Source organism: Macrotis lagotis, chromosome 5 (assembly GCF_037893015.1).
Source record: "Macrotis lagotis isolate mMagLag1 chromosome 5, bilby.v1.9.chrom.fasta, whole genome shotgun sequence".
NCBI lineage: Eukaryota > Metazoa > Chordata > Mammalia > Peramelemorphia > Peramelidae > Macrotis > Macrotis lagotis.
Window position 1 is genome coordinate 494887 of NC_133662.1, and position 144179 is coordinate 639065.

General features: G+C 40.0%; 3 protein-coding genes and 1 long non-coding RNA gene across 6 annotated transcripts; 2 read left to right on the forward strand and 2 right to left on the reverse strand.

The window, feature by feature from the left end:
• Positions 1-27348: 27348 nt before the first annotated feature.
• FGD2 (FYVE, RhoGEF and PH domain containing 2) lies at positions 27349-80185 on the reverse strand. Of its 3 annotated transcripts, XM_074236388.1 has the most exons (16): positions 79957-80185; positions 62919-63270; positions 61497-61583; positions 59796-59944; positions 57637-57793; positions 56923-57061; positions 56049-56107; positions 55104-55250; positions 52926-53018; positions 41248-41327; positions 41082-41112; positions 39936-40028; positions 38356-38487; positions 37134-37280; positions 31976-32122; positions 27352-31478 (listed from the first exon to the last, which is right to left on the reverse strand). In XM_074236388.1, the coding sequence occupies exons 1-16, from the start codon at positions 80031-80033 to the stop codon at positions 31266-31268; spliced, it is 2103 nt and encodes a 700-aa protein (XP_074092489.1). In that variant the 5' UTR covers positions 80034-80185; the 3' UTR covers positions 27352-31265. The 3 variants fall into 3 exon arrangements, with proteins under 3 accessions (XP_074092491.1, XP_074092490.1, XP_074092489.1); XM_074236390.1 differs by lacking the exon at positions 79957-80185 and having other exon boundaries at positions 27349-31478; positions 59796-60002; positions 62919-63009; XM_074236389.1 differs by lacking the exon at positions 79957-80185 and having other exon boundaries at positions 27349-31478; positions 59796-60002; positions 62888-63005.
• On the forward strand, positions 33095-80727 carry LOC141523312 (uncharacterized). The gene is made up of 3 exons (XR_012478453.1): positions 33095-37610; positions 79439-79512; positions 80029-80727. It is a non-coding gene; the product is annotated as an uncharacterized LOC141523312 (long non-coding RNA).
• A 16050-nt stretch (positions 80728-96777) lies between these two features.
• On the forward strand, positions 96778-120866 carry MTCH1 (mitochondrial carrier 1). The gene is made up of 12 exons (XM_074236392.1): positions 96778-97174; positions 101240-101324; positions 106282-106388; positions 107128-107205; positions 109089-109146; positions 111072-111123; positions 113290-113349; positions 114758-114851; positions 116922-116969; positions 117134-117201; positions 117610-117685; positions 119956-120866. The coding sequence occupies exons 1-12, from the start codon at positions 96974-96976 to the stop codon at positions 120025-120027; spliced, it is 999 nt and encodes a 332-aa protein (XP_074092493.1). The 5' UTR covers positions 96778-96973; the 3' UTR covers positions 120028-120866.
• On the reverse strand, positions 119846-143202 carry PI16 (peptidase inhibitor 16). Its single transcript, XM_074236391.1, has 6 exons — positions 143015-143202; positions 134071-134292; positions 128453-128562; positions 128198-128286; positions 126769-127212; positions 119846-126447 (listed from the first exon to the last, which is right to left on the reverse strand). The coding sequence occupies exons 1-6, from the start codon at positions 143168-143170 to the stop codon at positions 126356-126358; spliced, it is 1113 nt and encodes a 370-aa protein (XP_074092492.1). The 5' UTR covers positions 143171-143202; the 3' UTR covers positions 119846-126355.
• Between the last annotated feature and the right edge of the window lie 977 nt (positions 143203-144179).

The window sequence follows — 144179 nt, forward strand, 5'->3', positions numbered from 1 at the left end:
ATACAGAAAATTTAACAGTTGCTTTACTGAACTGCTCAGGTTAGCAGGCTCCCTTGATACTGGGTAGACTAGTCAGTCACTGCTGGAACATGACTCCTGTTCAAACTATTTCTCTCTAACAACAAAAGTCAATGCAAACTCCAGTGGTTTGCTAGTACATGTACCCTTCAAAAATGCAGGATGAGTTGGTAGCCCTTTGGATACATAAACCACAAACCTCCCACTTCTGAAACATATCTGTGATCATCTGGGATCACCAAAATCAATTTTTCTCTAGTTCAGTGACTTTTTTTTTTAAAGTTTTTGCAAGGCAAATGGGGTTAAGTGCCTTGCCCAAGGCCACAAAGCTAAGTAATTATTAAGTGTCTGAGACCAGATTTGAACCCAGGTACTCCTGACTCCAGGGCTGGTGCTTTATCCACTGCACCACTTAGCCGCCCCTCCACTGTGCCACCTAGCCGCCCCTACAATGACTCTTTCTTGACCCAAAAGTTCAAACTCATCATGTAACACTTTTATGGGCATAACATGAAATGCATTGGGGCAGCATTACCTGCTTGCTAGTACCGTGTATGGGATCCATTATCATTCAATATAGGATGTTACTCCATAGCTCCAGCTTTCCCCATTGGAACAATAAAGTCAGCTCCAAGGAATGAAACTCCTGAAACTCAGACTCTCTTTATTGCTTGTATTACTTCTCCTATTTCTTCATTATGCATTTATTCTCGCTACCAGTTAAAGACAGTTGAGGCATAGGGGATTGGTTTGGTTCAAGAGAATTAACATTCACCTTAGGTTGGTTAGCCTTTGGATGAAAGTCTCAGGTTCTCAATTGAATTACCATTGGATTGCAAATTAGCTCTCTGGGTACCTCAGACAAGCTTCTCACTTTTTTTTTTGAATGGTTTTTTGAACCTTCTCCATAACCTGTTCAAAAGTGACAAACACTTTTTTTTTTTTGCAAGGCAATGAGGTTAAGTAACTTGCCCAAGGTCACAGAGCTAGATAATTTAAGTGTCTGAGATCGTATTTGAACTCAGGTCCTCTTGACTCCAGGGCCAGGGCTCTATCTACCGCACCACCTAGTTACCCCATGACAAGCACTCTTGAGATGACTTGCAGGCTATATTCAGTTTGGCACAATCCAACAGGATAAAGGGAAACTGCCTTCTCTTTTTTCATCTCCTGATATCAGAATCCAGTAGTATCATAGTGAAAGCATTTGCTAAGAATATTTTCATTAATCAAGAATGAAAGTCAGAGGCTCATAAAATGATTAGATACCATCATAGTCCCAGCAATCTGGTGGCAAAAACCAGTCTTTGGGTTCTAGGGGTAATATAGTTGCAAAGCTGAGTAACATAGATCATCAAGTGACAGGTTAGCTTTGTTCTGTGAAAAGTTTGTCACCAAATATTACCATACTGATGATTATTAGTCCATCATGAGAAAGGTTAGCTTTACCATACTGTCTAAAGATTATTGCCATGAAAATTACCATACTGACAAGTTATTATGTTTAGCTTTACTGTGTTGTCACAAGTTTGTCACCAAAAACATACAGTACAGATGCTCTGTCCGGTTTTATTGTGATGCCTTGGTGCCTCAATAACAGTGGAAAGACCTACACATCAAGGGCCAAAATCTCCCAGTTGTATCCAGATCAACACCAGAAGTCCAGTTTCCTATAATATCACTGAAGAGGCGGTGAGAAGGATGTCTTTGCACAACAGTCCTCTCCTTTTAATCAACATAATGTGTATGTCATTCACATGATGTCATGGTCTTCTTTGATTATGAAGGACAACAATCATCAATCAGTATCCATTGCACAAATTTAGGACTGAGGATCATCCACCCCCTCATCTAGGGCATCTTGGATACCTTATCATCCATTCCACCTCCAACCCCACCCTGCTGAAGTTGCTGTATTTCATTTCTAATCTTCATTCTCACTTCAGTGAGGGGTTCTATGAGTCTAGGTGGAAGGGGTCCCTACATCACTGGTGTTGAAGTCAACTTCACATCTTTGCTAAGGAGACAGCTTGGTGGAGCAATAGGTAGAACACTAGCCTTGAGTCAAATCCTACCTCATAATACTCTCTGGCTGCATGATCCTGGGCAAGTCACTTAAAATCTCTCAGCCTCAGTTTCCTCATTTGTAAAATAAAGATAATAATACCATCTGCTCAGGGCCCTTGTAAAGGTTAAATGAGATGTTAGATATAAAGGACTTTTTGCAAACCTTAAAGTGTTAACATAACTATTTTTTTTTAGGTTTTTGCAAGGCAAATGGGGTTAAGTGGCTTGCCCAAGGCCACACAGCTAGGTAATTATTAAGTGTCTGAGACCAGATTTGAACCTAGGTACTTCTGACTCCAAGGCCTGTGCTTTATCCACTATGCCACCTAGCTGCCCTAACATAACTATTATTACATTTCCAAAAAAGAAATTATTATTCACATCAACATTTTCCTCATATGCCCGCATACTCACTTTCCTCTAAATACTAGCACATTCCTCCTTGAGGGCAGGGGATTATTTTCTATTTTTACTTTGTATCCTCAATGCTGAACATGGTGTCTGTATAATGTTGCTATTCAATTGCTTTTTCATTCATGTATGACTCTTTGTTAGTTTGGGGTTTTCTAGTCAAAGATATTGGAATAGTTTGCCATTTGCATTTCCAGCTCATTTTGGGGGGAAACTGAAACAAACATGTATAAGTGACTTGCCCAGGATCACCTTGCGAATAAGTGTCTGAGATCAGATTTGAATTCATGAAGATGAGTCTTCCTGATTACAAGCCTAATACTCTTTCCACTGCACCACCTCTTGATCTAAGGTAGATACTTACTAAATATATGTTGAGACATACTGTTAATTGTTAATAGAGGTCTGGAACTGAAGTCAGGAAGACCTGAGTTTGAACCTGGTCTCAGATACTTCCTGGGTGTGTGATTCTGAACAAATCACTTAATTTCTGTTTGACTCAGTTTCCTCATTTACAGACTGGAGCAAATAATAACTCCTATCTCCCAAGGTAGTTGTAAACAACAAATGAGATGATATTTGTAAAGTGATTTCGCAAACCTTAAAGTATTATATAAATGTTAATGATGATGATGATTTTGGGGGCTCTGAGAACATCTAGTCCTATCTCAGTTTCCTGATACTATTTCTTAGAAAGTCAGCCTCTCACGTACCAACTCTTCATTCCCTTTTTGGATGTCTACATCAATTGTTTGCCCATCTAGATCATAGGTGAATCAGGAGGTGTCTCTGTTCCCTCTCCTGCTATGTGTTGATAATGTCTTCGCATCAAATGATTAGGACCTTCAGTTCCTTAACCAGTGGAGTGTTGCTGTTCTGTCTCCCAGCAAGTTTTCACAGGCTCCTGTCCTTGAATTTGGGTGATTAGAGATAGTCTCTTGCCTGGTTTCTATGGCTCACACATGAGAATTTGTCATAGAGCTAGGCTAAGCTGAGTTTTCCCAAGTTAGATCATTATTAGCAGCTTGTAAATCATCCATAAATTGGTTTACTCTGTCCAGCAACTGATCAAAACTTGGCAGCTTTTGTGCTTCCCAAAACTAATAAGGCTAATAAACTAATACCTTCAGTTCTTAGGATTTTACCACATTCCTGTCTACTTGCTTCAGTCAAACTACATTCATTTCTCCAGATTTTATTCCTCCTCTTTTAATTAGTCCCTGAACTGATTATCCTGGGACCTTTACCCTTTACGGACTGGTAGACTCTAGTGACAGCTAGGTGGTTCAGTGGCATAGAGCACTAGGCTAGGAATCAGGAATCATCTTTCATGAGTTCAAATCTGGCCTCAGATACATACTAGCTGTATGACCCTGGGCAAGTCATTTTGCCCTACCTCAATTTCTTCATCTGTAAAATGAGTTGGAGAAGGAAATGGCAAACCACACCAGTATCTTTGCTAAGAAAAATCAGCTATGACTGAACAATAAAACTGAATGAAATTGAAACATATTCTTGTCATGGTGTCTCTCTAACACCAAATTGCTTTTATAGTATCTGTAAACATTCTTACCATATAACTTCTAGCCTATGGTTTCATGGTGACACATTGTCTCTCAATGAGGTTTCTAATAGTTTCTCCTGCCTCTTTGTATGACTTTTCCTTTCAGGTCATTCCTGAAATTTTATCTCCAATTCCCCCCCCTTGATTAATAGCATTTTAATCCAATGAAGCATTCTCTCATCCTCTGTGAGAAGTCTAGTAATCAGTTTCTAAGTGCTTTCTGAATCTCCCATCATGCTAGGAATTTCAGAGGAATACACATTCTCAGGACACTTACAAAGAAAGAGACATTTAGTTATTTTCCTCTTATGGTTAGTGATTCCCCCCCAACTCCCTAAAGTGTCAACAGCTTCTCAAAAATGCTTTCATTATGTTCCTCCTATGGCAGTCTTTTAACATGGAGGACTCTGTGTGGTCCCAGCTCTTTGCTAGGCACACTAGTTCAGTTGTGTCCAAATCTTCATGACCGTGTGAAACTTGGTGTCCTTGGGGTTTTCTTGGCAAAGACATTGGGGTGGTTTGCCAATTTCTTCTTCTTTTTTTTTTCTTGCAAGGCATTGGGGTTAAGTGGCTTGCCCAAGGCCACACAGCTAGGTAATTATTAAGTGTCTGAGGCCGGATTTGAACTCAGGTACTCCTGACTCCAAGGTCCATGCTCTATCACTGTGCCACCTAGCTGCCCCCTGTCAATTTCTTCTTCAGTGGATTAAGACAAACAGGGGTAATGTGACTTGCCCAGGGTCATTCAGCTAGCTGGTGTCTAAGGCTGCATTTGAACTCAGACCTTCCTGACTCCAAGCTTAGCTCTCTATCCATTGAGTTACCTAGCTGCCAACTGTTAGGACATTATCATTCATATCAGCCTACTTATAATGGATGCAGTAATTCCATATATATATCAGTACTTAAACATTCAAATGTACAAAAATTATTTCAAAAGAACTGGGCTGACTTGCAACTGTTTACAGTTTGGAACAAAAGAAAAAAATGCAAATTTTTTTCCTAGTGGATCTCAGCAAAACTAGGGCATCCAAGAAAGAATCCAGGAGGTGAATCTAGTTTTTCTGAAGTCTAAATGGGACACACCCTTAGAAGTTTATGAATAGCATTGAGATGACAATATCTTGTATTTGAGAGTTAATTCTCATAAGGCACACCTATAAGGAGACTTGGTTTGCTTTCAAGTTGATTGACAGTGAGTATCTGTCATCTGAAATTACTCACTTGAGGAATATGTTGGATGCTCTTTGGATGCCCTGTTTAATCTTAACAAAAATATTGTTTTCATCACAATTTCTTATATTTAACTTAGAAACAAAAACATTTCCCCCTCTTTTTTTTAAATGGGACAGAATTCTCTACACACACATAGAGTCAGTTTCTTTTCTATAAATTGAGGATAATAATTTCTTAATTCACAGAGTAAGTTTAATGATCAATGATGAGAAAATAATAACAATACTAGTCATCATTTATATATTGTTTTAAGGGTTATGAATTCAGTATATCTTCTGATCTTTATTGTTACCCTGAGAGGCATATGTTATTGTTATTTACAGATGAGAAAACTGAGGCATATAGAAATTAAATGACTTGTCCATCACATAGCTATTAAGTATCTGAGATGAGATTTGACTTTGGGTCTTCCTGATTCCAAGTCTGGAATTCTATCCACTTGATAGATACTTACGTTATTGTTGTTGTTGTTCAGTTGTTTTGGTCGTGTCTGACTCACAATCCTTTATGGGGTTTTCTTTGCAAAGATACTGGAATGCTTTGTCATTTCCTTCTTTAGCTTATTTTACAGATGAGGAAACTGAGGCAGGCGGGGGTTAAGTGACTTGCCCAAGGTCACAAAGCTAGTAGGTGTCTAAGGCTGGATTTGAACTCAGGAAGATGAGTCTTTCTAATTCCAGATCTAGCACTCAATTCACTGTATGACCTAGCTGCAGTAGTCGTAATAATAATAATAGATGACAAATGAATTAGTAATAATAACCGGAATTTACATAACTCTTAGAGGGAATTAGTTGGAACAGTGGATAGATTGCTGGATCTGGAGTTAGGAAGATCTGGGTTCAAATCTTATCTTAGATAATTTCAAGCATTGGCTAAGTCATTTAACTTCTGTTTGCCTCAATTTCTTCGATAGAGATAAAAGAATGCCTCCCTAGGGTTGTGGTAAAGATCACATGTGATAAGATTTGTAAAGTACTTTGCCAACTTCCAACAAAATAGAAAAATATACAATAAAATTATGATATGTAAATATTATTACTATTTTTAATGATTCATAGGAGGAAGTATGATAGAGTATTTGATTGGACGTCAAGAGGCCTGGTTCCTTCTGTAACTAACTCAATGAGTGACTTTGGGCAATTGAGTTACTTATTCCTCTAGACTACAGTTGCTTCATCTATAAATTGGGTAACTGCACAAATTATCATCCAGAGTTATTGTGAGGGTCACATGAAGGATGGTTGTGAAAGTACTTAGAAAATAATCAAGGACTATGGCGGATGGTTCAAAGATGTTTGAGTAGGAGGCTGTCTGTTGCCTCCAGGAGTACTGGATATGTTTTCTGTTGAATTCAACAACCATTTATTAAGCACTGACTGTATGCAGAGAACTCCGAGAAAGATACAAAGTTAAGTTCTCACCTTCTTGGAACTTCAAAGAGGGCGGATAGGATTCATACACAAATGACTAGTTATAACATTATTACAGGTTATGTATGATTCAGAGGAAAGAGTCTTGGAGTCTGAGGAACAGGATTTGATTGTCATTTATTACCTTTGATCACAGACAATTCATTTAACCTTTCTTAGACTCAGTTTCCTCATTTATAAAATAAGGGGATTGGACTAGAGCAGAAGTGTCAAATTCAAATAAAAATGGATTTCTGCAGACAGAATATTGACTTAGAAAATTACGAATTAACATCTATTTCGTATTGTATTTTTACTTACTTTGTTAATTATTTTCCAATTACATTTTCATTTGGTTCTGCTGCACTTTTTTTCTTGACTTTTTTTTTAAGGCAATGGGTTAAGTGACTTGTCCAAAGTCACACAGTTAGGTAAGTATTAAGTATCTGAGGTTGGATTTGAACTCAAGTCCCCTGATTCCAGGGTTGGTGTTCTATCTACTGAGCCACCTAGCTAACCCTTGACCTGCTGCACTTTGACTCTGCACTTGATAGCTTTTAGCTTCTCTTTAGGCCCTAAATCTATGACCTTCTCAGTCAAATGTATTCAAGTGAAGGGGAAGTGCTCCAGGGTGGTGTGAGTTGCATTATATTCATGAATGGGTTTTGAATTCTGCATGTGGCCCTTGACAGTGTTTTTGTTGGGAGCTGGGGCCTAGAAGAGTTCAACTCTGTTCTAAGTGCTTTAGGGTTGCATGCAATAATAGATAAAGAAGACTCAGCCTTAGAAAAACCTAGGTTCAAGTTCAACCACAGACATATATACAGTGTGTGTAACTGTAGGTAATGGGACCACTTGGTGGTCCTTTGGATAGACCCCAGTCCTGGAGTCAGGAAGACCTGAGTTTAAATCCAACCCCAGATGTTTCCTAGCTATGTGATCCTGGGCAAGTCACTTCATCCCATTTGCCTCTGTTTCCTCAACTGTAAAATAGCTGGAGAAGGAAATGGCAAACTACTACAGTATCTTTGCCAAGAAAACTCCAAAGAGGGTTACAAAAAGTTGGACATAACTGAATAACAACAACAAACTGCAGGCAAATCACTTAATCTCTTAGTGATCCAACAACTTTCTAAGACCATAAATTACAAAACATGCCAAAGATTGAAATATACATATTTTTTCCCCTTTCAAAAGAAAAATGCCAACTCACATGGGTAAAGGGGGTTTTCTCACTGGGAATTTTCTGTACAGATGAAATCATGGGGGGGGGGGGTTACATTGGAAAGATATAGAACAAAGTACCTCCTGAAATCCTCTGTGGAAAGGACATTGGGAAGGACTTCCTAAAGGAGTCCTAAAGGAGTTTTAAGTTGGGTTTTGAAGGATGAACAGTTCCATTGAAAAGGTAACTAGATTTGGAATCAGCAGTATTGGGTTCAAATTCTGGTTGAATCTTCTCAAATCAGTCTCTGAGCCTCATGTATAAAATGAAATGCTTGAACTAGATGACCTTGGAAGTCTCTTCCTGTTCTAACTATTTCTTTGATCTCATCAAGAATTAAGCAGGCAGGGAGGGAAAAGGAGAACACAACAGAGTCTTGGAGGAAGGCCGGAAAGCCTAGTAGGAATCTACTAGAATGTGTTCTGTTGACTGGGAGTATTCCATTTGGGCTGGAACTGGTGCATATAGGGTAGTAATTTGAATTAAGGCTGTTAAGGTTGTGCCAGCTTTGGTGAGAGCCTCACCAGGCATGGCGAGGACTCAGAACTTGATTCTGTAGGCAGCCTTGATTCATCAAAAGGTTCTGAGCAGAAGATGTACATTCAGTCTCTCCTTCATGGTTTTCCCCACCACTATCAAAAAAAAAAATTAAAAAAGGGACTTTCCCCTAGTCTGGACCTACCTTTTGCTCTAGCCAGGGCCCTCCTGTTCTCCTTTTGAAATTTTTAGAACCCGTTTAACAGAGTTTTCTCTCTTTTTTATTTCCTATTTATCCTGTCTATAGTTTGTTTGCACATTTTTTTTGTTTTTTGTTTCCCCACAATAGATTGTGAACTGCTTGAGGGCAGGGACTGTCTTTTGCCTCTTTTTGTATCTTCAGAATACAAATTTACAATATCATGAGGCAAAGGTACTTAATAAATGTTGACTGATTGATTGATGTTGTTTCCCCAACCCCAATAGAAAATGAGTTCCTAGGGTACAGGGGCTGCTTTGTTTACGTCTTTTTAAAATTTTTTATGAGTTTGAAAGTTGATTGTATCAAGAAGATGAAACCACCTACTTCCTATTGGAGAGGGATTGGGCTTCAAATGAAGAATGAAACATCAAGTTTTGAACATGACCAACAGGGATGGGAAGACATTTGTTTTGCTGAACTTTGCATATTTGTTATCAGAATTTCCAGAAGGGAGATAATAAATGCTTGTAAAAAATCAAATTAATAATTTTTACAGTTCAGACCAACTAATTTGTTTTAGATGAGGAAACTGAGGCTGGAGAAGGAATAAGCAGATAACTAGGATTCCCGACTCATAAGATCATAAATTAGGGATGGAAAGGACTTCAGAAGTCATCTAGTCCAAAACCATGAATCCAGGTCCTCTTGCTTCTTTCCTTTGACTTTAAATTCCTCTCTCTTCCCTACAGCATCATTTGAAGACTGCCACTTAATGTTTGCCCAACACTATGTAGACATGGAACCTGAAGCCCCAAAAAGGGGAAATACTTCATAGCCGTAATTAATGTGTCATTAATCCTTGTGATCTACTACCAGCACTCCTACCCCTATTTCCCAGTATCCCCCTTGCCCAATTCATAACACACACTATTGAGCATTCAGATCCTGCCTGTAATATTTATTACCCATGTGACTATAGACAAATCACTTAACCTTCCTAGTGTGTTTCCTTATTTGTAAAAATAAGAGGTTTTGGCCTAGATATCTTCTGAAATCCTTTCCATTTGTAATCTATGATCCTATGAGTTGGAAATCCTAGCTATCGGTTTGATTCAATAATCATTTATTTATCATGTATTGGGGCTGGGGATGTCAACAGATAAAAAAGATCTTTGCCCTTTGTTGTTGGGGTTTTCTTGGTAGATACTGGAGTGTTTTGCCATTTCCTTCTTTTGCTCATTTTGCAAAAGAGGAAACAAGTAAACAGGGTAAAGTGACTTGCACAAGGATACACAACTAGTAAGTGTCTAAGGCCAGATTTGAACTCCAGTCTTCCTGACTCTGGGCCTGGTACTCTAAGCACTGTGCCAGGTATGTACATAGAAAATTAATTACAAAATTGGCACAAAGTAATTCTGGGGAGAGTATTGGCAACAGAAGGCATCAGAATAGGCATTCTATTAGAAAACAGCTTTAGAGTTGGTCTTTGAAGGAAGCTAGGGATTCAATAAGGCATAAAGATTTAGCTGTCTGTCCTTGAGAATGTCTTTTAACCTTGTTTGCCTCAGTTTCCTCATCTATAAAATGATCTGGAGAAGAAAATGGCAAACCACTCCAATATCTCTGCCAAGAAAATCCTAAATGGGGTCATGAAGAGTAGGACACAACTGAAACAGCTCAGCAACAACAAAGGAGAGAATACTTAGCATGTATGTGTTTTTTTCCTCTATGATGTTGTTGACATGGTATAAACTATTCTCTTAGTTTTTTTCACTTGGTTTGGCAATAGTTTGTAGAAGCCTTCTCAATTTTCTCTGAATCTGTCCATTTTATCACTTCTTATAGCATAAGAATATTCCATGACATTCATCTACTACAATTTCTCTAGCTGTTTTTCTCACAGGTAGGCACCCCTGTAGTTTCATGAGTTGACTATTATGTTACTATAAATGTTTTTATGCATTTGAGTCCTTTTCCTCTTTCTTTGATCTATTTGGGGCACAGACTTAGTAGTAGAGTAACTAGAACAAAGGTTTATGTACATGACAGTAACTTCAGGGGCATCATTCCAAATTACTTTCCAGAAGGGTTAGACTAATTAAATTCACAGTTCTATAAACAACCCACTAATGTATCTATTTTTCTGCAGCCCTCCAATATTTGTCATTTTTCCCTTTTTTTCATCTTTGCCAATCTAATGGGTAGGAGGAAGTAGAACCTCAGAGTTGCTTTAATTTGCATTTCTCTCAATTATTAGTACTTTGGAGCATTTTTTTAAAAGTGGTTGTTGATAGTTGGGATTTTTTTGAAAATTACTAGTAGCCTGAGTTCTAAACTGCCAGTTATAAATGAATGTACACAAATAGTGCAATAAAGAGTTGTTGGGTGGATGGTTGGCTAGATGGATGGTTGACTGGACGACTGGACGACTAGACAACTGGATGGATGGATGGATGAGCCATGCAATGCAAAGAGGATTCTGTATTTAGATTATGAAGATCTGGGGTGGACTGTCAGTTCTGCTGCTGTGCAATATGGAGGGCGTTGGCCTCCATCTCTGAGGTCTTTTCCCGCTCTGTCTCCCAATGAACCTATGAATGTATGAATGAAAATCAGAGAGGAGGACGTGCAGTGCCACCTGCTGGAAAGAGAAGTGGGCCAACTGGTGCATGTGGCCCTTGTGTATAGCAGAGACCACACAGCTGGCCTCCTGCCTTCAGGCACATGACCACCAGCATTTCAGCAGTGGGAGAGAATTTTGTCAGCAATCCTTATATTCCAAGACTGATCCCCTGTATCGGACTGTACTAGGCAATCTCTCAAACTTGATTCTCCCTATCCCCTTAGGACCTGGCTCTTGGATGGTGATTATGGGTAACAATGAGTTAATGTGTTACCCACCCAGGTAATAGAAAGCTGTCAATCAACTGATCACCAAAATATAAAAGAAAGAGCTGGGCTAGAGTTCCTTGTTGGCAAGGACCATACTATATCCATCTTTGCCTCTATCTTTTGGGAACTTCATGAAGACATGTAAAATTAATTCCTACCTTCCTAGGGACTCTGATGGTACAAGGGCCTTCAAATAAACTGGTCACTCAGGAACACTTGCACTTAGCCAGATAAATGCTTTGAGATGACTGGGAATTCAATTAATTGTTTCCCACTGTCTGTAAGCTGGTGTCGGGAGCCTGTCTGGGGTTGGGTCCTGACTAGGGTGGAGCTCTGGAGACAGTGCCTAATTCCCAGGAAGAGCAGAATAATAATAGTAATAATAATGATAGCTTGCAAATTTATATCATGCTGTGAGACCATTATTTCATTTGATCCTCATAACACCCCTGTCAGGCAGGCAGGGCAAGGGTTATTATCTCCATTTTAGAGATGAAAAAACTAAGTCTCCAGAGTGGAAGTAACATAAGATGATAGAATTTAGAGCAGGAAGAGACTTTAAAGATATGTGATCTATGCCTCTTGTTTTACAGGGAAGGAAACTGAGACATGGAAAAGGTGTGATTTGCCTTAGGTCATCCATATAGTTGAGCCAGGATTCAAATCACTCCATGGTGTATGACTTGAGAGCCATGTCCCTGAAAATTCCATTTCATTTGGAGATAAGTGCTGGTTTGTGAGAATAATCACTCTTCTATTTGTGTTTACCTCTTTTAGAATGTAAATCTCTAGAGGACAGAGACTATTACTTTTGTCTATATGTTCATCAGTTAGTACAGTGTTTGGTGTACTTGTTGCTGTTCAGTCATATCAATCCTATCCAACTCTTTGTGACCCTCATTTAGGTTTTCTTGGATCCCAGAGTAGTTTAGTCATTTCCTTGTCCACTTCATTTTACAGATAAAGAAACCAAGGCAAACAGAATAAAGAGACTTACCCAGGATCACCCAGCTTGGAAGTGCCTGAAGTTGATTTCAACTTTTCAACTTTTCAAAGAGGAGTCTTTCTGACTTTAAATTTTCCTTGCCTCAAATTATCTTAACTTTATCTGAAACTTTGCCCTATCCCAGTCTATTTTTTAAATACATTTATTTGTGCACACACCCTATCTTTCCTCTCATTGGATTATAAGTGTCTTGAGGTCAGGGGCAATATCATTTTCCATCTTTGTAATCTCAGAACCTAGCAAAAGTTTCTTGGGGTTCTTAAAACTCTAATTGAATTGAACTGGATTTGTTGTTGCTAATTCTTTGTCACCTCATTTGGGGTTTTCTTGTCAAAGATAATTTGACAAATGAGGAAACTGAGGCAAACAAGGTTAAATGACCTGTCTAAGGTCTGAGACCATAGCTGAACTCCAGTCAGTGCTTTCTCTGCACTGTCACCTTGCTGCCCAAAGAAACTTTTCTGTTGGGGGACATATAATATTCATATAATAGGAGCTTCATAAATGCTTTTTAATTCATTCATCAATTCACTAATATCTGTAGGTTTTAAGATTTACAAAGGCCTACTGCCTGTAACAATCCCTTCTCCCTACATTATGATTGAGGTCCACTTCCAAGGTAATATTCCATCACCTCACTTTTTGTATTTTCTCATATCTAGAATTCCCCTCCTCCCTCATCATCTCTACCTTTTGGCTTCTGTGACTTCCTTTAGTTCTCATCTAAAATTCTACTTTCTATAGGATGTTTTTCCAATTCCTCCTAGGGGCTATTATTGCTATAGATATAATTATATATACATATATATATATATATATATATATATATATTCATGTATATTTGTTCATAGTTGTTTGCATGCTTTTTCCCTATTAGACTGTGAGCACCCTGAGGGTGGGCATCATGGTTTTGCCTTACTTTGTACAGGACTTTTGTAGGCATTTTATAAATGTTTGTAGATTTGATTTGATGGAAAGTAGGTGAAATATTATCATCTCCATTTTGAAGATGAGGGAATTTCTGTTTAGAAAGATGAAGCCAACCAGCTCAGCCAACAGGAGGCAAGGTCTAACGTCATTTAGTGAAATAAATGACCAGACTTATTTCAGGAAAGTAGGAGGGCAGGGACTTCTAGTCCACTTCTTTGTTTTGTTGATTGGTTGATTGACACCACCCTATAACCTGGGTTGGTAACATATTAGCTCACTGTATCCCAGATCACAATAACTGAGAGCCAGGTCCTGAGGGGAATGGGAAGGAAAAGCTTGGGAGATTGCCCAGTAGATGGATCTAAGTAAGGGGAGAGAGGCCTGAGAGCAATGGAAAAGATTAACAAGAGTTCTTAACCTGGGCTCTGTGAACTTGCTTTTAAAAATATTTTGATAACTAAATTTAAATATAATTTTAAAGGCTAACCTCTTATATTTTATTTTAAGCATTTAAAAATATTATTCTGAGAAGGGGCCCAGGGGCTTCACCCGAGTGCTAAAGGAATCCATGACCAAAAAATCTCCAGGTTAGAATCCCTGTTCTAGAACTGACCAACTCCCCTCATACCTCCAGCATCATTGATCCCCTCTCTTTCTTCAAGAGGAGGCACAAGGATTATCTTGTCAGTGAAGCACTCCTTGATCCCTTCAACTGTCTGAGTGCTTCAGCTATATTGTAATGAACTTTTTTTGTAACTGCATATATTTAAAAATGTATATATAAAATGTTAGAAATTCAACTCCTTGTGAGTAGGGATTGTTTCATTCACTTGTAACCCCATTGCCTGGTATACAGTAGGTGCTTAATAAATGCAGGCTGATGAATTGACATTGAAAATAGGACAGAAAGGCTGTGACTTTGAGAGTTACATATATTAAGAGCATCTGCTTCCCAGAGCTGTAATGAAATGTGTAAAGCCCTTTGCAAATGCTAAAAAACTATATAATGCTATTATTATTGTTGTTATTATTATTACTACTACTATTACAATAATAGCAACAATTTTGCTCTAGCCTGGAAACATTAGGGTTTGGTCACTGCTTGTCTGCCCCCCCCTTCACCCTCCCCTCTCGCTCCCTCCCCCACCTGCGGTCTCTGTGCTGCAGTTTCCGAGAAAGGGATGGTCAAGACTTTCTTGTCAGGGGCAGCTCCAAGTTCCTCTTACTGAAGAACAGGAAGTTGCTGAGTTTCTCCTTAGGGGTTTTCAGTTTCTTTCTAAGAAGCTCTAGGAGTCCCACCCACTGGGCTCCAGGCCTCCAACTTCCACCCTTCCTCCTCCTCACTTCTCTCCTACCCTCCCCCCCTTCTCTATTAAGAGAATTGTCAATGTTGGAAGGGTCTTTAGAGATCAACTAACTTCTTTTTTTACAGATGGGGAAACTGAGGCCCAGAGCAATTAAGTGAGTTAGACAAAGTCACACATCTAGTAAATGTTGGAAACAGGATTTGAACTCAGGTCTTTCAGACTTCTTTTAGCTACAGGCTACACAAGAAGGCAGGGACCCTGATGTTTGTTTCTGGTTGCCCACCCTTCCCATCCTAGGTTCTCAATTTAATTTAAAAATTTATAAAGTGCCTACTATGTACTAGGCACTGTGCTAGCTTATGGGGAAGCAAAAACAAATTTGTTGCCTGCCCTTGAGGAACTTACATTCCATTTTTAAAGTGAAATTAAAATGTGTAATATTATTTATATCTTTTATTTTTCTCAAATATATTTCTTTCTTTTCCAAACATATTCCTTTCCAAATATATTCCATCTTACATAGAGAGCCATCCCATGTAACACAGAATAAAAAAAGGAAAAAAGAGAAACAAGATTGAGTCTGACAGGATTTTTTGCATCCATTGTCCCCCTGAAAAGTATTCCGTTTTGTACATTGCTAAAAAGACATCCTCCCAAAAGGTGTAGGGAAATTCCAAATGCTATGAGATGATTAGAATAAAAATGAGGATCATTTCTTCAACTTTTTTGCTTTAAAAAATTATGACAATTTCTCCTATCTCCAAAAAAGGAGAGAGATACATTTTCTCATGTCTAATTTCAGGTCATACTCAGTGGATCTTAAATCTCTTATGGAAAGACACAATACATACATGAAAATTAAATATGAAATATATTCAAAGCAATATCTGGGGACTTAGGAGAAGCTATTTGTAAGAGCTGCCACCTGAACTGACTTTTTTTGGGGGGGGGGGGCAGGGATTCAGGATTAGGTGACTTGCCCAGGGTCACATGGTTAGTGAGCCTCTGGGATAGGATCTGAGCTCAGGCCTTCCTAACTCCAGGGTTGATGTTCTATCCATTGGACTGCTAACTTCTCCCAACTTTAAGCTGATCTTTGAAAGAAGCAAGGAAATTTTCTATGAGAGAGAGAGATAAGGAGAAACAGCAGGGGGAACAATTTTGCAAAGGTAAGAGAGATGGCATATTCTATATAGGGAATAGCAAACAGGCAAGTTTGGCTGAAATATATATGAAAGAGAGATATGTGTGACAATCTTGAAAAGGAGAACTGAAGACCAATTATGAGTGACTTTAAAAAACAAACAAAAAAATAAAAAAGAGGAGTTTGTATTTTATTCTAGATAGGAAAGAGAAGGGGACCTGCTGGACATTATTGAGGAGGGACATGGTAAGATCTATCCTTTAGAAATATTGTTTTGACAGCTATCCCAGAGGAAAAAAAAGGCAGAAGGTGGAGGAGCCAATGAAGAGTCTATTGCAGTAGTACAGGTGAGAGGTGATAAAGGACTGAGCTATAGTGATGGCCATGTGAGCAGAGGAGACATATGAGATGTATTATATTATGTAGTCTTGACAGCATTTAACAATTGATTAAGGACCCTGTATAAGTCACTTAACCTTGTTGAATCAGTTTTCTCATCTATAAAATGAATTGGAGAAGGAAATGGCAAATCAGTCCTGTATCTGCCAAGAAAACTCCAAATGGGGTCACAAAAAATCGAATACAACTGAAAACAACAACTAGAAACATGCTGGTACTTTCAATAGAAATTGAGAAATTAGGAAGTGGGAAGGACTTTTTTGGAGAAGATAGTGAGTTCTGTTTTGAACCTGCTGACTTTGAAATGCAATAGGATATTCAACTGAAAATGTCCAATATAGCTGGTGATTTAGGACTGGATTCAGGGAAATGAAGGAAACATTTCTTAAGTGCTAACTGCTTTACAATAATTTCACTCAATCCTGACAAGGTTCCTGGGAGATAGGTATTATTATTACTCCCATTTTACTGTTGAGGAAACAGATGTTAAATGACTTGGCTAGGGTTACACAACTAGTAAAAGTGTGTGAGGCCACATTTGAACTCATGGCTTCCTAACCACCTGGCTCCCTTTAGAGAGGTTGATATATAGAAAATTGATATATAGATCTAGTGTATGTCTACAGAAGCTGCTATGATTCCAGAGAGAGCAGGACAGAGAAGAGGGTGGAATGAAATTAATGATTCTGCAAAAAGAGAAAGAGTCCACTTCAGTTTGGCTTTCCAGTGGTAGCCCAGTATTGTTGGTTGTAAAAAGAGGATTGGTCTGGGAGTCAGAAACTCAAGCCCAGGTTCTGTCAACATCAACTATTCCCTTGCCTGCTCTAAGTCTGAGTTCCCACATCTGTACAAGGAAGTTATCATACCTTTTATATCTGGGAAAAGATGAAATAATGGATGTGAAAATATTTCATATCAGCAGAACATTATCTGCTCTCTGTTCATTTATTTGGGATTTTGCGACATGACCTATAAAGTAATTCATACTAAAGTATGGATGGAAGGATAATAATGGATTACCTCCTTTGAGGTAATTTTTAAAAGTGTCACAGAGTCAGACACAAAAGAGTGGAGTTCACTGAAGTTCATTTAATTTAGAGTAAGACCATTGTGGGGCATCTTGGAGAATAGAGCAGTTTAAAGAGAGAGGTGGTTTCTAGAAGTTTCAGTGTAGGAGTTCCCAACATTCTAATCAATCAATAATGTGGCCCTGCACTCCTTGGCTTTTATCCAAACTTCCTGTACTCCCTGTTCAATATGAAAGGATATATTCTATAATCTCCTTACATGGATGTGAGAGAGAAAATAAAATAATTTCCATAGGATAATATATGTATCAGCCAATTACAATTATCCTATCCACATTGAAGGGGTGCTGCCATGGTGCCTATGCAATCTGGAGAATCTTTGTAAAATTTTTTGACCCTCCCTTTGTACCAGAGAAATCTAAATTATTATGGTGTTAAAAGATAAAATATGCTGCTATTATATGATACCATACACTTATTTTATGCATTTCTGATTTTCTCAAATTTTTCTTTGGTCTTATTGTGTCATCTGTGGCTTTCACAAAACTCTCAAAAAATACCCATATAATTTCTTATGCTGACCCATGATATATAAAACTCAATGGGGAAAGTTGAAATGTGGTAAGGACAACTCTATGCTTCATGCCTTCTTTAACAGGCTTCTCATACTCCTTGGAGGTTCTTGTATCCCAACCTGGGAACCAACTTGTTTTTGGTTCAACGGGGCAGTTGTTCTATTAGGGGCAATAGGCTACCAAGTCAGATTGTCTAATAAGGGAGAGCCAGAAAATGAGAATGAGAACCAAAACTAATCAATCAACAAACATTTATTGTTTGTCTGCTGTATGGGAGTCATCGGCCAGGTGCCGGGTATGTGAAGACATACACAAAGCAAGGATTACATCATTGCTTCAGAGGGAAACACGTAAACATTTGAGTGTGTACACAAAACATAATAAATTGAAGGTAATTTTGGTTTGTGTGGGGGGTCCCTAAGCAGCAGAAGATTCAACAAAGATTTCATCTAGACTCTTTTTTGTGTCATGAACTTCTTTGGTATCAGGTGAAATTTATGAACTCTTTCTCAGAACAAATTTTAAAAATTCATAAAAATTTTAAAATAGTATCACAGAGGCAGCTAGGTGGTGCAGTGGATAGAGCACTGGCCCTGGAGTCAGGAGGACCTGAGTTCAAATCCAGCCTCAGACACAATAATTACCTAGCTGTGTGGCCTTGGGCAAGCCACTTAACCCTATTGCCTTGCAAAAACTAAATTAAAATTAAAATTAAAATAAAATGGTATCACAAAGACTATCTATATGTGTATGTTATACATATGTATATATCACACAAAGGAAGGTTTGTGTGTATATATGTACACACATGTTGTTTGGTTGTTTCAGTCATGTCAGACTCATTGTGATCCTATTTGGTGTTTTCTTGGCAAAGATACTAGACTGGTTTGCCATTTCCTTCTCAGCTCATTTCACAGATGAGGAAACTGAGGCAAACAGGATGACAAGACTTGTCAAGGGTCACACAGTAGTAAGTATCAGAAGCTAGATTTGAATTCAAGAAGTTGAATCTTTCTGACTCTAGGCTGGATAACTTGCTGCCCATAGATAAGCTTCTTCTTCTTCTTCTTCTTCTTCTTCTTCTTTTTTTTTGTTTGGTCTTTGCAAGACAATGTGGTTAAGTAAATTGCCCAAGGTCACACAGCTAGTAATTATTAAGTGTCTGAGGTCGAATTTGAACTCAGGTCCTCCTGACTCCAGGGCCAGTGCTCTATCCACTGAACCACCTAGCTGCCCCTAGATAAGCTTCTAGGTAAAGGTGAGGATGGGGAAATTAGCTTTTGCTAAGGTATTGAGATAGAAAATAGAATATATTCATGAGAGGAACAATGAGAAGGCTTCAGAAATAAAGACTTCATTTGGAAAGAGCTCCAGAAAATTGTGAAAAGTCAATTCAGGAAAAATCTGTAGAGTTGTCTCTAAGAAAGATTTGCATGCTGTGGTCTGAAGACAATTTATGTGAATAAAAATGACTTTCCACACCCCAAGTTATCTCTCCTTCATAATTCTCTGCATCATCTGTCAATTCTTTACATTAATGCACTTCAATTTTTTGTTTTTGTAACTTCAATGCCTGGAAAAGGTCTTTAAACATGGTAGACTATTAATAAATGTTATTGGATTGAGAACTTAAACAGGTGGTCTAGAAATCATGTCTGAAACTAGTGGTTTTCAACTTTTCAGGTTTTTCAAGTTTCAAAAGTTTTCTTAACTTTTTCAAGTATAAAAAAAATTTTTTTTTCAGAACCTCAGATTATATAGCAGATTATAGCACAGGATCTGGAGTCAGAAAGTTCTGAGTTCAAATTCATCTTTACTACTTGGGTGACCCAGGGCAAATCACTCAGCCTTGTTTGTCTCAATTTCCTTATCTATAGAATGAGCAAACTTCTCTAGTATCTTTGCCAAGAAGATCCCAATGGGGTCATGAGAGTCAGACATAACTGAAAACAACTGAACAACAAGATTGTCTATTGAAATGTTTATTTTGTTGACGTTTAATTTCTTAATTAAAAAACTAAAAAAGATTTTTGTGCTAGTGCTTAACACAGTGAATTGTATATGAGTACTTCACAAGTATTTTATACATTCCCATGTGCGTGCATATACACACACACCACAGAACCACAGGATGTTAGAACTGGAAAGGATCTTAGAGATGAGGAAATTGAGGCCCAGAGAGAGGAAGTTATTTGGCCAAGGTCACACACAAAGAATTATTCCAAGGTCACATAGCAGGGGTCAGACAAGAACAAACTTCTCCTGAATCCAAGTTCTATTATTCTACCTTGCTGTATTCTTGCCTCATAAAGGAACCAGAAAGAGCAAAGAATAGGATTCAATTAGAGTACCCAGTACAATCCATAATAGTTTATTGACAATTGATTGATTGAATGATTGGTTGATTAGAGCCAAAATGAGGCACATATGGCCCCTGAAGAAAATTGGGGGGTATCTGGGTATCCTACTGCCCCTAGAGGACAAACAAAGTAGTTATCTACAAATGGAATTTCCTGGCACAAAAATATATGACTATGACAGGGGCCATCCTATAGAGTGTGTATGCAGATGAGCTTGCTCCCATTCCCTTCTGGTGGGTCACATTCCTTCTAGTCTCTTGCTAAAGGCATGGGTGACCAGTGCCATCTGGTCAGTCTCTGTGTGTTGTATCCACATTGCTGGAGGCTGTGTTGAAGAGCATTGACAGCTGAGTCAGGAGGAGACGCCCACTCAAAAAAGTTTAAAAGAAAAGGTCAAGGACCCAAAGATTTCTCTCTTTGGGAAGTGTCCCTTCAGATCTGACTAGCTCTCCTTTGGACTTTGAGTGATGGAGGGAGGCAATTTCTCTCCCTTACCTCTTCCCAACAGAAGCGCTGGTGCAAAGCAGCCCATAGTAGCAAGAAGATAAGCAAACTTGAAGTTGGACCTGTTTTGTATTTCTTTTCCAGGTGACCTGTCAGAAAGGTCCAGGACTTGGACCCATTCCCCATATATCCTGTGTGGGTTGGTATTCCTTTATATGTGCATTTATAGAAAGGAATATAAAAAAAGTATTCTTGGAAGCACCCTTCATAGTTGTCTACCTTATCATAGTGCTTGACTCATAGTAAGTGTTTAATAGGGATAGTTAGGTGGCACAGTGCCAGGCCTGGAGCCAGGAAGATTCAGCTTCCTGAGTTCAAATCTGGTCTTAGCTTAGCTATATGACCCTGGGCAAGTCATTTACCCATTTACTTCAGTTCCTCAATTGTAAAATGAAATAGAAAGGGCAATAGCAGCCATTCTAGGATTTCTGCCAAGAAAAAAACCTAATGGGGTCACCAGGAGCTAGCCACAACTGAATGACAACAATAAATGTTGATTGATTGTCTTTGTTCATAGTCCTGACTCTGAGGTTCAATCTATGGAAATTCATTTGGCAATCACACTGATAGGGAACTGTTATTTGTTTTTGTTGTTGTTCTTAAAGAAGACCATGAAATCAGGAAGGTGATGCCGTGACAAACACATGAATTGAATTTGAGTGGGGGGGTGCTGTGCTAAGTCATCAGCCTCACTTTTTCCTCAGGAGCTATCTGGTTCTAGTGGTCAGATATAGATCAGGTGACTTTTCCAAAGATGGAGGGATCTCTTTCCTCATAGGCTACTTTGTGGACCAAGGGATGCTGACAAACATTTAATTTATAATGGGATAGCATGACCTTTGTCCTTTGCAGCTCTATTTTTTTTATCATACATTATGATGACCATACTTCCTGAACAAAACCAATTTTGAAAAAGAATGTTCCTTTTTGTAGAACTCTATTTATTTATTTTAATTTATTATTATTATTTTTTTTAGGTTTTTTCAAGGCAATGGGGTTAAGTGGTTTGCCCAAGGCCACACAGCTCGGTAATTATTAAGTGTCTGAGATCAGATTTGAACCCAGGTACTCCTGACTCCAGGGCCAGTGCTCTATCCACTGCGCCACCTAGATGCCCCTAGAACCTCTATTTAAATAACTTTTCTTGAAATTAGGATTGTCAGAAAAATTCAGATGTGTGAATGACTAAGTACTTGGGACTTGGCAGGTGTTTAATAAATGCTTATTGATTGACTGACTCATTGATGTGTCCTGATGACTCATTAATCTACAGGATCAATGGAAAGGACCTTAAAGATCATCTAACCCTAACCCTAATTTTACAGATGAGGAAACTGAGATCTAAGGAGGTAATGTAATTTGCCTAAGGTCACAAAGGCAGCAAGTGACTGAGTTTAAATTTGAACTAAGATCTTCTGCCTCCAAATTCAATAATCTTTTTTTTAACATAAAACATTTTTGAGGGGAAATCACAGAATTGTTTTTATTCTGAAATGAAGAATATTATAAATCATATTATGTTATCACTTAAAAATGTAACCAAATGACTAGATTATCTGAAAGTGTTTATAATTAATTTTCTCCAGAAAATGCCATTAATATGACTCTTTTTTTAAAAAATTCAATTTTATTTTTCAGCTTCATATTCTCTCCTTTCTCTCCAATCTTTTCCTCCACCCATTGAGAAGGCAAGAAATAACAAAACCCATTACAAATATGAAGTCATTCTGTTTATACATATTCTGAAGAAAAAAATTTTTAAAAGGAAAGAAAGAGGAAGGAAATATAAAATCCCACAATCTGCTGCCATGCAAAGTCATAGAGGGAATATTTGGTTCTCCAAGGTCATGTCATATATGTGTGGACCCTGAGATGGAAAGACTTTGAGTCAAACTTGTGTCAGCCACTAGCTGCCTAGCTAAATTCAGAGTCTCAGCAGCAGATTAGCCACCCCCACCCCCCCCACCCCCGCCGCCAAGGTTGCTATGATGTTTAGGGGCTCCCAAAAGAAAATCATCACTCAAGGCATGGAGGAGCTTACCCTCTGTGTCTGTGATAGAGGATTCACATTGCTGAGATTGTTGGTCTTTGCCAATATCAAAGGATGGTCCTTTGGATTCTTGTACCCATATGTATCCTCTTTGTGCATGCTGACTTGCCCATATGCTGATGCAGTGTTGAGGGGCTCCCTAAACTGTGATCAGAGACAGTTCAGTATAGGAAACTTGAAATTAAAGGGCCTGGGCTTGAAAGCTGTTCATTGAAAACTTCATGATTATGGGAGATAGTCCTTCATCTAGGAGTTAGTAGCAGGATTCAAATCTCATGTCAGAAACTGCCTGGACAAGAGTCCTCTCTTAACCCATTTTTCTCATCTGTAAAATGGGGATAATGACAACCGTATTAGGGTTCTTGTGAGGATTGAATGAGCTAACAGCTAAAATACCTTACAAACTTCTAAGAATTACTTAAATGTCACCTATCTGTAAAATTATAGAGTTTATCCTGAACAGTTCTAAATCTATGATCCTATAATTCAGATCCTTAGAGATTATCTAGTTTATTTTACAGATGAGAAAACTGAGGCCCAGCATGGGTAGGTGACTTGAGATCTTAAGTAGGAGATTCAGAATTCACACTAAATTTCTCAGATTTCTCTGCCATCTGCCCCAGACTACTCCCCTACTCCCCTCAACCTCCCTTTCCAGTTTGCTTTTTTGTCTCCCCCATTAGAATGTAAGGTCCTCCAGAGTAGGGACTCTCGTTTTTTCTTATATTCATATCTCCCATATTTATCTGGTACAATATCTGATGTACACTGTTTGTAATAAATACTTCATCTTATATCCAAATCCAATGTTGTTATCCTTGCTTCCCCACCGCATCAGACTGTCTCTTGAGGTACTTCATAGTTCCCAGATTATCAGTGCCCCAAGAAAACTAGCCAGAGCAAGATAGAAGGATTTGTTGTTGTTGTTCAGTCATTTTGGATTATTTGGAGTTTTCTTGGCAAAGTGATTTGCCATTTCCTTCTCCAACTAATTTTACAACTGAGGAAACTGAGACACATAGTGACTTGCCCAGGGTGATACAGTTAATGTGTCTGAGATCAGATTTGAATTTCAGAAGATGAGTCTTCCTGACTTCAGACCCAACACTTTATCTGCTGTAGCACCTAACTGCCCAAGGACGGGGGACAAAAAGGGCCCTAAAGGCCATAGGATCCAGAAAGTAAGGGAAATATGGTTGAGTAGATAGCTCTGCTCCCTAATTTGTATGACCTTGGGAAAATCATTTATCTTGGGCTTCAGTTTCCACTTCCTTCCAGACTCAAAGTCTATGGATTTAGGATGATGGAGGGAAGGGGCACTTATGGTGAAAGCAGTAAGGAAACAACTTGTCCACAGTTAAGATCATTACATTCATTGCCAGTGACAGATGTCCTATTTAGCAATCTTGAAAATCGGGAAACCCAGGGCCTGAGTCTTACACTTAGCTTTTGTTTTTCATTCCAACCTTGCCATGAACTCCCCCCAGATTCTCCCTGGGCAAGTCATTTCTCTTCCTGGGGCCTCTGTTTGCTCATCTATTTAATAAGGGGGTTATACTGGATGGTCTCTAAGACCCTTTCTGCAACTCCAATAGTCCTGTATCCTGGCATGACCTACTGGGAAAGTTCATCTAAATCAAAACATTCTAGGTCCTCAGGGAAGGCAAAAGTTAGTTAGAAAGCAAGTTTGGATAGACAGGCTTCTCTGCTTAAGGAGTCACTGGGCTTCCACTTGAAAAGTTATCCTACCCAAGATCAGCCCCAAACAGGGAGAAAACTACAAGTCCAAGAAAAGAATATAGGGGGAAAAAATTCCTCCTCACTCAGTAGATCCCTATTATAAAATTTAAGCTAAGTTAATTTTCTTTTCATTCATTCCATCATTCAACAAATGTTATTGAGCATTTATGTGTGATTAAAATATAATGGCATTTTAAATTGAATAGGGAAGGTGCTATTTAAAGAAGTCATTCTGAATCCTGGTGTTAATTGCAGCAAAAAGAACCTTGCCAAAGAATTGAGTTCTATTGTGGGTTCTGACACTGATGTGCCATGAGACATTAGGCACAAACAGAGGTATATTAGAGAATTATGAGAATTAGAGAATCTATGCCTCAATTTCCTTATCTTTGAAGAGGAAATAAAACCTGTCCTACCTCTCTCACTGGGTTGCTTTGAAGACTGATTGAAATGGTGTATATGGAAACACTTTGCAAAGTATACAATTGTCAGAGTACCATTTTCCCCACTCTGACCCCCTAAATCTGCTTTTCACCTAAATTTACTATTTCTGTGGAGGGCACCACCACCTTCTCAGTTATCCATGTTTTATAACCTTGAAGTCATCTTGACTCTTGAAAAAATTTTTATTTTATTTTATTTTTCCATCCTTGACTCCTTTATAAATCAACCAATTAGCATTTATGAAACTCTATCGGCCAGCTAGTTAACTATTTGCTTTGGGCATCTAGGTAGCACAGTGAACTGAATGCCAGGCCTGAAGTCTGGGAGACTCATTTTCCTGAGTTCAAATCTGATCAAAGACACTTATTAGAAGGACAAGTCACTTAACCCTGTTTGCCTCAGTTTCCTCATCTGTAAAATGAACTGGAGAAGGAAATGACAAACTTTGTATCTTTGCCAAGAAAACCCCAAATGGGATAAGGAAGAAATAGACCCAACTGAACAACAAATTGCTTGATTAGGACATTCTGGGTTGAGAGTATTTACTCCATGTAGAGTATGAATTATTGATAAGCCTTCAGTCTCAGTTCATAGCTTGGATTCATGGATCCATAGCTTTGGTTCTGATTATATATCAATCTTCTAAGTGCCAAAGCTTATTCCAGACACAGCAGAAAAATGAAGTCTGACTAAGGCTTTTTAAAAAAAAAAACAGACCTGTGATTTCATTAATGTGGAGAGCTCCCAGATTGTTTTTCTTTGTATCACCAGTGCTTACCACAGTTTGCAGGACATAGGTAACTAGACAATGTAGTGGTTAGAACACTGGGGCTGGAGTCAGAAAGATCTGAGTTCAAATTAAGTCTCTAACACTTACTATCCCTGTAACCCTGGTCATGTCACTTAACCTCTTCATAACCTTGATTCTAGAATTAACCAGTTAAAAAACCCATTATCCTTGTCTATCTCTTTGTCTTTCCCTAGGCTAGAAGGCCTCTAGGGGCACCAAGACTGGACCTGGTCTTAGAGGACCTGAATTAAAAATCTGATCTTACTATAAAAACTTAACACTATAAAAACTTAATCTCAGTCTCAGTTTCCTCATCTGTAAAATGGGGATAATAATAGAATCCACTTTTTGTGAAGAACAAATGAGATAATAATTATGAAGGACATTGCCTATTACATAGTAGGTGCTATACAATTGTTAACTATTTGTTTGATTCCTCATGACCCCATGAACCAGCTATTTTCTTGTCTGTTTTGTCATTTCCTTTTCTAGCAGATCACATTTGTCAGCTAGTGATGAATACCACCACAGCAAGGCAGAGATCCATGAGGAACATATGAGTTAAGTGATTTGCCAGGCTCCCACAGCTAGCAAGTATCTGAGGCTGGATTTGAACTCAGGTCTTCCTGGTTCTCCTGGCCCAGTGCTCTATCCATTGTACCTAGCAGCCCCTATTGTTAAACTATGTTATTAATAAATGCTTGTTGACTGAGTGACAGATCAGCATTTCCTGTATGGTCTGCAATTTACTGTATTTGAGAGTTGTCTGGGAGCACTGAGATATTAATTGTACAGGATCACATAGCCTGGATGTGTCAGAGGTGAGATTTGGGTTTAGGGCTCTCTGATGCCAGCTTTTTAGATCACTGAGTCCTAGAATAGAAAGGTTCCTGAAAAATATCCTAAGACAAACTTTCTAGAAATGAAATACATTTTCCCATTGCTTTCCAAGACAATTTCTTCTCTTTATGGTCCTGCTAGACTGGGAAAGAGGAAATATAAAAAAATTCCTCTAAGAGTAGACTAGAGCACCAAGCAGAAGAAATATGACATCTTCCACTCTCCTCAAGGCTGCTTTTGTAATTGTTCAGTCATTCCAGTTCAGTACAACTCTTCGTGACCCCATCTGGGGTTTTCTTGGCAGTGTGATTTGATAATTCCGTCCCTATCCATTTTACAGATGAGGAAACCGAGGCAAACAGGGTTAAATGATTAACCCAAAGTCATATAACTAGTAAGTATTTGAGGTTAAATTTGAACTTGGGTCTTCTTGAATCCGGGCACAACAGAGCACTCCCTAGGGGAAATAGAGTCTAAAACTGGGATTTCACTGATAATATAGAACTCCCAGGTGAGGAAACTTCCTTCACCCATGCATTTCAACAGCACCTTCTCTGCAATGTATAGCTTTAGAGAGTTGCCTAGAGCTGAGCAATCAAATGATTTACCTAGTCATTTGACATAGACAATAATGGGGTCAGAGTCCAGACCTGAACCCAAGTCTTTTGGGCTTTCTGGCCATTGAGCTATGTTGCCTTAAAGCAGCGAAAGAAGAGCTGAAATTTAATTCAAGTGGACAAAGATGCATTATCAACTCTTTGCAAAGAGATAACTAGGAGGGAGAAAAGAGAGATAATGGAAACAGAATGGAGAGAAAGTGTAGTGGAAGAGAGAAAGAGATAGAGATAGAGATCAACAGAAAGAAAGATAGATGGGGAGAGAATGGAGGGAAAGAATGGAAACTGAATGGAGAGAGAGAAATGTAATAGTGAAAGACAGGGTGGGGAGAGAATGGAGAGAGAGAGCCAATGTTTGAATGTTAGTCAGGCCTCTTATCCTGTTCACAGGCCCTGGTAAGAACCATGACACAGCATAGCAGGAGGGGCCCAGGCATTGCCCAGCTTCCCACGGAGGGAAAGGTGACTCTCAGCTGTTTCTGTTGGCACAGACCCATCGGGCAGCTGGCCCAGGCAGGGGGCCATGGGGGGGAATGAGGGCAAAGGGAAGTTTGAAAGTGGTGGGGAGAGACTCTGCTGGTAGAGCAGGAAGAGGTGACAGCATATCTCATAAGGGGGAGGAAAGGAGGAAGGAGGGAGACCTGCAGCTCTGAAGGCATCCCTGAGGCTGAGACTGCAGAGGGGGAAAGATGAAGGGGGAAGTGACCAGTCATCTTGAGTAGAAGGATCCTTTGGCAGAATATTTCTTAGAATACTATTCTGCTGGGGGTAGGTATTTCACTGGTTAGTTCATTCATTTAATTATCTGTTGAGAGCTTACTCTATATAGGACCTTGAATAAAAATAAAGTCACTTTTCCAATTCAAGGGCCACCCTTTTCCTGAAAAGATTGCTGATTCCTTCCAGATAAAAGTGACAGTCTTCTAATTTTCTTAAAGTGCTTTGCCTCTCTCCTTGGTCCTTAACACATCGGACATTGGATTATACTTCTGTACCTCATGTCTTCTTGAGTAGAGAGTAAATGAGTAGAGTAAACTTTTTGAGGGCAGGGACTTCCATATTTGTTTGTTTTTTAATCTTTGCAGTAGAGTATAAGTGTTTGTTGAATGACTTTAAAAAGTATCAAGCATGAAGCAGGGTTCTGCTCCTACTTATATTCTCCTGGTTGTCACAGATACCCTTTTCTTTTGTCCACACTCATGACTAAACTGGTGCAAGGACTCCTCCCCATGAGGAAGCTGGTCAGGTTGACACCTGCTCTGCAATTTCTAGTCTCAAGGGAGTTGCCTGGGTCAGTTATATCTGACTTTAGCCACTGCATTCTCATTGCTGCTTCATTTTGGAAAGAGTTTTTGCTAATATCCAACCCACACTGATTATGAGTGTCACAGGTGAACTTTGAATTTAAGTTTTTCCTGACTCCTATGCAGGCCTTCTATTCTAGACTTTCCTTTTTTTTGCCTTTTTTTTTTTTTTTTTTGGCAAGGCATTGGGGTTAAATGGCTTGCCCAAGGCCACACAGCTAGGTAATTATTAAGTGTCTGGGGTCACATTTGAACTCAGGTACTCCTAGCTCCAGGGCCAGTGCTCTATGCACTGCACTGCCTAGCTGCCCCCCTTCTTGCCTTTCTTAATGAACAATATCCTCACATCCTAACTTTACCCCCAGGACTTCCTCCCTCCTAACACTTCCTATATCCTAGGAGGTGTGCTTCTGGGATGGGCATAGGAAGTAGCCAGAGGACAACGACTGTCTTTCCTACTCTTCCATTTCCACCTCAGTCTCCCCCATTCTCCCAACTACACTGCCACCTACTGAGAAGTGAGTCCAAGTAGTTTATCACATTGATTCAGCTAGCAGAGACATCAAGCCCTGATGAGGAGCTGTCCACCAAGGTGCCACGTGGTCCATAGGTGTACTCCAGGGGAAGAAAGAGCACCGAAACCTTGTGGATCTGTAATTGGGAGTTGTCTTGTGGCCTAGATATGTGCCTTGCTGACATTTTGTTCTATTGGTGCCACTCTTTGTAGAGTAGGTATTTTCTAGATTGGAGGGAGGAACATTTAAATGCACACAATACACACACATGTATGCATACCCTCAACATATGTATTGGACAGGTAAGTAATACATCTATGTAGTCGTATATACTGTGCATATATATGCACACACACACACACACACACACACACACACACACAAACATATAAAAATGTGGGGGAGAGAAAGGGGAGGAAAACATGGTGCATAGAAGACCAGTAAGGAAGACTTGAGGTCAACTCCTATTTCAGAAATTTATTAGTTAAATTATTTGGTCACTTAACCACTCAGCCTTGGTTTTCTAATCTGTGTATATGTGTATATATTTATATGTATTTATGTATATTTCCTATATTATTTTTATTCATTGCTCAAGAACTCTTTCAGAGGGAATCCATTAGTCTGCCTTACATTAAAGTAGCTTCCCATCTATGAAATGAAGGGGAAGGATTAGATGTTCTCCTTGGTTCCTTCCAACTGTGACAGACTGAGATTCTAAGGCAAAGGAAGGTGCGCAATGACCTCTGGAAAGTTCTGCAAAGCCGGAGATGTGCTCCGTGGTGGCGGCCTGCCCCCTTGTGGAGATGGTGTGTATCAGCAGCTTCTGGGCTTTTCCATTGCAAGGGTTTTCTCCTTGCGGCTCCTCCCTCTGTTCCTGAAGAGGGAGGAGGAGGAGGAGCCCCTTTTTCAGGAGGCACCATTTCAGGGCATGATCTGAGCCACAATATGTGGCTTTCCCTCATCATCATCCTCCAAGGGCCTCAGGCAGGGTCCAATTGTACAGGGGTCTGGCATTGAGATTTGTTTCTCAGCTGCCTACTCTGGGGTGGGCTTGGAGAATGGAACGTGGATAGGCTGGAGCTGGGGAAACCAGAACCAGGGAAAGATCTGGCAGAAGGAGTGGAGCGAAAGTTGGGGGTGAGGGGACAGAATGTGAAGGGGGTGGGGGTCACCTTGGACAACCCACTCTTCTTTCTTGGACTTGCCCCTTCCAATCTCAAGCACCTCCCCTGATCAAGACCCACCATCCTTCTTCCACGCCACACTGAAAGGTGTCTATTATATCACCATTTGACATCCTGGGTCTTTGCCTTCATGCAATATGCCCCTTTCCCATCCCAAGGGACCAAGGGGCCATGCAAATGGTTTTCCTGGCACACCGCCAAGCTCCTGCAGTCACCTTTGTCCCAGCACCATTAAAAATGACAGGTTGACTAAAGGAGTCTATCCCCCAGGGACATTGAGCTCAATTCAACTTTCCCCTTCTTTCTGGCTTTTCCTTTATTCTCTGCCCCTCTCCCCAACCTGACCTTAACCCCTAACCTTAATCTTCCTTCTTTTACCCCTTTCTTTCATTCCCTTTCTTCTTCCCTTCTTATTCTTTCCTCCATAGGATCAGAAATTTAGAGCTGAAAGAGATCTTAGAGTTCCTCTCATTCAACCTCCTCCCTCATTTTTACAATTGAGGAAACTGAGACCCAGAGAAGTCAATTAGCTTGTCCAAGGTCACTAAGGCAGTAAGTGGGGGAACCATATTTGAATGGTGATCTTGTCATTTCAGACAGCTCCTATGATTTCAAATTCAACCCTTTTCACAGTGTCTCCTTTTCTCCCCAACCCTCCTCTACCTTGCTGTTTTGATTTCTACCCTTGAGGTCTCCCTCATTCTGGCTGCTCTCCAACCAGGGCCTGTTGGTCTCTCATTTCCCACATAGGATGAAAAGACAGACACACAAGCTTCCTTATTTATAGTGACTAAATGCAAGGTTTCATTTCTGGGGTCCCAATTTGTTTTCATTCAGGGAGAGAATTAATAGGAAGAGGATCAAAATAATTCTGCTTCAAAGGAGTAGCCAATCAGCAGGAGAGAGAGAGAGAGAGAGAGAGAGAGAGAGAGAGAGAGAGAGAGAGAATGTGTGTGTGTGTGTGTGTGTGTGTGTGTGTGTGTGTGTCTAGAAGACACAGCCTCCCCCTCCCCCTCCCCACTCAGTCTGACAATTCACCCTCCAGTCCAGTAAAGCTTTGACCTCTGGCTGCCCGATCTATAGCCTTCATCCATTGCCCCTTTAGCTCCTCAGATTCAGCCCTGAATGAGTAGACCAGACCAGATTGTTGTAGCTGGAACGTTCGGGGCTCGGCCAGGGGCCCACTGGTCACCTGGTACCCCAACAGAGGAATGGAGGTATGAGCTTTCATATCCTGGGAAAGCAAGAAGGCAGAAAGTGAAGTTAAGAAAGAGGAAGGAAAGAAAGGCAGGAAAGAGAGAAAGTAGGAGAAAGGGAGGGAAGGGAGGAAAGCAAGGGGAAATTAATAATGTTTAGTTTTGTTTTGTTTAGGAGTATTCTTCCACTTTGCAGAGGAATGGGAATTAGGGTCCCTCAAAAGTTTTGGGAGCAGGAATCAAAAACTTGTTCTTCATTCTTAGGGAAAAGGTAATCACGCTTAGGTATTGGATTACAAGTCAGGAGTCTTAACTTCAAATCTTTGTTCCACCACTAACTTGCTCTGTGACCTTGAGCAAATCATCTAAGTTTCTGCCCTTCCTCATCTCCATCCCCATGTCTGCTATTAAAAAAGAGAGACATAACTCTATTGCACCCTTCTCTTTGTAATGGATGGAGATATGGAATGTGAAGGTGGGAGCTGGGAGAGGTAGAAAGGGCTATTGAGATGTGAAGGCTGATGATGATGGTTACCTGTGGGGCAGCATAGATGTAGAGCACCAGGGGGTCATCTCTGGAGATAACACACCAGCCTCGGCTGCTGCCCTTCCCCCACTTATCTCCCAGGAGCTGCAGGAAGCTGCACATCAGACTCTGTTCCGAGACCTTCGAAGATTCTTTCTGGGAAATGCACAAAGGCGTCCATCAATTTGTGTGGAACAATCCCCCCAGAGAATTAGTAGAAAGCAATTGCCATCTCCTCAGTTTTCTTTCCTGGAAAAAGAGGAGCTTGAACCAGATGATCTCCAAGGTGCCTTCCTTCTGGGATTGTGTGAGTTGAGAGAAGGGAGAAATCTGTGAAGGCAGGAGCAATCTGGGAAAGCTTCATGGAGAACTTGCTATCGAGGCAAGTTTGGGAGAAGTAAAAAGGGGAAGCAAAGACATTCCAAGTGAGCATTCAAGGTATGGGTGTGCATGTTTGCTCCTGCGTGGATGTGCCAGTGGGCATGTGCTCATGGCTGGAGAAACCCAGTGCACTCTGTGTCCCAGAGAAGATTCCTGAGCCCCAGGGATATCATTGCCACTTCTTAACAATGTAGCACTGTTCAGAGCTGTGCCCTCTTGGAGGAGGAGAGGGAGAAGACATGGAGACCACCCCTTCTCCCAGGCTCTGGAGAAGTTGGGGGTCCAGATATGAGCTTTCAGTTCAGTTAGGGGACTCCCTGTTCCTGGTGGACTGACACAAGTTCATCAGACTGTGAGTTCCTTGAGAGCAGGAAATGGTGGGGTTTTTTTTTGGTCTTGGAATCTATAGCACTCAGCACAGCTTCATAAGTGATAGCTGACTGATCGATCAGCTACTGCTCTGAAACTTATAGCCTTAGAGAATCCAGAGGGGGTAGGGGAGAAGTAGAGTCATTGGGAGGCTGACCATATTTGTCAGTACTTGAACCCGGATCTTTTTTATTCCCAGGTACATAGTTGTCTGCTACCCACTAGATCATAATACCCATTCCTAAAGGTTGGGAGAATATTTTGCCATTAGCAATATGGGGAGCTAACAATAGCAGAGGGGGCAGATCTAGATGACTTGCTTCTTGTCTTCTCTATTGAAGAGTGGGACAGGGGAGTCTTGAAAAGGGAGGGTGGGAAATGGACTGAGAAGTACATCAGAATTCAGAACACTTTGAATCACTGCTTTGCCATCTTCAGTTCTGTGCATAACTTACTTCTAGGATAACAGCAAAAGTGCCTCACCACATACTTGTTTGTGTGGTACTTCTCTGCCCCCAATAAGATTATAAACTTCTTGAAAGCAAGAACTTTCCATCTCTGTGTCTCCTCCCTAAATGTCTAGCAAATCACTTTAAGAATACAGAAAAACACTCAAAAACATTGAATTACATTGGTATATGTATATATGTACTATCTTTATCATTGTTTTTCCTGAAATACCTACATTGGGGCAGCAAGAATTGAAGACCAGGATAGCCCTGCATTTCATGGGGTTGGGTAGAGTTGACAAGATACTGGAAGAAAATGCTAGAAGACTACAGATCAGGGTGTAAAGCAGAACAATAGCAAATTGGAGCATCCAGGACCAGGTCAGGTAGAGGAAGAGAACAGGTGGGGGATGGTCAGAGATAACAGCATGATAGTGTGGGGCCTTGGTTGGATCCAGAGTCAGGAGAAACTGGGGTTTGAATCTTGTTTCTGACACCATGAGCAACTCTGGGGAAGGAAGGAAAGAAGAAAGGAAGAGACAGAAAGAAGACAAAGAGAGACAGAGAGAGAGAGAGAGAGAGAGAGAGAAACAAGAAAGAAAAGAAGGGAGGAAGGGAGGAAAAGAGAAGGAAACTACGCATTTATTAAGCTCCTACCATATGCTGAAGACTAATGCTAAGCACTTTACAAATATCTTATTTGATCTTTACCATAACTCTGAGAGGTAAGTAGCTATTATTTTGCCCATTTTGCAGATGAGAAAACTGAGGCAGAAAGCGGTTAAGTGACTTGCTCAGAATCACACAACTAGTAAGTGAATCAGAATGTGAACTCCCATCTTACTGACTTCAGGTTCAGTACTCTATCAACAGTACCACCTAGCTGCTTCTGAGTCTCAATTTATCTATAAAACAGGAAAAGTAATATCTACCATATAGGGCTGTTGTGAGGATCAGATGAGTTAATATTATGTAAAGTGATTTGTAGATTGGCAAGTTTTACGTGAATGTTAGGTAATAGTATGAGAGACAGGGAAGCAAAATGAGTTGAGGGTCAGTTTTAGAGTTGGAAATATATGAATTCCAGTTCTGCCTCTGACACATAATAGCTGTATGACTCAGGATAAGTCACTTAACTTCTTAGGGCCTTGGCCAACTTCATAAGTCTAAAACCATAAATTAAGTCCCTGAATCTCAGTTTGCTCATATACAAAATGGGGTCATTAATACCTTAGTACCTCTTTCAGAGGCTCATTGTGAGGATCAAATGAGATAAAGTATATAGAGTCTTTTGCAAACTCTTAGGCAAACACAAATGTAAGTGACTACTACTACTACTACTACTACTACTACTACTACTATTACTACTGACACCACTAAAATTATCACCACCACCACTACCATCACTACCACCACTATCACCACTACCACTACCATTACCACTTCCACTACCACTACCACTATCACTACTATTACTACTACCATTCTGTTCTAGTGGTAAAAATTTCCACACTGGGAATTCCCTAGTCTAATGAAACCACAGGTCAGGATTAAAAAAATTCTTACAACACAGAACAAAGGAGGCAGCATAATATAATGACTCAAGTACTGACCATGGAAGAACCGAATTCAACTCCTGACTTAACATATGCTGGCAAAGAGCCCTGTGTCTCTAAAACTCTGGGATACACAACAGCAGTCCATCTACATTGACAGAGAAGGTTTTCTCATTGGGAAGTCCCTACAACAATTAAATCATGAATCTCTACACCAAAATATATGGTAATAGAACAGAAGCTGGATTGGGGAACCTGCTGAATTTACTCATTCCTGTGGGCCCTTTTGTGATTTAGACTTAACATTGGATTTAGAATTGGAGGTGTCCTTAGAGATCATGTTGGTCATTATATAGATGAGAGAACTAAGATCCACTCAGAGTGGGAGTGACATGCCCAAAGTCATTCAATTCATATCAGAAGAAACAGGATTTGAACTCAGGCTCTCATTCCAAAACTAGTGCTCTTTCTGTGACATCACAATTCCTTAAAGGGAAATTGCTATTATATGCTGTCCCATCTATATACTCTGTATTAGCATTGGGTTCATGAAACTTTGATTTGGATCCCAATAGGCACTCAACAAATTCTTGTTGTTAATGAAAGCTATGGAGAAACAGTTGATACAGCATGAGCCAGCATAGGCAAGAGATGGTCAAAGTGGGATATTATGGTATTGCAGAGAGTTGTACTGTCCTGGGTTTAAGGACTGACTCTTCCCTTGTCTTAATTTGTAACCTGTAGGTCTTAGTTATCTCAGTTATAAAATGGTGGAATTTGATTAGATAATCAAATCTAACTCTGACATGCATGGGTTTTCTGGAGATGAAATTCCAGGCTTTAATCATAAACAACATCAAAAATAAGCTCCATTGGTCAAACACAATATTAGTGTAACTGAGGACCTGAGGTCAGTAAAAGATTGGTCACATATTGCCACTCCAACCATATGATCAGAAGTCTATCAAGTCTCAAAGGGACAAGATGAGAGTGTAGATAGCTCATTCCAAACCTAGATCAACCTACCCTGAGTTAGGCAGTCATACCCACCACAGATGTTGGCACTTTGGCCAAAGTCCTACATGCCCTGGTCAGTTTCAGTTCTGTGCCTAACTTACTTCTAGGATAAACAGTAAAAGTGCAGGCTCAATGAATAGAGGGTAAAAGATGTCATCTTTCCATATGGGAAGGCAGGGAAGTCTGAGGGGTATAAGAACTCAGGTTTGGTTTGATTTATTCAATTCCTCTTAATGTGGGCAAAGGTCTATCAATTCTGTCTTTCTAAGTTTATATCAGGGTTAACATATGTGTATTGGTGCCCCCTTTCCTCCTTAATTCTAAGTCAAAATCAGAGTTAAGTCACCTGGAAACTAAAATTCTATTTTGTTCCAGATTATCTAAAACAAGAACCCTAGTTTCCTCATTTGTAAGACCAGGAAATTGGATGAATTGACACAACTCAAAAATTCTCTGATTCTGGATACATTCTGGACTCTGGGAAGATAAGCCCTGACTGTCAGTCTTCCTAACAAGCTCTAAACTAGGGCCAGTCCTGGGGGGTCAGGAGGCCAGGTTGGAGTTCTGAAGATTGTCATTCTCAAAGACCTTCATTCTCAAAAAAGACCAATGACATCAGGAGGGAGATATCTTGACATGAAAGAGAATTGGATTTATGTAGACAGAGTTATGCAAAGTCATCAGCCTCACTTTCTCCTCCAGAGTCATTGGAGTCCAGTAGCAAGACATAGGTTAAAATGACTGGTAATGGCCCTAGATAAAATGGGAGACCTTGACCTTTTTTAAGGTCTTTCCCAGATCTCAGTTTGTCTGAAACAACATCCGTTCAGTGAATAAAGGTTAGGTAAGTATGGATGCAAAAGATAGTCTGGTTTACCTTCACAAAAGGATCAGTCTAAGAGGGAAAGATCCTCAAGGTTTTTTTTGAAAAATGAGGCAAAGGAAACCCAGAGTAGTGAAACCCAGAACTCCTGAACACAGAGTCAAAGTGTTGCTGTTCAATTAGGTCTGACTTTGTGATCCCACTTGGGGTTTCTTGGCAAAGATACTAGAGTAGTTTGCCATTTCCTTCTGAGACAAACAAGGTTAAATGACTTATCCAGGGTTACAGATCTAGTAAGTGTCGAGAGTCCAAATTTGAACTCCGGTCTTCCTGATTCCAGGCCTGGATCCAGATGCCCAGAGATAGAGCAGGCAGAGTCTGAATCCCAGACCAAGAATGGAAGAGGGAACAGGCTTAGTTTGTATCCATTTCCATGATGATAGTGTTTATTTGGCCTAAAAGAACAAAGTGGAGGGGTGGGTGTTAATAGATAGATGGAAGGTGACAAAAGACATCAGAAGGGTACAGGGGAAGGGAGAAATGGATAGCATAACTTTAGGAGTCTTCCTCACCTCTAGGATCCCTTTCTTCTTATCTTCCTTGTCCTCTGGCAGTAGGTTTCCAGTGAGGAAGACATAACACTCCAGGCAGACCCGATTGAGCCGATTGTCATCATATTTCAAACTTGCTCTGTAATCAGAGCACTTAGCACATACCACCTGTTAAAGAATTGGGGTCAGGGTCTGGGTAATGCAAGTTACTGACCTAATCCATGACTGGGGAGTATATGTGTCTATTGATTGGAGGCAGTTCATGGTAAAAGAAAGAGACAGGGAGAAGAGGAAGGATAAGCAATGGGAAACAAAAAAGTAGCAATCAATAATATTTACTGCCTTCTTCCCTTCTTCAAAGTACAGAGCTGAAACTTAGAGGAGGGCAGTTGAGGCTCTGTCCAAGATGCCAGCATCTATGGTGGCACAACTTCCTAACCCAGGAATGGGACAGATGGGGCAAAGCTTTCTTTCTTTTATGGGAAAGCACACAAACAGGTAAGTCACTTCCAGGTGAGGTCTGGGTTCCCTCTCCCAGAAAAGGGGTCAATACTGACAAATGTATCATTTGTAGTTACACACTTTTGGAATAATTGAAGTCATAAAATGAATGAATGAAGTCTCCAAAAAGTGAATGTAGAGAAACAAGATCAGGATCTTTGGGGCTGAGTCCCAGAAGAGGAATAGTCAAGGATAATGAGGAAAAAAAGTCAGTAAAGGATAGAAAGAATAAAAGAAAAGATAAGGGAGGAAATAGGGCTAGGACCATGTCTACTACTTTTATATTGCCCCTAGAATTATAAGCAGCAATTCTGGCCCTGGGGACAAGGAATTAAATTAAATCAATAAGCATTAAATGCCTCCTTGCCTAGGGAAAGTAGCAAAAACCATTACAGAAGTCAATTTTTTAATTCATGATTTAAAAGTAACATAAGTAATTAAGTTATATTTAGTTGAATGGGAGAGAGGAATTAGTGGGTATAGTCACTTCTGGTTGCTGAGCTACATGTGTTCCATTTTTGCACCCTTTAATTTCATTGACTTGGGACAAAGCCCTGATGTCCATATCCTAGTTCTGACTTTATGCTTTCCTCTGAACACAATGCTGAACACTGTGGTTTCCAGTAAATGTTTATTGATTTACTGAAAGAGACAAATGACTGAGAACCAGGAGGGATAGGTGAGGGAAAGAGGAAGGTAATGAAGGTAAGGAAAGGGAAGAGGGAGGATTGGTACTGCTCACATAGCCACAAGCTCTGCAGTGGTGTCGTCTCCGGGTGAGGGCATTGAAGGGTGTCTTGCAGCGCATGCACATGGTCACCATTTTGTCACGGACCCACTGGGGTGCTCGGATACCCAGCTCTTCAGACTTCAACTGAGCAGAGGGGTGGAGATTTAAAAACTTCCTAACCTTTTTTCCCCAGCTCATCTCTCATCCCTTATTTAACACTTCATATTATCCCTAGACTTGATCTGAAATGTTAACTCTGAGGAGTATCATCTCTATTTGACAAATGAGAAAACTGAGGACCATGGAGGTAAATGACTTGTCCCTGGTCACACAAACTAGTAGCAAAGCCAGCATTCAGACTCCCAGCCAAGGGCTCTGTCCCCTGAAACACATTCTTTTCTTCCCCTGGGCTGTCTCTTTCACTCCCTTCCTTCCTCAATGTTTCTGTCCTACCCTTCCTGTGCCTGGTCCTCCTTCGTAGTTGATCTCCCCCAATCTCCCAGCACCTCTTGTGTCACTATTTCCTCTGACCTAGAGAATATGCTTTAGAGAAGGAGTTTTTAAAACTTTGAGGTGTCCTGGACCTCTTTGGCAATGTGCTGAAGCTTATGGACTCCTTTCCCAGAATACTGCTTTTAAATACATAAAATAATATAGGTCAGATTACAAAAGAAATAAATTATATTGAAATAGTTATCAAAATGCTAAAACAAAGAGAAAGTTCACATACATCTTCCCAATCCTGTTAAGAACCTCTGCTATAGAACTATAAAACATCCTTCACCTCATTTTATAGAGAAAACTGAGTCACAAAGCAAGGAAGTGATTTGCCCAAGGTCATAGAAGTGAGTAGCAAGTCTGGGAATCAAACCCAAGGTCTTTAAATTTATTATTACTATTATTATTATAACTAGCATTTATATAGTGCTTTAAGGTCAAATACAATCTCATTTTATACTAACAACAACCCTGGGAGGTAGATGATAGTATCCTTACTTTTATTTTAGTCATTTCAGTTGTGTCCTATACTTTGTGACCCCATTTGGATTTTATTGGCAGAAATATAGATGAGGAAACTAAGACAATTAGAGTGAAGTGACTTGTCCAGGGCCACTGAGCTAGGAAGCATCAGTTTTAACTCAGGAAGATGAATCTTCCTGACTTCAGGTCCATTGTGCCACTCTGCCACCTGCCCTATCTTTACTTAATCTGCCTTATCCTTACTTCAGATGAGGAAACTGAAGCAGATAGAGGTTGCCCAGTTAGCAAGTGTCTAATGTCAGATTTGAGCTTAGGTCCTTTTGACTCCAGGTCCCATGTTCTTTTCCCACTGTTATACTGTCTTGTATTTGTTCAGTCACTAATTCCTTGCTGGAATGGACTCTCTTACTCAGAACTGAGTTGCAGGGAGAAAATCCTAAAGAAATACAGTTCAAAAATGAAATTTCAGATATAGGGAAGATGTTTTGGGGATGGGGATGGGGAATGGGAATGTAGAACTTCCTACATTGCCTAAGTGACTCTACCATGTGTGAGGTGGGGAGAGGAGTGGAGTCATTCTTTGGGGCAGGGACAAGATCCAGTATATTTACCTGTTGTTCCTGGATGTCTCCCTCAGGCCCCTGGACAGCAGCTTTGAAGGTTTCATGCCGCTTACCAATTTGGTCAATGGCCCGTTGGCAAGCCTGGGTATAGAAAGAATAGTCTATTACTTGTAATGATCAATTCCCCATATCCAAGGACCCTTGATCTCCCAACAGATCCATCTCTCTTCCTTCCCTAGTTATCTACCCTCTCTTTTAGAGCCACCCAATAGCTTGGGAAATTTCAAGGGTCTGAAATAAGATGAATTCACTAGCTAGTATCTACCCTGGGCCATCAAAGGCTGAACATAAACACCTTTAAGTGGGAAGGTCCCACTGACTAGTCTATTAGTCCTCACACCTCAAGCAAGACTGAGGGATAGTTCAGAAAAGAAACCTCAAAGGTTCCTTTGGTTCTTTTTATCCTATATAAATTCACTCTATCATTCAAGGTTCATCTCTAGTCACCTCTACCGGGAAGCCTTCCTTGATTACCTATATGTTCTACTCTTCATGATCTTATTTAGAGTTTTCTTGGCAAAGATACTGGAGTGGTTTGCCATTTCCTTCTTCAGCTCATTTTACAGATAGAAATGGAGGCAAACAGGGTAAAGTGATTTGTGCAGGATCACACAACTAGAAAGTATCTGAGGTCAAATTTGAACTCAGGTACTACTGACTTCAAGGATGGTACCTTTGTCACTACACCATCTAGCTGGTCAATGGCATCAATGAATCAGCAAGTATTTATTAAGTGCCTGCTATGTGCTAAGCACAGTGCTTATACACATGAAGGTGAAATTGTGTCTGCCCTTAAGGGAATCACAATTTTCCTAAGAGGCAAAATGTGCCAACACTGCATAAAGATGATCCAAGGCAGGATGTAAGGGACCAAGGAGAGAGCATGATGATTGAATGACTGAAAAGATCCTTCCTTATTTAGCTGATGGTCCTTGGGGAGGTGAGAGTTGGGACAGGCACAGCCAGAGACTTTGGTTCCATTCACTTGGCAAAGGGAGAACAAGGTCTGAGGGAATGTTTGTGAGCTGGGGATAGCAGGATAGAAAAGCTGGAATGGGGCTCTCTCTGCTGAAGTTGTGACTGCCTCTTCCCCTCCCAGATCCCCAACTCCCAGATAGAAGAGGGTGAGATTACCTGGATCCAGGTGTACATTTCTTCCTGAGACCTGCCCCCAAAATAGGATATATATATATGTTAAGGAAAGTTGGGCTCCATCTCCCCATCACCATAGTCCCCTGACCCACAGGCATCCTGTTTGCTCCCCACCTCATGCCTTGTAGGGGACCTCAAGATATCTTACTGGGCTTGTAGTTCCAGGGTCCTCTGTTTCCCTGACACCAAGAAAGAGTGGGGAAATTCCACATCATTCAGTTCCCGGACCTAGAGAGTAAGAAGAATTATTCAGGAACAGTAGCCAGGAATTCCACTGAGTACACTGGATCCTATCCAGTTTGGCCTTGACCAGGCATATAACAAAAGAGGAGAAGGTAGACCGTGTGCAACTTGGAGAAGAAGTGGTTGCTGCTTTCTGGTCCACTGCTGGACAAGGTACAAATAATGGAATCTCGAATTGGACAGCATCTACTCTCTGCAGAATCACAAAATCTCTGAGTTGGGGCAGCTAGGTGGCACAGTGGATAGAGCACTGGCCTTGCAGTCAGGAGGACTTGAGTTCAAATATGGCCTCAGACACTTAATAATTACCCAGTTATGTGACCTTGGGCAAGTTACATAACCCCAATGCCTTGCAAAAAAAGAAAAAAAAGCTATGCAGAATCTCTAAATTTTAGTAGAAACGTAATCCGACCTCAGATACAAAATAGAATCCTCCCTACAATCTACCCTAATGGTGGGTATCCAGCCTCTGTCTGGGTACTTCCAGAGAGAAGTGGCCCCTTCTACTTTTGCACCAATCTTCTTATAAGAAGGAGGAAACTAGGGAGTGCCATAGTAATAGTTCATAGTAATAGGAGCACTAGACCTGGATCAGGAAGACCTCATCTTCCCAGGTTCAAGTCTAGGCTCAGACATTTACCAGTTGTGTGACCCCAGGCAAGTCACAAAAGCATTGTTTGTCTCAATTTCCTCAGATGTAAAATGAGAATAATAATAAGCTCCTCCCTCTGAAAGTTGTTGCTGTAAGGGATCTAATAAATTTCCCAAATGTTCCTTTATACCCTAGTGCTTAAGGCAATGTATGTGGACCGGTGAGAAATTTTTATGTTAGCGATATTTTCCCTTTTGGAGATATAATAACATCACACCAGAAGTTTTGCCAAGTGCCTTACATGTTTTTCATCTGATCTTCATATCAATCCTGGGAAGTAATTGCTATTATTATCATCCTCATTTTATAGATGAGGAAATAGAGGCAAACAGAGGTAAAGTGACTTGTCCAAAGTCATAGAGCTAACACATATCTGAGGCAGGGTTTGAACTCAAGTCTTCCTAACTCTAAGGTCAACCCTTTATCCACTGGGTTACCACAATATCCTCTGTAGAAAGTAAAATTATCACCAGCATCAAAATCTTCTCCCAGAATAAATTATACATGGCTCAAATAGATTTATTATATGTGGCAACATTTTTTGGCATGAATATAGGCTTAAATTTCACTATTTTGTTCCAACATTTTCCTAGCTATTCTTTATTTCTGAGTATTTCATTCTCCCAGCCCCTCCCAACTAACATTTATGGATTCCATCAATATATATCAAGTCCAAGAATTTCTTTTGGCCAAATTAGTTTGAGAAAAGACCACACATGATGCTTCCCTCAGGAAGAGAAGGGGGAAGGCAAGGACTAGGGATCAGGGTGGTGAAGCCTGGGGAAGGAGGAGGCCACATCTCCCTGGATGATTTTATTGTTTTGCCTTTAGGCCAGTCTGGTTCCAAACCACAGACACAGGTTCTTGAGCCAATGAAGATAAAGGAAGGGACTGGAAAAAATGGTTTCAAAGTCCCTCCTAGCTCTGTCATCCTGCTCTATACTCTGATATTCTATGTTCTAAGAAACTCTCGAAACTCTGACATTTTGTTTTCTAAGACCTTTTCCAGCTTTGATATCCCTGTTCTATGCTCTGACATTCTGTGTTCCAAAACCTCTCCAAATTCTGACATTATGTGTTCTAAGATCTCTCCAAGTTTTGACACCCCTGTTCTATATTCTGACATTCTGTTCTTGTGCTTTGATTTTCTGTATTCTAAAACACCACCAAATTCTAGTATTCTATAAGACACATCTTAGATGAATAGACATTGGGAAGATACCCTTCTCTTTTGCCTGACAAATGATGTCCACTCCAGGAAAGGATAATTATTTGCACACATACACACACACATATGCATGAGTACATAGGTATAGTGGAACTAATGGATTCAAAAACACCCACAGAGACCCCAATGCAGGGAGGAATATTAAGAGGCACACACACACCTGCAAATGTTTCTATGAGCATCCCTACTTAGATATACATTTAGAGACATTGCTCAGAGATACTTCCAAGCATCGACACTCTCTGCTCTTCCATTCTATATTCTAAGACCTTTCCCAGAGGAGAGACACATGGAGAGATATGAGAAGCACAGAGCCAACATATCCCTCCAACAGATACCACATACACCAATTATATGTATACACATGACCAGATTTGAATCAGGAATTCCGCATCTGGGACAGATTCCATTGAATAGGAAATCGGGGAGGGAGCAGGTGAGAAGTGGTATCAGAGGCAGACCCTGGGAGGGTCAGATAGGCCTTGGGTAATGTCACACACTGCACACCTCTCCCATTGCCCTGACCTTCACTGACCTAGGATACTACTTCCTCTCCCTTTCTAAAGGTACATCTTCTTCTCCAATCTCTTTTGAGGTTTAGGTAGGTAGAGGACAGGCAGTCCTCTCTGGACCTCTGTGGGGAGAAATGTCAAGCCACATCTAGGGAATTATTGTACCCCTCATCATAAACATATTAAATATATAAATATATATATACACACACATTTATGTATGAGTATGACATGTATATAGGATGTAATTATTATGTGTGTATATGATATATATGCAAAGTGCACATATAACACACATTACAACTATTTATATATGATAACTGTATGGGACATATATTTAATGTGATGCACAATATATATTTATATGTGGCACATATAACATATATGACATGTGACATGTTTTATATAAGTGATATATTTGTGTATCTCTCTCTTGGTTTCTGCGTGACTCTCTGTCTCTGCATCTCTCTCTGCATCTGTCTCTCTGTCTCTTTTTCTCCTGGACTTCCCTGGCTAAGATTGTGCTCATGATCCAGAGATATATTTCTCATCAAAATTTACCTCATCAAAAGCTGATTTCTGGGGGCAGCTAGGTGGCATAGTGGATAGAGCACCAGCTCTGGAGTCAGGAGGACCTGAATTCAAATCCAGCCTCAGACAATAATTGCGTAGCTTGGGGGGCAGCTAGGTGATGTAATGGATAAAGCACTGGCCCTGGAGTCAGGAGTACCTGGGTTCAGATCCGGTCTCAGACACTTAGTAATTACCTAGCTGTATGGCCTTGGGCAAGCCATTTAACCCCATTGCCTTGCAAATAAACCTAAAAAAATAATAATAATTGCCTAGCTTGGGCAAGTCACTTAACACCATTGCCTTAAATAAATAAAATAAAGATGATTGCTTTAACTTTGGTACTCAAGCTTCTGCCAAACCCTCAGTAGACTTTGCTCTTCTGATTGGAGGGTTGGGGAGAGGAGGGAAAAAACCCCTCCAAAAGACTTCATATAAAGAGGACTCAGAAATCCAGCAAACCCTTCGTGTCCCATTGGTATTCCTCTCCACCATCATCATACCCCTGTGCTGGATACATTCTACCTCCCTCACTTTCTAGATCCCCTTTGGTGTTTTGTCTTCCCTCATTAGATTATAATCTTCTTGGGAGCAAGAGCAGTCTCTTTTTTTTTTTCTTATTTGTATTCTCAGTACTAGGAATAGTGCAGACACATCATAGGTACTTAAGAAATGCTTGTTGCATTACATTGCATTCTTGAAAATGTTTTCTTATGTTCCCCTGAACAACATGACCTCGTCTGCACTCCTGGGCATGTCTAAGAATGCAAGCTTAGTGACTCTAGCTTCACTGGGAGAAGTAATGATTTCCCAAAAGGCTGAGGCTGACTTCAGAAGAAAAGCCTGAGCCAAACTGAGGGCAGATAAGCATCCAGATAATTTACAGCTTCTCCAAGAATAGACAGGCAGAGTGATGCCCAGAAAATGCCAGTCTGAGATGGCCTTTTGGTGCCAGCTTCAAGCTCCCAGTCATGACCAACAGGTCCTGTTCCTGACACTCTCCATCTGATTAGGAGTCAACATGGTTTGAATGGGGTTCTCTGAGTGTTGGGACTAGCACAGAGGGGTAGTTCAGGGGGTTAGGTAAAGTGCCAGGCCTGGGGTAGCAAAATTGGCAGCTGCCTAAAATGCAACAAGACAGCTTTTCAAATTCCTTTTTTTATATATGCACATGGTTTTATTTATGACAGGAGGTTGTAAGACAGGCAGGACACAAATAATAACTCACATTTATATATCATTTTCAAGTTTGTAAAGTACTTTTGCATATATGTCTGCAGTGTTTCTCACAAATTTTGTTTGTATCAAGGTATGATATTTTTTACTGTGAGGAAGAGCAGAGTTGGAAGATTTTTCATGGAATTCCAAGTGTATATTACACACATTTCCTAGAGTACTGTTGTATTCATTTGAGATCACAAGTGTTAAGTTCCCTACAATTTACAGAACACTGGGTTGTCCCCCCATAACTGGAATGCTCTCCCTCTTCATCTCTATCTCCTGACTTTCCTGGCTTTCTTCAAGTCCCAGTTGAAATCCCACTTTTATTTAAAGGAAGACTTCCTTCTGTTATCTCCAATTTATCCTGTCTATAGCTAGTTTTTACAGAGTTGTTAGCATGTTGTCTTCTCTCTGAGTATTTCATTCTCTATTAGACTGTGAACTCCTTGAGAGCTGGGGATGTCTTTTGCCTTTTCTTCGTATTCCCAGTTTAGCTAAATGTTTATTCACTTCTGATGTGACTTCTTCTTCCATAAAAGGGAAAACTGAGGATCATGGTTTAAAAGCAAGTATGGAAAGCAGGGGGAATAATCCACTGACATACAGAGAAATGTGTCACATTTATGTTTCTTCCAACATACCAAAAAAACAGTTTCATGCTTACATGCTGATCAGTGGCCCTGCTAAATAAGAAAGTGAAAGACCCAAATCTCCCCTTGTCCTTCAAAAACCCAGATTAGATTCTACTATCCCTACTAGTTATCATCTATAACTTCCCCCCCTTTTAGTCAAACTCCCTGAAAAAGCCATCTACACACAGTCCTTCTACTTTTTGTCCTTTCACTCTTCTCATATTGTCTAAAATATGATTCTAATCTTATTATTCAATAGAAATTATGCTTTTTAAAGTTAAGAAATGATCTCTTAATCACTAAATTTTCTCAACCCATTGTTGGCCACCCTTTCTTCCTGAAAACTCTGAGTGTTTATGACATTGCTCTCTCTTTGGTCCCCTACCTATTTACTTTCCTCGACTGGATCATCATCCAAGTTACATCCAACAACAGTGTATGTATCCCAAGGAATTATCTTGGTCCCTCTTCTCTCTACACTCTCTCATTTAGTAACTTGAACAGTTATCATGTTTGAAATATATCCTGCCCTAGCCATGTTTCTGAGCTCCAGTTCCACCTGTTGGACATGTCTAATTGGATGAACCCTCTCAAACAGCATATTCAAATAGAGTTTTACAGTCATCCCTTTTTCTAACTTCCCCATTATTTTTGAAGCCACCATCATCCTTTGAGTCATTCAAGTTCATAACTTCACTATCATCCTTTACTCTTCACTCTTTCACTCCACCCAATTTGTTGCTAAATCTTATCATTTCTATTGCCACAAAATCTCTTGCCTAAATTTCCTTCCTTTCACCCACACAGCCATCATTATTATAGTTTAGACACTCATCCCTACTCCCTTGAATTATTATAATAACCTTTTATTTGGTTTCCCTTCTTCCAATCTATCTCCTCTCTAATCCACCCCTTTGCTCAGCTGCAAATATGATTTTCCTAAAATATAGGTCTGACCTTATCATCTTTCTTATTTGATAAACTCTTAACTTCTAGGATTTGATATTTAAAGCTCTTCACAGCATAGACCCTACTTACCTTTAGTATCTTCTTACATTTTATTATTTAGTCATGACCCCATTTAGGGTTTTCTAGGCAAAGATACTGAAATATTGCCATTTCCTTCTTCAGCTCATTTTATAGAAGAAGAAATTGAAGCAAACAGGGTTAAGTGGCTTGTCCAGAGTCACATAGTATAGGATTTGAACTCAGCTTTTCCTGTCTGTCAGCCCCATGCTCTATCCACTGTGTATCCTGGCTACTTTCATTTTAGCCAAGAGTAACTGAGAAGCTAGTGCTATATGGTGACAATATATTTTCTGGTTGACTTTGGAGCTAGAAAGGCTGATGAAACAGCAAGAACAGAGTTTGAAAAAAAAAGGATTGTTATGTTCCTCCTTTGGATTTGTTGACATTTTTTCTTTCACGGTAACTTCCATAATATTAAATACTTATTTCCTTTCTTTTCTTTCTTCCCCAGTGTTCCATGTATTGTTTTGAAACTGGTGAGGATTACTATGAGGCTCCAGGTGGGGAGGGGGGGAAGGGCAGTGGATTCATCTGTTTTTATCTCCTCACCTGGTTACTATGTATTCCTGAGACCATGGTTCCTGTTTCTGCTGTTTACTTCTGACCTGGGGAGCTTCAAAAGAAGGGAAGAACCATAAGAAGTCCCCTCAGGTTCTGGAGTGGGTAGCAGAGGCCACGGTAGCTGACAACGTCAGTAACTAAATCTGATGAACAATCAGCTTTGAGATGTGACCTGCTCGACCTATCCCAGTAAAAGACTAACTATTGGCAGATGAGACTTTGTATCTTGGAAGGAGCTAGCCTAACTGTATAAGATTCTTGCTCATAAATGACACTATATTCTCCCAGGTATACCTGTTACAAGATATCCACTTCTGGTAGATTCTGGGATGGCTATACATTAAAAGACAGGGCTAGTTCTTCCCTGGGGCCAGAAAAATTTCAGAATCTTGGGGTGGAAAAATTAGCCAGGGTGTGCTTGGAATAATGTGGGATTTCTATCTCAGTCTCACTGTTGGGTTGTCACATAGGTTACTTCTCAAGCTTAGGTCTTCACCAAACTCAGTTACTGCTGTTACCAGATTATTTTGTCTCTGCCACGACTTCCATTACTGAGAGACCTTTTTATAACTCCTTCAAACTTTTGAAGCTCACAAGGTCATAATTTGGTCTCTCATTCAGTTAAAATCAGAAATAAGTAAATAGACAAGAAATAGGCACCATGAAACAAATGGTGAGGAGATGAGACAGTTGGAAACTCCTACCCTTCTATCTTCTGGAGTTCTTTAATAAGAGCAAAGTGACTGATCATTTCAAAAAGTTGAGGAAATGATAAGGGGAACCACTATTCTGGATTTGATTCTGATTAATAAGGAAGAACTATTGACTTAAGTAGAAACAGCTAAAACCTTAAAAGGAAATGACCACCTCCATCTGAGAATTGTACATGAATTCCACCAAATTTGGGAAGAGTGGAGAATTAGGAAAAAAGATAAGTAGGATCTCATGGCTTAAGATTCTATAGGGAATATTGACCCAAGAGAGATAGGATGCTCTCAACAATAAAATTCTACCTAGATAAATTATTTTGATAAGGAAGAAAAAGAGGAATTTTCAAGAGACATTGATGGAGATCAAATAACTTATTAACAGTTCAAATAACAACATCAGTTCAAAACTGATGAAGATAAGTTCAAATAACTTAAATTTTTTAAAGGCATGGACACAAGATAGGAACAATGTAATATCAAATGGTAATTTCAGGGGAAGAAAAGGACAACTGGGTGACACAAAAGGACAGAGGCAAACAAGGTTAAATGACTTGGCCAGGGTCATAAAGCTAGTAAATAGTTACGTTCAGATCTTTCTGAATCTAGGTCTGACACTATTCACTGAGTCACCTAGTCACTCTGATGAAATAGGAGGTGACTTTTTATAAACAAGCCTGGGGGTCAAAAGGAACTTCAAAGCAGAGATAGCTTGTTGTTCAGGGTAACAGTAATGATAGATGATGGAGAAAAAGCTGAACTACACAATTCCTGTTTTTCTTCTTTTTTTTTTCTATGAGAATGCTCTGTTGAAAGAAAAATAAAAATGGTCAAGAATTTGAAACCCAAGATAAGAGAACATGGCAAATAAGCACCTAAGTCCTCTCAATGAGTTTGAATACCTAGTCTCAAACAAACTTACATTCCTCGGTCCTGAGATAATTTGTAGATTTGATTGCCAAACCACTATATGTGAGATCTGAAAACACTCAGAGAATGAATTGGGTGCCACAAGACTAGAGACAGGAAAATATTGTCCAGATTGTTAAAAAAAAAAAGAAGAAGAAGAAAACTATAGACTCTTTAAATTTGTAGTGAGCTTGACTTGAATTGACTTATTTTTTAAAGAAGTTTCTAAGAACTTAGGAAAGGAAGTTGTGATCACTAAATATGCACCACTCTGCTACACTAATACTAACTTTGTATACACCTGCTCTTCTAATTGATCTGTATGTATATATGGGAGAGTGTACCTTATATTTATGGGATAGGGGAATATTTTGCTACTGCTCACAATTTTATGTTTGTTTCTTTGTTGTTCAGTCATGTCCGCCTCATCATGATCCCATTTGAGGTTTTCTTGGCAAAGATACTAGAATGGTTTGCAATTTCCTTCTCCAGTTTATCTTCCAGATGAGGAAACTGAGGCAAACAGGATTAAGTAACTTGCCTAGAGTCAAACAGCTAATGAGTCTGGCACTAAATTTGAACTCATGAATCTTATAGATTCCAAGTCCATTGTTTTATCCACTGTAACACTCAGCTGCTCATTCTCACCATATCTTCTCAATAGTGAACTTTGGTTTGAGCTAATTGTATCTACTGGCAGATAGAAAAGCAGTCACAGCTTAGCTTTAAGGATATAGATCTAATGAATAAATTGAACCTGGGCTAGTATTCCCATAGGGCCAACTAGGTGGCACAGTAGCTAGAGAACCTCATGACTGAGAACTCATTCATATTCCTGAGTTCAAATCTGACCTTAGACACCTACTAGTTGTGTGACCCTGTGCAAATCACTTCACCCTATTTGCCTCTATTTCTCGTGGTCTGCCATGCCTTTCCAGTATCTATACCAAGAAAAACCCCAAAAAGGATCACAGAGAATCTGACACGACTAAGTAACATGCATTCCCCTAGGAGAGCCAACTTGTGGGTGTGAATTGGGGAAGGTAGCTCAGAGGAGTACTTTATTAGCTTTGGTAGATGAAGGGAAATATAATTTTTTTTGTTTAGTTTACCTAGATTTCAGCAAGACATTTGCTAAAAGGCTCTCATTATATCTTTGTGGACAAGATGGAGAGATGTGGGCAAATTGGCATTAAAATTAATTAGATTTAGAATCGGTAAAATGACTAGACCCCCCCCCCCAAATTACAAGAAATTGTTGACTCAGGGGATCTATGACAGTGTCTTCAAGTATTTATTTGAAGGACTGTCACAGAGAAATTAAGTGTGGAGGAGGGGTTAAGATCAGTTAGGTGCCAGGGGTTAGAACAAGGAGTAAGAAATAGGTGTAAAGAGTTCAATTTAGACTCAATGTCAGGAAAACAATTAGAGCTACCCAAAGTTTTCCTCATAATCAAGTTGAAACTGAGTTACCACTTATCAGACTAAACCATAAATAAAAGTAATCCCCACTATAACAACGTATTTCACATGCTTTAACTCTATGGAGTCATTAGGTGGCACAGTGGTTAGAATGCTGGGCCTGGAGGCAGGAAGACTCATCTTCTTGAGTTCATATCTGACCTCAGATATTTACTAGCTATGTGACCCCCTGGACAAGTCAATGAATATTGTCTGCCTCAGTTTCCTTATCATTAAAATGAGCTAGAAAAGAAAATGGCAAACCACTCCAGTATTTTTTGACAAGAAAACTCTAAATGGGATCACAGATAAACACAACTGAAAAATAACTGAAGAACAATACTCTGTAGTGAAGTATTACAGGATTCTACCCTTGGCCTTGTACTTATATTTTTATTAATGAATTGGGTAAAAGCATAGCATAGTTAATGCAGGTGACAAGAAACAGAACCAGAATTCAAACCCAGGACTCCCAATTCCTTTTGTTAATCCCTAATGGAATATGGCTGCTCTTTTCCTTTGGGGAATTTGTCTTCCATTTTTTCCCTAGGATTGGTCTTCACCTTGATCTCAAGTAGCTTAATCGGATTAATCTCTTTCTGCTCCCAGAGCACACACTTTCCTCACTACCTTTAAAATTTTAAATTCTCTGCTCCTGTTCAAGAAGCAAACACAAGTTGAGGCAGATGGGCCCTTAGAATGAAGTTGAAAAAATAAATCCTCTCTTTTTTTTGCATACATGAAAGACTAAAGGTATAGAATATTTCATGTACTATCAGATACAGATGATATAATGGTTGTTTTTTTGGTGAGCTGCTTTTGGGAAGAGGGAGAGCTGTGTCTTTCCTTTTTTTTTATTCTTTATGTCATTCTGCTTCTGTGAAAAACAGGGGCATTTTTGTGGCAGGGCAACCCTGTGTATCTTGTTTCATATTTGGAGGGACATATTACTATTGATTGACTAAGATAATGCTGAGCATAATATTGTGTATCTTTAGAAGATTTTGTGTATGTGTGTGTGTGTGTGTGTGTGTGTGTGTGTGTGTGTGTGAGAGAGAGAGAGAGAGAGAGAGAGAGAGAGAAAGACAGTCAGACTGACAAGAGAATTGAATGCTAGATTAAGTGTGATTGAAAGACATTCATTAGGGGGCAGCTAGGTGGCGCAGTGGACAGAGCACTGGTCCTGGAGTCAGGAAAACCTGAGTTCAAATGTGACCTCAGACACTTAATAGTTACCTAGTTACACAAGAAGTCACAGATTCAGATTTTTAAAGCATATACACTTATATTGGCCATATATAGTGTAACTGTGACCTTGGGCAAGTCACTTAACCCCATTGCCTTAAATAAAAATAAAATTAAAGAAAGAAAGACATATATTAGAATTGATTTCATCATGTTCTTGATCTCCAGGGAGACTTTGGGGAGTGGACCGCTCCTTCATCTTTCTCTTGGTTTGAACTGAGATCTTATCAATCTCAGCTAAAGATTTCATTCACTTTTGTACATTCTCTGATATATTCTAATCTGTAGAATGTCTCTGTGTTTTCTATTTACTATTTTGCTTAGATAAATGGATTAACATTCCTTCTATTTATGATGACCCTTTGCATAACCATTGTTTGGTGAGAAGGGGCAAATATAAGTTAAAGGTTGTCCTTTCCCTATCAAGAGTGATCAGGGAAGCAAATTTTGTTCTGATCCTCCTGTACCTCTATGTTGGGGGCAGATAGTTACATCTAGTCTGATATCCCTCTTGGAGATTGAAGGCCAGATTTCCCAGTTTTGGAGATCCTGAACCTTAACTGCTCCCCTGACCCTCCCCTCCATTTACATTGTTGAAAGGATCAGGACAACCTTTCTCCTATTCCCCATAAAAGAGGAAGGTAATAATTTCCCTTGAAGACCAGGTGGGCTTTAATCAGATTTCAGAATGCACCTATTAATAAGCCATGTCTACATATTTAGTCAAACTCCACTTCCATGTATCTTACATTTGTTGGTAGGGGAAAAGAGAAGGATATATTTGAGGGGAAAATGATAGTATAAAAACAAGATATCAATACAATAAATTAAGTGGAAGGGTTAAAAGGAATCTCACCTTCATCCCAGCCACATCTATCCGTGTCCTCACCTGGAACTGAGCCCCAACCTGAATCACCTTAGGGATACAGTACAGCAACATATTGTTGAACTGATGAAGAAAAGAACATATGGTCACCTTTAAAATAATAATGGTCAATGTGAATATTACACTTGAAAGGTTTACATCCATTGTCTCATTTGAGCCTCGCAACAGCCCCATATGTGGCTAATGTAAGTGTATAAGCTTTAAAAATCTGAATCTGTGACTTCTAGTGAAGAAACTTCTAGTTCAGAAATTCCTTCTTCAAATCAGGTCCTACAAATGCTTTGAAATTTATTGGTTTAAAGAATTAGGGGTGGAGAGTGGTTCCTGACTCCAAAGTTGGCTATCTAGACACTAAAGTCCACTGTCTCTGGGTGCTGCTAGGTGGCACAGTAGATAGAGCAACAGCCTTGGATTCAGGAGGATGGGAGTTCAAATCTGGCTTCAGACACTTGTCACTTAACTAGCTGTGCAACCTTGGGCAAGGTCATCACTTAATACTGATTGCCTTATATCCAGGGCCATCTTCAGTTGTCCTTATCCATATCTGGCCACTGTATCCAGATGGTTCTGGAGAAGGAGCCCTCACTCAAGGAGGGTTCAAGAAGGAGCCCAGCATCACCTCACTCAAATCCAATTCATGTGCTTGTCATGGCATCACCCCTGATGTCATGATCTTCAAAAATGAAGGACAAAACACTCTTAGTGCAGCTAGTAATAATCCCCCTTTACACATGAGGGCCACTAGGTGGCGCCATGGTGCAGTGTGCTGGGACTGGTGGTAGGAAGACTCATCATCTGGAGTTCAAATCCAGTTTCAGACATTTACTATCTGTGTGACGCTGGATAAGTCACTTTACCCTGTTTGCCTTTAGTTTCCTCATCTGTAAAATGAGGCAGAGAAGGAAAAGGCAAACCACTCCAGTATCTTTGCCCCCCCAAAAAATAACCAAAACACAAATGAAAAATGACTCAGCTCACTCAGCCCTCTACAGATAAGGAAAATGAAGCCCAGAGAATTTAAGTGACTTATCCAAGAATTCATGCTGAATAGTAGTAATCATGATAACTGTCATTTATGTATCACTTTAAGATTTACAAAGCATTTTACCTATTATTTCTTGTGATCCTCATCACAACCATAGGAAAGAGGTAAGTATTATTATTATCATCCCCATTTCACAGATGAAGAAACTGAGGCAAGGAAGCTGTTAAATGATTTGCCCAGAGTTACCCAGTAGGTATTTGAAGCAGGATTCAAACTCAGGTCTCCATGTCTCCATCCACTTTGTCACTTAGTTTGCTCAGTAAGTGACGGAGCCATGAACTCACACCCAGGTTAAATTAAAATCAGTGCTCATTCTCTGTAGACTGCAACTTGTCCAAGTCTACTCTGCTAGAATTCAATGGATCCATGCCCCTGATCTCCTAATCACATGTTCTCAGTAAAGGGGAATATGCTGTGGGGATGGCCATGTCTCCTGTGGTTTACTTGATGAGGAGGATAGCATTTACTCAAATGGCATCTCCATATCCTGCTTTCCAATCACAACAGTCATAGGAGTCTTTGAACTTCATGATTCAAGACCCCTTTCAATAGTAGACAGACAGCCTCCAAGATCAAGTGTGATGAAGCACCAGAGAGCTAAGAATTCTGCTAATTCTTTTTCCCTGAGGTCATATGATTAAGCCCAGATGCAGAATCAGGGTCTGGTGGTCAATGGGTTTTTCCAATTCTTCTACAGAGTAACAGAATTGGAAGGAACTTCAGAGTTCACCTAATCTAAGTTGGAGTTGGATCAGATAGATTTCCAAGATCCAGTTGTTAAATCTTCAGTGTAAGCATTTACACCTCTGAAATTAGCAAAGTTACAAATCAGGGTTTGAGTTATTATTCTATATAATCCGTAGAATTTAAGAAAGTTTAATCCATAGAGCTTTTAAAAATCTTGGACTTAATGATGGAGAAAATATCAATAATGCAGATTGTATCTTTCATATTTTTTTCTTGAAGGGTTGGTTGTTAAATATTCTCTAGCAAACCCCTGTCCTAGCAAAGATATTATAGCAGGAATATGGGACTTGGAGTCAGATAGATCTTTGCTAGTCCCATATCCTATAGCCTTACTCTTTTGAGCCCTTCTCCCTTACCAAGAACAAGTAGCGATCCATGGTACTGCTATGTCTGAAAGAGATCTTCTGAATGGGACCTTCCTGGAGCAATTCATTGGAGGGATCCACAATATCATCCTCAAGGCCCAGACGCTGGTACACATCCCACAGATTCTGCAGACGCTCCTAGAGAGGGAGAGAAAGAAGGAGAAAACCCTACACAGGAAGGACATGAAGTATATCCAACCCATTTTGTAGCCCTTGCTTCTTAGGGAGAACCTGGATCATAGTGGACCAGAACTCTCTGACTTTTAGAACTGTGAACCCCTGAAAAATGCCATTTTATTTGAAAAGCAAGCTTTTGGCAAAAAGACATAGCTCTAGTTTGGGAAAATTTTCCTCTAGGGAGATAGCATATATCACAAGATTTAAGAAAATATTACCTTTTCCATAATTTCTCATAGGCTGTCACCATAATGGGGATGTATTCCCTCCTCATCTTCACCTCTGAGCTAAGGTCAAGTAGGACCTTACACATGAGGACTTTCTTTCTTTCTTTCTTTCTTTTTTTGAGGGTTTAGTTTTAAATTCTAATTTTTTTTCAATGAACGAAAACTAATTTTCTCTCCCTCTTCCCCCACCATGAGAAAAAAATAGAAAAACAAAACCATTGCAACAAATATACATAGTCAAACAAAACTAACTCCTGCATGATCATATATATATGTATATGCATATAAATATATATGTGTGTGTGTGTGTGTGTGTGTGTGTGTGTGTGTATTTATATATATAATTCACTCCAAAGTAAATTAGGGATGAGGAAGACCAGGAACAAGGGGGCAGGTAAAGTACAGGAATGTTGAGGTTTTTAGGAAGCAAAAGGGCCTTAGAGGGAAGATTAGAAGGAATTAGAAACTTAAGGAATTGAGATCCCAGGATAACTGCTCCCACCCTGCTGAGAGCTGAGGGGTCCTAGCTCACCATCTCAGTGATGGCTGCATTAGAATGCTGAGCAGCAGAGAAGATCATATCCAGAGCTTCTGAAAGAAAGAGTTGTAAAGTTATAAAAAAGGATGGATGGAAGAGTATTATTGTTATTATCATCTCCATTTCACAGATGAAGAAACTGAGACAAGGAAGTTGATAAGTGATTTGCCCAGAGTAACCCAGTAGATATTTGAAGAAGGATTCAAGCTCAGGTCTTTCTGCCTCTGAGTCCTGGAATACTAAGACTTGTGAGAAGGGAGGCAGTTCTGAATTCTGAAAGAGGCTTTTAGAATAACAACAACAAAAAAGCAGGTCAGGGTCAGTTCCTAAGGTGGGAGGCTAATGTCTGGAAGGATACCTATCTTTTTTTCCCCCAGTTAACTCCTAATTCCCAACTTGAGGGACTCCCATTAGAGACAAAGCCATGGACAAAACAGTTGAGGATATTACCAAGGATATAACAGGGTTAATATTACCAAGGATTCCCAGTGGTGGGGGAGAGTCATTCAGTTTAATTATCATTTATTAATCACCTATTATGTGCCTTGGTTTAGGACAATTTCAGATTCATTCTTTAGGGTTTGATTAGCTTTATATGCTTTTCTTCTCTTCTAGTTCGTGTAGGTTTGTTGTAGGGGCTTGATTCCATTTGATGAAACATTAACAAAACATTGAAATAAATAAGACAAAACTTCTAGCATATGTAGGGGAATAAAATATGAATATAACTATAGAATAAGGTACATAATGTAGGATATGGAATAGTCCTAGGAGAGTCAAATGGGGGCTTAGGATAGGAAACAAGGCCATGTGAATATTGAAGAAATAACTGTTCATAGCTGCCCCCCCCACCCAGTCCCAGTCTTACTCTGAGCATCCGCCTGGTCCGGGGCATCAGGAGGCAGCTTCTGAACATATTCCTTCAGTAGCAGCTCATAACGAGGAATCCTTTGCACTGGCTCCAGCATGTGATGTTGCAGGGTGAGGTTGCCAGAGGCTTCGCTATTCTTTGGGGTAAGAAGGGAAACAAGGCAGGTAGAAGTGGAGAAAGGGTTAGACTGCTATTTAGCCTAGATGGGGCAGATTTTCAGGCCAGGGGCTGAACCCAGAAGGGATACAGAATGGGGTAGTGGGAAGATTCAGGAGACCTGGATTCTAGCCTCAGCTCTCCCATGACGGTGCCCTCTCTGTATCTCAATTTTCTCCTCTGTGAAGGAAGGATTTGGACCACATTGAATCTGACTGGAGATATCCATAGTCTAGGAGAGTAGAGACAGGTGTGGGAGTCTGATAGATGAGTATGTGCTATCCCCATTCACCTGAAAGGGAGAGGTAGGAGATGAGGACAGTAGAGCAAGGGTCATCCTGATGGAGATTCTTAGTTGATGTGGTGGCATGTATAGAAGGGGCTAAGGAGCTGTTATTTTCCTTAGACCTCAATTTTTCAAATGATGAGTGGGAAGGATGAGAGTCTTTTCTCTCTTCATTTGAGATGTGGAATGGCCTCTCTCTGTCTTCTCCCCTTCCCTTCTGGGGCCTCCTCCCACACCTGCCCTGGCATTTAAAAATTCAGGCTCTCCACCTGGATTCGAGTGATGACCTCTTGGAAGGGCGGGCACTTCTCTGTCCATACAACCAACAGCTCTGCTGCCCGCTCAAAGTTCTTCACATATTCACTGTACATCTTCAGAAAGGGTGCCAGTTTCTGGATCACATCACCAATGCGGGGGATGGCAGCCCTGTGGACATCATAGTTCAGTCTTTTGCTCATTCCAAGAACCTCATCCCTTATCTTCAGACCTTTGAACCAATAGAGTCTAGACTTTGTGATGCAGTGGGAAGGCACTAATTGGACTCATAATTAAGACTTGGATTCGAATCTCATCCTGATACTTAATTGTTTTTTAACTCTGTAGTATTTAGCTTTTCTGGACCACAGTTTTCTCATATGAATTGTGCCCAATGACCTTCTAATTTTAAATCTGTGATCCTATAATCTAGACATGGCAGCCCTGATATCCTCCAGGAAGAAGGAACTCTGATGACACACACAATTAATCCTACAGTGTGGTCCAGTAGAAAGAATGTTGAATTTGAAGTCAGAGGATTTGTTCTATGCTACTTACTACATGAGTGACTGTGATCAGGTCACTTTAATCTATCTGTGTCTCAGTTTCCCAATCTCTAAATCAAGGGTATTGGACTCAATGATCTCAAAGTTCATTCCCAATTCTTATTATCCAATTATAGAATCCAAGTCAATTCAGTTCAATAAGCATGAATTAAGGCAAGATAGGTGGTACAATGGAAAGCGCAGTAGTTCTGTAGTGAAAACACTAAGTTATGTGGCTATGGGCAAGTTACTTAATTTCTGTCTGCCTCAGTTTCTTCAGCTGTGAAATGGAGAACATATTACCTATCTTCCAGGATTGTTGTAAGGCTGAGAAAATATTTATAAAGTGCTTAGCACATGTTGTTCTATCATGTCTGAGTCTATGTGACCTCATTTGAGGTTCTCTTGGCAAAGATTCTGCAGTCAGTTTGCCATTTTCTTCTCCAGTTCATTTTACAGATGAGGAAACTGGGACAAACAGGGTTAAGTGACTTGCTTAGGGTCATATGGCTAGTAAGTGTCTGAGTCCAGATTTGAACTCAAGAAAATGAGTCTGACTTATTGATAGATGCTTAATAAATTATTCTTTCATTCTTTCCCTTACCATGCTCAGGGAAGGATGTATGACTAATTCAATTAAGGAGCAGTTCCCTGTCTATTCTATTTCTCCCAGTACTAGGTCCTGAGGATAGCAGCACAGTCCCTGCCTTCAAGGAGTTCACAATCTTGTAAGGGCAGAGGGGAATAAAGCATGTGCAGCATAATGCTGCAAGATAGAATGTGACAAGGATAGCACAGAGATCCAGATAAAAGGCTATAAGAAAATATAAGAAGAAAGTCTAAACTTCTAGTGAATAAATCCAAGAAGGCTTTCTGGAGGAAGCCTCTCTTGAGTAGAACTGGGAACAGGATTCACACACAATCAAGATAGGATTGGACGTTTGTCTCTTTCCTAGCAGTTAGGACTTCCCATTTTGATAATAAACTCCTTGAAGAAAGAGACAGTACCTTCCATTTCTTTGTAGCACAGAGTTGATCACGTAGTAATCTCTCAATCTATACTTGTTGGAATAGATAGTTCGGTCTATAAGACTAGCCCCAGAATCTCTACTTGATCTGTGGCTCTTTTCCAAAAAATGGAATCAAAGAATGGCTAGTATTTATCAAAAGTAGAACTGATCCCAAGTTTTTAATGACTCCAAGGCCAGTCCTCCATCCACACTATCTGAGTCAGTAAACTATGATCCAAGGGTTCAAACTTATCCTATCAGCTGTTTTTGTACAGCCCATGAACAAAAAATGTGTTTATATTTTAAAATAAATTGTATTTATCTCTCAGGTTGTACAAAAAGTGGTAGCAGACCAGATTTGACCCTTGCTGAGCCATATTGCCTCTCCCACTTTTTCAGAAGAGAAAAATGAGATCTGGTAAGGGAAAATTATTTCCCCAAGATCCCACAATACCCAAACTGATTCTCCTGATATCTGATCCACTATATCAATTCTAATCAATTCAACAAACACCTGGATTGTACCTCCTATATGCAAAGCACCCCATTGGCTTCTCCCTACAGGACTCCCTTCTAGGAGCTCCTCAGGTGAACCTGAGGTGAGTCACTCTGACTCACCATTCATCCACACGCCTCTGTAGTTCTGGGAGGAAGAACTGGGAGTGGAATTGGTGAATGGAGGAGATGTTGGAAAAGATGAGTTTGACGACATCTTCAGAGAAAGCCTTACTACTGCGAGCTTCCTTCAGCAGCTCCTCAAAGAAAACCTGAAGGCAGAATTCATACAGATGGATGGTAGAGTGGTCCAGGCAGTCAGGAGGCTTCCTAGGAAAAAGGCCCCTTGTCTGACTCAGAGAATAGCACAAAGAGATGGGGAAAGCTAAGTGCCAGAAAGTTGGTGCCCTACGAAGCCAGTATCTTATGGGTACTTCTGATGCAATGTAAGATTTTATATTGACAAAGACTTGGTCTTTGTCTTATAATTTATTTATATTCCATCTCCCTACTAGAATTTGGGGTTGATGAATTACCTCTGTTTTAAAATGTAAACATTATTCTTAGCTCATAAGCTATATGATTCCTGTATGAAATTAGCAATTCCATAAAGAAATAGAAATCTCCTCTAAAGGTGAAATTATAAATTAAGAATAGAAGGAACCTGAAAGATATTTATTCTACTCTCTTCATTTTACACATGAGGAATGTGAGACCAGAGAAGACTTGTCCAAGGCTACATAAACACCATTTATATCATTTACTAGGCAGGTAGGCAGGCAGAAGATGGTGTGCTGGGCTTGAGGTCAGAAAGACCTGAGTTTGAATCTTGTCTTAGTCACTTACTAACTGTGTGGCACTGGTTCACTTAACCTTGTTTGGTATCAGTTTTCTCATCTTCAAAATGAGGATATATCACAAGATTGTTTTGAAAATCAAATGAGATAGTATTTGCTTATATGCTATAGATAGATTTAATTTGTGTTGTTTTTTAATCATTTCTGATTCTTTTTGAGCCCATTTGGGGTTTTCTTGGCAAAGACACTGGAGTGATTTTGCCATTTTCTTCTTCAGCTCATTTTACAGATGAGGAAATCAAACAGGATGCTGTGACTTGCCCATGACCATATACCTAATAAATGAATAAGAATGAATTTGAACTCATGAAAAGGAAACTTCCTGATTCCAGGTCCAGCATTCTATGTACTAGACCATCTACCTGCTCAGGTGCATAGTAGGCACTGTTATTATATTATTATCATGATCATCCCCATCATTATCATCGCTAGATGTATGACCCTGGACAAGTCATTTAACCTCTGCCTCAATTTTTCCATATGTAAAATGGAGATACAGCAGCACCCACCTCAAAGGGGTGTTGTAAAACTTAAAATGAGATCATATTTGTAAAGTGTTTACCAATACTTATGCTTGGTACATAATAGGTACTGTATAAATATTAACTGTTATTATCATTATTGCTAGCTATATGACCTTGGGCAAGTCACTCAGTTTCCCTATATGGAATTATTAATAGCATCTCACTCCCAGGGTTGTTGTGAGATCAAATGAGATCATATTTGTAAAGCCTGAGTATAAAGCAGGCATTATAAATTATGGTTATTATTATTCCTACTTTGGAAGGAGGAAGTAACTGAGTGGGGATTTGAACCCACGATCCCTGACTTCAGATCCAGCATAGTTCCACTGTAGCTAATACCCTCCCTCAGGACCCAGCACTGTGCTCTCTGAACACAGATTTAAACGTGAAATGAGAGGAGCCCTGAAGATGGAGATTGGGTGTGGAGCATGTCAGTCACTCACCTGGTCCAGCAGATGGAGGCGGGACACATAGGTCTGCTCGGTCTCCAGGAGCTCCCTAACAATTTTATTCTCTTCTGGCTCTTGCAACTGGGGAGGCAGGTTGGGGATCAGGAAATGGAAACAAATGCATTTTTCCCTAATGATCACGCTGGACAGGGCAGGAGGCAGTGGGAGGTAAACTCTGTTCAACGTTTAAAGCCCTTCCTATTCTGTCTCCAGTCTAACTTTCCAGTCTTATTTCCCATTAGTCCCTTTCATATCCTTAGTGTCTTGGCCATATCCTCAGATTTGTTGTGGCCCAAGTGCCTGGAATGCTTGGTTTCCCCCTTATCTGATTCCCAGAATTCCTTAGGTTCCTTGTACAGGTACAGTCAGCTGCTGCCACCTTCAGAAAACCTAGATATTAGTCCTCCCACCTTCTTCATATTATATTATATTCACATGTTGCACCTTCCCAGGGCTTAATATAGTGCTATTGTAGGCACTTATTAAATAATTATTGAGATAACTAGATATCACCTAGTAGTCAGGAAGATTTGAGTTCAAATCTTGCTTCAAATACAAAAAAAGAGCATGACCCTGGGAAAGTCATTTAATCTTTCCTCTTCTGTAAGATGGAGATAATTATATCACCTATCTCCTCAGGTGTTATGAGGATCAAATGAGATAATATTCATAACATAGCACTGTGTAGCCCTTAATGAGTGACATAAATGTGAATTAATTAATGCAATAAATTAATGCAATTAATTGAATGGTATTAAGTCAGTCAATTTAGGTCCAACCTAGGCTTTTATTATCTCACTCTGCCAAGAATTTTTATTATTACTATCACTAATAAATTCCTAACACATAATAATCCTGAAAATTTCACATTAAAATATAGGTAACATACCAATACTAATTCAAGATGATAAGTAATTTTGGTACTAATACAAATGTTTCATTTTTGAATAGCACTTTGTACTTTCCAAAGTACATATATTATATGCATATATTATCTCTTATGAACCTTAGACAGTCTCATGAGACAGGTGCTATACCCATATAGAGGGGGAGACTGAGTCCTAGATAAATAAAATTATTTATCCAGGATCACTCTAGTCAATCAAGACATCAGAGTTAGAACTCAAGCCTCTGAGCTCTCAAGTGAAGGCATTTTCCACTGTATTTCATATTGCCTTCTTGGAAAGGAGAGAAATAGAGATTCCACATATGGATGCACTGTAGCTCACAGAGGGAGATGGAACTATGCAAATGCTGCCGTTAATGGTCTGACAACTCGGGCGGGGGGGGGGGGGGGGGGGGGGGCTACTCACTCCCCACGAGTCCAGAACCCAACTGCTCACACTCTTTAAGGTGTAATGACAAGTGGATTGAACAATAGTCACCTCCCTTTCCCCAGCATCAGCCCTTAGGAACCTGTTTTCTGGTGTTTATTGTTTCTTCATATGACTTCCTCCAGTCTCCGTTTGAGATCTTATTCCTTAGGGAGTTCAGTAACCTGGTGCTAACTGCCCGGTGGCCAGGTCCTGGTTTTTCTTCCAGATTCTTGCCTTCCTGGGGTTCTGGAGTCATATCAAAGAGGGGTTCAATAAGAGTCTGGGGTTTCTTGGACATGGAGCTGTGCTGCTTTGGCTCAGACCTGGGGTCTTTGGTCTCAGTTCCTGGGGTCCCAAGAAAGCTTGGAGAGATTGGTGTGAGTTGGCCCACACTGGAGGAAGCAGAGCAGCTTTTGGAAGGTCTGTCCTTGGCTTGCTGCTTGTGGGAGACCCTGGATTTGGGACATAGAACCACAAAATGTTGCTTTAACATTAGACTAGTTGAGTTCTATTGAATGCCTTCCCTAATTCTAAATCATTTCAGATACCTGTGTTTTAAGGAACTAAGCAGATATATTCATATGGGAAGGAACAGTTAAGCCCTTAATAGTTAAGGGTTGGAAAGATCTGGGACTAACACTCTCCTTCCCACTTCCACAGCCCTGTTCCAAGAATTGGCTACTATTCTGGTTCCTCTTTGAGTTTCCAGCTCCAGGTCTAGGGAGGGAGGGAAGAAGGGAAGGAGATGATAGTTTCAGATTTAGAACTGGAAGGAACCTCAGAAGCCATCTATTATAGCCCTCACATTTATGATAAGGCAGAAATGAAAACAAGTTGTCCACTACCTCCATCACCCTCCCACCCCATGCCGCACTCCTGTCCCCAGGTCATTCTTTCTCAGGAACCTCAGCTTCTGAACATGAGTCAAAGTGGACCTTGTTTTTTGCCTTTGGGGAACAACTTACTTCCCTGTTTAAACAAACACACTCAGACAGAGGAACTAGTCCTATATATAGTCTTTGCATACACAGAGAGATCTTTGCACACACATAAACAAATAGAATCTTGTTATATTCACTGTTTGCAAAATTTGTTCAGATCTGGACATACAGATTTGTACAAAAGTGTACAAATAGCACAGAGATTTCTTTTTTTTAAGAAAGATTTTTTTTTGAGTTTTACAATTATCCCCCCATTCTTGCTTCCCTCCCCCCAGAAGGCATTCTGTTAGTCTTTACATTGTTTCCATGGTATACATTGATCTCAGTTGAATGTGATGACAGAGAAATCATATCCTTAAGGAAGAAAAATAAAGTAGGAGATAGTAAAATTACATAAAAATGTATTTTTTTTCCTAATTTGATGGTAATAGTCTTTGGTCTTTGTTCAAAGTCCATAATTCTTTCTCTGGATACAGATGGTATTCTCCATTGCAGATAGCTCAGAATTGTCCCTGGTTGTTGTACTGATGGAATGAGCAAGTCCATCAAGGTTGATCATCGCCCTCATGTTGCTATTAGGGTATACAATGTTTTTCTGGTTCTGCTCATCTCACTCAGCATCAGTTCATGCAAATCCCTCCAGGCTTCCCTGAATTCCCATCCCTCCTGGTTTCTAATACAACAATAGTGTTCCATGACATACATATACCACAGTTTGTTAAGCCATTCCCCAATTGAAGGAAATTCACTTAATTTTCAATTTTTTACTACCACAAACAGGGCTGCTATAAATATTTTTGTACAAGTGATGTTTTTACCCATTTTCATCATCTCTTCAGGGTATAGACCCAGTAGTGGTATTGCTGGGTCAAAGGGTATGCTCATTTTTGTTGCCCTTTGGGCATAAGTTCCAAATAGCTCTCCAGAAAGGTTGGATGAGTTCACAGCTCCACCAACAATATATTAGATTTCCTGCATTACTTCCAACATTGATCATTGTTCTTTCTGGTCATATTGACCAGTTTGAGAGGTAGCACAGAGATTTCTAAAATAGCCTATGAGTTCCCACAACACCTAACTCTTCCCTCTTAGGACTATATAAAAGACTATGGATGATGAATAGGGAAAGGATTTCTCTTCATGTTCAACTTCTAATAGGTGTTTAATAAATGTTGATTGACTTGACCACATCAATCCTTTAAATGTAGAGGGAGAAGTCCTTTAAATGCCTAGAAATCAATTAGACCCAGAGAGAGAAAACAATGTGAGAGAATAAGAAAGAGAGAGGAGAGAGAGAATGATATGAAAGAGAAAGAGAGAGAATGAGAAAAACAATGTGAAAGAATGATAAAGGAGTAGTTGGAGAGAGGATAAGAAAGAGGTTGAGAAAAGAGAGAATAAGAGGAGGAGGTAGAGAAAGAGAATGAGAGAGAAGCTGAGTAAGAGAGAGGGAGAGAGAATGAGAGAGTGAGAAAGAGAGGGAGAAAGAATGATAGAGAGAGGAAGAGGTAGGGGAGAGAATAAGACAAAAAGAGAATAAAGGAATGTGAAAAAGAAAAAAGAAAAGAAAGAGAAGAGATAGATAGATATATGGATAGAGAGAGAGAGAGAGAGAGAGAGAGAGAAACACTTCTACTGAAGCTAGTGATTTATATCGGAGAGAGGTAATGCTGCTTCATTCCCAACATGGAGAGGTAATAAATGAAGAAAGGTTTAGAGAGAGGCAGGTGTGAGATTGAGAAGCTCTCAAACTTTCCTTCTCCTCAATCTGTTCTAAATAGCATGACGTTTGTTTCTTGACCTAAAGCAGTTTTAAATTGTCAGGAAATAAAACAAGCCCTATTTAAATATAATAATAGCAATGGGTCACTTTTTATAGCCCTTTACAGTTTACCTAACACTTTCCTAACAACAACTGTCTGAGGTACCAGTGTTATACAGATAGATGAGGAAGATGATGATCATAGGGCTAATAAAATGTCAGAGTCTGTATTTGACCCACCTCTCACTTGGCTCCAGGATGCAAGATACCACTGCATCGTGTTGCTTCTCATACACTAATATATAAGAAATGTTTTCAAGCTCAATGAGACTGTTTAGTGAGGGTTGCAAAGGTTTGTTTGGCCTTATTCAGGCTCTCCTCACCTCTCACTTGGGCTATTGCATTAGCTTTCTAATTGGTCTTCCTGTTTCCAGTGTCTCTCTTCTCTAAATGTCACGCTCTTGCTCAAGAATATTCAATGGCTTCCTATTGTCTCTAAGATAAAATACAAGTTCTTTAGCTTCTAAATGGCAATTAAAATCTTTTTCAGTTTGGCTCCAATCTATCTTTCTGGTTTTTAAATTTAATTTTCTTAAATATTTTATTTATTTTGAGTTTTGCAATTTTTCCCCCTAATCTTACCTCCTTCCCCCACCACCCACAGAAGGCAATTTGCCAGTCTTTATATTGTTTCCATGGTATACATAAATTTAATTTTCAATTTCAATTCTCTATTAGAAGGAAATATTCAAGGAGGTGTTATCTCTAATAAGGAGCCTTTCCTGAATCTCTAGTTGTTGGGATGGCCTTCTTCCTTAAATTATCTTTAATTCATTTTTCCATTTTCATGTTGGATTCCTAAGTGGAAGGTGAGTTTCTTGAGGGCTGAGATGATTTCATTTTTTGTCTTTGTCAACCCAGACCAAAGTATCTTTGATATTTTAATGAAGCTGTTGCCTCATCAATGTGGGCTTTCCCACAATGCAGATCATAAACTATCTATGATACCTTCTCATTTTGTGTGAATCTTCTCTGTCATTCTGCAAATGAGTCTTCCCTAAAATGGAAGATCTACCCAGTCAATGTTCTTGCTGGAGATGTTCTATGTGAATTTTGGTGGAGGATGCCATCCATCCTCACTGTTTCTATGTGCTCAGACCACATTCTACATTACTTCTAAAACAGAATTCTTTTTTGGGAATATCTTTTACTCTTTCTTCCTACCATGAACCTCTCCATGACTTTTTGAATATCTGCTGTCTTGTCATTTCAGTCTTGTTATACTCTTCATGACTCCATTTGGGATTTTCTTGGCATATTGGAATGGTTTGTTATTTCCTTCTCCATCTCATTTACAGATGAGACAACAGGGTAAAGTGACTTACACAGAGTAACACAGCTAGTTAGTGTCTGAGGTTGGATTGAATTTATGAAGATAAATCTATGCACTACTACAACACCTGACCCTCTGGGTAACATACAACTTTAAATGTGGGGGAGAGGGGAACCTGGTATTTCACGTAACACAACATCAATAGAAGAATATTATTGTTAAAAAGATGGACATTTGATTCAAGAAGAAATTTAAGGTCATTAAAAATACATTACAATTTCCCAAAGATGACTGAACCTGTTTTTCCTCCTGTTAGAATTTTAATCTAGTTCATTATCAATTTGCAATGTCCTCCCAATTTATCCCCAATTCAGCTGCTAAAGTATCAGGTTAGACTATAAACTCCAGTAACTCCTTATTATTTAATCCCTAGGATCAAAAATAAATTCCTCTGCCAGGCATGTAAAGCTTTTCACAGTGTGTTCCCTTTCTACCTTTCCATTCTCCTTACTTTTTTTTTACTTCCTTCTACACACTCTACAAAAGACAGCTAGGTGAAATACTCTATAGAGTACTGTTCTGAAGACAGGAAGGCTCTTCAACCTGAGTTCAAATTTGGCCTCAGACACTAGTTGTAACCTTGGGTAAGTCACAGTTCTCAGTTTGCCTCAGTTTCCTCATCTGTAAAATGAGGAGAAGAAAAGAGCAAACTCTTTCTGTATCTCCATCAAGAAAATCCCAAATGGAGTCAGACACAACTGAAACGACTGAACAATCAACAAAGATGTGGCCTGCTGGGAAGCAAGATTTATGAATACCTGTGTGTATCATCATTCCCTCATCACAAATGCCCTTAGTGTATTTCTATAGATGCTTTTCATAAAAAATGTTATATCAGAAGTATATGGATCAGTAATTGTTTATATTCTCTTGGTCACCTTTTTTTAAAAAATAACAATAGTGTCCAAGAACTTTTCTATGACTTAGTGTCCTCCCATCTTTTGACCACTTTGAGAATCAGATTGTTTTGTCTTGGGGCAGCTAGGTGACACAGTGGAAAGATTGTTTTGTTACTAAAGAGGATAGATCATTTAGTCTAGTTGCTTTCCCCACCTTTGATGGGTCCTTAATTAAAATGTTTGATTGAATTTAACACATATCTTCCAACTTAAGTCCAGGGCTCTTTTCACAAACACATTGCCTTCATTTTAAGTATAAAAATATACCAATTAATCAAGAATGATATTCAATTACCTATGTTTGGACATAATTTTCTTACCTGAGGGCCCAAACACAGTCTGAGAAACAAAAAGGGAAAGGGAAAAAAAGAGACAGAGAGAGAGAAAGGAAATGAGGTGGAGAGAAAAAGACAGAGAAAGACATAGAGAAAGACAGAGACAGAGACAGAGACAGAGGAAGATAGACAAGACAGAGCCAGACTGGAGTCCTCTTCATCAAGAGCATTTATGGGAGTTGACCCTATCATGTTCCTTAATCTCCACAGCTTGAAATTCTAAAGACTGATGAGAGATGATTTCCATCCCGCCACTGGATAATTCTATCTTCTGGTTGAACTGAGATCTCTCTTCCAATTGGAGAGTTGATTGCTCTGATATATTTTTGTCTGCATGCATATATGTATATATATATATATGCATGCATATATGCATATATATATATATATATATATAAATGTATGTGTATTTTAATCCATGGAATTTCTCTGATTTGTGCTTGTTAGACTTTAATTGTCAGTCACTATTTATGATAGTCTTTGATACAACCAGTTTTTGGTGGGAAGAGGCCAGGTTGGTGAGTGTAAACTAAAGACTACCTCCATCTTCCCTTAAGAATCATCATAGAAGCAGTTTTTGTCCTGAATCTTTCTTCCCTCTAGATTGGAAATATTTGATGGAAAACCAAATTGCTAGTATCATAAATGAAAAAGGTGAACTCACCACCAATGAGAAGGAAATTAAAGTAATAATTCGAAATTATTTTGTCCAACTCTATGCCAATAAATTTGATAATCTAAGTGAAATGGATGAATATTTACAAAAATATAAGTTGCCCAGGTTAAATGAAGAGATTAAATACCTAAAAAAATCTTTCTCAGAAAAATAAATTTAACAAGCCATTATTGAACTCCCTAAGAAAAAAATCTCCAGGGCCTGATGGATTCACAAGTGAATTCTACCAAACATTTAAGGAACAATTGGTTCCAATTCTATATAAACTCTTCGGCAAAATAGGGAAAGATGGAACTCTGCCTAACTCTTTCTATGAAACCAATATGGTGCTGATACCTAAACCAGGAAGAGTTAAAACAGAGAAAGAAAATTATAGACCTATCTCCCTAATGAATATAGATGCAAAAATCTTAAATAAAATCTTAGCAAAATGATTACAACAAGTTATCACTGGGATAATACATTAGGATCAAGTAGGATTTATCCCAGGAATGCAGGGTTGGTTCAATATTAGGAAAACTGTTAGTATACTCAATTATATCAACAACAAACCTATCAGAAACCATATGATCATATCAATAGATGCTGAAAAAGCTTTTGACAAAATAAAGCATCCATTCCTACTAAAAACACTAGAGAGTGTAGGAATAAATGGACTGTTCCTTAGAATAATTAGCAGTATCTATCTGAAACCAGCAACAAGCATTATATTCAATGGTGAGAGGCTAGAGGCATTCCCAATATGATCAGGGGTGAAACAAGGGTTCCCATTATCACCACTACTATTCAATATCGTATTAGAAATGTTAGCTTCAGCAATTAGAGAAGAAAAAGAAATTGAAGGAATTACAATTGGGAAGGAAGAGACAAAACTCTCACTCTTTGCAGATGACATGATGGTCTACCTAAAGAATCCCAAGAAATCATCCAAAAAACTACTGGAAACAATTAGCAATTTTAGCAAAGTTGCAGGTTATAAAATAAACCCTCATAAATCCTCAACTTTTCTATACATGTCTAGCAAGATACAGCAGGAAGAGCTAGAAAGAGAAATCCCATTCAAAGTAACCTCATACAATATAAAATACCTGGGAGTCTATTTGCCAAGACAGACTCAGTAACTTTTTGAAAACAATTATAAAACACTTCTCACACAAATTAAATCAGATTTAAATAACTGGGCAAATATCAATTTCTCATAGAGCTAATATATATATATATATGTATATATGTATATATATATATATATATATAAAATAAAAATGACTAAACTGTTTAATGCCCTACCAATCAAAATTCCAAAAAATTACTTTAATGACTTAGAAAAAATTGTAAGTAAATTCATATGGAGAAATAAAAAAGTCAAGAATTTCCAGAAATTTAATGAAAAAAAAAGTACAAAAGAAGGGGGCTTATCCCTACCTGATCTAAAATTATATTATAAAGCATCAGTCATCAAAACTGTTTGGTGTTGGCTAAGAAATAGAGTGGTGGACCAGTGGAATAGACTAGGTGCAAAAGCAGGAGACAATTATAGTTATCTGCTGTTTGATAAACCCAAAGAGCCCTGCTATTGGGATAAAAACTCTCTCTTTGATAAAACTGCTGGGAAAATTGGAAGTTAGTATGGAAGAAACTTAGATTGGACCAACACCTAATACCCTTTACCAAGATAAGATCCAAATAGTTACAAGATTTAGACATAAAAAATGATAATATAAGCAAATTAGAAGATCAAGGACTAGTTTACCTGTCAGATCTATGGAAAGGGGAGCAGTTTATGACTAAAGAAGACATGGAGAACATCACCAAAAATCTAGATGATTTCGATTACATTAAATTAAAAAGCTTTTGCACAGATAAAATCACTGTAACCAAGATCAAAAGAAATGTAGTAAATTGGGAAACAATCTTTACAACTAATGATTCTGACAAAGGACTCATTTCTAAAATATACAGAGAACTGAGTCATATTTTTAAAACAAAAAGCCATTCCCCAACTGATAAATGGTCAAAGGATATGCAAAGGCAATTTACAGATGAGTAGATCAAAGCAATCCATAGCCATATGGAAAATTGCTCTAAATCATTAATTATTAGAGAAATACAAATCAAAGCTTCTCTGAGGTACCACCTCACACCTCTCAGACTGGTCGATATGACCAGAAAGGATAATGATCATTGTTGGAAGGGTTGTGGGCAATCTGGGACACTATTACACTGTTGGTGGAGCTATGAATTCATACAACCTTTCTGGAGAGAAATTTGGAGCTACACCCAAAGGGTAACAAAAATGAGCATACCCTTGGATCCAGCAATACCACTACTGGGTCTATACCCTGAAGAGATGATGAAAAAGGGTAAAAACATCACTTATACAAAAATATTCATAGCAGCCCTGTTTGTGGTGGCAAAGAATTGGAAATCAAATAAATGTCTTTCAGTTGGGGAATGGCTTAGCAACCTGTGGTATATGTATGTCATGGAACACTATTGTTCTATTAGAAACCAGGAGGGATGGGAATTCAGGGAAGCCTGGAGGGATTTGCATGAACTGATGCTGAGTGAGATGAGCAGAACCAGAAAAACACTGTACATTCTATCAGCAACATGGGGATGATGTTCACTCTTGATGGACTTGCTCGTTCCATCAGTGCAACAACCAGGGACAATTTTGGACTGTTCTGCAATGAAGAATACAATCTGTATCCAGATAAAGAGCCATGGAGTTTGAACACATTTCAAGGACCATTCCCTTTAATTTAGAAACAAAAACACAGATACCTTATTGTCTGATCTTGTTATCTCTTTTACTTTTTGTTTCTTCCTTAAGGATGTGATTTCTCTCTCATCACACTAAATTTAGATCAATGTACAACATGGAAACAAAATAAAGACTGACAGATTGCTCTCTGTGGGAGTGGGGGGTGGGGGAAGTAAGATTGGTAGAAAAATTGTAAAACTCAAAACTCAAATAAAATCTTTAAAAATTAAAAAAAGAAATATTTGATGGGTAGTCTATAGATATAATTCTAGCTATATATATATATATATATATATATATATATATATATATGTATGTATATCTTGGAGACTGGAGGAGAGATTTTTTATTGGTCCTGAACACTTTGCTGTATCTTCCTTTTAGCTATCCAGCTGTCAGTGTGAACATGGTCCTTCTACTTTCCAAAAACACAGGCCAGACTCTAAGTCATATCTATCCATACTACTTGTGAACTGTTTCCATATATAAATATGCTTATATATGTTATAATAATAGATAATAATATAATATCTATAACATACATTTAAATATTTATTTTATACATTATAAATATATTTATATGTAGAAGCAGTTCACAAGTGATATAACATATATGACCTGAATAAATAATGGATAGATAAGATCATATTATTTAAATATATAGATTAAAGATATTGATTAAAATATAGATAGTTTGGTAATAGAATATACATAAATATATATGTATATATATGTGTATGTGTGTGTGTGTGTGTGTGTGTGTGTGTGTGTGTGCTCAGAGGTTTTTTTTTTTTTAACATACCCCTATACCTTATAAATTCACAAAAAAGGAATTCTTTCTATAGTATACATAGTAAGTGGTCATTCACTCTCTATTTACTCATCCCCAAGTAGGGGAATCCCAACCCCTCTTGAGGTACAACCTATTAGAAGACTTAGATGAACTGATGAAAAATGAAATACAAACATAGAAACATCACAAAGAATTCCATGATACCGTGTAAATGGAAATAACAATAACAACTACAAAAATATATTGGAGTACTATGATGATAATGACTGAGGTTTACACCAGAGATAACAAAATGTACCTTCTGAAGGACCAAAAATACATGTTTTTTCAATATGATAAATATGACTTTGGTTGGATTGACTATGCTTATCTCAAAAGAAGGTTTTTATTTGGGGGGAGGGGAAGAGGGGAATTGTGAAGGGGAGAATACGTGAATGAGTGTAGGTCAGTGATGGGGGGATCTGCAATTGGGATACAAGAATCAAAAGACCTAAAGGAAGAAAACATTATCAAAGAAATGTTTTGGTTTTGTTTTTAAATATGCAAAAGAGAATGGAAGTAAATTGAAAAAGGGATAATTGCAAGTCAAGTTGTTTGCTATTATTGTGTTAAATATGACATACATTTAAAAAAAAGCTCAGCCTATGGGGTGGTTAGGTGGTGCAGTGGATAGAGCACTGGCCCTGGAGTCAGGAGTACCTGAGTTCAAATCCAACCTCAGACACTTAATAATTACCTAAACTGTGTGGCCTTAGGCAAATCACAACCCCATTTGCCTTGCAAAAACTAAAAACAAAACAAAAAAAAAATTCAGACTACATAATGAAGTTCAGCGTTTCATTTACAATTCTTATTTTCTGTTTTTCTTCATGTATTGACATGTTGGTTCATGTTTATTAAATATATAATAAAAATAAAAAAATAAAATGCATCTCTTCTTTATGTGGGTTTGGAAGAGGCAACATATGGTTTCAGGGGATAGAGCTCTGGGACTAGAGTCAGGAAAGAGCTGAGTACAAATCTAGCCTAAGACATTTACTAGCTGTGTGCAAGTAACTTAACTCTGTTTGCCTTAGTTTCCTCATTTGTAAATCAAGCTGGAGAATGAAATGGCAAACCGTTCTGGTATCTTTGCCAAGAAAACCTCAAGTGGGGGTCACAGAGAGTTGGACAGGACTGAACAACAACAATAACAAAAGTACTCTTTCTACCCTGCCTTGAGTTCAGAGCCCACCTATGAAAGCTGGCTATTTGATACTGGACAAATCACTTAAGTTTTTATTGCTCTGAGTTTCTCTCTGTAAATTTCTGAGAAAATAAAACATGAATTGGTAGTGGGAGTTTCCTCATCTAGGAGTCCCTCCATTCCAGTGAAACCACAGGTCCAAGTTCTATCCTTATCTAAAGACAGATTAAGACCAAGACATTGTCCCTGTGACTCTCTCTTCCAGATACAAGGGCCTTCTAAATCAGATTTGTTTGTTAACTTCTCATCTGGCTGTCACGAGGCTCTAGTTCTTTTGCTCCTGCACATGGGTATACTTTTCCCTTCCCTTCCAGAACCCCCCCCCAAACTCCTTCATCACTTCCTCTTTCCTCTTGAGGCTCATGTTCATTTGAAGTTCATGTTCATTTCTCCTCATTTGTAATAATCCATTATATTTTTCAGAGCCTCTTTCCAGATATCACCCCTTTTGAGTTTCTCAGTAACTCTTCCAGATAATTTGTTGCTATTCGGTATTCATTGACCTCCAACTCTTCCTGACTCCATAGACCATAGTACATCCTTTTATATTTCACTATTTCCTAAGTCTGTTCAAGCCCATGCTCTTTATATCCATGACACTACCTATCCATCTCATCTTCTGCCTTCATTTTGCTTTTATTTTCAACTTTTCTCAGCATCAGGGTCTTTTCCAGTGGGTCCTGTCTTCTCATTATGTGACCAAAATATTTAGGCTTTAGTATTTGACCTTCCAGTGAATAGCTTGAATTAATCTACTTAAATATTAACTGATTTGTCCTCCTACAGAGGAAGAGATAGAATTTCATAGAAAGTGATTTAACCAAGATTAGAAATAAATGAAGGAGCTGGGAAGCATCCTAAGTCTCATCCAAAACTTCTTTCTAAGGAGGAGGCAACTTAGTTCTAAAGGGGGGAATAACTACCTCAAGAATACACAGCATGATGGGGGAAGCTAGGTGAGCATTGGCCCTGAAGTCAGGAGGACCTGAGTTTGAATTTGACCTCAGATACTTAATAATTACCTAGCTGTGTGACTTTGGGCAAGCCACTTAACCCCATTGCCCTGCAAAAAAAAAAAAATACAGCAGACAGCAGACAGAGCTAAGTTGCACAGTGCATAGAGTGCTAGACCTAAAGTCAGGAAGACCTAGATTCAAATCTAGTCTCAGATTTACCAGTTGAATGACCCTGGGCAAGTCACTGAACTTTGGCTCAATTTCCTTAACTGTAAAATAAGGATTATTAAATTAGGGGATAGAGTTGAAATTGGAGTCCAAGGCTTCTAGTTGCAGTTCAAAACTCTTTCTTCTACACTAATACTAAACTATCTCTTGTTTCTCTTACCTCCTAGACATGTTATCTTTCTTCTACTCCATATTTTTTGATTATTTGAGCCCTGGATTTGGAGCCTCAGGACTTGGATTCAAATCTTAGTACTATTATTTACCACCTATGTGATTTAAGGCAAGACCTCTCTGGCCTCAGTTTTCTCATCTATAAAATAAGGGAGTTGGACAAGATGACCTCTTGTATCTCTTTCAGTTCAAAAGTCATGATTCAGTCTTCTATCAGGATCACAGTTCTTTCGATAGAATGATGGCCTTTTTTTGGCTTTGTCCAGACATACTATAACTGTTTTCTGTTCTATATTTTATCTCAGTTTCTGCTTCTGCATTCCCCCCCCAAAAAAAACCCCAATCAAGCTTCTGTTTCCTTTTGTTGTCACCCTTGTCCTCAAGAAGTCAAGACCTCCAGAGCACAAATTGTTGCAGATCCTATATGGAAGTACTCCCCTCCCCACAAAGAGAAGCACTACTCCTCCCCACTCCACCAGCTCATTTCAGTTTGCTAATTCTAACCACAGAGTATTATCCTGATAAATGATTCCAAATCTGATATGTTTGTGAGAGGAGATACAGGTTTGGTTCCTGTGCACCCAGTGATGGGGGCTCATTAGGCAATAAAGACTGAATAATCAGTGTCTAAACCACTGAACAGAATTGGGGTGGGTCAGGGATTATGAGAAGTGTCCCCAAAACCTAGATTTAGAGTTGGGAGGACCTTAGAGGTCATCTAGTCCAACCACTGCAGAAGAGATGGTATATCCATAAGAATTTGATTCACTATTTACTAGCTGTACTACTTCCTACTTGTGTGACCTTAGAGAGGTCATTTAACCTCTCCAGCCTAAATCCTGAAAGTCTTCCCCTTTCTGGACTGATTTGTGAAAGCAAACTAGATCATCTTTTGTCTTAATTCTTAGTTATCCTTAAATCACTGAATGAATGTTGCTTAGACAAACTGAAATTTGGGAAAGATCTTAGTTTGAAAAGGTTGCCTATTTCATTCAGGGTCATTGCCAGTTGTCTTAACTTCCATCTTGCCACTGGCCCACCATGATCCTGGAGGAGACAGTGAGGCTGATGACTTTGCTCCAGTTAAATCCAATTTACTTGCAAGTCTAGACATCACCCTCCTGATGTCATTGGTCTTCTTTGAGAACAAAGGACAAATAACAGGAATGACCTCATGGCAACACAATCTCTAAAGACTATGTCCTCAACTGGAAGCATGCTTCTTGTCTCTCCTGAATAGACATGTATAGAATTGGAAGGCTCTTGGAGTTGGTATAGTGGAAAGATCAATGAATCAGGATCTGTCCCTATTTGCAATCCATTTCAGTTTTCTAAAACCTTATCTGTAAAATGAATGGGTTGGAATCTTAATTTTGTTGCTATTGTTGTTGAGTTGTCTTCAGTCATTTCTGACTCTGGGACTCATTTTGGGGTTTCCTTGGCAAAGATATTAAAGTATTTGCTGTTTTCTTCATAGATGGCCTTCAAAGTCCCTTTCCTGCTTGAGATTTATGATGGTATGATGCTATGAAGGAAAAATTAGATGACTTGGTGGATAAAATGCTGGTTCTAGAGTCAGGGAGACCTATTTTCAAACTTAATCTCAAATAATTATCAGTTATGTGATCCTGGTCAAGTCACTTAACTTTTGTTTATCTCAGTTTTCTCAATTGCAAAATGGGACTAATAGAACCTACTTCACAAGGTTGTGAAAATCAAACAAGGCATTTATAAAGCATTTATAAAGAGCAGAGTGCTTGGCTCTTAATAAGTGCTTATTTATTAATAAATAAATTTAATAATAAATAAATAATTTAATAAAAAATTAATTTCCTCCCCAAATCTGTACCTCAAATAGGTATCCCCTCTAAAATACATCTGACCAACTATTTACTCAGTTCTCATTCTTTAAGACCTCTAGTTAAGGGGAGCCCATTGAGGAATTTCCCTTTATTTAACCTACATCTTCTGTCAGCAACTTCTACCTATGGTCCTTAATTCTACCTTCCAGAAGCCAAGGAAGACAAACCTAAGCCCCCTTTCACAAGATAGCCCTTGAAACACTTGAAATCAGGTATCATGTTCCCCCTGAGTCTTTTCTTCTACAGATCAAAGATACCCAGCTCTTTCCATCAGTTCCTGAATGGCTTCATCTCCATATTCTCACCATTCTACAGACCTTCCTCTGAATACTCTCCAGTTTATCAATGTCCTTCCTAAAATGTGATAGCCAAAACTCAAAGTAATGCTCTAGATATAATCTGGCAAGGGCAGATAGGATACAACTCTATTTCTTTTATGTATCCAAGTATAGTTTTATCTTTCTCAGTGACCATATTTGTTATACCATTGACCCAAATTAAGTTTGCATGTCACTAAAATGTCCAGATCTGTTTACACTCACACACACACACACACACACACACACACACACACACACACACACAGAGTTGTTTAATTACAACTTCCCTGTTGTGTCATTGTGAAAATGATTTTTTGAAAGCAGGTGCAAAATTTATATCTTTGTTAAAATTCATCTGATTAATCTTGGTTTGTGAAGATATTTTTCCTTCTTCACTCATTTTACATTTCTATTGCCTTGTATTCTTGTTTATTAGGTACATATTCTATTATCTTTCTCACTAGATTAAAGGCTCCCTGTGGACAGGGATGGTATATTATTCATTTCTATATTCTTCATAGCACCTAGTATAATACTGGACATATAGTGGGTATCTAGTAAAAAAAAATTTAATAAATCAAAGAATGAAAGTTACTCACACAGTTACATACTAGAAAGTTAAGGTTACTTTGTCAAAAGGCAAACTTCCTAAGTTTCCAGAATGGGTAATGGGCACTGCAGTTATTGAGAGAACATAGAATCCCCAAGCTGGGGAATGTAGATCCATATGCACTTGCCACTGCACCCTCTGGACTTCAAGTCCTTACCCTCTGCCTGTTGACATACTCTAACTTTGTTAAGAACCAATCTTGTCATACACCTCGGCTGCTGACCCTTAAGGACTACTAAATCTTTCCATCTACCCTGTAGCTGAACCCTCCTATATCTATTGCTTTCCCCAATTAGAATGGAGCAGCTTCAGAGAAGAGATTGTCTTGTTTTTCTGTCTGTATCAAAGTGCTTATACATGGTAGGTATCTAAAAATGCTTTTTCATTTATTTATTCATTCACAGAAGTCAGAGTTTCAAACGGTAACTCCATTATCACCCCAAAATATGTGAACTATACAATTCCATATCTCTAGGATTTGCCCTTTGGTACCTCATCTTATCTGACTTCAGGGCCAGTTCCTGTCCACTAAATCAACCCATCCCACCCACTCAAAGCTTAAGATCAAGAGGAAGATGAGAATATATCAGAAGAAATTACATGATGTCCCTTGAGTAGGTGGGAATATGAGGAGAAGAGGGAGGAGACATTTTAGAAGTCAGGCAGTGATTTGGAAGACAGAAAAGAACAAGATTAGTGAGGCAAGGGAACAGGAAGAAGGAAGCAGGAGATGAGGTTATGATTCACTGGGATAGAGTTATGCAATCTCATGCTAACTTTCCACAGACCAGACTAAGTAGTTTACAGATACATGAGCATAAGCATAGTATACACATATTCACATATAATATACATTACTACATATAACCCATCATCTAGATACAATCAGATATTGTTTGTTCTTTGTTCTGGAAGAAGACCAAAACATCAGAGAGGTGATGCTATGATACACATGTGAACTGGATTTGAGTAAGGGAGTGCTGTACAAAGTAACTAGCCTCATTTTTTCCCTTCATTCATATAAGTCCAGTGGCTAGATATGGATCAGGATGACTAATCCAAAATTTGAGGCAATCAGGGTTAATAATCACACAACTAGTAAATATCAAGTATCTAAAACTAGATTTGAACTCAAGTCCTCCTGACTCCAGGGCCAATACTTTATCTGCTGCAACATCACCAACTCCATCTTGTTGCTCCTTTATCTCAGTGATTAAGGCAGATAAGAAAGAAAAGAAGAAGAGTCTCTTTTGCAGAGTCAAAAAAAAATCATTCCTCAAGATTTTTGGTGAAAACAGGAACAATTGCTAGTTACACTTTCTCTGAACCAATCAGGTCCCTTTACATATGTACCATATATTGTTGTTCTTGTTAACTCGTTTCAATAGTATCCAATTCTTTGTGACCTTATTTTAGAGTTTCCTTGGCAAAGATCCTGGAGTGATTTGCCATTTTCTCCTCCAACTCAATTTACAGATGAAGAAAGTGAAGCAAACAGAGTGTAGTAATTTGTCCAGGATCACAGTTAGTATCTGAGGATGGATTGGAACTCAGAGGAAGTGTCTTTACACACACACACACACACACACACACACACACACACACACACACACAGTCTCTTTCTTGCATAACTACTATCATTCCTTAAGACCATTTTCCTCTAGATATGGGACATTTTTCTGGGGACCATGAGACAGAAGGAGGCACCAAGCAAGGGAGAAATGAACAGAAGGCAGGGGTAAGTGGAGCACCTTTTTGAACATGTTAAATATGTATGAATTTGACATCTAGTTGTAGCCTAAGATTCCTGAGGGACGAGAGGAACATAGAGAAGGGGCCTAGGACTGGAGCATCATGAAATAATGGAAAAAGCCTTGGTTCTGTAGTCAGAAGACCTGGTTTCAAATCCTTCTTCTGACATTAACCTGTGGATCCTCAGCAAAGTCACTTCCTTTCTCTAGGCTTTAGCTTCTCCATACATCTAAGGTTAGACCAGATGGCCTCTGGGGTCCTTTCTAGATCTAAATCTATGATGATCCTATTAATTCTACAGGAACTAAAAAAGTCTCCTATCCCTTACATCAGTGGTCCTCCCTCCATCCATTGCTAGACTGCAGGCAAGCACACACCCCAGCCTCTTGATATAGGTCCTAGAATCTTTCCTAGCCTCCCCAAGTCATACCTGCTGTCTTCAAACACAGTCAATAGGTTAAACACCTTAACCATGTTGTCCCCTTCTCTCTCCATCCTGTAGGGCATCAGTCACTTCAGCCAGATGCTGACCATGCAGAAATGAAGGTAAGAGGTTTACAGGTACCAAATCCAACAACAGCTCTACTCTCCTGACTGCAGACTAAGACATTCAGGAAGTGAGCCTATCTTTGCTAAAGTGCAAACTCTGCAGTCCTATTTCTTCCTTCAGAAATGGAGAAAGAGGAAGCATCTCTGGACCCCCTCCCAGATGTTCACAGTAGGAGGAGCCTGGCTAGGAGGCACATATGGTCTTCCTTGGCAAAGGAACAAAATCTCACCCTGGGTGGCCCACTAGCCCTAGGGTCTACAAACTCTGCTTTTGAAGAGGCAAAGAGAACTCTTCATCTATAGATGAATCACATCTCCATTTCCCAGTCAATCTCTGAGACAGATCATTAACCCAGTCCTCACATACTTAACAGAATTTGAATTGGAAGGGACCTAATGATCATCTAGTGCAATTCATATCTGAGAGGATTCTCCACTACAAAATGATTGACAAATAGTTATACAAGCTCTGATTGAAGACTCAAGTGAGGAGGGACTCCATTAACACTGAAGGTATCCTGTTTCATTTTTGGTTGAGCCATTATTAGGAGGGCAGCCCAATGGCACCCTAGTTCATGGAGTTCTGGGCTGGAGTCAGGAAGATGAATTTTCATTATCAATTACCATTATCAATTCAATTATCCAGATTCACAAACTATGTAATCCTCAATCCCAACCCTTTCCACTTTTAGACAATCAATTTTGTCAGTTATAAAACATCAATATCAAAGAGCATCTTTCACCTTCATCTCCTTCTCTTCAGACTCTCATTACCTCTCTCCTGGACTCTTGAAGTAGCCTCTTAATCAGTGTTTCTTAAGTCTCCCATTTTCATCTCGAATAAGAGTTACAAAAATTATTTGACCATGTTTCTTTCCATTCAGTAAATTCCAAAGGCTTCCTATTTCCTTTAGGATAAAATACAAACTCCTGTGGTTGGTATTTAAAGTCCTTCATAGTCTACTTCCAACCTATCTATATCCAGGTTTATTGCACTCCCTTTTACATATTCTATATTTTGTTCAGAATGTTGTTCTTGAGTTGTTTCAGTTGTGTCCAAATTTCCAAGACTCTATTTAGGGTTTTCTTGGCAAAGATACTGGAGTGGTTTACTGTTTCCTCTTCCAAATCATTTTACAGATGAGTTGGCAAACAGGGTTAAATGGCTTGCCCAGAGTAACACAGTCAATTAGTATCTAAGGCTAGATTGGAACTCAGGTCCTCCTAAGCCTAGGGCTGGAACTCTATTCACTGTACCTTTCTTCATGACCAGCCCACTGCTTCTGACACATTGCTATTGTACATTTGATATATTCTTCAGAAGAACCACAAATCATAGTATAGATTGACAAAGAAAATTAGATATGAAAGGAATGTTTTCTTTTTCTCTGTGACATAAATGATGATGACTGTCTTACTGAATAGTTTTATCAATAAAAGTTCAAACTAACTTTCTTTACTATCACAAATAATTTATTTAGATAATGATTGAACATTGGCTCCTCACCTAGGGAAAGTATGTTCCCAACCTAGAAAAGATGCATTTCCATTTTAGGAATGGAAATTTCCTATCCTAGGGATTATTTTTTTTCTCAATCTAGGGTATACATATACTCAGGAGGTGCTAGAAGCTTGTTAAGGGGTATTTAGCAAATAACTATAGTATCCTATTGAAAAATTCCAGAAGTATCAAGCATATGCTTCAGATTCAGAAATTCTGGTTTCTAATAACTTATCTCTGTGAATCAGAATTCCTAGTCCTGTTTTCTATCAAATACAAAGCAAGAAACAATTTGACAACTGAACAAGATATGTGAGAATTTCTTTCAAAAATTCAAACATGGGGCAGCTAGGTGGCCAGGGTGGCTAGGTGGCATATTGGATAGAACACCGGCCCTGGAGTCAGGAGTACCTGAGTTCAAATCCAGCCTCAGACACTTAATAATTACCTAGCTGGGGGTGGCTAGGTGGCATAGTGTTTTAAAGCACTGGCCCTGGAGCCAGGAGTACTTGGGTTCAAATCCGATCTCAAACATTTAATTACCTGTGTGTGTGGCCTTGGGTAAGCCACTTAACCCCATTTGCCTTGCAAAACCCTAAAAAAAAATTACCTAGATATGTGGCCTTGGGCAAGCCACTTAACCCCATTGCCTAGCCAAAAAAAAAATGCAACCAAGAATAAAACTGATTGACGAGAAACAGAATCAATAGTAATTTGACTGTTCTGATAAACATTTCACAGCTTTGTAATATTTTAAATGCTCTTATGCACCGATTAATTTCTTTATTTTATCTGTTATTTTTTTAGTTACATGTACATGGTAAACTCTAAAATTTGTTTGCTAAAAAGTTTGCTAAAAGCCAAGGGGTAGAAGCCTTAGGGATGGATCAACTTGGGAAAGGAATCTGAGAGTTCACTGGCATAGGGATATATCTTAAATTTGGTCAAGTCTGTATATATTGCAGGGTGGAATAATGGAATGATTGTGTAATAATGAAGTCAGGGGGTTGGGTTTAAATCCCAGCTCTGCTACTTACCACTTGTGTTACCCTAGACAAGTCACTTGACCTTCCTAGGCCTAGGTAGCTAGGTAGTGGCTCAATGGAAATGTGAACTGGGGCTAGGATCAGGAAGACCTAAGTTTAAATCCATCCTCAGACACTTACTAGCTAGGTGACCTTGGGTAAGTCACTTAACTTATGCTTGCCTCAGTTTCCTCATTTGTAAAGTGAGAATACTAGTAAACTCTTCTCCCCGGGTTGTTCTAAAGATCAAGTGAGATAATAATTGTAAAATACCTGGCATAAGTGGGCATTATATTATTATTGTTTGTTTCCTTATTTATAAAATGAATGGAATAGGACTGGGTGATTTCTAAGGTCTCTTTGCTCTAAATTTTTGACTAAGATAGGAGTTGTAGAACTAGAAAGACTGTCAGAAATCAGAAAGGACTTTGATAGAGTGATAGTATTGGGCTTAGACAGAGGGAGATCTAAAACCAGTTAGTTGTGCTTCTGCTCCTTTTTCTGGAACTTTTGCTCCTTTTCTTGGACTGTGACCCATATCTGAGTATGGGCAAAGCAATAGAGTCTCACTTTTGTGATAGCAAAGAGACTGCTAACCCTCTTACAATCCAGTCCATGGACCTAGAATCCAGAAGCAGCTACCAATGCTGATTTCAGTGGCTCCCAAGGACTGCTCCTGGGGTCTGGTCTATGATGCGGAGGCCTGAGCCAGATTGTCCTTCATTCTCACCCCAGTGTAGCAGATTTTTCTGCTGACCTTCCAAGTTGTTCTTGGCAATCTCTGAGCTGAGCTCTAGAAACCACCACCAGGGTCACAGACCCAGTGGCCCCACCACCAGTCTGTTCCTTGCTGGGGCTGGTTCACTCTGGCAGGCCCCACTGCTCTTCTCTTTTACCCTGATGTACTGGGACCCTTCCCCAGGATCTTCCAAGTTGTCTTGGGTTAGAAAATTGTTTGACTCAGTCTTTTTGTGGTTTCTGCCACTCTAGAATTTATTTAGAGTAATTATTTAAAGGTATTTGGAGTGATTTGGGGCAGAGCTCAGTTGAGTCCTAGCCTTTACTCTGCCATCTTGGCTCTGATTTGATTTTGTGGGTCTCCCCACACTCTCACCGGAAGAACAAGCAGTCACACTGTTTCCCAGGACTCTTAATGTTTCCAATTCCATCGGTTTCACCTTTAACTGGTCCTTCACCCGTACTGGGTTCTGCTAACCCGCTCATTTCAAGAGGACCTTTTTGCCTTTGACTCCTCTGACATAAGATTCCCAGCTGGAAGTCTATGGGGATATAATGGTACTGGTGTGTACTGGCCCAAGGATGTGGGAACACAGGCTATTCTAACAGCCATGACATAAATCATTGCCAAGTAAACTGCCACCTGGACAGTCTCAGGAACTGGCATGCTGCCCTCAGAGATAAGATGCACCGGAGTCCTTGGGAGCTGGACATTCTGCCCCACAGACGAAGGACACTAGACAAAGCTGTGTTTTACCACCTCCCCCCTAATGTACCCTCTTATCCTGTAATGCAAGATGCTGCACATACCCCGCTTATACAGTCCCCCCCCAAATACCTCATTATTCTTTGTTCTACCCCAGAAGACCTAACAGTATATATGTAATAGCTAAGCAGTAATAAAATTGAGCTGGAGGCATAAAGGCAGTGGTGGCTTGACTCCTTTTTCTCAGCTCCCCTATGGGAGGGAGGTCATCACTGTAGGCTCCAAGGTGAAGTAAGCCACAACATGATTTATCATAAGTAAAGGTGAAGTCTCCTTCTGAAAGAACCTGCTCTGAACTAATAAGAATTGGGAAACAAATGAGCCTAGAATTCTCTCACATTCTGGCTAAAGGTGAAGAATTCTGGAATCAAAGAGGAAAGACTTCTACAAATGCTAGACTGAGCATTGGAGCACATTGACTCACCCAGCTAAGACTGGCTCATATTTGTGGAAAAGTACATTTCTGCTTTTTGGGAAAATATTTGATAACTATTGTCCTTGGTATGCCATTTGAGTAAAGTCTTTTGCTGAAGAACTCAATATATTGGATGATTATTAAGGGAAAGCACACCAGTGGGGACTTTTGAACTAGTGTTAAATAACCATATCCAGGGTTACTCCTATTGTAGTAACAATAGTGACAGCTCTGCTGTCAAATGGAAACTACCAATGCCAGTGCTAGAAGGGATCTTATACACAAATTTAATTCCATAAATAAAATCTAAGAGCATTACCTGGGATGCAAGCAAAGACTTCAGGTGCTTACCCTTTAAAAGAATAAAAGGTTAAATGACACAAAGACAAGAAATATGTGTCAGAAATGAAACTTGAGGTCAGGTCATCCCAAGTGGAATGACTCTTCATCTACTAGGCCAGGCTGCTCTCTTAATGTAGAGTTTATGACATAAAGAAAATAAAAAAGACATCAAGATTTAAGAAATTGTTTTTTACAATCACACTGATCATTTGGTGTCACACTTAAATAGAATTGAATCCTTGTGTCCTGCATATAAACTGATAAATTCACAAATTTACATTTTCCATTCTGCATCTTATTTTGCTAAACATTTTCTAATTATATAATAACCTGGCTTGTAGGTGGAAGGGGCACTTTACAGTCCCTCAATCTGATACCTTTAGCTGATTGATGACAATGATGTTTGTCCTTCATTTTTGAAGAAGACCATGACATTAGGGAGGTGATGCTATGACAAACACTTGAATTTGATATGAGTGAGGGGTTGCTGTGATAAGTCATCAGTCTCACTTTCTCCTCCAGAGCCATCTGGGTCCAATGGCCAGATATGAATCAGGACAACTGGAGATTGCCCTAGAGATAGATGTGAGGCCCAAGGTCACACAGCAAGTAAGTATCAAATATTTAAAGCAGGATTTGAACTCCTGTCCTCCTGACTCCAATGCCAGTATTCTATCCACTGCACCACCTTGCTGCCCCTGTAGCAGATTAAATGACCACTGAAAAATCCCTTCCTCTCTCAAATTCTGTGATTCAGTGATATCAACTGTATTTGTAGAATAAATAAATATTATCATTTACAAATGATCTGAATGAAAAATATTTTTAAAAAATGAATTACCTCTAACATTTTTACATAGACCTATGATTGAGCAACATTCCAATCTTTTACAAAAGGAATTTCTCAATATCTAATTTTAATTAAATTTAATTTAATCAATATATCTCTCAATCTCTAATAACTATATTAGGGAATGTAGCCAAGATGGCAGAGTAAAGGCAGGGACTCATCTGAGCTCTCCCCCAAAACCCCTCCAATTAACTCTATTAGTGATTCTCCTTTCTAATTTGATTTTATGAAATTTCTATAATATGTATAGTTTATGTGTACTTGATTAAAGAATTGCTATAGGGCGGCTAGGTGGTGCAGTGTATAAAGCACCAGCCCTGGAGTCAGGAGTATCTGGGTTCAAATCCGGTCTCAGACAGTTAATAATTACCTAGCCGTGTGGCCTTGGGCAAGCCACTTAACCCCATTGCCTTGCAAAAAAAAAAAAAAAGAATTACTATGTGGGAAAGATAAACAACCCATGGGACAACAGTCTAGTCAATCCATTGAATTTCTCTCCTGCATTTTCACTTATCACAATGATCAGTAGGGTTAAAGTTTTATTCCTATACTAAATTCCTATACTAAATAAAAGTTTAATCAATCAAAGATCATTCATTCTTCCAGTTTGGAAGTTCCGAGAGAATGCATTGTAAATACACAAAGGCAAAAAAGGAAATATGGTTATCTGATTTTCTGAGTTTTTAAAAAATTTTCTTTGCTTGAAACTGCTTAATCCTTAAAAAACTTTGCTTGAAACTTTAATCCCTAAAAAAACACAAAACATTTAATTAGCATTCTTGACTTCTTTGATGATTCCTTTTGTAGCTCATTCTCTTTTCTCATTAATATCTTCATGAGACCTTATTGCTTTTGTTCCCCTTGTCCAGCCTTTGCTGTCCAGCCAGCTTTCCCCCACAGTTTTTGTTCTCTTGAAATTAGATCTGAAGGATCTGAGCTAAGGAAGTGAGAAAGGAGGGGTGGCTAGGTGGTGCAGTGGATAAAGCACCAGCCCTGGAGTCAGGAGTACCTGGGTTCAAATTCTGTCTCAGACACTTAATAATTACCTAGCTGTGTGACCTTGGGCAAGTCACTTAACTCCATTTGCCTTGCAAAAACCTAAAAAAAAGTATAAGGAAGTGAGAAAGGTACATTGCATGGAATGGTATCACTGGACCATTTACCTTGAAGTCATCCTACAATAAATAATTCCTTTCATTTCATTATCTATTTCTTTTTATTCAGATTCTATTTCTTTATCCTTTAATTGTAATTGAATTATTTCCTACCATTCTCTTCATCATCTATCATAATCAAAGTCATTTCAAAACTTTTATGTTTCTTATTCTCAGCTTTTTCTTCTGGAGAACGTGTGGATTTCTCTCTTCCCCTCCTCCCCATTTTGTAACTATTTCTGCAACTTCATCAGCAAAGTATGAATAATAGAATTTATTGTTAGAAAGAGCTTCAGGGGCGGCTAGGTGGCCGCAGTGGATAAAGTACTGGCACTGGAGTCAGGAGTATCTGGGTTCAAATCTGCTCTCAGACACTTAATAATTACCTAGCCTTGGGCAAGCCACTTAACCCCATTTGCCTTAAAAAAAAAAAAAAAACCCTAAAAAAAAGAGGTTCATCTTTTCTCCTTCACTTAAAACCATTCCCAATTTGTTTTGCATGCCTTCTCAATGAGTAAAAGAGGGAAAGGACAGAGAAGAGAATTAAGACCTGAAAAGAAAATTAAAAAATAAATAAAAATTATTCCCAAGGAATCACAATTGATTCTTTCAAAAAAAATTTTAGGGGGAGAAAGTTGTTGGGGGTAGAATTATCTTTTCAGCAATGTCTTTGAGACCTAGAATTCTTTTAATTTTCATTTTTTTCTTTGCATTTTTTTTTAAATAACTGAGGGACTTGCCTATACTTGGCTGTTCATTCCCTATATCCTGGATTTTTTAAAATATTAAGCCTGGGGAGGCTAGGTGGCGGAGTGGATAAAGCACCAGCCTTGGAGTCAGGAGTACCTGGGTTCAAATCCGGTCTCAGACACTTAATAATTACCTAGCTGTGTGGCCTTGGGCAAGCCACTTAACCCCATTTGCCTTGCAAAAAAAAAAAAAATTAAGTCCCACTCCACTTATTCCAATATCACCTTGTTGCTTTTCTTCTGTCTCTATCATCAGAAGTCAAAGAAGTATTGAAGTCATGTCAGGTTTGAGGATAGCTGTACATACTATCTTGCAGTAAAACCTATGGGTCTGGCACTGGGTTCCTGGGCCTGGGAGGCTACCAGGTTGCCAAAGGAAGGGTAATCTGATCCAGGTATCAAATAGAGCAGGCCAAAGCTTCTACTCCAATAATAATAGGATCAGGCTAAGGATGTGCTGGCAAATGTTTAACAACCATCTTAGAAGTAGGGGTAGAAATATGTATGCAAGACATACTTTAGTTTTTTGGAGCAGATTATACTTCAATTTGCATACAGAGTTCATCATTTCTCTCTCTGGAGGTAGACTTTTTTTTTCCATCATGAGTCCTTTGGAATTGTCTTGGATCACTATATTTATTGATCAGGGTAGTCAAGACTCACAGTTGATCATTATTATAACACTGCAGTTACTGTAAACAATAATATCCTAGTTCTTCTCACTTCACTTTGTATCAGTCCATGTCTTTTTTCATTTAAAAACTTTTTTCACTCATTTTTGTAAGATTGTGAGTTCCAGATCTTTCAGAGAAACTTACTGTAAAAACTTTTGACATTAATTTCATCATCTATGGTTCCTTTTAGCAAAATGTAGTTCCCTGATTATCTCTTTTAATTAGATATATTTTTGCTTTTGCTTTGTCTTGAAGTAGAAATTCACATAAATAAATATCTAAGGCTGAATTTGAACATGTCTATACTGACCTTAGGTCTCATTCTCTATGTCTTGAGCTACTTAGACACCTACCAAGGGAAAGAGTATATAGAAATAGGAGAAAAGAAAGCCCAAGAAGTAAGCCTGGGGTATATCCAACCATAAGGAGCAGAAGGAAGAAGATGAACCAGGAATGGAACCTAGGAGATAGGTATGGGGAGAAGTAATAATAAATAGTTTCATTGAGGACAAGGGAAGGGTTAAGAGAATGAAGGATGGGGCTGTTAGGTGGTGCAGTGGATAGAGAATCAGCCCTGAAGTCAGGAGGACCTGAGTTCAAACCCAACCTCAGATAGTTGATACTTACTATCTCTGTGACGTTGGGCAAGTCTCTTAACTCTATTACCTTGCTAAAAACAACAGCAAAAAGAGAATAGAGGAGAAGGCAGTATGATATTGCAGAAAGAATATTATCCTTGGGTCAGAGGCCCTGAGTTCAAGTTCTACCTCTAATACTTACTACTATAAGACCTTATGTAAAACACAACCTCCCTAGACTTCAGTTCCTCATAAGGAAAATGAAAAGATTTCCATTAACCCTTCCAACTCTAAATCTTTGAACCTAGATGATCACTAGCATTGAATATTGCAGAATGGTCTAGATGGATGTTGCTATTGTTCAGATTCAATTTGAGGTTTTCTTAGCAAAGATACCGGAGTAGTTTGCTATTTTCTTCTCCAGCTCATCTTACAGATGAAGAAACTGAGACAAGGAGGATAAAGTGACATGCCCCAGGTCCCATAGTCCATGAGTGTTTGAGGCTAGATTGAACTCGGGTTTTACTGACTCCAGGCCCAGTATTGCTATCCACTTCACCACCTAGCTTCCTCTGGGGGAATGAGGCCTGAATAAGGCCATAAGATTTAGCAATTAAGAGGTTATTGTTGACCTTTGACAGCAAAGTAAAGAGTAAATATGTAGTAGTAAGGAAAAGGCAAATGTCTATTCTTTCTAGGAGTTTATCAGTGAAGGAGAGAGATAGGGACAGAGACTGAGACTGAGAGAAAGAAGATAACAGCTTGAGGCACTAAGAGGGTCAAAAGAGTTGTGAGGCCCTAGTCAACACAAGATAAAGTAGACACATTGGTGATTCAGTTATATAACTTCTCTGGCTTCATTCAGCAGTGCTAAAATTGAATCCAGTGGGGGGGGTGACTCAGTGTTATGAATTGGCAATATTAATATTATTAATAATTAATAATATTAATGTTATTACCATATAATATATGAATAATAATAGCACATATTTGTTTTTGCAAGGTACTTCACAAATACTTTCTGATTTTATCCTTCAACAACCCTGAGAAGTAGGTGCTTTTATTACCCCTATTTTACAAATGAGGAAACTGAGGCTGAGATTAAGTGACTTGACTAGAGATGAACCTCTATCTAGTAAAACCAGATTTAGTCAGGTCTTCCCAGGATCAGGTCTAGTCCTCTAGCCATAACACTATCTAGAGGCTTGCCTTTCATCCTAGTGAAAGATGGAGACAGAAGTCAAGGACAATGATTTTTTGAACTAGTTAATCCCAGAGTCAAGGTTGTGAAAGGAAGAAAATTAAACCAGAACTGGAGTGACAGACTAGGAAAACAAAGGGGGATTAAGGGAGCAAGAGGGTGAAGAGCAGATTTAGCAAGAATGAGGAAGAAGTGGAAGGAAAAGAAACTATTACCAGGTTTACAAGACTAGGACCATGCTGAGACCAGAACAAAGCTCAAGTAGCTAGTAGACTAAAATCTCACATCTAACCTTTCATAGAGGAACAAATAAGTAGGTGAATACCTGATTGGATAAACAAACATTAATGATTGGATTAAATAAATGAATAAATTGATAGAGCAATGAATAAACAAAAACAAGGAAATAAATAGAAAGATAAACAAATGAATGAATAAACAAACAAGCTAAGCTTGTTGACTTGTCTTTATCTCAAGGCAACTCCAGAATCACTTTTAGGATCAGAGTCTCTAACAATTGATTCTCACATTAATGATCCAGCCTAGAACCGAAGTTACAGCCAGGACTTTGTTCATAGAAAAAAACAACTAATATCAGTTCATCTCCTTTCCCAGTACTTGAAAGAAGACACTCTACCATTTGAAGGACTCCAGAGGGTGTGGACCCTCTTACATCCCCTATGACTAGGAAACTCTCCCTTTTTATTCTTCCAATTTCTGCCTAATCAGAAAACTATATTTCTCTCTCTTCCCATCAGTACCTGTTCTTTAATATTAAAGGGATCTAAATTTCAGATTTCCTCTAAGGATCAAGCAAATTTTGTGTCAATTGATGGCTTCGTTCTTCAATATTCATTGATCCCTTTCAGGCCTGCTCTTCCTGTTTCCTAATTGGGCAACTACTTCCATTATACTCTCTGAAATTTCTGTCTCATCATTATCAGATTTCCTTTCACCTCAGACCTCTTCCTCTCCTACTCCTTCCATATTCCTGAAAGTCAAATTTAAGAAGACCTGGCTCTCCATAAGGTTACTGCATCCTTAAGCATTCTTTCCAGTACTGGTTGAAGTTTTTCACATGACCTTATTGACTTACTGGTACAGTAAATGGGGTCAAAATCTTCTTGCTCCCTATTGCCATTTCCAGACTAGCCATCACATAACAAACTATTCTCCTCTAAGGCTCGCTCGCACTCTCTCTCTCTCTCTCTCCCTCCATATATATGTATACATATATATATACATAAATATTTTGTATTATACATATACATAAACTATTTTGTATTCATACACACACATAGATATAGATATCCCAATACAGATCCTGATGGCAATTATTTACTAACCCATAGGTTATTCTTCCTTTTCCTTTTCTCTTTTCTTTTTTTTTTTTTGCAAGGCAATGGTCACACAGCTAGATAAGTATTATATGCCTGAGGCTGAATTTGAACCCAGTTCCTCCTGACTCCAGACTGGTGCTCTATCCACTGTGCCACCCAACTGCCCCTTATACTTCCTTTTTTTCAAGGAGCCCTGTACCTTAGTCATCTTCTCCACCCCAACTCTTAACCTTTGAATAAGAGATTTCAACATAGGTGCTGATGTTCCCTCAAAATCTCTATTCCTCAGTCTCTTCATCTCACATAATCTACTTCCTTTTCTCTAACTCAGCCATACCACAAGCATGGTCATGTATTTCATGTGTTCCACTTTAATGATTAAGAAGTGTGAATTTTTTTTATCTAGAAATCTTGGGAATGCTTCCTTGGCTTCCTTCTATTCCCAACTGAATCTTCCTTTATCTTAATTCTAATATTTTCTTTTTGTTTATTATTTCCTATTTATCCTGTATATAGCTTATTTGTACATTTGTTGTTGTTGTTGTTGCTGCTATTTCTTCCTTTAGATTGTGAGTTCTTTGACTGTAGAAACTGTCTTTTTTTTTGTCTTTTTGTATCCCCAATATTTAGCACAAAGCCTGGATCATGTCGGGTCTTAATCAGCATTTATTGACTGACTGACAGCTCCTATCATTCCATTTCTCTCTAAACCTATTTCTCATCCTCCTTATGTAATTTCAGTTTCCCCATCCTTCTGTATCTCAGTATTCTTCCAGACTATCATCTCTGCTCTGACCTCACTTTCCTCTTGCAACTCTTTTCTTTCTCTCTCATTTTCCTTTCCTTTCCTCTCTTTCTCTCCATCTTTATTTCTTCTGTCAATAGGCAACCCACGTTATGAACCTCATGTGAAAACCAGGTTTATTACAAGAAAAAAAGATTTACAGATCTCACAGAAGTTTGTATATTTATGACAACATAACAAAAGGAGGAGGAGAAAACAAGAGGCATGGGAGAGGAAAGACCCTCCCAAAGAGGGGGAACAAAGCAATGGAAAAAGTTGCATTCTCTTCCCTTGGGAACCACTATGAAGATAGAAGGATCAGCTTATCTGTAAAGGGCCCCAGATGCACAAGCATTAGTCTGTCTGGCACATATTGCCTGGCACCTATCTTGCCTCCCAAGGACTCATAGGGAGTCCAGTTCCACTGCTTATAGAAAATAGGGCAATTCAAGAAGACACATTCAAGGGATTTCTTAATAGCCCTTAATACTTTTTTCCTTCTTTCTTTTCCCTTCTCTTTTTTTTCCCTTTCTCTTAGCTTGCTTTGTATATATTTGTTTGCATGTTGTTTCCCCCATTAGATTGTAAGCTCCTTGAGGTAGGAATTGTGCTTAATAAATGTTTACTGATTGCTTTCTTAGTCTTTTTTTCCCGTCTCCCTTCTTTTCTTTCTTTTTAAAAAGTAGCTTTTATTCATCTTTTGTCTTTATATCATATTTCTCATTTCCGTCTAGCCTGAACCCTCTCTTTTGACAAAGACAATAAAGTAACAACACCTGATGCACTTTTGTTTTCAGTTGAGTGAGTTGGTGAGTCAGTAGGCAGATGTCTCCTACTCTTACTTCCTCCCCAGCACCATTTTCTTTCTTTCTTTTTTTTTTTTTAGGTTTTTGCAAGGCAAATGGGGTTAAGTGGCTTGCCCAAGGCCACACAGCTAGGTAATTATTAAGTTTCTGAGACTGGATTTGAACCCAGGTACTCCTGACTCCAGGGCCGGTGCTCTATTCACTGCACCACCTAACTGCCCCTGCCTAGTGCTTTATCCAAAACGCCACCTCGCCCCCCCCCCCCATTTTCTGATAGCTGAGTTACTCCTTCATTTGAAGATCCCACCTTCTCCCTAGTCAGCACTTTGGCACTGACCCTCTAGAAGGGTTTTCCTTTCAAATCAGACTGCAGAAATGGCAGCCAATCAATTGCCCAGGCACTGCTGTGACTCATTTGCTTAGAGAAAACCCAGTAAATATATTCTCTTTGTCCTGAGAAGTTAAAAACTGAATTACTAGTTCTTCTTTTCAGTTCCCAATCCCTAGTCAAGAATCTCAGTCTGACAAAAATATTGTTATTTGAAATGTCTCTCTTCCACCTGCTATTAGCATTCATTGCGGGGGAAAACACCACAGAATCTGTTCACTTTTTAACAATTTCTCTTATATTTTTCCTTCCTGTTTCATGGTTTTCTTTCTTTCCCCTTAGCCCTAATTCCTCTTACACAAAATGACTAATATTTAAATATGTCAAACACAAATGTACATGTACAACTTTTACCAGACTGCTGCCAAGAGGAAGGGGGAGGGAAGGGAAGGTGGTAGAAAAATGTGTAACTTATAAATTTGCAAATGGATGAATGTAACTACCATATCATGTAATTGGAAAAATAAAATAAATATCAATTTTAAAATAGCTCTCTTCTGAGAAGTTCCCAAACCCAGGATCATAGACTTAGAACTGGAAGGAAATTTAGAGTTCATCTCATCCAACTCCATCATTTTACAAACAAGGAAACCAGTCATGGAAATGACTTGACCAGGGAAACATAGTTAATAACATCTGTGTCAATATTTGAACTAGGGTTTCCCTAACACCAAGTTGAGATCCCTATTCACTACTCCATTCTGCCTCTTCTCAACTGACTCCCTTCAATGTTATCTTATAAAAGCACATCCAGTTTAGCAATGTGGCAGTTGCTCACCTAAGAAAACAAAGTTAACTTTTAAACACACACACAAAAGGTAAACTTTGAAGTTGTAAGGATTATGTCTCCCATTTTCTTAGTTGGATGGAAGGAGAGAATGAAGTCACCTGATACAAGATTTGCCCCTGGGTGACTCATGCATAATTTGACCACCTTGCCTGGCTTTTGGAGCTAGCAGCCTCCTATATACCCCTCTGTATTCTGCCTCTACAGGTCCCACAGCTATTCATTTCTTTCATTAAGTCTCAAAGTGGGAAGGTAGGCCTATGAGTCAAAGTTACTCCATCCCAGCTAGCCTCACTAGTCTAAAAATCAGGGATAGAACTATATATAAAATATTCTGCCTTAGTAGTTACTACACTCTTTGCCATGAGGAAGAAGGCAAGATTTGTTTTATATATGTTGAAGAACTGTTACTCAGTGTTTAACTTCCTTTTAGTGATTTTTTTTTAAATCCCTCCAAACTGGCCTTGTTCTTGGTCTTCTTAGGTGATGTCCCAGCTCTCATCTCTTTGATCTAAAGACAGGTTGTTCTCCCTGCCTGGGATGCATATCCTCCTCACCCACACCTCATAGAATCCTTTAATTCCTTTGAAACTCTACTCAAGTAATATTCTACATGAAGCCTATCATGATTCCTTCTCCCAGGTGCAGGCACTCTTTTGTCTCTTATTTATCTTTTATTGGTTTTGTATATATATATTATCTTCCCTTAGTACAAGCCATGCTCCTTGAAAGAAGGTACCTGTCTTATCTTTGTAGCCCCACTGATAATCGCAGTGCCCTTAAGGATTGCTTGTTGATTGATTGATTAATGAATCTTTTCCTGATTCCTTGGGTTTGTTAATGCCTTTCTCCTCAAATTATTTCCTATTTATTTTGTATGGGGGTGGGGGGGTGGGAAGTGTGTGGAATAAAAATCCACTTTAAAAATATAAGAGACTCCTCTGAGGAAAAAAAAAAGTTTCTTTTGGCTTTTCTTGAGAAAAAGGCATACCCCAAGTTTCACAAAGGTAGTGAAGATCAAGGAGCTGCCCCAAATAGACAGTCAAGCAAGATTCCATGGCCTAACTCCATTCCTCCTCCTCCCTATGTTCCTCTCTGTCCACTTATTGGTTAGTCTTCAGCTACATTCTACTTGCAGATTTCACAGCAGAATGTTAACTTGTCTTAGGACACAAGGTTGGGGTGGCTAGATAGCGTAAGTGGATAAAGCACTGGACCTGGAGTCAGGAGTACCTGGGTTCAAATCTGGTCTCAGACACTTAATAATTACCTAGCTATGTGGCCTTGGGCAAGCCACTTAACCCAGTTTGCCTTGCAAAAAAATAAAAACTAAAAAAAAAAAACTAGAACACAAGGTCTAGGAACTTATCACCCAACAAGAGGAGGCTTAGGAGCTTCTTGCGAATGCAAGGTTTTTCTTATGGGAAAAAGTTTACTATCCTAAGTAGTCAGTAAAAGTAGTCTTCTCAAAAGTTAGGTGAGTCACCTGTTTGGAGTACAAGGGGCTTTCTTCTAGAAATAGTTTAAGAATAATAGTTTGCTCTTTCTTTAATATTTCTTAACCCTGAGAGGACTTCACTGGGAAAATTAACCCTGAAATGGTTTTATTGGGAATATTCCAGTCACAAACCGTGCCTGCCCCTGGACAAACCCTCTCTAGCCTCACCAGGCTCTTCTGGTGGTCTGAGGAAGCTTGTGGGCTCCTTTCCCATTCACCCAGCCAGGAAACCTCGGCTCCTCAGTCTTGCTCATCCCCGAGGTCCGCCAATTCCTGCCATTTATCCTGGCATCTCCTCTCCTCTGACGTGCAGGCTCTCATCGTCTCACGACAGGACAATTGTGATCGCCTGCCCCTTACTTAAGAATGCACTTTAGGGGCGGCTAGGTGGTGCAGTGGATAAGGCACCGGCCCTGGAGTCAGGAGTACCTGGGTTCAAATCCAGTCTCAGACACTTAATAATTACTTAGCTGTGTGGCCTTGGGTAAGCCACTTAACCCCATTTGCCTTGCAAAAACCTAAAAAAAAAAATAAAATAAAAGCACTTCAGAGATCATTTTGATCCATTTTACATAAGGGGAAACTGAGGTTAAGTGGCTTTACTCGCTCCAACCCAAAATCACACAGGTAGTAAACCTCAGAGGTAGAATTTGAACCCGCGCCCTACCATAGGTTCGTAGGTTTAGGGCTGGAAGAGATCGTGCAGCCCAATGTGCTTATTTTACCGAAAAGAGGCCCGGAGGCTCAGGTGACGAGGTCACGCGGTCAGGGGCCGCGCTGGGGGGAGCGGCGCCCCGGAACACGTGGCCTCTGAGCACGTGAGCGGGGAGCTCTCCAGAGTCCTGCAGAGGCTGCCGGGCTCCTCCTACTTGACTCGGCGGAGCTGCCGCTGTTTCCAAGCAGCTGGCCAATGCCACCCTGTGGAACCGCGGGGGGAGCCCGGCCGAGTATCTCGTGCGACGGCCGGCCGGCTCGCCCCCAGAGCCGGGGTTTTCAGGCTCTCTCGGCCCCGTTTGTCTTTTCACGCAGGCCCGGCTCTCCCCAGCCCGGATCAGCGGGACTAGTGCGCGCAACGACGCCGCCTCCTTGTGACCTCCCCCTCCGTCTCCCGAATGGTACGCTCCGATCCCGGCGCCTCTCCCCATTTCCTTCCCAGAGACGCCGAGGATTCCGAAGGGGCGGGCGGAGAGGACAGCGCCGATCCGTCGTCACGTGACAGGGAGTGACCCCCCCCCGCACCCGGACCCATGGGGGGCTTCTGACCCGGAAGTGGCGCCCGGGCTCGCCGCTGCGCCGGGGGGGATGGTGGGCGTGGGGCCCGGCGCCCCGCCGGAGGCTGGGAGCTGGGGCCGGCGGCCCCCGCAGTCCTCGTCCCAGGGCGTGGAGGCGGCGGCCCTGGGAGCCGGGGAGGGCTCCGCGGCCACCGAGGCCCTGTTCCTGGCCCTGGGCGCCGGCGTGACGGCGCTGAGCCACCCGCTCTTCTACGTGAAGCTGCTCATCCAGGTCAGCCCCGGGGCCGGGGGGCTCGGGGGGAAGGGCCCAGGGGTGCGGGCCCGAGATTCGGGGGGCGCGGCGCGAAACTCAGGCTGCTGGGCCCCGGAGCCCCGGACAGCCGGGCCGCCGGGCCGCCGGAGCCGGATTTAACGTCGTTCTTTTGCCAGTCACCGAGTTTTGGGGTTTGTCCCACCTTTCTGCCTGCCTGACTGGAAAAGAATGAAAGAAAGAAAAACAAAAGTATAGCAAAGAGAGACCTGATCAAGTAAAAAAGAGTTCCTACTGCCTGCGGCTCGTTCCGCCGTGAGCTCAGCGTCTCTTTGAAGTGAAGAGGAGCACTCTCCAATATTAGTACCCCGGAATCATCAACCTCCTTATTTTATAAGTAGAAAAGCTGCGACTTTGAGAGGTTAGTGGCCTGCCCAAGGTCACACCCAAAGAAAGCGGATGATTGATTGTCTTAGAATCCCAGACCCCGGCTATCCAGTCATTTGCCACATCGTGAGGTTTCTATCCTCACAGGGTCTCTCAATTCCTATCCCTTCGGTCCACTTACATAGTTACCCCTTCGATTCAAATTCTTTTAACTTCTGGCCTGAATTACTTATTTATGGGGTCCTTCACTTCAAGTGTTCCCCCCACTCCAATCTATCCAGAACTTATCCCCAAAATAATTTTCCTTTAATCATAGATCTATATAACTCCCCTTTTCAGTCAACTCTGATAGGTTCCTCTTGTTCAATAAGATAAAATATAAACTCCTTCATTTAATTTTTTTTTTTTTAGATTTTTCAAGGCAATGGGGTTAAGCGGCTTGCCCAAGGCCACACAGCTAGGTAATTATTAAGTGTCTGAGGTCGGATTTGAACCCAGGTACTCCTGACTCCAAGGCCTGTGCTATATTCACTGTGCAACCTAGTCGGCCCCGCTCCTTTAACTTTTAATGCCTCACAACTTAACTCCAACCTGTCTTTCCAGCCTATCTGGATGTCCCTCCTTAGATTCTTATGATTTAATCAAATTGGAATGCCCACTGTTCTTCACACATGGTTCTTTACACTGTGCACAAGGCTCATAAACCCTGGTTTAAATAGTAACTTCTGCATTGAAGCCCTTCCTAATCCTCCCAAAACAGTACCCCCCCCCAACTATTTAGTATCTAGTTAAATATATATATTTAACTTTATACTTCTGCTATATATGTTTATAAACTTTTGTCTTCTCTCCTATTACAATGTAGTTTTCTTGCAAGCAGGAATTTTTTTTCATTTTTTTCTCATTAATTCATTTTTCATTAATTGGTTTACTATCTTATTCCTATTTCACTCTTAAATCTTTTAACAAATTCCAGACACATTAAATTTGTTGTGCCTATTCCCAATCATCTCCAAATTTCTGCCACATTTATTTACAATTATACTCAATTATCAGTTATTCCAAATCTCAAGTCATATTCATTCCTAATCATTTCCAAATCCAATTTGTGCCACACCCAAATATTCATTAATTCATTCATATTTCTCATTGTTGACTGGTTGATTTCAAATCCAGAGTTCTTACCACTTTGTAACTTGGAAGAGGAGCAGTTAAGATTTAGGGATGTATGGATTGCATGTAAGCAAAAATTCTAAATTGACAGCTTGGGTGTATGTGGAATTAGGTTGAAAGATTTGGGGTATGAGCTAATTTTCAATTTTAAAGTGATGCTTTTTGGGGAATTGAAATCAGTTTGGGTGTTCAGTTATGTGTGATCAATGTAGGAGGAAATTTGGGATGTGACTGAAATGGAAGTAAATGTTCCTGAGTTACTGGGGATTGGAGGAGCTTGAATTTGAATTTGTTGGGTATTGTACTTAGACATTTTGGTGTAAGTGAGGTTTGAGGAGTTGTAGAATGAATGTGACATCTAATTATGAATAAGAGAGAGTAAAGTAAAAATGAGTGTGGCATTTAGGTTTGAGGCTTTGGGTGACAAGGGAGTTGTGGAATGGAAGATTCAGCTTTGTGTTTGGCTATCATGGATGTACCGCAGTTTTGAGGATGGGTAAGGTTGCTGTAGACAAACTTGGTGTCTAAGACAGGGAGAAATTTATGTTTGAGAGTGGCACGTATTTGGGTGTGGCACAAATTGGATTTGGAAATGATTAGGAATGAACATGACTTGAAGTTTGGAATAACTGATAATTGAGTATAATTGTAAATAAATGTGGCAGAAATTTGGAGATGATTGGGAATAGGGACGATACATTTGGTATGCCTGGAATTTGTTAAAAGATTTAAGAGTGAAATAGGAATAAGATAGCAAACTAGCATGACTTAAGTAGAGATCATTCTAAGATCACATTATTCATTTTTTTGACTGAGTAACTAGACTGATAGATCAGGGAAATGCTGTGCCTGGATTTTAGCAAAACATTTAACAATCTTGTGGTATTTTTGTGGGCCAGACAACTTATTGGAAACAGGGCTGAGTAGCTGGACACAGTTAATGATTTTATATTAGCTTGAAAGGAGGTTTCCACTTGGAGTACTCCAAGTATTTGTGCTTGACTCTGAGCAGTTTAACAATTTAAATTAAGGGGGAGGGAAGCAAGATTGGGAGAAAATTGTAAAACTCAAATAATATCTTTAATAAAAAAACAAAAAATAATAAAAGTTCTTTTCTTAGCAAAAAAAATTTTAAATTAGTGACTTAAATTAGGAATGCTCATCAGATTTGCAGATGGCACAGAATCCGGAAGATTTACCCAAATATAGAATACACAAATCAGAACTTCTAAAGATCTTGATAAGCTAGAAAATTGTATTGATTAGAATAAGATGAAAATTAATAAGAATCAATGGCAAGTTTAACTTGGGTCCAAGAAATCACCTTCACAAGTACTAGACCTAGTCTAGTATGCAGCTAACATGAAAGATTTGAGAGTTTTAATGAACCGTAAACTCATTATGTGTTGACAGTGGATGAAGTTAAGAGAAATGTAAAATTTATCATTAGAGAGGCTAAAGTCCATCTTAGGTGAACCCTATCTGGAACATTGTTGTCCATTTTGGGGTGGGTACCACATTAATATGTGATAGGACATTGATAAGCATGGTTACCAGAGGAAGAGGGAAACCAATGGTACAGGGCTTCAAGATCATGTTATATGAGTATTGATGAAAGGAATTGAAGAATATTTAATTTTGAAAAGAGAAGATTTGGGAAGTGGGGGAAAGTGAATAGCAATATGATAGCTTTCTAATAATTTGAAGGACTGTCACATAAAAGGAAGACTCCTCTACTTGATTACAGAGGGTAGAACTAGGAGCAATAGCTAGAAGCTGCAGCTTGATGTAGATTCAATGTTAGGAAAATTTTCCTAGCAGTTAGGTTGTTTAAAATTGGAATGGTTAACTTGGAAGATTACATGTTCTTCTTCATTGGAGATTGTCAAGCATAGGCTATATTAAAGAAGGAATTCTTATTTTGGGTTAGGCTAGATTGCCTCTGAGAATTCCCTCAAACTCTGAGATTCTCAGATTTGGAGTTGATCCAGCTCATAGAATATCAGAGTTTGAAAGGACCCCTTAGAGATGATCAAGTCCAACCCCTTCATTTTATAGAGGGGAAAAAAAACAGATCTGGAAAAGTAAAGTGGCTTATCCAAGGTCTCAAAGCTAGGATTTGGGAGCATGTTGGAGAGAAAATGAATGGGATTTGGTTAAGGCATGACTGGAATTTAGGGCTTTATTGGAAATAGACACATGAGAAATAGATGTAATTGGGAATGAAGAAACTGGCATTTGGGGTATTTACACGTGTCTGTCGGGGACAATCAAGAGACTTCAGAATGATGAGCATCTTGGACCTTAATCAGTAGCTAGTGAAATTACTATCAGCAGAAATGATAGATGGATACAAGACATATGAAGGGGATGGGGAAGAAGAGTGTGAGGGTGGAGGGACAGAACATAGGGATTTATAGGATCCTTGCCATGATTTGTGCTTAGACAGGGAATGAGATATTAGGAGACAATGACTGGAGTAAAAGTGCTTGGACAATGGCCTAAGCTTGTTTTCTTTATTTGAAGGTTGGGCATGAACCACTACCTCCCACTGTAGGGACCAATGTGCTGGGGAGGAAGGTCTTCTACTTGCCCAATTTCTTCACCTATGGTGAGTCATCTTTACATCCATCAGGGGAAAATGCTTGGGAAAGAGGCTACAGGCCTAAGCTCTGCTCAGCTGAGATGGAACAGGAAAAATCAAGCTACTGGCTCAATCTAGTGGGTCAGGGGAACAGTGCAGTCATTCAGTTTGGTTTGAGCAGGGGTGGGGAAGGGAATTTGGAAAATGTAGCCAAAAACTAAGGAACTGGTGATATAGTGTCTGGGCAGCCAGAGGTAGAAAATGCAGCTTTGGTTCCAACTCTTCATAGGAGAGACCTACTAAATTCAACTTTGCTTAGTTTTTTTTTTTTTTAATTTTTGTTTAGTTAAGGCACTGGGGTTAAGTGACTTGCCTGAGGTCACACAGATAATTAAGTGTCTGAGATCGGATTTGAACTCAGGTCCTCCTGACTCTAGGGCCAGTACTCTTGTCCACTGTGCCACCTAGCTGCCCCTCTCTGCTCAGTTTTTGAGGAACAAACAAACAGAAGGAAGACAACTAGAATTGGAAGTTACTGAATCACCATTCTGTTACATACAATGTTGATTGCAAGTACTGACTCTCTAGTGGCCATGCACAATTACAATTTTGTTGTCGAATTGGGGTTTTCTTGGCAAAGAGAGTGGTTTGCCATTTCCTTCCCCAGCTTATTTTACAGATGAGAAAACTAAATCACACAGGGTTAAGAGACTTGCCTAGGGTCACACAACTAGTAAATCTCCTGACTCCAAGCTGGTATTCTATTCACTTTCTTCCTTTCTTTTACATGGGAGAGGGAGTAAAGAGAATAGTAAATAAGTGCTTGTTAATTGAAAAGTAGAGAACCCCCCTGCCCCAAATTTGGATTTCATACTTGTTTTGGGGGTGTACTTACTTATGAGTCTCAAGTGAGATATATTAAAATGCTTTGAAATCTATAGAATTCTCAGGAGCAGCTAGGTGGCACTGCGGATAGAGCACTGACCCTGGAGTCAGGAGAACCTGAGTTTCAAATCCGGCCCCAGACATTTAATAATTACCTAGCTGTGTGGCCTTGGGCAAGCCACTTAACCCTATTGCCTTGCAAAAACCTAAAAAAAAAAAATAAAGGTGTTAGATTGGGTGAACTTTAATGTCTCTTTTAGAATTGTTATTTTATGATTCTGTGAATAAGGTGTATAGCCTCCCCTGTTACATCTTACGCCATAAACCCTTTAACATCTCCTACACTGTCTTACTAGTGTAGCCCCTTAAATGCCACTACTCTGATGAAAATTCTAAATTTCTCCCTCATTCTTTCTAATAATCTTAATCATCTGTATTTCCCAAAGAACATCAGGAGACATAGACATTACTTTTTCAAAAATTTCTTATTCTGTAACCAAATTTAAGTTTGGACTGCAATCAATTCTTTTCATAAAACTACCTCTCTGTCCTTTTGTCACTTTAGAATATCTCTGGGAAAAGCTTCATTACTCAAAAAAAACCCCAAAACAATAAAAATCAACCTTAGGCCATCTGCCTCTTCTTGCCTTAGATCTTTTGACCTCCATCTATCACTTGATTTCATTTCACACATTAACTGCTATGGGAATGGAACAAATTAATTTTCTCCTCATTCCTTCTCCCCTTAAGCAAAGGAGAGCCAGGCAGAAGTTTCTTCATTGCTTTTTGTTTGTTTCATGGGATCTGCCAGCCCTTATCATACAGGGGAGACCAGACATCTGGAAAAAAAGAAAAATGAGATTGGAAATTGAGGGAAATCAATATCTTAAAACAGACAGTTTTGCATGTTAATGGTTGTATATGTGTGTATATGAGAGAGAGTGAAGAGAAGAGATTGAGAGATTGGTGGGTGTTACCAGAGACCTGGGATAATTAAATTCTTATTCATGTTAGTTTCTGATAACTCTGAAACTAGGAGAGATCTTTAAGATATCTTTCCTTGTCCCCCCCCCCCCCCCATGGGGACAGAGACCTGAGCTTAGGTGTTATAAATAGAGATTCAAAACTTCTGCCATCATTGCTTTCTTTTTAGTGACAGTTAAGTCACTAAAGATGCATTGGACAGTTTGGAGAGTTCTCAGCTAATAGTATTAAGAATTGTTATAATAGCTTACATTTCTATAGCTTTTCAGTTTTACAAATGGTACCCCTGTGAGGTAGGGAATGAAAAAAACTTTTATTTTAAAGATGGAGAAATTGAAACTTAGGAAAGTTAAGTGACTCACCTGTTTATGTTAATGGGAGCTAATTAAGATCTGAACAAAGATTTAAATCCAGATTTCCTATTTTAAGTGTAGCACTCTTTGCCCTATGTCTTATAGATTTAAATAGTGGGAAATGCACCTTGAGAAATGTCACAAATTAAATTAAATCATTAAATCCATTGCTTGGAGAAATATTTAAAATTATAGACTCAGAATGGCAGAGATGGTCACTCCCATTTCTTATCATCTAGTTTAATCCCTTCATATTAAAGAAAGAAACAGAGATCCAAGGAAATGGCTTAACTCATGTTGTTTCATAGCCACACCCAACATATTGTATAGCTTTGCATGCCTTATATACTGCCAACTTAACTAATAACACCCTAATATCTAGGCATGTACATAAACATGGCTTTGATTTCTCTTGCACAATCCTATTCCCAGTCTATTTTGGTGCCTCCTTTTCTTTCCTCCATTTGTACACACTTTTCTTCTAATCCCTCTTCTTTTCTCTCCTACTTCCTGGTCTCTTGTGTTTTCACTATCCTCACCCCACCCCAATTTTCCCCTTTCCCAATGAAGAAATTTCCAGGGAGGTTCCCAGTGGAGTTTGTTTCTGAGTATCCATTACAATTAGTTTAACCAGAGGGTGACCACACTCCTGTTGCAGTAATTTATCAGATCTGGAAAGGTTGTTAACCAAACTCTGAATTGGGTAAAAGTTTTGTCTCTTACTTGAAGAATTTGTCCTTTATGGGGTTAATTAACTCCCTCTTCGAACCAAGCTAATCAGAAAATGTGGAACCATCAAGTTTCAGACTTACCCAGTCAGTCAATATTGAGTTGTCTTTGAAGACCTCTAACTATAGTATAGTAGTCCAACAGCTACTATCTCGAATTTCTCCTCTGTTTTTCTTCTGATCATCTGCCCTTAACTACACCTCTTTAAAATGAGAAGAAATAAGGATACTTATCCCCATTTCCTAGATAAGAAAATTAAGACTCAGAGAGAGGTTAGGTGGTTTTCCAAGGTTATTACCCAGTGAGTCTTTATAGTGGTTACCTGTCTCAGCTATGCCATGAGGCATGTTCTTAAGACAGGTGTCAAACTATTGCCTGGCTCAGGAGTGCTCCTGAACCAGAGTAAAATGTAATGGTGAAAATATATTAAATAGGAAGGTATTCTTGTTGTTTCTTCTTCAGCTTCCTCAGAAATGAGTTTTTCTGTTCTCATCCCAAAATCAGGGATTTAGGGGAAGAGGGTGGGCTAAGTCTGGGAAGAAGGAATATTAGAAATGTCCCATATCCCCATCCCTCTCCCCTCCTGGCTAACCCTCTCAAATACCCTCAGGAATTGGTGTGTATGTTAAGAAGAGAGGACTTCTACTATAGGTGATCTGGAATAGGGTCAGGGCTACATATATCTGGAGCAAATTATACTCAAATAGGTTTTTTTGTTTGTTTGTTTGTTTTTAGTTTTTGCAAGGCAAAAACTTGCCCAAGGCTACACAGATAATTATTAAGTGTCTGAGGTCCCATTTGAACTCAGTTACTCTTGACTCCCAGGCCTGTGCTCTATCCACTGCTCCACCTAGCCGGCCCTCAAATAGTTTTTTACAAAGAGTCTCCAGTCTTTCCCTAGCCAGGTGAAATTGAGGTGGGAAAACTTTACATTTTCTTCTTTCATTCTTGCAGTATATGTTCATAGACACCAGATGTCTGCAGAGAGCTGAGCATCTGGACACAAAGGGGAACTGTGCTAGGTTTGAAAGTAAGAGAACTTGTCAGGCTTTGAAGATGAACCTTTAGTTTATTATGATGACAAAAAAGCTTGATTAAATGAAATAGTGATGCTTTAGGGGGACCTTTCTGGAGCAACTAGATCTCAAAAGAACCTACCTCTTGAACATTGATGGGTTTTACCATCACAAATTGTTTATATATTTCTGAAAACAGTCTGCTAACAGAGACCAGGCTCTCTCCCCTAAAGCCTTTGTGTACTCAATGCAAGAACCAGTTAGAGGACTCCCTGAGTTTCAGTAATTCAGTGAGAGGCCTTTGGAGAAGACTTTCTTATTCTCTCCTTTTTGCTTTCCATAGGGTTTTTCCTCAGTTTTTATAAATGACATCTTCCCCCACAACTTGGCAAGCAACTGCCTTTTGAAAAAAAATGTGTTTGTTTTTCTCCATAAGATTTTTACACATTGTGAAATGGGTTTCTTATTTACATTGTTTGAGTTAATAAGCTGAAACACTAGTTGAAACTTGGAAAGGAATGATTTATTTTAAAGTTGACTAAGGAAAATATTTAACCTCTTTTTTTGGTCAGTTTTTAAAAAAAGAATAAAAGGCCCAGAAAATAATCATTCATATGTAGTGCTTTTGTATTTATTTACAAAGTGATTTCATCACAACAGTCCTTTAAGTACACAATACTATTTATTTTACAGATGAAGAAACTTGAGTCTCTGAGGGAAAGTGATATATCTAGGATCATCCAGCTAGCAAGTGTCAGAATCAAGACTTGAATCAGTACTCTTTCTACTGTCCAGCAGAAAAGATGATTAGGGAAGGAGGGGTGTTATACCTAGTCTCTTTTAAATCATAACTGTAGTACATATTATTGTTCATACACATAACTATCCAAGGTCACAGTATTTTGGGATACTGTGAGGAGATGGTTATTTGAATGAATTTAGGTTATGGTGGCCAGAAGTAGAAATTAATTGTGAAATGATTTGGAACTGAACTATATACTCTCTGCTTTTGTGCAGCCAAACACATTGTACAAGTGGATGGGAAGAGGGGACTGTTCCGAGGCCTGAGTCCAAGGCTTATGTCTAGTGCTGTCTCCACTTTGTCCAGGGGCAGTGTGAAAAAGGTGAGACCATGGCCATGCCTCATGTTCACATATCATATCATATCATACAATTAATCTGAGTGAATCTGCATTAAACTCTCTGTGTGACTTAACTTTAGAAAGAGAATGCGCCCTGGCTATGTTCTAAAATGCTGTAAGCTGTTTTGGACCTTTGATTAAAACCACTTGAACATCACTTCCTGACTTTGAGGGACATTCTTTATTTCTCACAGTTGTACAACTAAGACAAAGAGTGACCATTTCCTGGATTAATAGATTTAGAAGTTGAGAGACCTTGGAGAACTTCTCTCCCAATCCCCTTATTGTATAGATGAAAAATCCAAAGCCTAGAAAAGTTAAGTAACTTGCCCAGAAGGTCCCACCTATCTTTAGTAAATGGTATAACATGGATTTGAACCTACTGATTCCAAATCCATTTGTTTTTCTATCCCACTGTGCTGCCTGATCTAGTTTGACCAACATGAGGTCTTATTCAGAGTATTTTGATTTTTCTTAGTCTACCATGGCTGATTACTGTAGACCCATGAAAGCAAATGATTGTTTTGTTTGTCCAAGGGACAAGGGAGTCATCTTAGAAAAACCAAGCAAGGGGAAGAGTCTGCTGAAGGACTTACTAAGATCTATTCCTTCTTGGCTACTTCTCTGGACCATTTTTTTCTTAATAGTTAATCTTAAAAGTGGTGGCCATATCTGATTTCATTTAGGAGACCCTATCTCTCTTTTCATTTTCATGTCTCAGGTCTTCCCTTTGGAGGAGTTAGAACATGTATCCAGTAAGGATGATGTGAAGACATCACTGAGGAAGGTGGTAAAAGAAGTGAGTATCTGTGCTTAAAGGTTAAATTTGACCAAGACAGAGCTCTGAGTTAGGGTTGGTCACCCACTGTCTGGTGGGGGGTAGGGAAGGGACAGAAGGATACAGTGGTCACTCCCATGATCTGCCAGAGTAATACTTGCTTGAGGCTGTCCAGAAGGGATAAGAAAACCTGTTTGGTAGCTTCTCTCTCTTCAGTTCATCTCTCCATCAGTTTTATTCTGGGAACTGGAGATCTCTTTAATTATCAGCATTATGAAAAAATATTTGTCAGGCACGTATATAATGTTCTGCTTTACAGTGTCAATTAGACACATTCCCTATATTCTGGGATCTGAGGATCTAAGAATGACCATTCAAACATGGACTAAATGAGTCAGAAACAATAGGAATGAACTAAAGAGTTAGGATACTTTAGAGAAAGGTGGAAGGAAGAGCAAATTGATGAACTCCAAATAGTGCTTGGATGAAATGGGAAAGGAAAATTTATTTTCCAGGAAAAGGTTAAGTTTTTTGGTAGTCCCTTGAATGCTAAGCTGCCAGGGATCATAAGTGGTATAAACCTTCCCCCTTTGGGGGAAGATGAAGAAGCAGAAATAGGGTAATTGAATGAAAAGGGAATTGAGGGAATGTCCTTTGGAAGAGTTGGAGGTAAAGAAAGAAATGAGATGAATAATATTTTCTGAAGTGTCTTAGAAAAGTTTCAAAGCACAGAATGAAGATCCATAACAGGTTCACAAAAAAGGTATGATGAAGTTAATACATAGCCACTTGATTTGGAAAGTAACATTAAGCATTAATTGGTATTAAGCATGATGCTAAAGGTCAGAAGTCTCATAAGGAAGAAGTTGTGATACTTCATGTCAGACTTGGCTATGGCTAGCATGGTCCTAGCTTGTTAGGGCTTACAGATTATGCACGCTTTACATTTGAGGAAATTTAGGACCAGAGAGGTGAATTCATTTGTGATTTCGTCTAGCTCACACAGATAGTGGTAACAACAGAACCAGTACCCAAGTTTTCTGATTCCCTGTCTTGTGTACTTTAACCACCACTCTATTACAGTACCTGTAGAGATTAAGAGGAAGGAAGGAAGGAAGGAAGGAATGTAGAAGAAAAAATAACAGCATTGGGCTGGATATGCAAGACTGAAGCAAAAAAGATAAATTAAATCTAAACTTGAGTCTTTGTTACTTGAGAATTTTGGTGTTGTGATCTTACTAAAAATAATGCACAGAAGGAAAATTAGTAATTGTCTCTATTATAGCTGTGGTTGAAAATAGATTGATGACAGGTGGAATTTAAGAAATCTTATAAGTTAAATTTGTAGGGCAGAATTGGAACAAGGAGAGAAGAATTCTTTTGAGAATTAAAGGAAACATTAGATATTTCTCTGCCTGTAGCACATAGGCAAGACTCTAGGAATAGTGAAGAATAAAAGCCAATCAAGGCTTTTCTACCTTATGCAGCACTGAAACCTCCAGTTACTTTAACCCAAAGTACAATCTCAAGTCTTCTAACCTATAGAACTTATTGTCTTAGAGACGATATTGCTCATTTTAAAACCACTCATTGTGCCTCGCTCAGTGTAAATGCTAAATAATTGTTGATATAAGTGGTAAGTAGATGACGCGAAGACAATTTTTTTGAATTCTCTCAGCTGAGAATCTTCCTCATTAATGTTTCAAATCATACCATATTGGGTTGAAGCACTTTGGGGTGTAGCAGAGGAAGGGTTCTTTTTATGGAATAGTTGATCTGGACTTTACACTATGAACTGCTGATCCTGATGATTTTCCCCATAAAAGCTACTTATGGTCCATAGCCAAGTGCCTTGGGTCTTGTATCTTGGACCAAGTTTTACTCCTTTTTTTTTTTTTTTCCAGACTTCCCATGAGATGGTGATGCAGTGTGTGTCTAGGGTGCTCTCACACCCCCTGCATGGTGAGTCTGAGGAAAATATGCACTTGAAATCAAATTTTAAATAGTTCCCATTTGGTCCATTGTCCTATAGATAAGTAGGAAGTTCTAAGTAAGGGCTTTCCTTTAGGCCTGTCAGCTAAAAGTAGTGGGTTTAAAAGCTTGTATTCCCATAGGGTAATTATGATTTTTCTTGCTCAAATCAAGTAAAATCTCCAAGAATCTCATCTCTGTTCAAACATTGCCCATGGTGTTATGTTTGTATCCATTTCTTTCTTTTTTTTTTAATATTTTTAGATTCTAGGGGGCAGCTAGGTGGTGCAGTGGATAGAGTACCAGCCCTGTAGTCAGGAGTACCTGAGTTCAAATGCGGCCTCAGACGTTTAATAATTACCTAGCTGTGTGGCCTTGGGCAAGCCACCTAACCCCATTTGCCTTACAAAATCCTAAAAGTATGTATATACATATATATATTTAGATTCTAGAATTTAGAGGTGCAGAGGGACCTTAGATTTCGACTAATTCATTTTAGTGATTTGAGCTCTCTAATGGGAATGCATTTTTGTTGACAAAATTGAGTCCTAGTAAGATTCAGGAAATTAGCCACTTAAAAGTAATAAGTAGAACCAGGATGTGAACTAAGGTGCTCTGTTAATCTGATTGAACATGGAGAGGTGGGAAACAACCTGTGACATGATAATTCTGACAGAATTGTCCCCCCAAGTGGGACATTCTGGGAAAAGACACAGCATAAACTTAAGTACAGAAATGAAAAAACTTTGGTGTATATACAGGCTAAATGTGAAGAGAAGTTTCCTCACTTGTGTCCTCTTCCCTCTCAATAGGAATCATGTTTTTTTGTTTTTTGTTGTTTTTGTTTGTTTGTTTGTTTGTTTGTTTTTACTTTACAACAGTCCTTTATGCAAATATCAATGGAACACTATTCTGGAAAAAGAAGTATCTAGTAAGGAAAACAAGAAATTCATTTAATATTATGTAGCTCCTTCCCCTACATTCTCCCTTTTGTTGACTTTTTTTTTAGTATAAAATGAAGGGGGATAACTTGCTCCAGCCTTTGCTTCCTACCAGAAGTTTCTGCTTATTGATTTGGCTCCTGGTTTCCCAGTCTGTCCAGCACTTACTCCAGTGGTGGTTGTGGTAATTGGATGATTGTCACCCATTTACCTATATATTCCTTAAGTCTAACTTTTTTTAAGTGTTAGCTTTTCCCAAAGCAGGATTGAGTTGTTCCACTATATCTTCTCCACCTGATTCACACTAAATTGACATAGAAAGGCTTCTGAGCATCCTGGCTGCGATCCATGATAATCTCTACCCACTCACAGAGATCTTGGCATGTGATGTAAGTATAGAATAGGAAGAGAGAGATCACTTACTCCAGTCCCAAATGAGATGCCTGAGACCACCCAGGGATAAGAAAGGAGCAAATCTAGAATTCGGGCCCTCTGTTAATCTGATCTGAAGAACTAACACATTGGGATCAGCATCTGGACTTGTGGAGATAAAGTGGGGAGGATCAGGTAGGGTATGCCTTGTAAAGGAACAGCATGAGCTGACATGTTCAGGGACATGTTAACTACAAGCAGTCCAGTTTGACTAGAAGACAGGGTGTGTATCAGGAATTGTATCTACATGCATACCCCCTTCCATCCCAAATAGAAACTAGAGAATTAGGAGTTAGAAAGACTCTTGGAGATCTCATCATTTTTAGTGAAGGAAAGATTTGCCCAAAATCATAGATAGGAGGTAGCAGGTGCAGGCTTCAAATCCACATTCTCTGACTCCATTTCCATTGGTCTTAACATGCCACCACTGCTACCTTCCCCATTCTTCCCTTCCTGTGATTCATATCAGATATCCTGGGGCCAGGTGAGTATGGGCATTGGTACACCTGACTACTTGTATTTAGTTCTGTTTTCCTCCCTTAGTCATCTCGATGCGCTGTATGGTCCAGTTCGTGGGGCGGGAGGTCAAATACAGGTGGGTGATTCTGAGTATCCTTTGATGCAAACATCTGTTTGCTGTTTAGCTCTCTAATGGGAATGCATAGGTCTGATTTCTTTACCATTTCATCTAAGGTCTCCCAAGATCTCCATCCCTTACCCATATAAATGGTGCTGGCAGCTAGTAAGAACTCAGACTGCTTCTTTCTCCAGGCTGAAAACCATACTGCTTTTATAGCTTATAGCTCACATGAGAAAAAATATTCAGATGGCTGCAAGCTGCTTAGGTTACCTGTTTGTGCTTTTCCAAAACTCCCAGTCAAGGTTGTCTTAGGTCTGGCCCTGAGGAAAACTGAGACAACCTTTCCAGGACTGCTAAAGACTGGACAGGACAAGTAGCACCCTTATATCTTTGAATCCCTGTGTTCTGCTCTGGCATGAGATCCTGGACTCCAGAGTTGATCCAACTCCCCAAGATGACTGCAGGTCCAGTATGACCTAATGGTCAGTCTTGGCTAGATCCCCTGAAGTTAATTCTCACACTTTTTTTTTCTGGGCTATCTTAAAGTTTGTTAGCAACTCTTAATAACTTGGCTTTCCCATCAATTTCTATTATCATGATCACCATGTGCTCCGGGTTCATTTTTCATCCATTAGTTCATTCAGTAGACATTTACTGAATATAAACTATGGTCGGGGCACTATGATGTGAGTAGTATAGACACAGTCCCTGCTCACATACTCTTGTTCAGTGATGATTGTGCATCCTTTGATTTCCCCCTGAAGCCCTGCATGTAGGAAAGAGGCTGGCTGTGGACAGACTCCGTACACTGATGCAGAAAACTTTCCCATATTCTTTTTCCTCAAGCTTTCCTTTTTCTTTAAGTCATATATGCTGGACTCAGGCCACTGCACAGCTGCCATTTCAGGACAGCATGACGTTGAAGCAAAACATGACATGGTGTCTTGGACTGGCTATGGGAATCTGATCTTGATGGGAGAGGCCAAGAGGAAAAGATCCAGTCCATATATTTCTAACATAACTTGTTGAATCCTTGTTTGAAAAGGATAGGGAGCCCTGATAGGTAGGGAGGGTTTCCCATGGAGGAAGGAAGGGGAGGTAAACCTAATGATACAGTGTTTCAAGGGATTTGACTCCCACTGTCTTTCTCTTTCCTAGGTTGCCCAGTCCCAGCTAGGCTTTGAATAAGCTCCACTCAGGTCAGGACAGTTGATAGTTTAATAGCTTTAGGTCTCAAAAGTTGTTGTTGTGTCTCTTGCTTTTTATGCTCATGATGCTGTCACAGTTGCCATTCATCCCCATACCAAGCATAAGCCTGACTTCAAAAGCTGAGCATCAGAAGCTCAAGTCCTCCTTTTCTGGTAGGGTCTGGTGTTCTTCCCAGAGATCATAACTGCTTCTACCACTTGGAAGGACCTGCTTGTTCTGCCAAGCCTTAGAGGCTTTTGGAGGCTTGACCAGTCTCCAGCATCATCCCTCCATCTGCCAGGTCCATGATTGTATATATACTCTCCTGCTGCTATTGCCCACCTCTCATCAGTTTCTGTCTCTCTTGGGTCCCTTCCATGCAACAAAGTTCCTTGACAGGGTTTTAGGATTAAGAAATCCCCCTGTCTCACCCCTTCATTTTACACATGAAGCAGTTGAGGTTAAATGACTTTGCTAAATTAATAGGATTCAGTAACACTGCTGGGATTCAAAGTCAGGGCCTCTGACTCCAAATTCAGTGTTCTTCCTACTTTACCTCTTCAGTTGCCTTTGTCCCTTCTAGGCTACTTTTGACTTGGCATTTTCTCCATTGCAAGTTTGTTTAGAAATATAAAATCACTGAGATAAAATAGTGGAAACAGTGGTCCATTTCCTTAGGGACTGCCAGAGTTAGGAGAAAGGTCTTTGAAATTCAGGTCCCACAGATTTGTGGAATTTCCAAGTCTCCAGAAAGAGATCTTCACCTCCCCCTTCCCCTTTCTACAACTCCTGTGAATATTAATTATGGTTTTCCCAAATAAAGAAGGTAAACCTGTATTCTGTACTTGCAGGGCTTTCTGGTAACTGGAAATTGTCCTCTGTCCTCCTCACTGAAGCGTAAATGACAATAGATAAGCAATGTTGGTTAGAGACTGGCTCCAACCAAGATAGTACATCTCTCTCATGTTTTGTATAAATTTGTCTCCTCTGCAGCGGTGTACTGAGCTCCATTGGGAAGATTTTCAGAGAAGAAGGGCTACTGGGGTTCTTTGTGTACGTGAGTTTAATTCTCCTTCCTTCTGAATCTTTGACCTTAGAGGCAGCAGACAGTTGAACTTTGATTAAAATGGAACTTTCAGGACTTTGTATCCCAAGCATGATCTCTTTCATCAGTCCTTTCCCAAAAGCAAATGATTAAAACTGGAAGGATCTGTTTGATTTTTTTAGATAGATTCCAGAGGAATTTGTCTGGAATCACCATGGTAGTGACTGATCTATGTCTTGGACTTTGAGTTTTCTTCCTTCCAACCCAGGGTTTTTTGTGCTACTCTGTTTTCTCTATTTTCACAACTTTAGAAGTGCTTCATTTGGTTACTTATCTCAGAACTAAGTCCTGAAAATGTCATTGTGTTATGTTATTGCATACTTAAATGCAGTAAATTCTAAATAGGTCCCTAAATCAGGGTTTCACTTTTATTTCATAATAGGCCCAGAGATGAGGTTAACAATGGGTGTGTATAAGATACCAGAAACCCTATGAATTTTTCATCATACCTGTTTTTGGTGTGCTTGTTATTTTGTAACACTTTATGCAAATATCTCCCGAGTATCTGTCACACCTTAAGAGTCCTGTGTCTGAAGGCCAGCAGCAAATAGATTTTCCACATAGAAATCGTTTGCTCATGAGTTAAACTTGAAGAGCATCAACCCTTCTTGCTGGGTGTTCTTGAGATTTGTAAGATATCAAGGATGAAACATTCTGGAGGGTGAGGAGAAAGGGGAAAATGTTTGAAGAAATTGTTTCATGTGAATTGAAAAAAGTACATTTCATGTGACATAAATATTCTAGATTAAACTGTTAGTGAGAAACTGTTCAGGTCAGGTTAATCTTAGGAGTGTGAAAAACCTCAATTTTGAGAAAAGTACATACCATGTGATTTAAAGGAAACTGATGCTGTGAAGAAGAGCATTCCGGAAAACACTGAACACATCAAATACAGTGTTTGACTTATCCCTCATTCATGCTTCCAAGTGCCTTTACTACAACATAGGCTTTATGTCCTCTGAAGCATGGGTCTGCTAAGACTCTGGGGAAAACTTTTCATTACTTACCTTTCATCTAAGGTCATGAATGATAAGAATAGAATTGGAAAGAGACCTTGGAAATCTAGACCAACTTCTTTGTTTTAAAGATAGGGAAGCAGTCCCAAAGAGGATTTCCCTCAAAAGTAATCTTTAGGTTGCTTGCTGTAAATCACAATTAGCCAGTTATAGAAGCAGAATCTGCACTCAAGTCCTCTGACTTCAGAGAGTTTGACTTTTCTACTACATTACACTACTAGTACACAGGCATTCTCCTGCCATCCCTGACCCTTGGAACTCATCAGTGAAGACTGCTTCAATGTTGGGAGTCACAACTTGAGCAGAAAATATAATATCTTGTTCTTAACTTTATTTTTAGGGGCTTGATCCCTCACCTCCTGGGAGATGTGGTCTTTTTGTGGGGCTGTAACCTCCTGGCTCACTTCATCAATGCCTACCTGGTGGACGACAGTGTGAGTCAATCTGATTGGGATTAAGGGAGGGCTAGAATTGTCTATTCCCTTACAAGTAGGACAGGGACTTGTCTGTCTTCGTTATTTCAGAAGTAGAAACATTTCAGAAGTAAAAGCCTATTTTTTAAGGGATTAGAGATTCTGGAAAGAGCTCCTATGAGTGGATTTTGCAAAAAAAAAAAAAAAAAAAAGTGAGGCCTGAGCCAAGAACATATACTTCAGTTGCCTTAAGAATTAGGTTTCTTTTAATTTTTTGGGAAAAAAAAAAACAGAAATATCTATTTTTACAAAAAGGATTGATTCCTTTGCATCTAAGCTGCCTTTAGAAAATGGCTTAAAAGAGTATCCTGTATCAGACAGCTTCTTAAGGTAACCTCTAGCTCTGGGATTTTATGATTCTATGATTGTTGAAATGGTCAAAAAAGTTTTCCATGATTAATTAATACTAAGTTTGATATGAGCAGGTTGTCTTAATGATGCTTCCCTTTCTCTCCTTTTTTTTTAAGTTTTTTTTTTTTTTGCAAGGCAAATGGGGTTAAGTGGCTTACCCAAGGCCACACAGCTAGGTAATTATTAAGTGTCTGAGACCGGATTTGAACCCAGGTACTCCTGACTCCAGGGCCAGTGCTTTATCCACTGCACTACCTAGCCGCCCCATCCCTCACTTCTTAAATTGAAATGATGTTCCATGTCTAAATATCTTTCTAAAAAAACTTTTTAGAAGTTAGCCTGCTTAATGCTACTTGTCAGATTGGTTCATTTATATGAAAGGATTTTATTATACCTTTAAAAGGTCTTTTCTGAAGGAGAGTCTCAAGAAAGGAGAGGTTTAGATTTCCTTTCCAGTCAAATGGTACTTAGAAGCAGTGGGATGGGGTAGGGCTTCTTGGTAGCCAGAGACACTATATGAAAAGACAAAAAGGTATATGTCAGCCATCTTAATTTTGTGAATGGAAGTTATAGGTCCTTGAATTTAAGGCAGGATGAGTTGTTCCGTAGAGACTTCAGATTTGATCAGGGCTACCATCATTCCCTTTTTTGACTTTACTAAGATGGGTGAGCTACTGCCATCACTGAGTCAACATCATGCAATACTTCATGCTGTGTCTGATATGCAGTAAATACTTGCAATTTCTAATTTCCACCAGTATTTGGTTGAAAATGTGTATGTAATGATGGAGGAAGGGGGAGAGGGAGAGACAGAGAGACAGAGAATGAAAATGAGTGGGAGGGATAGCAATTCAGTCTACAACATTTGCAGTTAGGCCTGCTAAACTAGATCATATAAGGAATCAACATGAGGATCCAAAGCATGTTTTAATTAGCACTTTGTCACTGAAATCTAAGGCACACCAAGGACATACATTTAAACCGTTGAGCGACAAGAATAGTCAATAAAACCTGCAGGTACCAGAGCAAATCCTTTGGTGAATATTAAGTACTGTTTAGTCAAAGGGATCTTGGAAGCAGTTGTTTTTTTTTTTTTGTCAGGGATGAGGTGTCCAAGTCCAGATCCTTAAATGTATAATTTCTCATTCCTTTATTTCAAAGAATTCTGGGTATTGGAAAAATCACATTTATACTGACTCTTTATTCCTTTACCCTGATATTATAATTCCTAGCAAGTTTATCTTACATCTGTTTTTTTATTAAAAATTTTTTTTATTTAAGGCAATGGGGTTAAGTGACTTGCCCAAGGCCACAAAGCTAAGCACTTATTAAGTGTCTGAGACCAGATTTGAACTCAAGTACTCCTGACTTGAGGGCCAGTGCTCTATCCTCTGTGCTACTCAGCTTCCCCCAGATCCATTTTTAAAATTTATTCTATACTTTTCTCTATACCTTTTCTTGGTCCTAACATAGGGTAAAGGAATCCAATTTTAAGACTTTAGGAAGGAACTGCTGAAAAGCAAGAAAATCTGTCACTTGAGGAGCATTGCTGAGGATTAATTGAATCTGCTTCTGCAACATTTTTTGAAGGGAAGAAATGTCACAATTTAAGTAGGAGACCAGGACAGATGGAAGCAGAGACCTATTGTAAACTGGATTTTCTCTTTTCTTGCCCTTCAGTTCAGCCAGGCATTGGCAGTTCGGAGTTACACCAAGTTTGTAATGGGGGTATGTATGCAATCAGCTCTGTAGCCCAAAACATTGTTGACCCAGGAGCATCCCACTATCTGGGAATTTGGGGTATGAATGGAGATGAGATTCAGGGTAATTGTCAGTACAATTTAAATCAGGGGAGGTATACTGAGGAGAATTTTGGTTTCTCTGGATTTCAGATTGCAGTGAGCATGCTGACCTATCCTTTCCTCTTGGTTGGAGATCTCATGGCAGTCAACAACTGTGGGTATGTATGCATGAAGAGTCCTCACTCACATTTCCTTGGAGATGGGTTTTGAGAGCCTGAAAGCCTTTGTGGACCAAGAGATGGGACTTGGGAAGTCTTGAAAGGTTCTCTCTTCTGATTTTCTAAGCCAAAAGACCACACCTGTCCTTAACAGTTAGTTAAAGATAGTTCTGGTTGCCTCCAAAGCATTCCCACTTTGTCCCTTCCTTCCTCCACCCCAGATATGAATCCTGCCATATGATTACCAGTACAAAGCAGGTAGAAATGTTCTTTGATTGGTAATTCCATGTTTGACTGAACTAAGGCTCCTCTCCAGTGATTTAGCCTTTATTCATGTCATGCCAGCCAGTCTTCCTCTTTTGCCTTCTTTTAGTTCTGACCCTTTCCTTTCGTTTTGCTCTTGGGCAGGTTGTTGGCAGGTCTCCCTCCCTATTCCCCAGTGTTCAAGTCTTGGATTCATTGTTGGAGATATCTGAGCATGCAGGTAAATAGAGATAGTTGGGGAGAATGGCCTCCCTGGTTCTCTCTTTTTAAATGTTTTGTTGATGCCTTTTGTCATTACCTAGTTCTTTTTCTGTGAGAACAGACTTTAAAAAATTTCAGTGTATGGTGTTGGAACAAAGACTCAAGCACAATTTTTGTTATTATTTGGGGGAGAGTGCAGCGCAAGTGGGGCTGGGTGGCCTGCCTGGGGCCATATAGCAAGGTGATCTTTGGGTGTCGGGGGCCTGATTTGGACCCAGGTGTTCCTGGCTCAAGGGCCAATGCTCTGTCTGCCACCCAGCCACCCCTACTATTATTACTATTTTATTTTATTTTGGGTCTTTTTTTTTCTTTTTTTTGGTTTTTGCAGGGCAGTGGGGATCAGGTGGCTTGCATGTCACACGCCTGGGTGATTGTTGGGTTTATGAGGCTGGATATGGGCTCGGGTGCTCATGGCTCCAGGGCTGGTGCTTCGTCCATTGCGCCACCTGGCCATACCTACAATTATTACTATTACTTTTTTTTTTAATTTTAATTTTTTTCTCTCCCCTTTACTTTTTTTGCCCAAGCAAGTCTATCTATATTCATGGGGGAGGAGGGGTATTTTGTTTACTTGTAAACAAGAATATTTTATTAATGTAAAAAAAAATTTACAAAATGAGAATAAAAAAATAAATTTAAAATAAAAAAATATTTCATTGTAGAAAAACAGTGGTTTAATCAAAGCCTGAAAATTTGTGACTAATATGAATAAGTGAACAGTGGACAATAACCTAATAGGTTATTAAGGGAAACTATAGGTAGAAAGGGCTTGGGGTTTTTTTTTCCCAGTTTTAAAAACAAAATTTTATTGATAATTTGGGGCTTTATATTGTTTAAAATTTCCCCAAGTATCCTTGTTCCTTCTCCTCCCAGAAAGTCTCCCAGATAATATAGATTTTTTTAAAAGGGAAGGAAAAAAAATCAGTGAAACCAATTAGCATTGAAAAAGGTGCTGATATTTGGGGCAGTGTTCCATACTTGTGGATTCCCCTATCTATAAAAGATCTCTCCCACTCTTCCCCAATCTCTTGTAGGGAATCAGTCCCTTTATAGACTTCTAAGTCTTGTGTGTTATGGATCTAAAGATTGTTTGCTACTATTACTTGTATTAATAAAGGAAATCGCTTCCAAACCTCATTCTAAAGGGCTCTAGGTGGAAAAGTGGATAGAGTCAGGAGAACCCAAGTTCAAATGTGACCTCAGTCACTTAATACTTACTTAGCTGTGTGACCTTTGACAGGTCACTTAACCCCATTGTTTTGAAAAAAAAAAATTCACAATGATCTCAAGCAGATCATCCATGTCATCCTCTTGTGCCTGTCAGGGTTCTGAATGAAGCATAGATCTGATTCATCTGGCCATTCTTGTGCTTTTATGTTCTCTACCTAGTTATCTACTTATTGGCTAAAGCCATCTTGTCCTGGAGTGGCCCACCTGGTACATTGGTGAGCCTACAGAACCAGCTTCTCTTGGATCTATTCTGACTTCCAAGAGTGAAATTGGAATAGTTCACTTTCATTTTTTGTGTCTCTGCTTCACTATAAAATGGAGCAATAAAATTAACTTGAGAATCACTGAGCAACTGTATCCTAAGGGTGAGTTAAGCAGAATGAAATTATTACAGAGAAAGACCCCAATCATAGTTTCATTACAGGTGAGTCAAGAGAATTCTCTGGCAAGATTGTCCAATTCTGAATGAAATATAAACTCCCTGGGACATGGTTCCAGATCACCTGACTACTGATACCAAAAAAAGATTCTTTTCCTGTTGGGAACCTAGTCTCAGTAGCCCTGTGGCCCACATTGGCATCATCAAATAAAACTTTGAAAACATATAACTTGATAACAGCATAAACTAGACGTGGGTAGACCCTTCTTTCTGGGCATTTATGGTCTGATTCCCTGGGTTTTCAATGTCCTTGCTCTTCACCAGATCTGTAAAGGACCTGCTTAAAAGGAACCAGGAGATAATGCCATATAGTGGAAAAAAGCTTTGGGACTGGCCATCAGGAGATGAGTTGAACAACTTTGAGCAAATCACTTCTTTCTGTGCCCATCCATGGAATGATAAGATTGGACTAAGGATCCTTCCAGCATTAAAACTCCAGTCCTTTGATAGTTTGTGTTTGTTTTGTTTTATTTTGTTCTTAATATATGTCCCAAAGTAGGATTCACTTGATAGAGGAAGAAAAGCTTCCCTTTTTCAACAATCCCATTTTTTCTTTGCAGGGTCAGCTTTTCCGGGGATCAAGTCTGCTTTTCCGCCGAATCTCAACAGCATCAAGCTTCTCCATTGATTAAATCAGAATAATTGGCTACAATAATAGCACACTATCTCCATCCAGTCTAAGTGAGGGCCTGATCATTGGGCTATCTTGTAAGATAACTGACAATGTAATACAGTGGAATTCGGATGTTCCCCCTTCTGGTGGTTATTAGTTGTCCTTCAGTTGAACTGACAGGGAGTAGTAGGGTATGAGAAAGGAGAGTGGGGTTTTGGTACAGCCTGACTGAAAAAGTCCTTGCTCTATACTGATACTGAATTAAAAAGTTCCAAGACTGCTGGAGGAATGGGACAAGGAATATTGGAGCAATTTCTGGGAAACATCCCAGAGGCATTACAAATGATATGCAAAGTATTAATTTACAGAGGCTTACTCCATTACACCATACCCAGGGTGGCAGCAGATTCCCCATTGTCCAAAACCCAGGCAGAGAACTCTGCTCTGCTTGGTTTTATAAACATAATAAACAACAATAATAATAGTAATAGCAATAGCTCAAATTTATATGGGTTTTAAAAGTATACAGAACATTTTCCCCATAAAAGCTGAGGTGGGGGGTGGCTTGTTTTAAAAAATACTCATATCACTTCATTCTATTGATTAATAAAACTTGAGTTGTGCTTTAGAGTTATTCTGTTTAATTCAACAGCCTTAAGGAATTTTTTTATTCCCATTTTACAAACAAGGAAACTGAGACTCAGCAATGTTTTCTTGCCTAAGATCACATACTAGTAAAGTGACAGATCTGAGACTTGAACCCAAATGTTCTCTTAAGTAAGGGTTCCTTCTGTTCTTTGTCCTGGCTTTCCTAAAACACAGTAAAATTTGCTTAGTAAAATTTTTTTGAAAAAGAAATTTTATTGTGATAATTTTGTCTTGTCATTTTTGTGCTCATTTGCTTAACAAATGATGTCCATTGTGGTAATAAATGTGTTATATAAATTGGTATTTGATTACCCTGGCAATGTTAAATATTGTTCCAATGTGGACTTTCTAAATGTGCTAGAGTAGCAAATTTGTAGTCTAGGTATCTTTGTCAGAATATTTCTTTCTCTAGTAGTGTTTTTCTGGACATTAGCAATGGGGTTGATGACTGTTGTTCAGTCATTCAGTTGAATGCAGTTCTCTGAGCCCCCAGATTTTGTCCATGGGGTTTTCTTGGCAAAGACACTGGGGTAGTTTGCCATTTCCTTCTCCATTGTGGATGGAGAAGGATAATCTGAGGTAAATAGGGGTTTAAGTGACTTGCCCAGGGCCACATGTGAGAAGTGTCTGAGGCCAGACTTGACCCAAGATCTTCCTGACTCAGGCCTGGTGTTCCATCTACCATGCTCTCCAGCTGCCCCAACCAGAGTTGATGGGGACTGTAAAGTGATAGTGTCCAGATCTCCTCAGCATGGAAGCAGGTATGAATTTTGGGGGTAAATCTTACAAGAAAGCATGAAAAAATTTCTGAAGTCATTATGACTGCCTTCAGGCTGGCATACTAGGCCATATCCCTACAGCCTTCTTGGGGCTTGAGTGGCAATTAACATTCTTCACTTGCTCAGAGCTACAAAAAGTTTCCCCCAAATCTCCCCAAACCCAATCCTCACCAACAGACATTGACAAATGTCAGATTTTGTGAACACTGTGATGGGGTGTTCAGAAAGCCTGACATCAGAAGAGACAGAGGTACATGTTGTCTGGAGCAGGCAGGCAGAGCCTGGCAGATTCCTCATTCCCTGTGCGGATATGTGTCTGTGGTCTTATGGAAGCCTAGGACAAAAGCCAAAGGACAAGGCTTGTAGATCCACTGAATGGACTTCAGTACACTGCAGCATCCAAGCTCCTTGTAATCTACCAGAGAATCTTGAGGGTAAATAGACTTGATATAATAAGGCTGACCTGAAGCATTGGCCTGATGAGTTCCCATTGGTGGACTCTGTACAGACTGGTTCTTCCCTTAATCATGGGTGCCCCCAGCAGTATGGTTTTTATTCTTGTAAGGAGACCTTATCAATGGATGTAAATGCATTTTGAATGGAACTTTCTAGGTATCTGATATCTACACTTGGAACAGATATCTCAGGGGGTCCATAAAGTTGGCATAATAAACTAACTTTGTTTTCTAAGAGCCCAGCTAAAACTTCACTTGTTACAGATATTTTGTTGTGGGATAGCAAGATAATGGTAGAGCAAGGCAGAGTGCCCTTGTAAACTGTCTTTGTCATTTCTCCATAGGCAACATATTAGGAATGAGCACCAAATTTGGAGTCAAGAGACCTGGGTTCAATTTCTTCCTCTGCCACCTTGACTTTTTGTGTAATATTTCTGTATCTGAAAAACAAAGGGATAGGAGGAATGCCACAGCTTTCTAGGGTTCTTATTAGCTTTAAATATGGGAACCTGGCACAAGAACTGCCCTAATGAAGTTCCTATACAACAGAGTATAATAGTTCCTGTTTGCTAGGACCCTCCATTTGGATCACCAGAAAAAAAAGACTCCCTCAAAGGCATTATTAGCACATACCAAGGAACAGTCCTAGAGCAAGTATTTCTCTGATCAAACCAGGTTATGGTAGCAGAGGCTGCGGCCTCATGCCCCACATTGTTGTAGTGTCTTCTAAGAGCAGGCTAGATCTCTGAGCTAAGTAGAGCAGTGATCCCCAGCTATCTCTTCAGTAGGACAGTATTCCTAGCAGGCCAATTGTCTGCAGTCCTGGTCCTTTGCTTTTGCCTGGTGCAGATGTCCCCTTGGGAAGGAGCAGATCTGAATGACATCTCCAGCTCTTTCCTGAGTTCAGACCTCCCTGGGCCAAATCTTCACTTTAGCCCATCATTCCCTTTGCTGCAAACTTATTAGCACTGGAGTTTTTGAATCTTTGCTACTGTTGATTACCCATTAGACACTTGTTTGTTGAATGAAGTCTGCTCAAGAGGTATGTGAGAATTCTGCTTCATTTCTCCATGTCATACCTGTCCTGTCAGAGTTCTTGTCACTGAAAAACGATCTAAAATGCTAATAAAATATCTATTGAGAATGGCAAGTGGATTTCTGGGCAGGACCACTTGATCCTGGGGCTCAGGGCAGGGGAGATACTTCCAGTTTCCTAGCCACAACCTGGGCAGGTCTGGTATCCTTTAGGTATCCATCACTGGCCAGCTGAGCTCATCAGCTCTCAACCTCAGCCCAGATGGCATTTTCATGGGCCTCATGACTTAGTACTGGGCTTCATTTGAATCCTGTGTTCATTTGTACTACTGGGTGGGAAATCCAAGGAAGGTCTGAACTTGAACTAGGCTGGCCCTAGGCTTAGTGAAAATATGAAGGGGTAAGCATTTCTGTAGCTACTTTGTAGCTTCACCAGTATTTCATTTGAGCTGCATAACAACCCTTCTAGGAGGGTGCTTTTATCCCCCCTTTTACAGTTGAGGAAACAGATTAAGTGACTTGCCCAGGGTCACACAGATCCAGAGACTGACCTGGGGGAAGGAGAGAGATGCCATCCCTGAAATTAGTGAATCTTTGGAAAAGGAAGGTTTCCTCTGACTTTGATATTTGTTCCTAAAGCCAGGAGAGTGTAAAAGTTAGAGGTGTATCTGTCTTTGTGTGTGTGGGGGGGGTTGATCTCAAAATCCAGGTTGGAGGCCAAGTCCAGAATCGCCTCTATGAGGGAACAGGTGGAGGGAGGATCCTCTGATAGGTCTAATCAAGACCCACTTCTCACTGGCAGGGAGAGGACAATGTGATGTAAAGGAGGCCACAGACCTGCCCTGCAATTCCTATTTGTTGACAACCCAACAGGCTGGAGTTGGAGGGCTTGCTGCTTCCTTGGGACTATCCAGCTGAATCTCCTTGTCTAACAATAGTTTTTTATTTGAAAGTATGTGGCCAAGCTTGTATGAACTTGATTCCACATCTTTTTTTTTTAGTTTTTTTTGCAAGGCAAATGGGGTTAAGTGGCTTGCCCAAGGCCACACAGCTAGGTAATTATTGTCTGAGGCCGGATTTGACTCCAGGGCCAGTGCTTTATCCACTGCACCACCCAGCCACCCCGATTCTACATCTCTTAATCCCCATGGAAATAAACTTTCTTCAGTTTTTTCTCCAGCATGAAAGGTTTCTTAAGCAGTGCATTCCTCAATATTCTCACTTGTTGCTATGAGGCAACTAGGGGATGTGCAGAGTGCTGACTGAGTCAAGAAGACCCAAGTTCTAATCCTACCTCCAACACTAGTTATTTGACCCTGGTCTATCCCTATTGTCTCTCATGCCAGCCCCAGAAAGCCCAGCTTGGTAGAGTCGTCCTCTCCCTAGTTGTGGCATCTCTGAGGGCTTTTCCTTGCTATCTACCCATGTTAAAGAACTCCTCCAAATTCCAGAGGCATTTCTCAGGGCTGATCCAACTAGAGGAATGATCACATGTCTTGGAGGTCAAGATTGAATACAGAGGCGCCCCTGAACTTCCAAGAAGAGGGTATAGATGTCTGTCCCAAGTTGGAAGAGAAACCCACCATGCAACTAATGTCACCTTACTAGCCCAGATGTGTCTTAATACTACAGGGATGCTCCTTACCTACTAATCTTATCTCTGGAAGAAGGTGAGAAAGGAACAGGACTTCTTATCCTTTCCTACCCTCCCCATTGCATCCCCTACCTCCCCCAAAAAAGTTTAGTGATTCAGTTCCTCATCCCGCAAGTTTCTGCACTCTTGCTAATCATGAGTTAAATTAACAGATTTATGACTTCCCCTCCACCTTCCACATAGATCCAAAGAGTGTCCAGGCCCACATCTCGATGTCCATTCTTCCATCCATCCGACTGCTCCACTGCCAAGGGCAGATGAGGCCTTCTGACTGCAGTGTACACTAGAGAGTGGGTATGGGTTGTGCAAAGGACAATGCCTTCAAAAGAAGAATCTCGGGACTAGCATGTCTTATGAAGACAAGACTCATAACAAAAATGGATGACAGGTGATAGGGAATGTGAGATACCAGGACATGATGATAGATGGGATGTTAGAGATCCCTTGGGCTTTGTGTGGCTTCTTCAAGCACTGTAAGGCCAAGGGGGCTCAGGAGGCAGCAAGAGAGGGGGTGAGGGTGGGGGCACAGAGAAAGGAACAAGTCTGGGTCAGGGGCCAGGCTGAGCACTTTACAAAGAGATCATGATCCTTACAGCAACATAGCAGCAGATACTATTAATACCCACATCTTACACTGAAGAAACCAAGGCAAACTGGTGAAGTGACTTGCCCAGAGTCAGCTAATAAGTGTCTGAGGCCAGGTTTGAACTCAGGTCCTGATTCCAGGCCCAAAGTCCTAACTACTGGACCTTTGTAATCACAGAGGAATTCACAGGGAGGTCCTGAGGGAAATAAGTCTGTAGTGAGAAAATAAAGAGGAATATCTGAAGAAAGGGGAGTGGTCATTAAAGAATATGATGAGGGAAGGAGGGAGTTCAATTTTGTTTGGGAACTAGATAGAAGCATTAGGGCTTTTTAGAGCATGAATCCTCCACTTTTGTTCCAGGGTTAGGCCCTACTACTCACATCTTCTCTTTTCAATCTTTACCACTCATTTCAGGGAAAGTTATTTCAAACAAAACTTTATTCAGACTGAGATTGCTTTCTCCTCTGTCCTTGCCTCTGGCTGGGGAGAAGCTTGTCCTTCATCTAAGCATAATTCTCTAGGCACCACCACATGTCAGATCTAGGGACTGTCACCAGCATCAATCCTTATATAAGTAGCCAGGACAACAAACATCTCTGCCCTGCAGCCCTCCACTTCTCTTGAATTTGACACAAATGCTTAGGCATGGACTTGGGTATGATGGATACTGTCTTCATGCTAGAGAAGCAAAAGTCACCTTTCTAAGCAGCCCTTGGAGGAAAGTGAAAAGGGGATAGGGTCTAAGCAAACCTGTGCTCAGAGGTTGATTCCTCACTAGGGGGCCTTGAAGGGCAGAAAAAGCCATTGACACGCTCACAACAGCAGAGCCCTTGGTGTAGACCTGCCCTAAGGTGTAAATATGTCCAAGGAGATGACTCCCTGAGGTCACTTCCATGAAGAGGATCCAGTGGTTCTTGGAACCTCTGCATAGCTTGGGCTTGGGATCTCACAGAAACCTCCTTGTAGTATTTCTGGAAAGGGCATGTGTGCAAGGAAGGGGTGCAGCTGAGAGAGGGTCAGTGGGAACATGTCTGTAGGCCTCATGGCTGTAGACCCAGGGTGTGTCCAGGCCCACATCTGGATGTCCATTCTTCCATCCATCTGACTGCTCCACCGCCAAGGGCAGATGAGGCCTTTTGACTGCAGTATACACTAGAGAGTGGGTATGGGTTGTGCAAAGGACAATGCCTTCAAAAGAAGAATCTCAGGACTAGGTAACTGAGGAGACCGAAGAGAGAAAACTCGAATCGACTGGAAGCACTGTACACAGCCTTTCTCTCACCTGCATCCAGAAAGGAGAGAGAAGGGTCAGCCTATTGTCTAGTGTCTCCAAGCACACCCCATCAGTCTATCACCAGACATACTCTACCCCAGGAAGATCAACATAAACCTGCACCAGGACCCTGCAAGGCAAGCTGACCTCACACTCCATGCGATGCACATGCTGGGATACTGGGGGTCAGGAATGCCTCCCACCATGCCTTGGCATTGGACCTAGGGTGCAGGACAAGAAGGAGGAGGAGGAGGAGGAGGAGGAGGGAGAGGATAGCCATGCAGCCTGGATGGAGACCACATCAGATGGGACTGAAGTCAAAGACCTTACCTTCTGGAGAGTGCAGGGCCAGAGTGCGCCCTCCTATAGCATTGGCCCCATCGGTTTGGGGAAGCTCAGAAGGGATATTGTTGGAGGTATGCCTTATTGGCCACAAGGTACTTGGGACCTCTTTCAGCTCGTTGTTACCCAAGGAGGTGGTAGCCAGAGTCTCAGAGGGGGAGGAAGAGAAGGAAGGAAGCAACTCTTGAGGTCCATTCTGGGTGGGTTCACCTCTGTCTGGCTCTATCTCTAATGTTTTCAGGGTAGTTTTAATACTTAGCTTAGGGGAGAGGGAGGTCACCTCATTCAGGGAGGTCGAGACTTTGGTTGCCAAAGAGGGAGGGACCTCAGTTGCCAAGTTGGGTGAGGTCTCAGTTGCCATAGAGGTTGGGGTTGCAGATGGTAAAGAGGGTGAGACCCCAGCCTCTTCTGGGCTTGATTCTGGGATTGGCTCTGACAAGAAATAAACAGGGCTGGGCATTAGTGCCAGTCTATGGAATTAGTAATCCTTTATCTGCTCCAGCTAAGATTTAATACATTAGCCCCTGATAATATATTAGAAGAACGTGCATATGAGGACAGATCAAAAGAATTGGGTATGTTTGCAAGATGGATGTCTCCCAAATATATGAGGAAAAGGGATTAGATATGTTCTGTTTGAGAACCAGAAAGTGGGTAAAAGTTGCAAAGAGGACATTTAAGGCTTTATATCAGGAACAAATTCTATTAGATTTGATCTAAAGTAGAATGAACTATGGAGAGGACAGTGGGATGGATCCCTCTGTTCAGGTCTTCAAGAGAAAGCTAGTGGACATTTGAATGTATTCTAGTAGGACTCCTTTTTTATGTACAGGTTGGCCTGCTTGAAAACTTCAATTCTGATTCTGGGACCATTCTAGATCTTGGCCTCATTGCACATCCACAGCTCCCCTTTTCCACAGCACCCCACCACTACCCTCTCCTCTCATAATCCCATCTTTCTTTTTTAAAAAATTTTATTTATTTAAGGCAATGGGGTTAAGAGTGACTTGCCCAAGGTCACACAGCTAGGCAATTATTAAGTGTCTGAGGCTAGATTTGAACTCAGGTCCTCCTGACTCCAGGGCCAGTGCTCTATCCACTGTGCCACCGAACTGCCCCATAATCCTTTCTACCTTCTCTGTAACCATTCCCAGAACTTCTTCATCCCCAGCCACAGTCTCTCAGCTTCATCTCTCTCTGGCCTTCCTCACTACCTTAAATGTGAGCCCCCAGACCAAGGACCCAGCATCCATCAGGACTTCATTTCTATTTGAGGTTACTCCTTGGGGTGAAGTGGGAGGGAGCTCCTCTTGGTTACCAGGCAGGAATCCAAATTCCTTTAATTTTTTCATGATTGTTTGGCAGAAGCCGTCTCCACCGGGCCCTCCTCCCACCCCACCAGGCCCCCACTACTTACGACAGAGTTGGTTCTTACACTCATAGCCTTCCTCACACTGAGAACACTGTTGCCCTTCATTATAGGGTCTCTGGCCCTTCACATTTCCTCTGGAAGAAAAGGAGAAGTCTAATTAATTCTCTCCACCATTCCAGGAGGCAGCCTGGGGAAAACTCCAGTCTAAGAATTGGGATACTTGGTCAGACTGGACTGCCACCCTCTCCCTCTCCTCTGCCCTTCAGCCTCCTCCCTTCCACAGGCTCTGATGGCACTCACGGGGGTTCATAGTTGCAGACCAGCAAATGAATATTAGTCTCCATCACTCCCTCAAGCTTCTCACAAAAGTGAGAACCACAGCCAATTCTCTCAGTCTTTGCCCAGACCACCTGAAAGAAGCCAGAACAAAAAATTTTTTTTCTTTCTGACAAGAGCAGGCAGGAACCCTAGAAGCCCTAAGTCCAAGGAATCCAACCTGAAGACAAGACCAATAGACTCAAGACCACCCATCTTACAACCTGGAAATGTGCATGATCCTCATGGGAGGCTAGTTGTTAGGTCATTCAGTCATATCCAACTCTTTGTGATCTTATGGACCACATTGTCTAAGGAGTTTTCTTGGCCAAGATACTGAAGTGGTTTGCCATTTCCTTCTCCAGTGGATCAAAGCAAACAGGTTAAGTGACTTGCTCAGGGTCACACAGCCAGTGTCTGAAATTAGATTTGAGCTCAGGTCTTCCTCCCTCAGGGCCCAGCAATCTGCTGAGCCAACTAGCTTAGTAACTTTTGTCTATGTCACTTGCTCTTTCTCTCCCTTCATCAAAGCAAGGTCTCTCCTCTCCCTAGTTAGTCTCTTCTAAGTCCAGGCTCATGGTGCTGATTCACTCCAGTGTCAATGACATTAGCACCTAGAAAGTGGGGAGTTGGAGAGTAGGATAGGGAAGAAATGGGGGAAGATTGGCATCTTAAGGGAATCTAAGCCAAAGGCCTGAATTCGCAAATCTGGAATTTTAGACTCAGTAACAGAGAAAAGATTTAGGGGAGTCAAAGGAGGAAGAAGCATCAATACCCTAACCCCAAACCATTTTCTTTTTTTTCCCTTTCTGCTTTGAAGTTTCCATGTAAAATTGGAAATCTCCTTCCAATCAAAATTCCAAAAAATTACTTTAATGAGCTAGAAAAAATTGTAAGTAAATTCATATGGAGAAATAAAAAGTCAAGAATTGCCAGGAGCTTAATGAAAAAAAATGCAAACGAAGGTGGCTTAGCACTACCAGATCTAAAATTATATCATAAAGCATCAGTCATTAAAACTGTTCGGTATTGGCTAAGAAATAGAGTGGTGGACCAGTGGAATAGACTAGGTGTAAAAGCAGGAGAGGATTATAGTAATCTGCTGTTTGATAAACCCAAAGAGTCAGGCCACCAGGATAAAAACTCCCTCTTTGATAAAAACTGCTGGGATAATTGGAAGTTAGTATGGAAGAAACTTAGATTAGACCAACACCTCACACCCTTTACCAAGATAAGATCCAAATGGTTACAGGACACAGACATAAAAAAACAATACTATAAGCAAATTAGAAGATCAAGGACTAGTCTACCTGTCAGATCTATGGAAAGGGGAACAGTTTATGACTAAGGAAGAGTTGGAGAACATCACTAAAAACCAATTAGATGATTTCGATTACATTAAATTAAAAAGTTTTTGCACAGGTAAAACCAATGTAACCAAAATCAAAAGAAAAGTAGTAAATTGGGAAACAATCTTTACAACTAATGATTCTGACAAAAGACTCATTTCTAAAATATACAGAGAACTGAGTCATATTTTTAAAACAAAAGCCATTCCCCAGGATATGCAAAGGCAATTTACAGATGAGGGGGTCAAAGCAATCCATAGCCATATGAAAAAATGCTCTAAATCATTAATTATTAGAGAAATGCAAATTAAAGCTTCTCTGAGGTACCACCTCACACCTCTCAGATTGGCCAATATGACCAGGAAGGATAATGATCATTGTTGGAAGGGTTGTGGGAAATCTGGGACACTATTACACTGTTGTTTGAGCTGTGAACTCATCCAACCCTTCTGGAGAGCTATTTGGAACTATGCCCAAAGGGAAACAAAAATGTGCATACCCTTTGACCCAGCAATACCACTACTGGGTCTATACCCTGAAGAGATGAGGAAAAAGGATAAAAACATTACTTGTACAAAAATATTTATAGCAGCCCTGTTTGTGGTGGCAAAGAATTGGAAATCCAGTAAATGTCCTTCAATTGGGGAATGGTTCAGCAAACTGTGGTATATGTATGTCATGGAATACTATTGTTCTATTAGAAATCAGGAGGGACAGGATTTCAGGGAAACCTGGAGGGATTTGCATGAACTGATGCTGAGTGAGATGAGCAGAACCAGAAAAACACTGTACACCCTAACAGCAACATGGGAGTGATGTTCAACCTTGAAGGACTTGCTCATTCCATCAGCGCAACAATTGGGAACAATTTTTGGCTGTCTGCAAAGGAGAGTACCATCTGTATCCAGATAAGGAGCTGTGGAGTTTGAACAAAGTACAAGGACCATTTCCTTTAATTCGGAAAAAAAAACCCCAGATGTCTTATGGTTTGATCTGGTTACCTCTGAGAATTCTGTTCTCTTTAAGGATATGATTTCTCTCTCATCACACCCAATTTGGATCGAGGTACAACATGGAAACAAAGTAAAGACTGACAGAGTGCTATCTGTGGGGTGGGGGTGGGGGGAGGGAAGCAAGATTGGGGGAAAACTGTAAAACTCAAATAATATCTTTAATAAAAATTTTAAAAAATTAAAATAAATAAATAAAATTGGAAATCTTTTGAAATCATTCAGCCCATTCATTCTGAGGTGTTAAGAGATAATAGCTTAATATACTTCTCAGAAATATTTGTATTTAACAGCCTTCAGTGAAAAGGAAGAATCTCTGATACTGGACTTAAGCTATCCTAGGAAATTTCTGGAACTGATGATCTTCCTATTGTCCTGGAGCCCAGATCAGACTGGGTGGTGAAAATCCAATGCTGAATAGCCCTATAGTCTGGGAGGAGAGTCTTAAAACTCCACTAGGCAGGGGCAGTTAGGTGGTGCAGTGAATAGAGCACCGGCCCTGGAGTCAGGAGTACCTGAGTTCAAATCTGGCCTCAGACACTTAATAATTACCTAGCAGTGTGGCCTTGGGCAAGACACTTAACCCCATTGCCTTGCCAAAAAAAAAATAAAAAAACAACTCCACTAGGGTCCCTTTGACTGACATGACTACACTAGTTTAGTGGCTCCTTGGCTTTTCCCCAATTATACAGAACATAATTGAGATGCCATAAAGGGGAAAAGGGGGATCTAGGAGTAGTAGAAACAACAATCACACAGCTCATGTACTCTGTTAGTCAACCTGTCACTCAGAGTCTAAGAACTCTTCCTTTCTAACAATTTTAACAAGCTTGGGGGATCTGTTGATAGGTTAGATCTTGATATTTCCCTCCAAAAAAATTGGCCTAATACAACTCAGGAGAGGATTCCTCTTCTCCCCACATTTCATAATAGTTAACTGCCATCCCTGGAGATATACTACTTCCTGAACTTCTTCCTCTGACAAATACCCTTTTTTTCTTGACCCCAAGGAACATGGAGGAAGAAATAAGCAAGGTTCCAAATTCCTGAAAAAGCTAAAAACATAGCTAGCTGGATCAAAGATCTAAACCAGAGAAGTGATATGCTCAGACCTCACTCTATCCTGGACATTGGCAGGGTCTCATCTGGGACCTACACAGGGAAGGTTTATCAGATCCCCTTAGATTTTCCTGATTATAAGGAATCCAGGAATACATGACCCCAGGAAGCTTGGGGATAATATTCTATAAAGAATAAAAATAATAAAGTCATATCCCATTTATCTAGAGGTTAGATTCCCAAAAACCTCAACTAAGAAGCCAGAAATGAAGGGTGGGCTGTATTGGGAAGGTTTCTGAGTGGTATAGATGCCCCACTCATGCACTTCATTTGTAAGCAAGCTTTCATTTAGTGTGCTGATTTTTGTTTTCCAGAAAATTCTAACAGACCTTCCTGGTTTAAGAATTCCTAGGAGCAGGCATTTTAATGGTAGCAAGAAGGAACAAAAAGGTCTCCCTTCAGAACTATAAAAGTAGAACATCCCAGGATGTTCTACTAGATCAAAGGCTTTCTGCATTGCTACATCATATATAGCACAATAATATAAATAATGTTCATCAGGATGACCACAAGTCCTCTGGGAGTAAGAAGGTAGAAGCTGCTTTTTACTGTCTTCATGAGGTCATCAGCCACACTTGTCATTGAAGCTTCCTGAAGACAATAGATAATAAGGGAGATTCAAAGTCTCTGGGCTAGTATTCCTTTTTTTTTTTTTAAAGGTTTTTGCAAGGCAAATAGGGTTAAGTGGCTTGCCCAAGGCCACACAGCTAGGTAATTATTAAATGTTTGAGACTGGATTTGAACCCAGGTACTACTGACTCCAGGGCTGGTGCTTTATCCACTGCCTAGCCGCCCCTGGGCTAGTATTCCTAACCTGGCTCTTTTTTCTTGATTATAGAGTAATTTACTTAAGTAGAGAAAGAGCAGACAAAAGAATAGATGAGGTCTCATTGTATAAAGAGCACTATACTTCAGGGGAGTCTGGTTTCCTGGTGTGCCCTGAGAACCGGACCAGACTATTTATTAACTGAGTTCTTAGACCCAAGTCTCCTAGGATAGTTCAAAGACCCAAGTACTGAAGAACCTGTGTCACAAAGTCAGGGACAGTCATATACCAGATAACATCTCCTGTGTACCCAATTTCTCTGTGACAGAGGCCATGGAACCCCCAACATTTGAAAAGATGAGAGTGAGGTTAAAGCACATGAGCATCATAGTCATGGTTCAGATCTGTGGTCCACCTATCTGCATTCTTCTAAACTCTATTGAAGAAACAGTATTTCCAAAACACATTTTAGAAATAATTTACATCCTAAGTGATTAAAACAAAAAGAGTTAAAAGAGTAAGCATAACCATAGTAATTATAACAACAATAATAAAGACTAAACAATCTTATATGCCTGGGATGGCTTTTCACACAATCTTTTTTTTTAGTTATGTCAACTTTTTGTGACCTTAACTGGGAGTTTTCTTGGCAAAGATACTGGAGTGATATGCCATTTCCTTCTCCAGCTCATTTTAAAAATAAGGAACTGAAGAAAACACAGTGATTGATCATACAGCTAGTAAGTGTCTGAGGTCAGATTTGAACTCAGAAAGATGAGTTGCTCTATCCTGGGATGACCTGGACCTGGGGTAAAGCCTGGAGCCCAGTCCTTTCCTAGGATTCTGTCTCTACTTCTTGATGATGATGATGATGATGGTTGTCCCTCATTCTAGAAGAAGACCATGACATCAGGGAAGTGATGCCATGACAAGCACATGAATTGGATTTGAGTGAGAGGGATACTGTGATAAGTCACCGACCCCACTCTCTCCTCCAGAGCCATCTGGGCCCAGTGGCCAGACATAGATCAGGACCACTGGAGATAACCATGAATGCAAAGCAATCAGGATTAAGTGACTTGCCCAAAGTCACACAACTAATGTCTAAGGCTGGATTCAAACTCCCATCCTCCTGACTCCAGGGTCAGTTCTCTATTGCACCACCTAACTGCCCCTTTTCTACTTCATGCTCTCATCATCATCAACTTCATGGTCTACACTTCCTTTAGAGGTTCAGGATGGGGTTAGCTGTTGAATTGGAAATGCTCAGAGTAGTAAACTGGAAAAGGTTGGGAGGGGTGGGTTAGGAACCTGGAAGCCCCAGGATCTGGTCTGGCCCTGCTCCCATCCCTGACCTACCTGGGTGTAGTGGCCACACATCTGTCCTTCCACACAGGTGGCATTGCTGAGGTTGTAGTGCTCGTGTTCATTGTACCACTGCTCCACAGCCAGCTGCAAGTCCATCTCTCCTTCTGTGATGGCAAAGAGGTTCTCTCCCCTTCGGCCTCGATCCTTGTTGTGGCCCCAAATACACTTGCTGGCGTAGGCTTTAGCAAAGGCAGCCAGATCCTCATCCCATTTCTAAAAGGGGCATGGAGAGAAGATTAGGGGAAAGAAGCAAGACCTCATGCTGGGGGGAGGCCCAGGTCACTTGGTCTCTCTAGGTTTCAGTTTTCTCATTTGTAAAATGGGGACAATAATCTCTGCCCTGCTGGCCTCTCAGGTTGTTTATAAAGGTATACTAGACAGAAGCTAGATACTGCTCTGACCAGCACTTCATTCTTAAAAGAGAACAGCAAATTATCAATACCATGGTCCAGAAGAGGACCTATCATTAGCTGCGTTTGTGTCTTGTCCCCCTAGTAGACTTGCCCAGCACAGTGCTCGCTCTATACACTGAATATTTGTTGAATTAATTAATGAATAACTGTCAGCTGACTTTGATATGAATTGCTTTCTTGGTCTAAATAAACCATACTTTCCCCACCCCCACCCCAAATCTGTCTCATATACAATTAGGATGACCTACAAAATGACATTCATTGTATACCTATATATTTTTTCTTTCAAAGAGATCTCATTTTAGTAATTCAGTCTATAGTCTAAGGATGACCTAGTCTAACAAATATAGTATGTCAACTTTAAGGTTAAAAATAACGAAAGAGAAATGTACCTCGATAAATTTAGACATCTGTTGACCTTGTTATAAAATGTCTCTAACCTTTACCTCACTTCCATACCTTAAATTTCCATCAACAATGAGTAGGAGTAGGATTTGTGATAATATGTTGTGTGGTACATTTTATAGATAAAGTTTAGTTCAGGACTCTGTGCTACGCCAGGTTTACATAATTTAACATAACATTGTGAAATGTATACTTGACTTTTTAGCTAGGAAAGAACCAAATATTAGCTCATTTTATCATATCGTATCAATTTTTGTTGTTGATGTTCAGTCATTTTAGCCATGTCTGATAATTCATGCACCATTTAGGGTTTTCTTGGCAAAGATACTGGAGTGGTTTGTCATTCCTTTTACAGATTAGTTTACAGATGAGAAAACTGAGGCAGAATAAAGTGACTTACCCAGGGCTACACAGTTAGGTTTGAACTCATGAAGGAAAGTCTTCCTAATTCTAACCTAGCACTCTATTCACTGCACCTCCTAGAACCCTTTGTAAAACAAGAAAAGAGAATAGTTTAATCTGCTGGGTTCCATGGGAAGGATAGTTCCAGGGCTTGGTTGTAGACCAGGGTGGAGCCCATCTAGCGTTTCCCCATTGCCTGAGGCCAGCTTGACTCCAGGTCTCCTCAAAGCTGTGGGAAAGCTGTTCTTTCACAAATAAAGAAATGAAGACCAGGGTGAAGGAAAGCACTCCAGGTCTGTTGGCACCTGGCAACTGAGGCTGTCACAAGGAACATGAGGGTGAGTATGAAAGCCCTATGATTACAACTCAAGACCCAGAATTCACCTTTCTGTTAAAGATGTGTTTTGACATTTAAAGCCCTTCATAGCCAAGTCCTATAGTATTGTACATAATATAGCAAAAAGGGCACTGACTCAACAGTCAAAGGGATATGAGTTCAGATCTTCCCTGTCACTTACCACCTATATGATTATGGGTTTTGTAAATTATAAAGCATGAGTTATTTATTACATTTAGACTTCACTCCCTGAGACCAGAAATGGTGTCCAATCTAAACCTTTTAAAATCTCCAATAAGGGGCGGCTAGGTGGCGAAGTAGATAAAGCACGGGCTCTGGAGTCAGGAGTACCTGGGTTCAAATCCATTCTCAGACACTTAATAATTACCTAGTTGTGTGGCCTTGGGCAAGCCACTTAACCCTGTTTGCCTTGCAAAAAAACCTAAAAAAAAAAAATCTCCTCCAATGCCTTACCCAGTTCATAGCAGGCTTAATAAATGCTTGGTAAACCCCTAGGGCTGCTCCAGCCCCTAGTGATCCACCAGTCCTCAGGAGCTCAAAGCACTTCTATAGAGGAGCCCTTAGCCCATTTATTCTGCCCCATCCACCCCACCCAATCCTATCACTGGTAGTTATCTTTCCATATGGAAGAAGGGGTCTTCTCTCTCTTACTAGATGGCAGACATTGGAAAACCTAGTTCTCTTTTCAGAGCATTGGCTGAACCCTGAGCCTCTCATGAAAAGCCTCCCTGTTAACCTCCTTTGAGACTGGAACAGTCTTATATGTGGCTGCCAGGTGGGGGAGGAGGTTCATATGACTAAAGCTATCTAAGCCCTCAGAAGGGGCCCAGCCACAGATACTCGAAATGGCAGAACTGGAAGCAACTCTAGAGAACATCTAGTGCCCCTTGTTTTACAGGTGAATGAGGTTTAATGTAGATTTAAAGATCAGGGAGTCAAATTCCTCCTTTCAATTTTCAGATGGGGAAATTGAGTAACATAAAAGTTATGTGATTTGTCCCAAGGCACAAAACTGATAAGTATAGGAGGGTGGATTTGAGTCCAGGTCTTCCCAAAATCCAATGCTTTAACTACTCCACCATCTTGTTATTGTTGTTTAGTTGTTTTTAGTCTTGTTCAATTCTTCATGATCCCATTTGTGATTTTCTTGGCAAGGATACTGGAATGGTTCATCATTTCCTTCTCCAGTTCATTTTTATAGATGAGGAAACTGAGGCAAACAGCATTAAGTATCACACAACTAGTAAGCGTCTGAGGCCAGATTTGAACTTTTGAATGTATCTCCCCAACTCCAGACCCAGCACCCTATGGCACCACCTAGCTGCCTCACTCCCTCTACTATACTGCCTCTCAAAGGGAAAGACCAAAGTCCCACAGCTCAGGCAAGTAGCACAGCTGATTCAATCAACGGATCTTACTATCCCAAGAGCATTACTTTTTTGTACTAATCAGTGACTCCAACCTGGGACCTGGGAGACTCAGAAGTTATCTGAAGGGGTAGGAGAATCCTTATGTAAATACATAAGTAAACTTTCTGAGGCAGCTGTAGATTAGTAGATGGGGAGTCAGCCTTAGGAAGACTGGAGTTCAAGAACTGTCTCTGACACCTATGCCTTTGTGACCTGCAAAAGTCAGGAGAGAGCATTTTCTCACTGGAAGGTCCCTCCAACAATAAAATCTCCATTGGGTGGAAAAATATACCTTTTGTAGATTGAATAAAGTATATGTCTTACACATATATGTACTACCATTGTTCAAATGTGTCACCAAGAGTTCTAATAGGCTCTCATTGGTGGGTTCACATGATCTAGGCTTGCTAGGATACCCAGATTCCCCAAGAATCATCCAGAATTTCTAAAAGACCCCAGGGTTCTTGAGAAGTTTTTTTTCTCTTGGGTAGGAAGCTATATGCAGTCACTGCACCACCCTGTGGACATCCATAGTAATTCTACATCCTTCAGCATCCTTGCTCCCTGGGGTAACCAGGGTTATGTATCTCTTCCCACCTCTCCCAGTTTCCCCCATCCCTACTTTCTACATACTTTCAGGGCAAAAAGCAAACCTGAATAGTGTCTCACTTTCCCACCTCCAATCAGTTTCTTCTCCCCTTCTATCCCCAAGCCTCTTCTTCATTCCTACAAGAAACCATTTTCTTCAAATATCTTACCCAATTCAATGCCTATTAATTCCCTAGGGCCTTAGGAAGGTGGAAAAGCTTTAAGAACCAAAGGAATTACTCTCAAATAGTGGAATTTCAGGCACCATAACAGCAGTTGGGGAGGGAGTAGGAATCTAGGAATATAGGATCATAGATTTTAAAACTGGAATGGACTCTTATCCATTCCTCATTTTACAGAAAACTAAATAAATCCAATAAGGGAGAAGTGATTTACCCAAGATCACATAGGTAATAAGTAGTAGAAATGGGATTCAAACCCAATCCCTACATATTAAATCCTGCACCATTTCCACTGGACAATAGTGGTTTGTTTCAAGGTGTGGAGGGAATTTCAACTAGACTTTGGATCACATGCTTTTTTTAGGTGACATCCATTGTGCTCTTGTTTAAGACCAGAGGGAAGAACTCAGAGGCTAGAATGTCTGCAGCTGGTCAAGGGAGTGGGTGGATTCAAGGGAGGGACAAATGGAGCCAGTGAAGGAATTAACAAGACCTCCCAGCCCAGGGCTCTGGGGAAACTGGATCCAGTTAAGCTCCATGATCTTTTGGCTTTGCTGATGGGTCTGGAAAAGGATTCTCCTAGCTCCTTGTCCTCAGCTCCACCCTGTGGAGCCATCTCCTGCTGCTCTGGCCACTGACTAAGCAGTCAGAGAAGTCAGACATACTTCCAGGCTTCTGGAACCGTCTGAGGAGAAGAGGGACTTTCAGAGATAGCAAAAGTTTGTCCCCTCTGCCTGTTAAAGAGTCATTCCTTTGAATGTTAAGACATTTGGGTTTCCTTGAGTTCAAATGTCGAGTACCTTAGGAGACCTATTACCTTGTTCCTTCTTAATCAACTCTGAACAATCTTACCATTGATAAAACCTTTCCCAAATATTATCTTTCTGCTCCTCACAAGAACCTTAGGAGGTCATTGGTGCAAACAGCAGTATGAGAAGACTGAGGGGGCAGAAAGGGAATGTAACTGCCCAACCTCTATTGCTTCCAATCCTGGATACCCTCCCACCTCCCACCCCAGGTAACAATTAACTAATTAACTGATTTGCCTCCAAATCAGTTTTTCTTTCAACTGAATAAAAACACTTTGCAGGGAGAAAGTACTTAACTAGCATGCAATTCAATTCAATTCAATTTATTAAGTGCCTAATTTGGGCCAGATACTGATTAGGTAATAGAGAACATGAAATGGGTCCTGTGTTCAATAAGTTCACATTCTACTGGGGGATATACCTTCCTTAGACTAAATAAATTTAAATATATATATATGTATATATATATACATATATACACACACATACATGTTACCTGTTTTCAGGTATTCCAAGTCCATTGTACAGAGCATGGAGTAGGCTGGGCTGGGGTGACCTTGGTGGGGAAGGGAGGAGGAGAAGGATGGATGGAATGGGGAAGAATTTCAGAGGAAAGATACTGAGCCAAAAGAGGTAGGAGGGAAGGTGTGAAGACATACTTTCTATTCTCCACAACTTTGTCCCAGGTAACTAACACCTGTTTCTTAATCCTAGCACACAGTTCAATTTGAACTGTGGTGTGAAAAATCTGTTCTGGGAAATAGAACATTTTTTTTTTGTTCAGCAGTTTTTCCAATTGTGTTCTATTCTTTGTGACATCATTTGAGGTTTTCTTGGCAAAGATACTAAAGTGGTTTGGCCATTGTCTTCTCCAGATCCTTTTACAGTTGAGGAAACTAAGGCAAACAGGATGAAGTGATTTACCCAGTTTCACACAACTAGTAAGTATCTGAGGTTGGACTAGAAATCAGGAAGTCTTCCTGACTTCCAGCCTGGTATTCTATCCACTGTGATACTTCGCTACCTTCTATTTTTTTGTATCTACCTCCTATTAACCAATTAATTAATCATTTATTAAATACTGACTATGTACAAGACCCTGAACTTGACTTTGGTCCCTCCACTCAAGAAGCTTACATTCTACTGGGGAGACATGTACAACAATAAATCAATAATAAAATATATACAAATAATGCAAATACAAAAATTACAAAGTATTTTTTTTAAGCTGAATAGTACTAACAGGACAGCTGGGTAGTATATAGATAGAGAGCTGGTCCTGGAATCAGGAAGACATTCTCTTGAGCTCAAATCTACGCACTGACACTTAGTAGTTGTGTGACCTTGGGCAAGTTGCTTTACCCTGTTTGCCTTAGTTTCCTCATCTGTACAATGAATTGGAGAAGGAAATGGCAAACCACTCCACCAGTATCTCTCTCAAGAAAACGACAAAAATGGTGACACAACAATAACTAACCAAGGGGTGTGTGTGAGAGTGAGGGAGAAGAGGGAGAGGTGAGCATCAGAATAGAACCTTGTGAACTTGAGCTGAGTCCTCAAAGAAGTTTGATTTTCTAAGATACAGAAATGAAGCAGTATATTCAGTCATGGAGGAGTCTATGCATGGGAGATATGGAAAATGTGTGAAGGAAAATAATGTATATTGATTTTAGAAAACAAGGGACCTTATCGACCCAGAGAGGTTTAGCAACTTGGCCAAGATTATTATTTCATTTTGCAGATGAGGAAATTGAGGCCCAGAGAGGGGAAGTTACTTCTCAAATTAGTGGCTAAAAGGGACTCAGGTGGTAGTGAGTGAAAGGGAGGATTTGGACCCAAGCCCTTGACTTTAATTCCCAAAGAGTGCTTCCTCACAATGTAGATTCTGAGTCTTCCTTTAACACTTGCTTTGTGTTGTGATCACAAGCCATTACCACTCACCCTCCTGCTCCTTGTGTCACCCCAATTTACAGACTTAGGAGAAGCTTCCCTCTCCTTTGCCTTTACATCTTTATTTGTGAAAGAAAGAACACTCTCCCACAGCCTTTTGGTGGACTGAAACCAGATTGGCCTCAGGAAAAAGGGAAAAGCTGGAAAGATTCTTTCTGGGATTAGAGCCAGCCTCAGTACATCCTTTCCAAGACTTCTCAGCAGATCAGACTAATCCCCAAGGGTCCTTGCAACTCAAAGGTCTTGTCATCCTGGAGGGAAGAGGCTGAAACCACAATCTGGTTTGATGCCACCCCATTCTGTTCTTTCCCAACCTACCTCCAGAAGCTGAATAGAGCTTATGAATTCTCTTAGGAATCCCAGTGCAGGGCTGGGGGGTGCTTTAGAGATACTGGTTGAAAGAGAAGGTATAGAATAGAAAGGATGATTGCCCGTCTGTACCTAGAAAAGTTGGTGACTTCCCATTTCTAGTTCAAATCCCTAGGTTTGCCTTTCCCAGCAGAGGAAGAGTCAAAGATCAAACCACATAGCTGAGGCAGAGGGAGGTTTAGAACACAGCTCTTCCAGTTCATTTCCAGCCTTAGCTAAAATGGCATCCCAACCTAGAACCATGCTGACCCTAGATGGGCACCAATCTCATCTTGATCCAAATTGGACCTCCCCTAACACCATTCCTGTTCAGACACTTACTACTTGAGTGGTCTTGGCTCAGTTACTAAAGCTTCCTGGACCTCAGTTTTCTCATTTGTAAAACAAAGGGGTTGTACTAAACAGTTCCTAGGACTCCTCCTTTTCCAGAGTGTCTAAATGTACTGATTATGATCTAATGATCCTTGACTTGGTCCTGAATCCATCCTAGTATGTGATCCTATTCTGTCCCTATCTCTGCCAATACCAGTCCCACTTTTAGTCCTGTTCCTTTTTGGGGATCCCAGTCTTCGCTGTCCCTTTGTGATGGCACCATCCCCATGCCCAGTCCCCACCACATTTCAACCCCCACCCACCTTAGCCTCCTGATTGAATAAGGGCCTATGATCCACAAAGTCCCTCTGTCTGAGAGACCATTGTTCCAGGAATACACCAACTTCATTGAAGCCTAGTCTGGGCTTCTCCAATATCTCTTGGCCCCTGCCCAAAGATTCAATCATTCCATCCAACAGGCCCTCTCCAATCCATGGTCCATCAAAGAGAGATCACATTTCTACATTGCTTCTTTTTACAAAGCATATCCCTCACACAGACCTGTAAGATTGGGAGGTGGAGAGAAGGATCGTCACTTTAAGAGAAGAAACTGAAGTCTAGAGAACTCAAGATATCAGAGCAAGGAAGTGGTCTTAGGGGACATTTTAGTTGTTATTTTAAAAGTAAAGAAATTATCCAAAATCACACCTAAGATCTGCCCTAAACAGAACTAACATTGTAACCCAGGTTTCTCAACTCCTAGTCCAGGGTTTGTTGGGAGTAGAGATGGAGAATTACTTCCTTAAATCATCCTCTGTGTTCACAAACTCCTGAGAATCAAGGTACCCATCAAGCAGTAGCAGAGAGATCTCAATACTCTACAGTACCTAAAGCAGTGTAGTGGTAGTGATTTCTCTTTGCTTTCAGATTCATGATTCTGAGATTTGGCTAGGAGGTTATTAATTACTTTCATTTTGCAGATGAGGAAACTGAGGCCCAGAGAGGGGAAGTAACTTCTCAGATTAAAGGCCAAAAGGGATTGGGGCTGACCCTGGGCTTCAGATAACATAGAACAGTTTACCTGAGTCACAGGTTTTTTATTTAGTTGAGGTAAACTGCCTTCCAGACTGTCTCAGGCACTGTGCTATAATTATTATCTTGTGGATCTTCACAACAAACTTGGGAGGTACAGGTGGGGAAATGAGAAAAACAGAGCTTCAGTAACTTATCCAAGGTCACACAGTAAGTGTCCAAGGCCAACTTCAAACTCAGTTTTTCCTGACTCCAGTTTCTATCCTCTAAAAGCCTTGTTGAGGTAGTCAGGGTCAAATAGTCTTATTCCCACTTTACAGATGGAAATTCAGGTTTACTGAAGTTAAGTAACTTATTCAAGGTCACATAGCTAAACATCAGAGCTGAGGCTGGAATTTAGGATTTGGGGTTTGTTTTTTTTTAACATTTCCATTATTTATTTATTTATTTTTGACAATCTTCCCTTTTTAAATGTTTAGTCCCAAATTCTCTCCCTGTCCCATTGAGAAGACAAGCAGTATGATATCAATTCTACTTGGTCAGAACCTAGTTCCTCTAATTATATTTATACCCCCAGCACTTTGCTGCCCTTGATCCCTCCAGGGAGGAAGAGACTACCTCATACCCTCATTAGACTCTCCTTCCAGACTTAGCCCACTTTAGGAGTTTTGCATTCCAGGTGAGTGAGGGGTTTTCCTCAGCTTACCATATTTTTCATGTTGGTCGCAGGTGGGGAAACCTGAGAGCGATATAGGTTGTGAAGTTCTACCATTGTTTGCTTCTCTTCATCTTTCAGGCTACAGCTCAGCTGGGCAGCAGTGAAGAGGAGGAGCACAGCTGGAAAGCAGTGGGAGCTCTCCATCCTGCCCTCTCTCCAGTTCTAGCAAATCTGGGGGTCTGGAAGAGCTGGATTTAAAAGAATCTTTAGTCCCTCCCTCCCCAAATGAGCAACACCCCTGGCTGGGATTACTGATGTGGGGTGGGCTCCTCTCTACTGAGCCCCCTCCACTTGCAGCACACCCCACCCAGTTCACATAATGGGGTGGGGGAGGAAGAATGGATATTTGAAAACTGGCCAAAGCCTTGTCCATTCCTAATGAACAAGAAATGTCCCATCAGAATCCTTGGCAAAATTTCTTGTCTTTGTGATGGTGGGAGGGGTGTGTGGAGAAGAAAAGGGATGGTTCAGGTCAAATGTTCTGAGTTTCAGCGTCCCACCCTATTTGTGGGGTGGGCTGGAGAATGACAAGAGCCCTCCCAGCACAGTGATCTTTATAAAAGTGTTGAAACAAAGGCCCAGAGAAATATCCATGATCACAAATCATGTCCCTAGCAGAACTAGTACTGGAACCCAGGTTTCTTGAGTCCTCCTAATCTTTATTCCATTGGGTATTGGGGTGAAGAGCTGTCTCTCTATATCACTATCAGTCAAAGATGCCTTATGTCACATGTCCAAGCTGAATATTTTCTACACCCTAGAACCTATGGTTCAATACCAGAGAGATACGGTCTCCATCCCTGGGGAACTGTCAACTTTATGTACTGAAGAGTTATACTGAATTTGGATTTGAATCACAGCACTGTTTGTGATTTTCTCTGTGAATTTGAACAAACTAACTCTCTTCTCAGTTTCCTCCTCTGTAAAAGCTTGAGTTGGATCATTAATTCTCAAAATGTAGTCTAGGTGTCTAGGATCGATGTATTCTTTCAATGTCTATTTTGCTCTCTGGTTCTAAGATATCAGGGTAGTTCTCCTTCATGAAATCCAGGAGTATAGAGTCCAGGCTTTTTTTCTCTTCAAGGTATTCAAGAAGTCCTATGATTCTTTTTTGGGGTTTTGGGTTTTTTTTGCAAGGCAATGGGGGCAAGTG

Bases quoted from the DNA above. Each gene is read 5' to 3' on its own strand.
- FGD2 (XM_074236388.1), bottom strand. From the start codon at position 80,033: ATGCCCTACAGGATGGAGAGAGAAGGGGACAACATGGTTAAGGTGTTT. The intron at 57,062-57,636 runs GTGGAGAGCCTG...CTTACCCCAAAG, and splicing joins AGGTCATCACTCGAATCCAG to AATAGCGAAGCCTCTGGCAA. The intron at 32,123-37,133 runs GTGAGGAAGACT...TGCATTTCCCAG, and splicing joins AGAAGAAAGGGATCCTAGAG to AAAGAATCTTCGAAGGTCTC.
- MTCH1 (XM_074236392.1), top strand. From the start codon at position 96,974: ATGGTGGGCGTGGGGCCCGGCGCCCCGCCGGAGGCTGGGAGCTGGGGC. The intron at 107,206-109,088 runs GTGAGTATCTGT...TTTTTTTTCCAG, and splicing joins TGAGGAAGGTGGTAAAAGAA to ACTTCCCATGAGATGGTGAT. The intron at 116,970-117,133 runs GTATGTATGCAA...TCTGGATTTCAG, and splicing joins ACACCAAGTTTGTAATGGGG to ATTGCAGTGAGCATGCTGAC.
- PI16 (XM_074236391.1), bottom strand. From the start codon at position 143,170: ATGGAGAGCTCCCACTGCTTTCCAGCTGTGCTCCTCCTCTTCACTGCT. The intron at 128,287-128,452 runs GTGAGTGCCATC...CTTTTCTTCCAG, and splicing joins GTCTGCAACTATGAACCCCC to AGGAAATGTGAAGGGCCAGA. The intron at 127,213-128,197 runs GTAAGTAGTGGG...ATTTCTTGTCAG, and splicing joins GTGTAAGAACCAACTCTGTC to AGCCAATCCCAGAATCAAGC.